The sequence below is a fragment of the Monodelphis domestica genome, chromosome 3 (genome assembly GCF_027887165.1).
Source record: "Monodelphis domestica isolate mMonDom1 chromosome 3, mMonDom1.pri, whole genome shotgun sequence".
Lineage (NCBI taxonomy): Eukaryota > Metazoa > Chordata > Mammalia > Didelphimorphia > Didelphidae > Monodelphis > Monodelphis domestica.
This window is the reverse complement of record NC_077229.1, coordinates 93848067-93992245: the sequence shown is the minus strand read 5'-3', so window position 1 is coordinate 93992245 and position 144179 is coordinate 93848067. Positions and strand designations below refer to the sequence as shown.

Below are 144179 nucleotides of genomic sequence, written 5' to 3'. Positions count from 1 at the left end.
GAAGTTGCTGTGGCATTCTTAAGATATATATTTTCATAGAAAATTTAGAAGATAATTCAGCCAAAATAATTTAGTACAGAATAAATGTAATTTATCTGTCAAAATCAAATACAAAATGGTTTAGTATGATCAAAAGTTAACATTTACATAGTATCCAGCACCTACTAGACTTTTTATGATGATTTTATCAGATGACTAATGCTGAATTTAAAGAGTTTCAGAGCCCTTGGTAATTTAGATCATAGGCCAACTAAGAAATAGGATGGATATTGAAATATTACAATAGGGTTGAAGGGATTTTAGGGCGAAAACATATAAATATTTTGATTTTATTAAAATAAGGAAGGGGAAGATAAAAAGGGAAAGAAGAGCAGAAGAATGAAGACTGCCTTCTTCTGCACAGCCAAAAATATTCCCAGGCTTGCAATTAAATGATGTTTTCTCAAGCCGCTCCAGGAAAATACTCTTCCTCTTTCATCCAGGTCCAAAGAGACTATCAGTTTCTTAACTGACTCTCTGGGATTCTCTTCCACCAGCTCCAGGGAAAATTCTAATCCCATGCCCTGTCAATCACTTATGTCCTAAGTCGTATTTCTATTTTAACAATATTCTTTCCTTTTATGAGGACACCAGTATAAATGATTAAATGATAATTGTGTCAATGACAATTTAGAAAAGCAGGCTTCTAAATAAGAGAGTATAGTGAAATAAATATTTTGTCAAATTTAATTCCTATAAGTGGTAACTATTGGATTGTACACCTTTTGCACAAGCCAGGCACTGTGGTAAACACTTTACAATATAGTCCTCTCAACAACTTTGGGAGAGAGGTGATTTGTATTGAATTCTGATATGTTAATTTCCCTATTTGGAAGACATAACTCATCGTAAATGAGATCATCTTATAGATTTTGCTCTTAGAAAAAAATTTCAATTAAATAAATTTTTGATTTATAAATACCAATGGCAATATTTAAATCTTGGTTTTCAAAGGGTCTACTGTTTTTACTTATTTCATGTTGAAAAAAATTCATGGTAGAACTCTAAGATCACCACAACTTTTTTTTACTAGCATTTAAAAAACATCATCCCCAAAGTCAAATTGCCTCCTTTTTTTCCTCCATCTTAATCTTATCAGTGTGTTTCAAGAGGGCAGGTAAAAGGGCACATCTCTCCCTACAGGGCTTTGTGTCTGTAGCCCAAGCAGGGAAGGTCACTAATTTTTTTACAAAGACTTTTAGAATAGCTATTTAAAAAAACACTATCTTCTTCAACAATTAGCTGGTGAAACAAATACAAATGAACTAACTGATTGAGAGTTAAAACAAGTTCTTCTTGAAATTTTATAAAACTTTTTTTACTTAATATTAGTTTGGAGAAGGAAACATGCAATAGTTGTCAAAGAGGTATTTCTCTAAAAACTCCTGATATCTTTGTTTATTTCAGAGGGAGCAGACTTCTTCTCAAATCTATTTTTTTAAAACTCCCAAACTGCTTACTTTTAAATCCTTTATACACGGTTAGTGGAAATAGACTTCAACTTTTATTTGATTTTTGATCGCTTCATCTATCATTCCTACTTGCTTAAACTCTCTTCCTTTTTTCATTTTGTCCTGGTTCCTGATATCTTATGGTTTCATTAGCTTTTATTTGTCCAATTCCAATTTTCTGAGTTATTATCTTCTTTGAGTTTTCGTGTTTCCTTTTCCTTTAGACCAACTCTACTCTTTAAAAAGTTGTTTTCTTCAGTATTGTTTTTTGCCTCCATTTCCATTTGGTCCATTATTTTTCCTAAGAGTGTTGTTTTCTTCAATGTATTTTTATGCCTACCTTTCCTTTTGGACTATTCTAGTTTTGGGGGATTTGATTTCTTTTTCCCTAGCTATTGACTTTTTCTGCCAATTCTCATAGTTTTTTTTAGCTTTTTTTTCAAGTTCTTCCAGGGGTTCACTGGGGGCTCACATCCTTTCACACTTTCCTTTATTTCCTTTTTGACATTGTTGTGATTTTCTGAGTTTGTATTTTGGTCTTCCCTGCCACTAAAATAACTTTCTAAGGTCATATTTTTTTTTTTGTCTTTGGCTCATTTTTCTAATTGTCCCCTCCTCCCCCGCCCCATTACTTTATCTGTCTTTTGATGTCCTTCTCTGTTCCTGGAGTAGAAGGTATCCTGCTCCTAAGCTTTCAGAGTATTCTTCTCTAGTATTTAGGATGGTATGGCCTATCTTTGTTTCCCACAGTGTATCTGTTGAGGAGATGGCCCTACTGGCTTGCTCTGGTGTGTGTGTGTGTGTGTGTGTGTGTTGGAATTTGCAGCTATTTTGTCCAGCTATATTCAGCACCCCATGTTGCCACTTCTCTCCTCTGTTACCAGTTCCTCTGTTCTTTTGTGATCTGCTTTGGTCCCTACTCTGCTGCTTCCCTGCCCCTGCCCAATAACTTGGGCTGAAGAAGTCCCCTGCTCTAGGCTCTGCTGCCTCAGGTACTCTGCTGCTATGTGGAGTGAGTAGGTTCTGCAGGCCTCAGTTTTCCCTTTTTGTTCCCTTGTAACCTCAGGATTCTGTTGCCATGTGAGTATTTGTAAGTTTTCTGCCTTCTCTTCCTTCATACCTGTGTAGAGTGGCTTAGATTGGGCTCATTCCAGTTCTGCAGCTTTGTTGCCTCTGGCAGAGATACAGCATGTTGGACTGCTCCAAATTCTGCCAGTTCTTAAAGATGCTATTCTGTCTGCGCTATTCTCTCTTCTTACCCCAGTGATGTCTGTTCCTTCAACTTTCCTTTGTTTTGAGGTCATTTATTTTCTTTTGTGTGTATGTGTGGAGAGATTGGGGGAGTGGAGAAATTTTTACTCTGCCATCTTAACTCCCCAGTATGCTTTCTTTTCTTTTTATATCCCTCCAGTACTTGGATCTTTCTTATTTTCTTCTCTAATTCTTCTCTTGCATTCTTCTATTTGCTTAATTCCTCTAGTCTTTAATACTGTCTACAGACAATCTGGAGAGGTTTGCCTTTTCCTTCTTCTGCTCATTTTACAAATAAAGTATGGAGGCAAACATGGTTAAGTGATTTGCCCAGTCATATAGCTAGTAAGGCAGAACTAAGCCTCTTAGGCATCCCATTTATAGCATATGGTTGCAAAAACCAGTGTAATTTTAATGTTTTAAAATATAAATTTCTTAAATATCCACAAGGTGGCAATGCTTTCCTATGAAATAGGGTAGCAGAATTCATTAATTAATTGAGGTTCCAACACTTTCCAGAATATAAAGTTTAGGAAAATAATAAATGATTATTTATTCATCAATTGATAATGAAATAGAAAGTAGGTTGAGATTTGATTTAATAGAGAATATTTGTTTAATTGAATTGTTTATTGGACATCTTTGGATGTCCCAGAGACATCTTAATCCCAACATATACAAAATAATGCCCCTAAGTACCCCCAGTTTCTTAATTTCCTTACAGATAGAATGTCTTGTGTGAGGAACAGCAAAGAGGCTAGATACCACCATCTTCCTAGTCAACCAGCCTTCCAAACCAGGTATCATTCTTGACTCCTCACTCTTTCCTTCTAAGCTTATGTCAAATATACTTCCATTATATTTACTATCTATCCCTTTTATCTACTATGCCACCAACTCTTGAATTTTCTGCTTCCTTCCCACCACCCCTCAATAAAATGTTGATCAGTGTCAGATTTTACACGTGCCATCATGTAAAACATTTTCCCATATTAATCCTTTTGTGGAAGGAAATTAAAATAGAAAAAAATTAAGAAAGAAAGTTTTAAAAGTTAGCTTTGCTTTAGATTCATACTCTCTGAATTCTTTTTCTTTGGAAGCAGAAGGTATTTTTTATCCTGAGTCCTTTGGGATTATTTTGGATCATTGTTTGCTGAGAATAGTTGTTATTCATGGTTATTCATTATTTGGCATTCCTGTCACTGTATAATTTTCTCCTTATTTCACTCTGCTTCAGTTCATGTAAGTCTTTCTAGGTTTTTCTGAGCTCCTCATGCTTCTAATTTTTTTTTTACAGCACAATGATATTCCATTACAATCATATACTATAACTTAGCCATTCCCCATTTGATGGATATCCTCTCACTTTGCAATTCTTTTCTCCCACAAAGATAGCTGCTTTAAATATTTTTGTATATATATATATATGTCCTCTCCCCATTTTAAACTCTTTGGGACACAGACTTAATAATGGTATTGTTAGATTAAAGGGTTTGTACTATTTTATAGCCTTTTGGATATAGGTCCAAATTGTTCACCAGAATGATTGAATCAGTTCACAACTCCCCCAACACTGCATTTTTGTTTTGACTTTCCCATATCACCTCCAAGTTTTGTAATTTCCCTTTTCTGCCATCATAGCCAATGAGATGGGTTTGGGATGGTACCTCAATGTTGTTTTCATTTGCAATTCTCTAATTAATAGTGATTTAGAGCTTTGTTTTTTGATATGACTATAAAGAGCTTTAATTACTTTGTCTGAGAACTGTCTGTTCATATCCTTTGACCATTTATCAATTGGGAACAACTTGTATTCTTATACATTCAATTTATTTCTCTATGTAATTGAGAAATGAGACCTTTATTAGAGAGACTTGTAAAAAATTTGTGCCAATATGATAACTTTCCATCCCATTTGCCCCTGTTTAGTTTCTGACCTTCCCCTTCCACTTTGGCCCTCTTTTCTAACTTCTCTCCCCTTTTCTTATCCCTCTTCCCTCCTCCTTTCCTGTAGCATAAGATAGCTTTCTAAACCCAACTGGTTATGTATATTCTTCCCTTACTGACTCAATTCTGACCAGAGTAAGGTTCTCTACCCCTCCATTGTAAATACTCTTTCATGTCTCTTTATGTGTGATGATTTACCCTATTCTATTTTTCTTCCCCTTCCTCCCAATGCATTCCTCTTTATCCCATTGTATTCAACTTAAACCCTGACCATGCATCCACATCTACTCCTTCTAAATGCCCTAATAATGACAAAGTCCTTTGGAGTTACACAAATCATCTCCCCACAGAGAAATGTATACACTTTAACTGTATTGAGTATCTTTTGATTTCTTTCCTTTTTACCTTTTTATTATTCTCTTGAATCTTACATTTGAGTCAAATTTTCCATTCAGCTTTGGTCTTTTCATCAGAAATGTTTGAAAGTCCTTTATTTCATGGAATCCCCACTTTTGTCCCTGATGGATTCTGTTCAGTTTTGCAGGGAAAGTGATTCTTGGGTAAAGTCCTAGCTCTTCTGTCCCTCTGCATACCATAGAAGGCATCATCTGGCAAACATATATACGTAGTGGATTCAGATTTATAAGACTAAGTGTCACTCCCCAGTTACTTTATAATCAAAGGATATGAAAAGAAAGTTTTCAAAAGAAGGATTCAAGCTATCACAAACATATGAAAGAGTGTTCCAACTCACTAGTAATTAGAGAGATGCAAATTAAAGCAACTCAGAGATTCCACTTCTCATCTCTCCAGATGTCATAGTCAACAGAGAAAAAGGAAAATGGCAAATGTTAGAGGGGCTGCAGAAAAGGAGATGCAACTTTGGTAGAGTTTTGAACTGGCCTAACCATTCCGGAAAACGATTTAGAACTGTACTCAAAAATTATGAAACTGTACTTACTCTTTGAATCAGTCATATCACTATTAAGTCTAGGCCCAAAAGAGATCAAAGAAAGAAGAACAGGATCCATATATGGCAAGGTATTTATAGCAGCTTCTTTTGTAGTGGCAAAGAACTAGAAACCAAGGGGATCAAATGGGCAATAGCTGAATAAATTATGGCTCATAGATGTCATGGAATATTATTGAGTCATAAGAAATAATGAAGGGTATTTTTGGAAACACTTGGGAAGGCATGTGAGCAGGTGCAGACAAAAATAAGCAGAACCAGAAGAATGATTTTTAGATTGGAAAGACGAGCAACTTTGAAAAATTTGAGAACCAACCACAAAATGTACCACCACAGTGACCGACCACAAAATGACAGATGGTAATGCTACTACCTCCCTTCTGAAAGAGGTGTTTCAGGGTTTTATTGTTCAGTAATTTCAGTTGTGTCCAATGTTTGTTTGTTTGTTTTTTTGGCAAAGATACTAAAGTGGTATGCTATTTCCTTTTCCGAATCATTTTACAGATGAGGAAATTAAGGAAAAAAGGGTTAAGTAACTTACTTGGCTAACATAGCTAGTAAATTTCTGAGGCTAGATTGGAATTAAGGGACGGAAGTCTTCCTGACATTGGGCCCTGTAATCTACCTATTGCAAAATGATACATATCTTTTTGGACATAGCCAAATGTAGGAATTTATCTTGCCTGGCCAAGCTGAAAAACCCGAGTTTTGTTTTTCTTGCTTTCCATTTGGAGATGAGGAAGACAGGGAAAAATACTTGTAAACTGAATAAAAAATAGTTGTTGAGTTACCTGTATGGGATTATATTCTGGTCTAGACTGATTGCTCTGATTCCAGGACTTTTATCAAAGACTAGATATACCTACGAGATTTCTGAATCCTCACACTTCTCATCATTTTTATGTAAAATTGGATTCTTCTAGAAGAAATTTCACCTCTAGCTAACCTTTTTCAGAGCTGCTTGCTCCTTTACTTTTGTACCTCCCAGATAAACCAGTGTCCACAAGGAAGAATTAGCATGCTTTTTGCTCCCTAGGAGCACTCGAAAATCCTCCCTTTGTTGCTTTTACAAAATAATCTCTCTTCTTTTGAGATTTGCTCCATCCATTTATGATACCCAGTCAGTAAATCCTTGTCAGTCTTAGCTATTAGGCTTCAGTTCACTTTCTCAAGGACACCAGTAGTTAGATCACAGCTGTCCTCCACAGTCCAAACCTGTCCTCTCATATCTAGGAAATTTAATATCCATGCTGAATTTCCTTCAAAATCTTCCTCCTATTGGTTCATCAATTCCTTGAGATTCTACAGTCCATATCTTTTGTCCATCTCAGTCACTAACAGTATCGTTTCATCTTAAACCTCACCATCACTCTAAACTGTCCTCCTAAGATCCTGAACTCTGAAATTTCCCTTTCTGATTGTGATCTGTAAGGGGCAGAAATGTAAGGGGTTAATATAAAAGGTTGGACTACATTATTTAGGAGTAGAGTCACCAGGAATTTAGTCAAATTCCAAAGAGATTTATTTTAACAATTTATTTATAAAATATAGAAAGAGTGAAAGTAAAAAAATCAGAGAGAGGATAGGGTAAAATATCTAGCCTACACACTAAGTATTTTTCTCCTTCCCCTGACTCAACCCAGGCAGGGCTAATTAGCCCTTAGTCAGAGGGGCCTCAGCCTTGAGCTGAAGACCTGGGGATGCAGGGAGCCTCTTTTAATAGGGTAGGGCTCTCCTGAGGCTAGTCCCTTCAGAAAATCCAGGAAAGGAGTCAGCCTTTTTCACTCACCCCACATTTTAAGGAAAGTGGAAGCAGTCTGAGATCCTTAGACAGAGCTCCTCCAAAGACTAGACCTCCAAAAGATCCCCAAAGACCTCTTCACAGGAAGTTCGTGGCATTTTTAAAGACCATTCCTTTTCATCACTCTCTGAGACTTCCTTCAATTTTATGTGAACCAATTACAGCTAAAGCTTTGCTTAGGACTACCAAGGGGGCAGTCAGTCAATTCTGATTTGTCATCCACTATTGCACACATTGGTCACAGACCTCCCCCACTCAAGTGTAAGTGGGGTATATATGCTTCTGGTGATTAAATCTAAAAAGCGGGCAGGGGAGAGTTAATTTAATCTTCACAGATTCCTTGACATTCCATTTCTCCTTCTTCATTAATTCTGAATCTATTCTTCTTTATTATCTCCAGTATCTCTACCTGTCAGTCTATTACCCTTGCCTTGAACTCAGTCCTTCATATTTTTGTCTCTGTAATTTACACAGTTCAATATGGATTGTTGTATACCCATGAGTCTTTTGTACCCTTATCTGATGTTCACTGATGAGTACTGTAAAGGTAATTTTAGGGTTGTGACCTAATCTAAATTAATTTGGTCGCCAGAGGAAATCCCAAATAAAATGCCCAAATCAGTTGGAAATTTATGGTAATTTTAATTAATATAGAGGGAAGGAATTAAGGAGAAGAGAAAGAAAGAGGGCATAGGATTTCTCCCACCTGGCCTGTGCCAGGGGGAGTTCAAGATCTCTGCCACAAGGTCTCTGAAGAAGATTAGAGGCTTTCTAAGAGGATAAAGTTTGGAAGGTAAAGGAGGAAAGAATCAGCCTAAACTCTGAGAAAGCTCAGTAAAGATGCCTCACCTGAACTAGGCTACTCAGCTTCTCCCAGTATAGTATCAAGGAAAACTCACTGCTAAACCCAGACAATAGCAGCAGCCATGCCAAGATGCCAAGACGCTCAGCACGCTGCTACCAGCCACCTCTCTGCTGCCAAAGAAACTGGAGAGAGGAAGTGACGTGAAATATATAGACGGTTTTTACATTACTTTCCTGCGTTTCACATGTACCAATGATAGCTTAAGCTTGACAAAGGACAGCCCAGGGGTCTGTCAGTTTTTTCTGATTTGTCATTTGCTAGCACATGTCTGTCATAGGCCATCCTCCTAAGTACTTAATCCTTAAGTATGGGTGTAGACATTCCTGTTTTTGTTAGACTAAGTAGGGTGGAGTAATCTAAAGTTCACAGTATTCAGTACTCAGAATGGATCATGACCAAAGTCAGATCTGCCTTCTATCCTTCTATGACACAATCCATAGAACTATGTCAACTGGATCCAGTACAAATTCACAGTAGTTAGTCTGAACTGGGTTGCCATTGCTGTACCAGTGCTTTTCTTATTTCTCAATTGATAGATATCCCCATGGATTCTCTTGCCTTATTGTCTCTCCCTTTTTTGAATCTCCCATGGGCCCATGGAGATTTAGAGGACAAACAAGAGGGAAGAAGGATAATATAGGTGAAAAATCACTGATTTTAGAGTAAAATAACCTTAGTTCACATCTGAACTTTCATACCCCTGTGTTTGGGAACCCCAGAGTTCAGGAAAGGTACCTTTTGCAAGAATGCAAGACTCCAAAACTTAGCTTAAAAGTAAAAAGAGAGATTTATTAGTAGTGTTGAGTTTTTGGCCAGCAAGACAGCATGAGTGGTACAACTGGGAGATTTGCTCCCAGAATGCCTCAATTCTGGGGTTCTTATACTCTTTACAACAGTGTGCTCTGGCATTTGGTGGGGGGGTTGGTTGTCTGACTTGGTCTTCCTGGAGACATAGGGGGTGACCCCCATAGTTTATGGGAGAAATGGATATTTGAGATACAACTTGATAATATAAAGAAGGCGTATCTCTCTGTCCATCTAAAGGACATCCAAGGAGGATAATTCTCTTAGAGTCTTATAGGAGTTATCAGATGTTTTGGGTTAGGAGTCACAAGGACTTAAGGGAGCAAAGGAATTTCCCTGTTAATAGTTTGCCTGAGTTTCTAGGGGAACAATGCCCATGCCACTATCAATCTTGAAAAGCATAGAACCACTAAAGTAGTTAGAAAGAACAAGTCTTTAATCAGGACAAAGAAGACAATGTTCAGATCAGCCACTATTCAGACTCAAGTGGTAGATACTACACAGAGCCAAAGCTCTGGGACTCTGGGAACAATGTATACAGGATAAAGCATCGAGATAGGAGATTTTCCCTAATGAGCTGAAGAACTTGGAGTCTTATATACCTTTTGGGGAATATAGGATGGGAAGGTTCAATTGAGAGGCTTTACAAAAGACACAAGGAAAGGGGGAGTCCAGCTAGGTGCTGGACTTACGTGGGAGAAGCTCATGCTTTACAATGAATACAAGGAAAGGATGATTTTATTCAAGGGTTGGACTACCTGGGAGAGGCCTCTGATACAATGGAAGAAACTTCTAAGATAAAAAGGTACTTAAGATTTGATTATATCTACTAATTATATCTAAGCTGAGATCATTGGGTTTGTTGTTCCATCTAAGACTAGGTCAGACTGGGACTTCCCTTAAAGCAAGTTTCCTAGGCACAGGGACAAACTTGAGTTTCCATAAACAAAACTGACAATACAAAATGTACATTCCCCAACCATTGTTGCAAAACAAGTCCAATTGTTGGATGGTATTATAATTTAGGGTGCCATGAATAGACCATGCTTCTTGATTATCAAGGGTGTAATGTGGCCATTTAACATTAAAAAAAGAAATTAGTTTCTCTTTTTTCAAGTAGCATAGATCCATTTTTTCCCATTTTTCAAGTATACACGCCAAAGGGGAAATCTCGGGGTACACTCTATCTCTGTCCCATTTTGATGTGGAATGGCCAATTCCACACTGAGGGTCAACAACTGTGCATCCACAGAGGTTGCCTGAACTATAGCATTCATGTTAGTGAGGTAAGAGTCTCTGGTTCACCAGAACGTCTTCTAGTATGAAAAATAAGGGGAGCTGATAGACCCCAGATCCAGTGTCCAGGCTAGACTGACTTCTGGGGCCAATGGGAGAGAGCATGAAAGAGGTCCCACAAAGATGTCATCCCAAATATGGGGGTTGCAGGAGTCCAAGAAAGGCTCCTTCCTACCTGGGAAGCTGTATCCTCATGGACAAACCAGGGTAGCCAAAAATGTTGGGTGCCAGATGTTGTGGGGTATAGAGGTGTACCCCTGAGGTTCAGGAAGGATACCTTTTGCAAGAATGCAAGACTCCAAAACTTTAGCTTAAAAGTAAAGAGAGAGATTTATTAGTAGTGTTAAATCTTTGGCCACCAAGACAGCATGAGTGGAACAACCTGGGGATTGCTCTCCGAATGCCTCCATTCTGGGGTTTTTATATTCTTCTACATGAGTGAGGACATGACTCTGGAGCAACGGGTTGGTGGGGGAGGTTAGCTGGAGGGCATGGGGGTGGTTCTCATGATTTGGTGGATGAATGAATGAGGTGTGTCTCTTTGTCCATCTCAATTCAATGGGGGCAATCAAAGGAGGGTATTCTCCAAGGTCAGGTGTTTTGTATTGGGAGTCATGACTGCCTAAGGGAGCAGAAGATTTTCCCCCATAATGTTTACCTGAGTTTCTGGGGGTACAAAGTTCATGTCACCATGAAATAGTATGAGGCTTGAATTCCTTAATTGCACATAAAGACACTAGAAAGAAAATGAATCTCCTTACAAGCTCACAAATATGTTTTTAGATATTCATCTATATAATATTCCTAAAGACAGAGGAGAAATAAAGTGCTCATCACCTTAAGGGAGCATGGGGTACTACAAAGAAGAAAGACATTTTTGAGGGAAAAAAATCAACAAAGTTTTAACTATTCTGGTTTAAAAAGAGAAAAATCAAATAAAAACTTACAAAGGAACGAAGTAATACATGTGTGGAGTGATAAATTAGTATGTTGTTTTCAAGTTATTAATAGTTATTAATATCTAAAAGTTGGTGCCCCCCCCATATCCATACAGAAGCTTTACAGCTTTAAGTGAATCTGTCTCGGAATTGCCCTAGGCAGGAGTCCTAGGCTGATAATCTTAGATCCTAAAGTACTCTTAATAAAATCTTATGTACCAATCTAAGTACCAATATTGAGTACCCTTTTGTCTTAGAAGATTCTCCTATTATATCTTTATATTTGGATTATTGAAGCTTCTTACAGGAACCCCTTCCAGATAATCCACTTCAGAACTACTCCCCTCCCTGTATTTGTCTCCAACTTCCTGATCATTTCTTTAAAATATTGATTTGCTTGGATGTATCCATTGTGAACCTATTCTCCAATTTCTTAAAGATTTTAATTAGCTTGAATGTGTTGAGTGTAAAGCCATTGTAAAGCTATTCAACATTCTGTCTTCAACTATTGTAAAAATGCTAAAATCCCTCCTGAGAGACTTGATTGCATCAAGATTCTCCTATAAATAAGGGATTTTTCTGTGAATTTTTGGGCATTTGTCCTGGATCAATAACTTAAGGCAGTACCCCATATTTTCTCTGTAACCCCTTGAGGGCATCTGTCTTGAGTCCATGATTTGAGACAGTGCCTCTACCCCCATCTCTCTCTCTCTCTTTCTCTCTCTCTCTCTCTCTCTCTCTCTCTCTCTCTCTCTCTCTCTCTCTCTCTCTCTCTCTCATTACATTTTAAATGATTGATTTTCACAGTGATCTATTTTTTAATAAGTGGAAAAAGAGGGTGAAGTTTGAAATTTCCAAGGTCCCCTCAATTTCCACTCCACACTATACACAATTAGAGAAGAAATAAAATGGATGGTCTGCACCTATTGGGCACAAGTGCATGCTAACAAAATAGAAAATATGAAGGAAATTTAAGTGTTAACAAAATAAAATATCCAAATTTTGTATCTAAAAAATCCCCAAAGGTGAAATTAAACAGACAAGAATCACCAAAGGTAGGGAAAGATTCTGATGATAAGTTTATGGAGATGTAGTATCAGATACTTAAAGGGTAATAACATCTATGGTTTATAAATTTTTCTTAATAACTGGAAATTACCAATAAATGAGAAAATTCTTAACTTGGGAATATTTTCTTAATAGCTGGGAAAGAAAATAATTCATTAAAAATCATTTCATGAAGGCAAATATGACTACAATATCCAAAACCAAGTAGAGAAAAAGCAGAGAAAAAATAGCTATTGATCGATATATTTAAATGAAAATTTAGGGAAAAGATTATAGGAACATAGCCATAAAAATATTCCCAATAGCCAGCCTAGCTAGATTTATACTAAGAGGAATACAAGATTCAATATTAGATAACAAAAGGGTTAGCATAATTACATGTAATATAGAATATTATAATATAATAAATAATTACAATTATACTAATATCTCAAGCAATACAAGTTATATAATCATATTGATAAATGAAGCAGTATATATGATAAACATATAATATAAAAAGCCATTAAAACAAAAAATTCTTCTTCCACAGTTCTTTCTCTGGATGTTGATAGTGTTCTTTCTCATAAGTCTCTCAAAATTGTCTTGGATCTTTGTATTGCTGCTATTAGAAAAGTCCATTACATTCAATTGTATCAGAGTGTATCAGTCTTTGTGTATAATGTTCTGGTTCTGCTCCTTTCACTCTGCATGAATTTGATATCTTTCTACAAAAACTTTCTGTGTGGGTAAATATGGTGCTCTTTCATCTATTTCAGATATCTGTGAGGTCGCTCCTCTTTCATCTGTTTCAGATAACAATAAGGTTCATTTGATATCCACCCTTCTGCTATTTCCTTTATGTTTGTATATATGGTGTTTTCCTCATTCACCTTAACTATGAGAAATAGTATGTTTTTGTCTCTTTCCTCTTTTTTACACCACTAGTCTTTTCCTTCTACTATGTTTTTTCTTTCACCTCTTTAAACTATCAGAACATAACCAATCCATCCACTCACAAGTCCTCTTTTATTTCTTAGGTAACTTCCTCAATTTTCTCTGAAGATATTACATTTCTGAAAGGACATATTTCTTTTTTCACAATCAAAATGCTATCACTTTTTTTTTACAAATTGCAGAGAAGTGAGGCAGCAGTAACATGAAATCCTTGGGGATTGTGATAGAGTATAAGGTAGCTGGGTACTGCCTGGTCAATTTCAAATGTCCAATTCTGTTTCTTCATTAGATAAAAGTCTTTGTGTCCCTAATCCTATTCTTGAAAAATAATCATTTTCTGACATATTCCAATCTATGTTTTCTCCTTTCCTTTCAACACTTCTCCCTGCCGCCCCAAATAGGTAATATGACAAAAAGTGTACATATATTGTCAAGAATCAATACTGAATATTGGTTTTAAGGCAGAAGAGCAGTAAGTTAGGCAATGGGGTTTAAATGATTTGCCCAGGGTCAAACAGCTAGAAAGTGTCTGATTCTAAATTTGAACCCAGGACCTCTCAATCCTGGGCCTGACTCTCAATCCACTGAGCCATCTAGCTGTCCCCAAGAGAGGTGGTTATGGTAGATGTTCTCATATTTCTTCTTTAGGGCCAAGATAGTTCTTTATCATTATGCAACATTCAACTGTTTTGCATGTCAACATGGAATCTAGAAACCCCAAACTTGTAGCCTAGTAAGATCTGATGAGCCCCAAGTTTAGGGTTAGCTTGTAAATGGAGACCCCAAGTTCCCTAGTTTGTGCATTTTTCACTGGCTGTCTCCCATATCTGGAACTTTTTCCCTCTTCATCTCTGTCTCCAAGATTCCTTGTCTTCCTTCAAGTCTCAGCTAATATCTTCTCTTATGCAAGACATATTGCCACAGGCAGGGTCCAGCCTCACTGGCGACTCCAGGGTTCCCGACAGGTAGTGAACTATCAGTCAAAATAAATAAAATACAATAAATAACAAACAGAAAACAGCTTAATCATAATGGCCATGGGCTTGCTTTGCATCTCAGCTGCTCTGACATTCCCAGGCTTGGGATTTATTTTTATATCCATATTCTTGGCATGAAGATATACCAAATCAAAGAGAGATAATTGGAAAAGTGATACATGAGCTTTTAAGAAATCACTTGATTTGTGATACCCAGTGGAATTGTGCGTCGGCTATGGGAGAGGTGGGGGTGGGGAGGGAAGAAAAGAAAATGATCTTTGTTTCCAATGAATAATATTTGGAAATGACCAAATAAAATAATGTAAAAAAAAAAAGAAATCACTTGATTAACATTCTATATTTTTGCATGGTGATTACAGACAGAATAAAGGTTGCACACAAGATAAATGATTTCATCACAGATTAATTTTCTCATTGCCCTGTGATAAGTTTTGAACTTACAAACAACCAAGGAAAATTATGTATTGCTTTTAATAAAATGGAATAATTAATCAGCAGTTCTTAGAAGACAATTCAACAATCATACCATAGGGGCTGAGGGGTCTGGGAACACAATTCAAATTTAGACTGGTGGCTTCTAGGGAGTTCCTGAGTCACTGAGGCATACTGAAGCTTGATGTACTTGTACTTATCACTTGGGCTTCTATGATTGATTTGTGTGCTGGCGTCATGAGAAAGTTTTGGGTGTGGCTTGTAGCTGTGGTTTTGCTGGGAATTATGTACCTAAGTAAAAGTTAACCCATGATAGTCTTTTTGGGATTGGGTTTAAGGGTCTGATCTTTTGGTGATGTTTTGGGAAATTAGGGTACATGTGTTTTGCTCTTGCATTATTTCTTTTAAGACTAGGGGGATGGGGGCACCTGGGTAGCTCAGTGGATTGCGAGTCAGCCCTAGAGACGGGAGGTCCTAGGTTCAAATCTGGCCTCAGCCACTTCCTAGCTGTGTGACCCTGGGCAAGTCACTTGACCCCCATTGCCTAGCCCTTACCACTCTTCTGCCTTGGAGCCAATACACAGTATTGGCTCCAAGACGGAAGGTAAGGGTTTAAAAAAAAAAGACTAGGGGGAATAATAATCATGTTAATTCATAGGTAAGGTGCATTGATGAAAGAAGTCATGCAAGGGGGATAGAGTGGGCAGTCACATCTCACCAAGGATCACTCTATGGTCTCCCCAGCTACCATGTGTGACTTTGTCAAGGTGTCGTGGACTGATGGCCCCCAGCAATATGTGTCTTAGTTTACCTTAATCCTAGTGCCTTCCCTCTTAGACTTATAAGGAATTTAATTAAGGGTTTGACTAAAATATATGAGAATTTTAAGATAATACTGTGGTTGCCATTTTTTAAATTAATACAGCCCAAGTCAAAATGACTATTAGCAGCTTTTATTTACAAAGAAGTGGAGAGAATTAAAGTGAAAAAATGAAAGAGGGTAGAGTAAGAAGTCTATCTTATCACCCTAAATGTTGCTCTGGTCTCCTGGGCTCATTAACTCCTCAGCTAGAGGACTTGGTTTTGAATTAAGCAAGGATTCAACCTATGTAGCCTCCTCCAAGAAGGGGAGGTCTCTCTGGAACTAATCTCTTCAGAAGCCAGGAATGGGAGGTCCGCCTTTCTTTCACTAGGAGAAGATCCAAAGGGAGAAGATCCAAGAGCAATCTTACCAGAAGCAGTCCAAGAGCCGCAGTCCACTAGCGGCAGTCCACTAGCCGCAGTCCCAGTTGAAACTCCTTGACCTGAAAATTCAGAATGAAGACGTCTTGGACAGCAAGTTCATCATGTTTTTATAGTCCTTTTTTATGTCCCTTCCTGTCCTTCCTCCACTTTACAGGGACCAATTGCAGACTTTTAATTTGCTTAGCACTGCCCAAGGGAGCAGTGTTTGTAGGTTCTATTTCTCATCCCACGAGGGTGTAAACTGTTATCAAAGGATTCACAAGTTTCTGATTGATTGAGTTGAAAGGGTGGAGCTCTCTAGGTGCCAAGTAGGGGTGTTCAAGTTTTGGTTGATTAAATAAAAAATAGGCAAGGGGAGAGTCAATCCCAACTTTGAAGACTATTCCCAACTTATCCCGTACATATAATTTTGTTTGTACATAGTTATTTGTATATTGTTTTCCCCTTTAGACTGTGAGCTCCTTGAGAGTAAGGACTGTTTTTATTTGCATTGTATCTCAATGCTTAGTACAATGCCTGCCACAAAGGTTGTACTTAATAAATGATTGTTGATTTTATTTGACTTCTATTCTGATGAGTATGTCTGCTCTGCAGATCACAAATTCTTCTATTACAATTCATCTTTTAAATCAGTTGAGAAAATGTAGTGATTTCATGTTCTCTTAAAGATCCACATGGCCTTCTACCTCATCAATTTATTTTTTTTGGTTCAATTTCTTGTGTCTGGAAATGTTATTTAGACATATTTAGACTCATTTATTTGTCTTGATGATAATCTTCCATTCTGTTTTAATGCCTTCTCATTTTATTTACTTATGCTTAAGGTTTTTAAATGTCTAATTCCTCCTGAGATCTTTAATAATTTCAATTTCTTTATATTTTCCTATTGCTTGCTTTCTTACTCTTCCCACTTTGGTGACAGATACCTTTAGGGTCATGCCATGAAACTCTTAGTCTCTTTTCATATTGGGGAACTCAATTTTTATCAACTTCATTCCCTTGACCAAATGATTCCTGAGGTGAGAAAATTGGCCCTAGTTGGATGCTGGTTCCCTTTCTTTCAAACCTGATATTGTTTCCTCCCCTCCAATAGTCTGATGCCCTGCCCATTTCCCTCTGTTCTTAAGTTCTTTGGCTGAGTGCTACTTTAGCAGCATGATATTGCCCTAGGTAGGACAGGTTTCCACTTTCCTAGAACACCTCTCTTCTACAGAGAGGTGAAGGATTGACAGAATTGAGGTCTGCTACTTATCACATAAAGGGCTTTCTGACAGAGATTGCAGCAGCAGCAAGGAAATGTTGATTGTATCCTAGAGCACAAGTCTATGGGTCAGTTATGACACCCTGACAGAGTCTGGGGGGCTGGTACTGAAAGGGAAGCTAGAGTGAATGAGTAAACTCCTATATGCTAATCCACCAGAGCTGTAACCTTGTTAGATTCCCTGGAGTCCTGGCCTCTTCTGAGGAGACAACTGCTGTTACTTTGCTTCTTGTGAATAATTCCTATTCTAGGGAGTTTTGAGAGTTTGTGAATACTAGAGACTACCTAGTTCTCCACCTTGTTTGTTACATTAGGTCAGTTCATTTAATAAGGACAAACTGGTTGTTTCAATGCATTAGAATTGGAGTATCATTTAATCTTGGAGGTACAAGGAGTGTGAGAGGGTTTCTAGTCTAATCTCCTGTCTGAAGGATGAATCCCTTCTATGACATTCCTGAGAAGAAATGATGCACCCTTTGAACATTTCCAGTGGTGGATTGATTGATCACTTTGAGGATACCTAATCCATTGCTGGACTCCTCTGTTTGTCAGACTTGCATTAGTGCCCAAATCTGCCTTCCTGGAGTTCCTACTCACTGTTCCTAGACTTGCCTTGTGGGTCAAGTGGAGTAAATCTCTTTGAAAAAAAAACCCATTGGAGATGGAAAGTAAGTGACCATACCTTTTCCATGTCTTCTCATTTCCTGGCTAAATAATCTTAGTTCCTGTATTTGTTTTACAGCTTTACCTTGCCAATCTGGTTGCCATCTTCTGTATACACTTCAAAGCTAGCCAAAATTAAGGTGAGTTGATAAGTTAGTTCAGTCAAATGATGATTCCAGGAGCCCTCTGTAAATACAGTATCCTAAAGAGACTATGACTGAGGTACTCCCTGATGCAATGAATTAAATGATAATGGTGGCATGGAATTAAGGGTGGGCTGTGCCTTTTAGTTCATAGATTCCCTCATCCTTATCCTCATCATTCAAATTTCAATCTAGAAGCTCTGGCAATTAAAACACTTCAGAATATCACATATATATCAAAACATTTCCTGTTGTTAGGCCTGCTAATGGATTATTTCAATTGCATTATGGAGAAAAACTTTGTAAACTATATTACTTAATCTTACCCACCCACTTAAAAGCTTGAGAAATATCAAGAGAAGATAAGAGAAGTTCTCTATCAGTTTTCAGACAGCAGCTATCAGGGACCATGGCTGAGAGGTGGTTCTTGCTTCTTTGGGGTAAGTGGATAATTACTTCTCTTCAAATAGTCATTGCCTGACTTGCGATGTAATCTTTAGAAAAGAAATAATCAATACTTCCATGGATTTACTGATAACACAGAATTTCACAATGACATTGAATTTTTTCCTAGAGTTTTAAGGTTTACAAAATGCATTTCCCAGAACCATCATGTTAGGTAGGTATTGTGAATATTATTATTTTATTATATAGAATGGAAAATTGGACCCCAGAGAAGGGAAGACTTTGTTTGGGGTCACACAGCTAGGGTCAGCACCAGGATATTATATTAGAATACTATGAGAGGGCAGTGTGGTGGCTCAGTAGCCCAAGAACCAGACCTAGAGATGAATCATCCTAGGTTCAGATCTGGCCTCAGTCCCTTCCTAGCTGTGTGACCCTAGGCAGGCCACTCAACTTCAGCTGCCTAGTCCTTACCACCTTGGAAGCAATACTTCGTATTGATTCCAATATGGAAGGTAAGGGTTAGAAATAAAAAAGAATATTATGAGTTCACTGGGCATTTCTTCTTTACAGAGAAGGAAACTGAGGTTTCAAGAAAGGAGGGAACTGTCCAGTTTTTCACAGCTGGTAAATATTAGTGCCAGAATAAAATATTAGAGGTCATCTTGCCCAACCTCCTCATTTTACAGATGAGAAAATTGAGATCCAGAGAGGAAAAGGAATCTGTTCAAGTAGCCATGTTTTGTTTTAAAAAAGTTTGTTACCTTATGATTATCAAAATGAGAGTGGAAAATGCCCCCCCTTTTGTTCTGAAAACTACATATTTTGTTAGACACAGTTCATATAGCAACATGTACATGTATACATAAATAGAATATGGGCACAAAGTAAATAAATAAAAGGCAATTTCCCTGGGGACTGGAGGAATCCACCACTGGAGGGATTAGGAACGTTTCCTGTAGGTGATAACATTTAAACTAAATTATGAAGAATCTAAAGCTGCAAAAGGTCTTCAGTGAGGAGTAAGAGCATTTCCAGTGTGGGTGAAAGCTAATGCAAAGGTACAGAGAATGAGTTGTTTGTGAGGACCAACATGGAGGCCAGTTTGGCTACACCATGGAATATGTGAATGGGAGAAATGTGTGACAAGCCTTGGAATGTAAACTGGAGACAGACTGTGAAGAGTTTTAAATAATATATAACCCAAAGGGTATTTTTTCACAGTGCTAATATGGAGTCATGAAAGTTTTTTGATCAGGGGAAGTGACATGGTTAGATCTATGCTTTTAAAATGCCTCTTGGATAGCTGCATGAAGAATGGATTGAAGAGGAAAGACCTTTGAAGCTGAGAGTCCATTAGAAAGCTATTGTAATAGTCTAGGAAAGAGGTGATAAAGGCCTGAAATTAAGGTGGAAGTCATGGGAGTGGAGAGAAAGGGTATAGTTATGAAAGATATTGTGGAAGATGTGGGCTGTACTGGAATCAGCTTAAATTGGCTATAAATCAGGGCATGATTTATTGTTTTGTTGATTGTCTAGACTTTAAAAATGTCTAGAATTTAAAAAATGCTAATGTTGTAGATTAAAAGTGTGTTCTGTAGGGAGTTTTCCCCTTTGAGAGCTGGTTGTTAAATATTTACCAGCACATTGCTGAAGATAAGACAAAGACTTGCTCATTTGTTATATGGGACTATGGGAGAGTGAAGAACCTAGGGTCTGAGGATTTTGAAAGTGGGTGTCTCAGTGTCACAAATAAACATATTTCTAACTTCCTTCTAATGCTAGGTCTACTAAAACATATTTATAAGAGGTTGGACTATGTCAGGGGTTCCTTTGAGATCTTCATTCTCTAAACTTATTTTAAAAATATTTTCATAATACATTTCAATGCTATTGGTTTCCTTTCTAATCCTATGCTTTAAAAAAATGGTTCTTTGTTTTAAAAGAGGACCAATGACATCACACACATTATGCATTTAAAAATAGTCTTCTGAGACGGAGTGCCAAGGTTTCACCAGACTGCTTGCAAAAGGAGGGAGGTTCATGACATCAAAAAAGTTAAGAAGTCCTAGTCTAGGGAAATTCTATAGTTCCTTCTAGCTCTGACACTGTTATTCTATGATGCTATTCTCTGTCCTTGGGGCGTAAATTAGGTAGAGACATTACTTTTAGATGCAACATGACTTAACGGGGAGATTTCTGGACTTGAATCCATCTCTTCTCTTCTATGAGTCTCAGTTTTGACTTGTGTAAAATGAGGTAGCTGGGTTAAAGGATCCCTAACCTCCCTTCCAATTTGAAAAGTTCATATACTGGTGTCTTGAGTGGCATTGATAAAGCATTGGACTTGGAGTCAAAGAGACCTGGGTTTCAGTCCTGCCTTAGCCATTTATTAGGTGTGTGTGTTGGGATAATCCTTTGACTTCTTTGTGCCTCTGTACTATCATCTGTAAAATGAAGAGGTTGGACTCAATGACTTCTAAGGTTCTTTTCAGTTCTTAATCTATATTCTTATGACCAAAATAAATGGAAATGGGAGAAACTTGAACAAAAATGTAAGGACCAATTGTTCGTAACAGGAAAATGAAAAAGGAAAAGAATACATTGTGATGTACAGTGGACAGAGTAATGCCCCTGGCTTCAGTCTTTCAGTCCTTATATGATACATACTTGCTGTGTTAACACAGACAAGTCCCTTGACTTCCAGAGACTTCAGTTTCTTCATCTATAAAGTGGGGATAATAATATTGCCTACACGCTCTTTCCCTCCAGGTTGTTGTAGAATCCAAAGAGATGATATGATTCAAAAGTGGAGTAAGCAATGAGCATTTATTAAGTATCTCCTGTATGCCAGGCATTGTGCTAAGCATCTTACAAATTACTTCTTTGATTATCTAATTTGGACTTGATGACCTGACAATTTCCTTCTGTCCCTAAATCTATGACCTTTTTATAGTTATAGTCTATATATATATACATATATATATATATAGACTTAGTTATAGACTTACAAAAGGGAATGGGTAGCCCCAGGAAGTACTGGGTTCTTCCATACTAGAGAGCATGGAGAAAAGGCTGGGTATCTGTCTGCTGTTACAGGTGAGATTCTTGTTCATGTAGGCAACGGGTTAGATATACTTTTTTTAAAAATTAAAAACCCTTACTTTCCGTCTTGGAGCCAATACACAGTATTGGCTCCAAGGCAGAAGAGTGGTAAGGGCTAGGCAATGGGAGTCAAGTGACTTGCCCAGGGTCACACAGCTGGGAAGTGTCTGAGGCCAGATTTGGACTGAGGCCTGGCTCTCAATCCACTGAGCTACCCAGCTGCCCCTGGATTAGATATACTTTAAGTCCTCTTCCATTTCTGTCTCTCAGTCATCTCTGTCTTTCTTTCCCCCTCATTTTACCTTCTGTATTGGTATCCAACTCTACTACTTTCTTTTAGGGTTCTTCATCCTGTTGGAAACTGCTATGGTCCAGAAGCATGAAGGTAAGTCTGCTGAGAACCCACCCCATTAATTGCTAGAACCTGGGGGTCTCTGAGTAGGAAGAAAAATACTTTCTTCACAGAGTGGACCAAGGACTCTTTCTTTATGAAATGTGACATCAGTTCTGTTATTTTGAGCAATCTCCACTATACCTAAAATCTCTTCCCACTTCTGGTCAAAATTTGTCCTGTTGTTAAAAACATTTCAGACACCACTTTTTAGGTAAGAATACCAACTTATTGATTAGGTTAGCATATTATCAACAGATTGATCCATGATCCCCTTGATGATGGAAGACCCCAAAAGGCCTTCAGTTAGACCTGTATGGTTTGTGAACTCATCATTCAGTCCCTCCCTAGTTCATCCCTAGAAATTTCTGATTGGTTGACACTTAATGAAAAGGCTGTTCATTCAGACTCTCAACTCCTTCCGACCCGCAAACAGAAAGGTGCCATTCTTTATTAATTAACAGTTTTTTTTGGGGGGGAGCATGCACATTCCTAGGAGTTCTTAAGAATGAAGAAGATGCAAAAGTCAACAGACTGACTGGAATCTCTCTAATACAGGATCCTGATATAGGAATTGATTGGAGACTCTCTTAATTCAGAACCCTGACGTGGGCATTACCTCAATTTATAAAAAATAAATTCTCACAAAGGAATTGGACTACGTGATCTTTAAATACCTTCCAGCTATGATAGTCCATGTGCTTTGTTTTAACTACTCTCATAGCACTGGCATTCTAGGATTCTAAGTTATGGAGAGTTGATATTCATTGCCTTCACCAGGCCACTGCTCCATGGCAGGCCATGGAGTGATCTTTTAATCCATGGACATTTTCTCTGCAAGGGATCCCTCATTTTTCTGTTGATGGTATTACTGAGAATACAGTATACAATATGTAAGTCATTTTATTTTTTAAAAGTTATTCCCTTTACCCAGGAGAGCTCTCTGACTATAGTTGTCTTTTTTCTCTTGTAGATTTCTGTTTTCAGTGTCCTTTACAGTCCAGCTGTTTCAATGGCACCCACTGTATCTGCCATAAAGGATATACTTCCAAGTCTGGGGTCAATTTCTCTGCTCATCTTAAAGAGACATGTGAAGGTAAAGAGATCTCTGGGAAAGATAGATTTCTATTAACAGATTTCTGGGATGGAGGGAATAGAAGAGTAGTGAGTGTGGGAAGTTTAGGGAAGGGATCTTTTCTCTGACAATGACAGACAATGAGGATAGAGAGATGGGGGATAGGAAACTCAACTCAGTCAAGCAACAAGAAAAAGGTCAACTATGGAGATTCCTGAGGCAGAGCCAGGGCACCCCTGACTCACTCAGCAGTCACAGAATCACAGAATTTCAAAGTTAGAAGGAACCTCTGAAGACTTCTACTCCACACATACATGATAATGAATAGCCATTCTAATGCAATTGACTAGTCCTTATTTGAAGACCTCAGGTGAGGAGGAAGCCTTCTCTCTCCATGTCAGTCTATTTGACTTTTGGCTAGCTCTCTTTGGAAGCTTTTTCCTGACCTCAAAACATCTGTCTTTTTGTAGTTTCCATCTATCTATCCTGTTTCCTTCCCTGAGAACAAACAGAACCAATCTAATTTTTCTACATTATAGCCTTTTGAGAACTTGAAGATAGCTATAAAGCTTCTCTTGAGCCTTCTCCATACTATATTTCCCTTCCTTAAACTGGTCCCCAGATGGCATTGGACTCAAGATGCTTCAGTATCCTTATTGTCCTCCTCTGGCTACTCTCCAGTTTATTAGTGCTCTTTTAAATCTGTAGCACTTACAAGGGTGTGATGAGATAAGAGTAGTGTAGAGTGGAACTACCATCTTCCCATTCCAAGAAGCTATGCTTCTCTTAATGTAAACCCAGGATCACACTGGTGAATCATGTTGAGCTTGAAATCCACTGAAATTTTCCTTGTTTTTGGACAAACTATTGGCTATGTATCCATTGTACTTGGGAAATGGATTTTGAACTCAAGTGTAAGACTCTAGATTTATCCTGATTAAATTCATCTTAATAGTTTTATTTCAATACACTAGACTAAAGGTAATGAATTCTTAATCAGTGGGCTTCCAGAGCTACAAAACTCTAAGGACAACAGGAGCCCGATTAAAATGTAATTGGGAATTTTCTAACAAAATAAATAAAAATGGCATGTAACATAGATAATGATAATTTGTAGATTTGAAAGTTAGCATGCCCTACAGGTACTTATTGAGGTTGACAACCTTGCTCTAGAACAGTGATGGTAAACCTTTTAGAGATGGAATGCCAGGCCCCACTCCTACCCTACCCCCCAAACAGAGTGCCATGCCCATTCCCCCAACCAAGTCCTGGGGGCACCCTGCCCCCTCCCTTACCCCACACAGGGGAGAGAGAAAGTGCTCCCATTGGGCTGCTGGGAGGAGGGATGGGTAAAGTGAGGAATGTCTTCAGCAAGTGCAAAGAGGAAGGGAGTGACCTGAGCCCTCCACTTCCCTTCAGCTCTGCCACTTGTGAGCCACTCACCTTAGCTCCTGTGTGCTCCCATTGGGCTGATGGGCAGAGGGGTGGAGGATATGAAAAAATGTCATCAGGTATGGTGGAGAGGGGGAGGGGAGCAGCTGCACCAGAGTACTTCTGTCTTTCTAGTAATGAACTCTGGTGGGAGGGACGCTGGAAGGGTGGCATGCCAACAAAGAGTGTTCTGTGTACCATCTTTGGCACCTGTGCCAAAGGTTCACCATGACTGCATAGATCCAATCCTCAAATCTGGGGGAAGTCCACTGGAGATTTCGTTATAAATTGTTGTTGAACCATTAATAATTATTCTTTGAGTCTATTCAAATAGTTCTATATTCATTTATTTGTCATTCATGGTAACCCTTGAACTATCTAATCACCTATTTTCCTTAATGGATCTCTCCCTATCTATGAATATATTGTAGGGACTCATTGCCTAATGGTTGTATACTCCCATTTCCATTTACTATCTCCATCCTGGTGATTCCGAACCCCCAATGCTGATGAACAATCCCAACTGTCATCTTCCCTATTGCCACCTGCCCCAAAGGCTCCCTTCCCAGTGTCCTGTTCCTTATCTATCAATACCTCCCATTATGCTTTTTTTTTTAAAGAAAATTTTATTTAGTCAATTTAGAACATTATTCTTTGGTTACAAGAATCATATTCTTTCCCTCCCTCCCTTCCCCTCCCTCTTTCCCATAGCCAATGCGCAATTCCACTGGGTTTTACATATGTCCTTGATCAGAATCCATTTCCATGTTGTTCATGTTTGCACTAGGATGTTCATTTAGAGTCTTCATCCCCAGTCATATCCCCCTCCACCCATGTAATTAAGCAATTCTTTTTCTTTGGTGTTTTTACTCCCACAGTTTTTCCTCTGAACATGGATAGTGTTCTTTCTCATAAATCCCTCGGTGTTGTTCTGGATCACTGTTTTGCCAGTAATGGAGAAGTCCATTACATTCAATCATACCACAGTGTATCCATCTCTGTGTACATTGTTCTCCTGGTTCTGCTCCTTTCACTCTGCATCAATTCCTGGAGGTTGTTCCAGTTTACATGGAATTCTTCCAGTTCATTATTCCTTTCAGCACAATAGTATCCCATCACCAACATATCACAATTTGTTCAGCCCTTCCCCAATCAGAGGACATCCCTTCATTTTCCAATTTTTTGCTGCCACAAAGAGTGCAGCTATGAATATTTGTGTACAGGTCTTTTTCCTTATCTCTTTGGGGTACAAACCCAGCAGTGCTATGGCTGGATCAAAGGGCAGACAGTCTTTTAGCACCCTTTGGGCATAGTTCCAGATTGCCCTCCAGAATAGTTGGATCAATTCCACTATTCCACCAGCAATGCATTAATGTCCCAACTTTGCCACATTCCCTCCAGCATTCATTACTTCCCATTGCTGTCATGTTAGCCAATCTGCTAGGTGTGAGGTGATACCTCAGAGTTGTTAAACCTTTCTTGCTTGATCCTTTCCACATTCTGGATCTCACTGGGATTTTGTGCTTTCCCCATTGCATTGTTTCCCTGGCTTATAGCACTGGCTACACTTATATTTAGTAAACTCCAGTTGTCCTCTTTTTATTTCCATTATTAATATGAAGTTCTCTCTTTGTCAGCTAGATTGTGTAGTGGATAAAGTACTGAACTTGGAGTCAGGAAGATCTGAGTTCAAATCCTGCCTCAGACACTGACTATGTGATGACAATTCACTTAATGCATGCTTGCCTCATTTTCCTCATCTGTAAAAAGGGGATAATGATAGCACACATCTCTCAGACTTGTTGGGAAGATTAAATAAGACAATATTTGTAAAGTGCTTTGCAAACTTGAAAGTACTAAATAAATGCCAGCTATTACCTGGCTATTTTTTATGAGATCAATGAGATTATAATTGTGATGTGCTTAGTATAATACAGACACTGTATATATATATATATATATATATATATATGTGTGTGTGTGTGTGTGTGTGTGTGTGTGTGTGTGTGTGTGTGTGTGTGTGTGTTAGCTATTGTTATTGGCATTTAAAATTCTACTAAACATGGCCCTTTCCAATGAACCTTTCCCACTTTTCCAGTTGATCAGGATGCAGGATGTTTAATTTTCTAAGTTTTTTGCAGACTAGTTTAGATTAGATTAAAGGATGAGGGTATCCTTCCTCCTCCTACTCCACCACCTTTGCTGGTCTCTCCACTGTCTTTTAAATGCTACTGACAATAATCTAGTAATCATACAACCAATTCTTTTTTTTTTTTTAACAACCATTACCTTCTGTCTTGGAGTTAATACTGTATATTGGCTCTGAGGCAGAAGAGGGGTAAGGGCTAGGCAATGGGAATGAAGTGACTTGCCCAGGGTCACACAGCTGGGAAGTGTCTGAGGCCAGGTTTGAACCTAGGACTTTCTGTCTCTAGGCCTGTCTCTAGGCCTGACTCTCAATCCACTGAGCCACCCAGCTGCCCTCCCCACCCCACCAATTCTTCTCATGCTTGAGGATGCATTTCATTTAGACTAAGTGACATATTTATCAAAGACAATTAAGAGTTATCTTAGCTATCAGTTTTCTGTTAGCCATGTTTATTCTTTTATTTCCAGCATACAAATATCCCTGAGAGAGATACAGAAAATAAAGACTTGTGCATACCTTCCTTCTCCCGGTTGTAAATTATAACTATTCTGCTTACTTGGAAAAATGGTTCTGCCCCTTCTTTGAGACTCTTGTTTATCCCAATGTAGCTTTAAAATAGTTTTTTTCTTGTCACTAACATGAACTCATTTTGAGCATTAGCCCTCCTGATACATCCTTTCTGGACTATACAATACTTTTGCATTTACCTTCTGTTACTTTCCCATTCTCCCTCCCTCTATTTTTTATATACCTTTAAAAATATGAATTAAATGGCTAGTTTTCTTTGCATTTACAGTGGTTCCTTCAGATAGCTCCTATTTTTCTAACTCATTGGAAGTTTTTCATTGTGTCTTGTGATTTTAATTTTTGATAATTTCCCATTTATCCTCAGCTAAAATCCTCTATACAAAATGAGTCAATGGGATCCTCTCTACTCTTGCTTTGAATGTTTTAAAGTCAAAATCAGTCCACATGAGATTTGCAAACTAGTTTTAGGATATGAGTCACAAAGGTGCCAGTTGCCACCTTTTGTTGCTCGCCACAGAAAATCAGGTTCTTTTGTGTTATATCTAGCATCTTTCCTTTCCCTAACCATAGAGGCCAATTCATTACCTGTACTGGAAGTCTCAGTGCATCATATTCTTGGCTACGCTGTGATGACTGGCTAAAATCTAAAGTACATATCAAACTATAGCTAATCTTCCTTTTCTGTTATAATCTTAACATTTGCTTGGTAGATATGCTTAGTTTAATTTTATTGTGCTTTTTCATTTGCATCATTGTATCATATGCATATTGCTTTGTGATAATATTTCTTCATTCTGCATTTGCTATATAAATCTTTCCAGATGTTGTTGAAATCCAACTCTAAATTGTAATTTTTTTATGAAGCAAAAAATATTCTATTACATTCATGCAACACAATTTGTATAGCCATTCCCCTATTTCATGTAAACAAAAAAAATGTCTTTTTCTCCTTCCTTGATCTTACCTAACCTTTATTTGATCGATAATTTTCCACTTAGTCATTTGTGAAAGGTACCACCATCAATTTTCTTCCATATTTTAAATGATATAAACTTTTATATTTAGGTCACATGTCCACTCGAAACTAGCCTGTACATTGAGGATAATAATACTGGTTTGTCATAAAATATAATACTGGTCAGATATGAGAGATATAAAATTGTGAAGTTGTGCCAGTTGTATCCAGAATATGAATTGGCTGGGATTTGGAATGACCAATGGGAGCTTTAAGTGTTTGAGTTTTCTAATATTATTTCATGAAGCTTTTACTTCATGTAAAGACTCATTATCCCCATCTTGTGGATTCAGATTTAATTTTTGTATATTTGGGGTCTAATTCCCTCTTTTGAGGTTTTTTAAGGTAAAGAGGTATAAAAAAGACAATCTACTGTCTTGCTGATCCCATGAACATGCCTCTATACTTACTGATATTTACCCTTTTATTTTTACCCTCTTTATTCTCTTTAACATCTTTTTTGAGGAGTATTCTTCTTTTCTCACTTTATATCTGTATTTCCCCCTTCTTTTTCCTTCCTTTTATCAACCCATAGCAACTTGATAGTCTCATATCGCTCTCTTTTTTTTCTCTCATTAAAACTTTTTGTCCTACTAATTTGGCTTACTGAAATGTTCTTATTTGCAAACTATAAGCCTTTTTCTTTGCCCCTTAGTTAAAACCTTTTCTTTGGGCCCTTTTTCTCGTTCTGCTGGAATATTTCTCTTTCAATTGTTCTTCAGATTCTTCCAAGTTCTCCAAATTTCTCATCCCCAAGTTTAGGTTCAGGACCTTCATTATAAACTCAATTCCCTTCAAATTGCTTTCATAATTTACTTATTCCTTGTTGATCAGCTCTGTCAGTCTTCTTCAATCCCTTCGTGCTGCATAACTTTCTTCTTCAGAAAAAGAGGTGATAATGAGAACCTCTTCTGGATGTGAAAGCAGATAAAAAAAGGAGGGGGGACTAATTAGCTGTGGATATGGATACCTAGGGGAATGGATGCTCTCCTAATCACTTGGTGATCTCGGAATGTCTGGGGTTGAATGTGCTCCTGGATTTCATGCAGACAATAACAAGACTGTATCAGAGCCATTTAGGGAAAATTGATCTAATTTCCAATGGCAATTTTACAGGAGAACCAATGTTGGCATCGTCTTTGAATTTCTGTCTCCTTTGACTCTTCTCTTTCTCTCACTCCCCTTCTGTGCCCATATTCATTCAGTTGCCGTTAACATCATTGTCATCTGTCTTCTCCACATTTACCTGTCCACCACTGCTGTTCAGGCCCTCATCACCTCCCCTAAAATGTAACCTCATCACAAATCTCTCCCTTCTCCATCCATTATCCAGATAGTGTCAAATTTTAGTCCTAAAGCACAGGTCTGGCCATGTTACTTTCCTACTCCAGAAGCGTAAATGGTTCTCAGTTGCCTTTGGGACACACTTGCAAACTTCTCTGTTTGTTATTTAAAGTCCTTCACTCTTTTATTTCCAAACTCTCTTTCCAGACTGTTTTCACAATTCTACCCATCACACACTCTGAATTCCAGGCCCATTGGTCTCCTCGGACTTCCATTTCCCACCTCTGGGCTTTTGGGTAGCTTTCCCCCCCATGCCCGGACTGCACTTCTTTCTCCTTTCTCTCTCTTGATTTTCCAGCTTTACTCAAAGTTCACATCAAATGCTACTGCCTGAGGCTTCTGCAACAAAATTGCTTTGTGTTTACTTTGTATATATTTTATATCAACTCATCTATGGGTTTGCGTTTCCCATCATAAGCTCCTTGTGGGTAGAGACTCTTTTTGCTTCTGTTTTCATCTTTGTGTCCCCAAGATCGGTACAGTGCCTGGAACATCAGCAAAAGTTTCATAAATGGTTCTAGATGAATTGAGTGGCTAGATTATAAATAAATGAATGGATAGATTGATGGATCGATAGATGAATGGGATGAGTAGATGAGTGGAGAGATGGAGGGAAGAAGGGAGGGACAGATGAATGAATAGATCACAGGAATCAATGATAACAAGACCCCTCTTATGTTGCAGATATTGATGAGTGTGCTGTCTCCAACACATGTAGTCATGATAAATACTGTGTCAATTATGTTGGATATTACAAGTGTCGATGTTTCAGCAAAAATTATTTCGTAAGACTATTCTGGAGCATTTTCTTAACCTGTACAGGTGAGGACCTTTCTGTTTTCTTTATATTCTTTCAGAAAAATGTGACCAGTCCCAGCATTTATGAGACTAGATGTGGTGTAGAGGGAAGGCTAGCTCAGGGAATAAGATCTGACTCCTTGTCAGATTACTCCATGGAGCAACTAGGAGGCACCATAATGCACAGAGTGCTGCACTTGGAGTTAGGAAGACCTATATTCAGATATGGCCTCAGGTACTTATTATGTGTATGATCCTAGGTAAGTCACTTAACTTCTTCAGCCTCAGTTTCATCATCTGTAAAATGGGGATAATAATAGCACCTACCTCCTAGGGTTGTTGTGAAGATCAAATGAGGCAATGTTTGTAAATTATTTTGTAAACCTTAAAGCACTATATAAGTGTTAGCTGTTAACTAGTGATGAGAATGAAACAGGCTTGATAGGAGAGCAATAGGGAATGTCTCATCCTGAGAAAATACAAAAGTGGGCAACCAGATGGAGAAAGATCTCACTATTACACCATATTAGAATAGATTGAAGGAACTGGGGATGTTTGTATAGCGAAGACTTAGGGGCTCTGTAAAACTGTCTTCAAGATTCAGTACAGTATAGTGGATAGAACACTGGACTTAGAAGTCAGGTTCAAATCCTGTGTTAGGCAGTTACTAGTTGTAAGACACTGGACACTTTACAATCTCACTGGGTCCCCCTTTATTTATTTATTTAAAACTCTTACCTTCCATCTTGGAATCAATACTATGTATTGGTTCCAAGGCAGAAGACTGGTAAGGGCTAGGCAATAGGGGTCAAGTGACTTGCCCAAGGTCACACAGCTAGGAAGTGTCTGAGGCCAGATTTAGACCAAGGACCTCCCATCTCTCCACCTGGCTCTCAATCCACTGAACTACCCAGCTGCCCCCAGTCCCCCTTTATTTAGATGTAAAATGAATGGGTTGGATTCAGTGACCTCAAAGGTCCCCTCCAGCTCTACACCTATCATCTTAAGTACTTGAACGGTTAGCTCAAGTAAGAGGAGCAGAATAAGGCATAATGTAGCTGGAGTTGCACAGAGAAAAACTTGGGCTAAATATAAGGGAAATCTTTGAAACAATAGGTGCTATCCCTTCCCAAAAGGCTTTAGGTGGCGGCTACTTAATGTTCATTAGTTGGGGCTATTATAAAGGAAATTCTTAGTTATGAGTAGGATTATCCGATTCTGAGTCCTTTCCAATACTAAAATTCAGTAATTAATAATCTTCCTTTTTTTGCCTTTTGCAGAAGATTCACCATCTTCTGGAGGCAGTACAGAGGTGAGTGGGGGAACCCTGGCCTAAGAAATGGTCCCAAAGTGTCGTTAAGTACCCACTAAGAGACACATCAGGAAACACTGGGAGAAATATCATAATTTGTGTTTTTAAAAAGTTACAGAGTGCACACTGGGCAGGTGGGCACAATGAGGTGTACAGAAAAAAAAAACCCTTGTTTCAGGCAGAGAATCAGAGACAAAGGGAGGAAGGAAGAGAAAAAGAAAGGAGAGAAGAGAGGAAGAGAGGAGAAGAGAGAGGGGGAAAGAAGGAGAGAGAGAGAGAAAAGAGAGAGAGAGAGAAATTTCACATACACAGCAAGAGCAAAAGAAGATTCTATATGAAATGGTGAATTTCCATTCTTGATTTTTTAAAACCCTATAAAATAAACTATACATTACTCAAAGCCTATCTTGCATGTCGGTGCTTCTTTCTGAACTTCTTTCCTTTCTTTTCTCTACATTTAAAAATGACTTTTGGGGAGGGGGAGGGCCATCAATATTGCCAAACTCTCTCTCTCTTTACCACTTCCAAAAACTGAGCAATACAAAGAAAAAAACTGTAACAGATAATCAATGCCAAACAAAATGAATCCACACAATGACATTGTGGCCAGAAATGTATGCCTCTTTCTGTACCTTTTGTCTATCCTCTCTGTCAGGAGGTGGGTAACAAAGCCACATCATCATAGATTCTCTGGAGACAGTTGGCCATGGCATTAATCAGTTCTTAAGACTTTGAAAGTTCTTTTCCATTACAATGTTGCTGTTCTTATATAAAGTGTACTTCTAGTTTTATTTGCTTCACTTTGCATCAGCTCATAGTACCCAGGATTGTCTGAAATCATCTTTATTTCTCTCTCATTTTTATGGTGTAACAACATTCCACCAATTCAAACACGGCAGTTCCTTCAGCTGTTCTCCAATTACTTAATAAGAAGTCTGAGATACCCACCCCCCTTAAATGCTAATTTTTTCCCTCTTTTTTACCTTCCTCCTTCAATTCTTCCTTTAGGATTAAGAAGTGTCTTTTATTTGTGACTATTCTTTTTCCAATATGACCCTCTCTTTTCTGCAATGCCCCCTCCATCTCTACTTGTTCTTTTTGAGTTTGCTGTAATTCTACATCAAGTTGTTGTTGTTGTTGTTGTTGTTGGTGTGTGTGTGTGTGTGTGTTCAATCCTTCTTTGTCCATTTCAGATCAGAGTGAGGTTCATTTGATGTACTCTCCCCTCCCCCACCCCTTCCTTCTTTTTAAGTACTCCAAAGATGATAAAGAGGAAGTTCCGCCCCCTCACTTTCTCTTTTCTACCCTAGTGGCTTCCTTTTACCTTCTCTTCCCTTTCTGTTCTTCCTTACCTCAGAACAGAACCAATCTACCCCACTCCCTAATGCCTCTATTTTTTTAATTCAATTTCCCCTTTGTTCTTTGAATACATTAAGGGTTTGAAGGAATACTTGCTTTTTTCTCCCCCTATTGAAATATTACCACTACATCTTTCTATAGTTACTTCCAAATGTTCAAATAAATTTACCTTGTTTGGGTTTCTCTGGACTTTTGTGTTTGTTTTTCAAAGTTTCTACTCAGCTCTGACTTTTTTTTAAAATCAGAAAGTCTCAAAAGATTTCTATTCTTCTAAAGGTACATTTACTAAATGTCCATATTGTGTCTGCTATAACCTAGGATAAATTGTACAATGAGAGGGGGATCTCAGATGATCTCTCAGGTCCCAATAGTAAATGAATTTATGAACCTGAGTTTCAGGGGAAACTAGACTACAAGGCTTTTCAAGTGAGTGGCTTTAATTGAATATGCAACCTAGAGGCTGCTAGGTGATGTAGTGGATAAAGTGCTGGACCTGGAGTGAAGAAAATCTAAAATCAATCATTTATTAATTGTGTGATCCTAGGCAGATCATTCAACTTTTCTCATCCTCAATTTCCTTACCTATAAAAAGGGTATACTAATAGCATTGTCTTCCCAGGACTGTTGTGTGGACCATATGAGATAATATATGTAAATTGTTTTGTAAACTTTAAAGTATTATATTATGCTATTATTTTAAAAATAATTTTTAAAATCAGAAAGCATTTTTCTCTATTTACAACTATCGCATTTCATTAAAAAGACTCCACAAAAACCTTATAATAAATATTCAGAGAAACAAAACAAATCTGCTTATCAATCATTTCCAATAATATGTTTCTTGAATATGCACTATTAAGTCTACAGATTCTAACGTCAGCTTAGTTTCACTTCTATGTTATTTTCCTTCTTGGTCAGAGGACTTCTCCACCTATCTACCTTTTGGATTACCTTGAATTGTCTCCATGTTTTAGATGGTTGAGGCTTCTGTTGATTTGTTGATAAGTAGGGATTACCACAAAATATTTTTAAAAAATTTAAGTGCCTTTTCATGGGTAAAGAGTAGATTAGACTTCCTTGTGGCTTTTAGAACAGGCTGGGCAAGCCCCCAGAAGATTTCATAGAATGAATAAATATTGTGATTTTAACAACTCTGCTAAGTGTAGCCTAGTGGAAATAATAATATGGCCACAACCTCTGAGCCCTGGGCAATACTTTATTTTTTATTTTTTCCCCATTGGAAAATTTAATTAAATTAATTAATTAATAATATTTTCCCATGGTTACAAAATTCATGTTCTTTCCCTTCCTTCCTCCACCCCCTCTCATAGCTGACATGCAATTCCACTGGGTTTTACATGTGTCATTGATCAAGACCTATTTCCATATTGTTAATATTTGCATTAGGGTGATTGTTTATATTCTACATCTTCAATCATGTCCCCATTGACCTATGTGGTCAAGCAGTTGTTTTTCTTCTGTGTTTCTACTCCCACAGTTCTTCCTCTGAATGTGGATGGTGTTCTTTCTCATAAGTCCCCCAGAATTGTCCTGGATCTTTGCATTGCTGCTAGTAGAGAAGTCCATTACATTTGATTGTGCTACAGTGTATCCATCTGTTTATAAGGTTCTCTTGGTTCTGCTCCTTTCACTCTGCATCCATTCCTGGAGGTTGTTCCGTTCACATGGAATTCCTCCAGATCATTATTCCTTTGAGCACAATAGTATTCCATCACTGACAGATATCACAATTTGTTCAGCCATTCCCCACTTGTAGGGCATCCCCTCATTTTCCAATTTTTTGTCATCATAAAGAGTGCAGCTATAAATATTTTTGTACAAGTCTTTTTCCTTATACTTTGAGATCTGTCCAGCGGTCTCTCAGAAGGTGAGGGAATACCCTGTCTAGATGTGATGATCCAGTCGAATAATGGAGATGAGATGCTATGTGCTCAGTCCCACATGCATAAGCATCATATAGCGTTTTGCCATAGCATAGTTCATTAATTATACAGGTTTGTGATTACATGCTTCTTTGACACACAATCAATTTTCTACCTATGTGTTTCCATAGTACTTAACAACAGATGTGTAGCCTAAGAAGATAGTCAATGAAACATTGTTGCTATAGATGAATGACATAAACAGGGTGATCTAGAGGTTAGTTCTCTGACCTAGGAGAATCATTATTACTTTTGGTCAGCTTTCACAATCAATCACAATTATTTAGGAGATGAATAACAAAACATTTGGTAGCTAGGTACATGGTTAGAGGGCAATTTAATGACACACCAGATTTGGGATTTTCCTTAATTTACAAGTTCTATTTTTCTTGTATTACTTTAAAGCACCTGACAATATTGCCTGGTTTCTGTCTATAATGGAGTATGTCTTAAAGGTGATTGATGTTCTTGGCTTGCCTGGCTTGTTATGGGAGTGAATATAATTCTGTAAAGAGGGAAAGGAGGAGGGTAATGATCTTTAGGTTTTAATTCTGTGAATGTAATCTTTTAGAGTAATAATCTGGGGGGGGGATTAAAGTGGGATATATGTGTGTTAACCCTATAAATATTTGCTCTCATGTTATTCTTCCTGTATTGGGGAGGGAACAATAATCATAACAAGTACATTAATAAGGGAAGTTGGAGAGAGACAGAGGAGTCACAGAGGGGGATCAGTGGGTGTCTTATTTTTCCAGAAAGTCGCTTTGCAACTCTGGAACTCACATGTGACCATGTCAGACAGGGTGGGCTTGATGACTTCCCACACTTATGATCTCTTTGGGGTATAAGCCTAACAGTGATATGGCTGGATCAAAGGGCAGGCAGTCATTTAGCACCCTTTGGGAATAGTTCCAAATTGCTGGGCAACTCTTTAGATTATTGTGGATTTGGTTCAGTTGGCTTATACCTGAGGAAGTATGGACAAAGTTTGATGTTTTCTCTCTTTATCATTTATCATTTCTCCCTTTCTGATTGACTGGAAGAATAACTGCAGGGCAGTGGATTTGAAATCAGAAAACCTGTGTGACCTTGGGCAAGTGACTTCCCCTCACTGGGCCTCAGTTTCCTCATCTATAAAATAGAAGATTTATACTAGATGATCCCTAATGTCCCTTCCAAAGCTCAATGATCCTATGAAGAGAAGTCATGTGGGGGTAGCCATATTCATCATCTAACAGTTTAGAAGTCATGTGGGGGTAGCCATATTCATCATCTAACAGTTTTAAAATGTCTTTAGCCTTTCCTCAGATGGCTTATATCTTTTACTGTACTGCTTACCTCTCATGCCTTTCTAATGTGAGGAAGCTATATAGAATAGTTTTATTTTATTCAGGAGAGAGAGAGAGACAGAGACAGAGACAGAGAGAGACAGACAGACAGAGAGAGACAGAGAGAGAGAGAGACAGAGAGAGAGAGAGAGAGACAGAGACAGAGAGAGACAGAGAGAGACAGAGAGAGAGAGAGAGGGAACTATATACTTGCTTCCAGGGCATAGAGGAAAAGAGAGAAAGAGAAGTAAAAAGAGGAAGAGAGAGAAGAGAAAAGAAAATTTTCATCCCAGTGCAATGAGCATCAATTTGACCTTCCAGGGTATCATTTAGGTAACCATTTCTTTTATTCTTTTTTCTCAGACGGTGCCACAACTTTTTAAAAATATTCAGAATGTCCTTAATAATTCACAATTAAATGGAAACAAAAGTGCCATTGCTGTCTCAGTCACCAGCCTGCTTGAAAAAATGGAAACATTGGTATTAGAAGATGCATTTAAATCTGAAAATAAAATACAAGCAGAAGATGATTATGTAGGTAAGGTATGCTGCCCAGAATCCTTTGCCAGAGAGTTTCATTTTTTCAAAGAGTCCTTTGAGGATAGGGGCAATACTTCTGCCTTTCTTGGCACCTCCAATAGTTAGCACAATGCCTTACACATAGTGAGTGCCTGATAAATGCTTTTTGATGGATTGACCCTTGGACAACAAACACAAAGTCTGTTGCCTGCCTATACTAAAAACCTTCTCAAGTAGTTAGAATCCATAACATCCAAGTCTGCTGGCATGAACTTCTAGAAACCAAAGTCAATTTGAAATCATGAGGAGACATCAGAGAAGGCTTCTTAGGATCTGTGATTTCATTAGGACAATCAGCCAGCCAACTCTACAGTCAAATAACAAATATAGTTTATACTTTTCATGCCACAAGTACGTGGTTTTCATGCCCTTTAAAAATTTCATCTGGCTTGTGACCAGCCTTTTTGATATTAATTTCTCTGATCTTGGGCAGGTTAGTTTGTGGATAACAGGCAACAGGACCAATTCATGTTTTTTACATCTCTTGGGCATTTTCTAACTTGACAACATGTATCAGTTGATGTTTTCATTGCTAATTCTATACCTGAGAAAGGTCACATATTTCTTTCTAAGTATTATATTTTCACTTGCCTGTGGAAATATTGCACATGAGAGCCTTCCAAAAAGGAGATTAAAAAAAAGATTTCATGGATAACGAACAAAGAAGGAGAAAAATCATGAAATCATGTCGAATGGATCCACTACAAAATTATGTTACATAATCTTAACTGGCTTCTCACTGTGGCAAGGCAATCCTTTTACACTTTCCCAATGATTTGCTATCCCATTCACCACAAGGGCTCTTTCAAACCTTTTCATCCCTTTTCAAACTCCCATGACTATCACTCAACACACTAATCTGAGAATTGTTTCATATTTCACTGAGAAATTGAGATCATTTGTCAAGACTTCCCTGGAATCCCCCTCTCTCTCACATCACTCTGATGCTTTCTGCCTCTATCTCCTTCACTCTCGTCTCAAATGAAGACGTTGCCCTTCTTGCCAAGGCAACCTCTATATGTACATGTGATTCCATTCCATTTCATCTTCTTCAATAGTTTGCCTCCTCTACCTATCATCTGTACTCTCTCACTAATCTTCCAACTCTCCATGTTTGTTAGCTTTTTCCCTATTGCCTTTAAATACAGTGAAGTCTCCCTACCACCAAATAACCCTCACTTGATCTGTCCATGTCCACTAACTATTGCCCCATATCTGTCTTCTCTTTTGTGACTAAACTCCTTTAAAAAGATGACAATGTGAACGTTATAAATAAACTGCTTTAATTTTAAATTAAATCCCCAAAGGCTGATGTGATATAGGACAGTGCGTCTCCTCCCCCACTCCCTACCAGGTTATAAGGGAAAGGAGAATGTTTATACTTTTGATCTTGTCTCGATGTTGCAATACCCATCCCTTTGAAAAGGCTAATTGATATTAAAACATAATGCCATGCTATGAAACACTTCTTCCAGTAAAGTCCTATTCTGATCTCTCTCTCAAAAAAAAAAAAAAGCTGTCTACACCAGATGCTGCTACTTCCTTTCTTATCACCCTTTCAGTGTTCTACAGTCTAGTTTTTGAACTCATAATTCTCCTGAAACTTTTGAAAGTTACCAATTGTTTCTTGATTGCCAAACCTATTGGCCTTATTTCATGGATCTTATCATCATTAACTTTTCCACAACCTTTGACTTTATCCATCACCATTTTCTTGCTCTATTCTGTTGGTTTTCATGACACTGCTCTCTCCTGGTTCTCTTACCAGCATGACTACTCCTTCTCAGTCTCCTTTACTGAATCTCCATTCAGGTCTCACCCACTAAGGATGCCTGTCCCACAAAGCTCTGTCTTGGGCTCTTTTCTTTTTTCTCCCTTTCCACTTTTCCACTTTGTCATCTCATCAGCTCCTCATAGATTCAATTTCATCTCTATGGTTCTGTTTAGATTCATTTATCCAGTGTTAACTTCTCTCAGCTTTCATTCTCACGTTTCTAACTAATTGGGGCATCTCAAACTGATTGTTGGGGGGCAACTAGATGGCTCAGTGAATTGGGAGCCAGGCCTAGAGATGAGAAGTCCTGGGTTCAAATATAGCTCTTGTCACATCCTAGCTCTGTGATCCAAGGCAAATCACTTAATCCCCATTGCCTAGTCCACACAATATTCATTCTAAGGGAGAAGGCAAGAGTTTTTTTTAAAAGTGGGTGTCATAGACGTCTTAAAATTAACATGTCCAAAACTGAACTCATTATCTTTGTTTCCTCTCCCAAATGCTCCCCTCTTCCTAACATTCTTGTTACTGGTGAGGAGACCCCCAACTTTTCAGTAATCCATCTTACAACTTAAGTCTCATCTTCACTCTCTGAAACCCTTTGTATCCAATCCTCTTTGAAGTCCTATTCAGTCTGTTTTTGTAGCATCTTTTGTACATGCCTCCTACTTTCCTCTGATATCGGCATCACACAAATTCATGTTGTTAATACCTCACACCTAGACTATTTTCTTAAAGTGCAATTCTGACCATGTCATCTTCCCATTTAATCAATTCCAGTGATTCCCTATCACCTCCAGGATTAAATATAAAATCCTATCTTTGGTATTCAAAGCCCTCAAAAATCTGTCCCCTCCACCCTCACCCTGACCTTTCCTGTTTTCTTGCATATTATTCTCCCCACATATTGTTCAGTGACATCAGCTTCCTGTTTTTTCCTCAAACAAGACATTTCATCTCTCAGCTTTGGGCTTTTTTTTTTTTTGGTTGTCCCTCAAGCCTGGAATTCTTTCCTTTATCGTCTCTACCTCTATCTTCTTTCGAATACCTCTAAAATCCCATCTTTTATAAAAAGCTTTTTCTATTCCCCCTTCACACCAGTGCAATTATTTTCAGTTTATCTTGTCTATATCTTATTTCCACATTTGTTATTGTTCACTCATTTCTGACTCTTTGTGATCCAATGGACCATAGCTATCCATAGTGGTGCTTTCTTGGCAAGGATACTGGAGTAGATCTTCTTCAGTGGACCCTGTGTATTCTTTTGTCAGGCAATGAAAGGTTAAGTGACTTATTCAGGGATACCTAGCTGGGACATGTCTGAGGCTAGATTTGAACTTGGGTCTTCCTGACTACTGGTCCAGTACTCTTAGCCACTGAGCCCCAGCTGTTCTTTTATTTCTACATAACTGTTTGCATTTTACCTTTTCTACTATATTGTAAGATATTAGTGAACCAAGATTTTTTCACCTTTTTTAGTATCCTCAGGGCCTAGCACAGTATCTAGCACATAAAAGGGGCTTCCTAAATACTTATTGACTGAGTGATTGGAGGATTTGATCTTATGTTGAAACAGCGCTAGAACATAACTGATCAATACCAGGACCAAGTGGCTTCCAGACCACTTGTGCAGTCGTCTAAGGCACTAGTGATAGAGTAGCAAGCAAAGAACTGATAACTCAGGCAATCTCTATGTTGAGCAAGCTTTATTGCTTTTAGGAAGGGATGGCAGTAGTATGGTCCTGGTGATGGAAAATGGCCCTGGGGGGTTTTCAGAAATGCTTTTTATCTTGTTTGATGGTCAAGGAAGGAGTCAATTGTTTGGATGGTTGCAGCCTTGCCATACCAAGGAACTGACATAGCTTTACCCATGGTTCACCTTGCTCCATAGGCTTTACCTATGATTGTTTCCCCAAAGGGGGAGGGGGCAAGTGAAAACCCCAAGACAAATAGGATGCTAATGATATATTAACCACCCTGGAGCAACTCTTGGTTAAATTTTGGCTAGTTCTGTGCAGGCTTTAAGGAGGGGAAGTCCCTGGTTCACTGTGCCTATGCTGATTGGCCAGTTGTCAACCTTCTGCCCATATCCTTATTAATCATCAACCCATCAATGTCCATACACCAACCTGTCTGCAGGGTAACCCACATCACTAGGAAACTCTTTTCCATGTCAGTCAATTTAGATCTCTAGACCTACAGGAATTTTGCAAATGTTGGTTGCTGGTTTCTGGAAAGCAGCCAATAGCTTATAGGTGAATTAGCACAAATCCAGCCCCTGATGCAAATAAAAGAACTGAGAGCCTGAGTCCCCTGCAATGAATAGTAGCAAAAGCTTTATGTGTGAAGGTGAGACTACAACCTGAGAACCCACACTGTACCATCAGACCTTGTGCAGATCAAAGCCAGCAACCTGATCTTCATCCAGTATGCTCAAAGACCAAACTGAGTCATAAAAGAATTGAAGACACTGGTCATAGTTTACACTGGCTATGTGAAGAGATTAGTGCCATTAGTGCTGTAAGTAGTCTTGGTGCTCAGGAGGTTTCCAAAGCCATTGGTTGCATACAGAGAGAGTGGGTCCAGTCTCTCAAGGTCTTTATGCAAAAAAAAAAAACCCCAACAACAACAACAACAATAACAAAGCTACCCAAGGCTTCTTTGTCAGGAGTGTTGTGGAAGAGACTGTGACAAGGAAATCACTTTAAAAGACTGATATATATTAATTTAAGGTCGCCAAGGAATTCAGCTATGTAATTCCTAAATGAAAACTCAAGTCAGCAGTCAACCTTTTATGGATTTTAATTACAAACAGGAGGAAGAAAGGTATTAGAGATAGAGAGAGAGAGGGAGAGAGAAAGGGGAGAGAAGGGAATAGGGCTTAAATACCCCTTCTGTTTAGGCTGGGCCAAAAGGCCCAAGCCCTTAGATAGCTGAGGCAAAGAAAAGAGATCAGTCCCTATCACTCACGTGACCAAAATGGAGAAACAGTCTCAGGGGCCTCCACCTCCAGCTTCCTTCAGAGCCAGCCTTCTCAGAGCACCACCTCTCAGAGCAAAACCTCTCCAACCACCTCTAGTCCTCAGACCCCGCTATCTTTAAGGAAACCATCCAAGTTCCCTCCCCTCAGTTCTCACATCTACCAATCACTGTCCATATCTTCCCTGTGCCAATGGTGGCTCTAGCTTAACCCAGGACCGCCCAGAGGTCTGTGGCTTTGCACATGTCTGTTGAAGGTCATATTCTCAAATAATTAAATCTTGATCCTTTGCTGCAGCCCTTCCTAAATCCTGTTACCCTGAGTAGGGTGGAGATTGGAATAATTAAATTTTGATCTATGCTGCAGCCCTTTCCATTGTTCAGCAAAAGGTTTCTGTCCTAAAGTAATCTTAAGAAGGGAGGAGGAGGAACCTCCCATGCCAATGGGGTTCACATTCCAATAGACTATCAGTAAGAAAATTTTCAAGTATGAAATTTCCCAATGGTGAAATTTCCAACATTTATAAGTCTAAGAAATTTTAAGGTTTACAGGACTCATAATTTTGGTAGGGATTGGACAATATCCTTTTTGACCAAAGATTTTATGGTTCTTGTAGAAACTCACTTTTTTTGGGGATGGGGGCTATTTTCACCAGTTGTTGATAGACGAGTTGTTCCAAACAATAGCTGCTCTGAAAGGAAAGAGCTCTTCACTCTGAAAGCTGGAGAAGATATAATGGACATCCATTGCAGTGACGTAATCAGAGGAAACACCACAGGTAGGTGGACACAACACACTCAGAATTGGAGTATCATGAGGGCACTTCTCACTGTAGTCAAATGTTACACAGTGGGATTGGGCCTTGTCCCTTGATCATTGAATGCCCAGATGTGTGGTCCCTAAAATCCACCTTGGCTATTTGTTTTATTTTTATTTTTGGCATCTGTAACAGTTGAAGGGGATGGAGGAAGAGGAATAGATTTCTCCTTAGAGACAGAAAGAGAGAGAGAACAAAAGACAGACAAACAGAAAGAGAGGGTGTGAGAGAGGAGAGAGCCCCAGAGAAAGAGATGAGGGAAGAGGGAGAAGAGAGACAAATAAAGGCATTAAAAATCAGAGAAAAAGGAAGGGGGGAGAAAGAGGGAGAGAAGGAGAGAGAGGGGGAGAGAAAGGAAAGGGAGAGAAGGGAGGGAGGAGGAGGAGTGGGAAAGAAGAAGAAGAAGAAGAAGAAGAAGAAGAAGAAGAAGAAGAAGAAGAAGAAGAAGAAGAAGAAGAAGAAGAAGAAGAAGAAGAAGAAGAAGAAGAAGAAGAAGAAGAAGAAGAAGAAGAAGAAGAAGAAGAAGAAGAAGAAGAAGAAGAAGAAGAAGAAGAAGAAGAAGAAGAAGAAGAAGAAGAAGAAGAAGAAGAAGAAGAAGAAGAAGAAGAAGAAGAAGAAGAAGAAGAAGAAGAAGAAGAAAGAAAGAAAGAAAGAAAGAAGAAGAAGAAAGAAAGAAAGAAAGAAAGAAAGAAAGAAAGAAAGAAAGAAAGAAAGAAAGAAAGAAAGAAAGAAAGAAAGAAAGAAAGAAAGAAAGAAAGAAAGAAAGAAAGAAAGAAAGAAAGAAAGAAAGAAAGAAAGAAAGAAAGAAAGAAAGAAGAAGAGATGGAAGGGAGGGGAAGAGAGTAGGGGGAAGGAACAGAGACAGACAGAGACAGATAGAGAAGACAGACAGAGAGAAAGAGACAGATACAGGGGAGAGAGGAGAGACAAAGACAAAAAGAAACAAACAGAAAGGTAAATAGACAGCGATTATATAACAAGATGAAGGGAAAGAGGGAGAAAATGAGTACCAGAACTTTTAAGTCAAATGTTTTTCTTCATTCCTTTTCAGCTTCAGCTTCGGTCACTTCAACAAAGTTTCCATAAACATCCATTGTTTTCTGTCCTGTGTGCTGGTACAACTATCTTTAAAAACACAAACAAACACGATTCTATTGATTTTTAATTTGCTGGATGTCCTACCACATATGATTTAGTTCAGGGGCTCTATGCCTCATTCTCCTTCCCTTGTCCTGAACCCCAACCTCATTTTTAGCAGTTTCTGCTTCTGGTTTAATGGACAGAGGCCCTAAAATGCAGAAGAGACAGATAGCCTAGTTAGTGATTAGTTTCAGTGATACTTGTTTTCTATAGATATAGCCATATATATGGGAATCCTGCCTCCATACCCTCTCCATACCCAAAAGCAGCAGCTGTATTTAGATCCCTTGTCAAGGAGATCAATGGTGCCTGAAGTCTTTGCTCTTATTTGGTCTTCTCAGGTCAAAGTGTGGTGGCTTTTCTCTCTTATCCTTTCCTGGGGTTCATTATCAATGGGTCGTTCTTTGAGGAGAGACACTCACGGAAGTATGTCAATATCTCCTTGAACTCCAGGATAGTAAGTGGTACCACTGGACTCAGACAAAACAGCAACCTTGCCAGTTCTGTCATCCTGACTTTTCATCATCTTCAGGTGAGTGAAAGTCATGATTCTCAAGGATTATGAAGGGGACTATAGAACTGGGATGGATCTTATAGGTCATCTTGTCTAATCTCCTCATTTTACACAAGGGAAACAGAGTCTCAGAGAGAAGGATGGCACTAGCTGAAGGGACATGTAATCGATGATTAGAGCCCAGAACTCTCTCTAGGGGTTGTTTCATTTGGTGTGGTGAATCCCCATCATGAAACCCTGCAGCCTTGCACATGTTAGTAGATATTTAATAAGTGTTTGTTAATTGAGTGACTCATTCAAAATTCAATCCTCTCTATTCCTTCCTATTTTATCTCCCTGCCCATGATTCCTGAAACTGGAATCAGGAGGTTGTTACTGTATCCTATTAATCACTTCAGAGTAAGATGTCACCTCTCTGAGAGCCAGTGTGGCTTCAGAAAGGGCTAAGGAACAGTTAATAAGCATTTGATATTGTGTTTGCTATCTGACAACTCCAGGAGAAATGCCAGGAGCAAAAGAGAGGTCTGTACACAATGTTCTTTATCTGCCCAAAAGCCTTTGATACTGTCAGTCATGGGGGCTTGCGAAAGGACATGGAAAAATTTGGCTGCCCAGAGAAGTTTATCAGTGTTGTGTGTCAGTTCCACAATGGCATTCTTGCATAGGTTCTGGATGATAAATGATGCTCTTGAGCTTTCCAGTCATCAAAGGAGTGAAGCAAGGTTGTATGCTTTTTAGCATGACATTTTCAGAGATGGTGTTGGACACCTTCAATGAGGACAAAAACAGCATCAGGGTCAGCTGCCACACTGACAGTAAGCTACTTAACTTGAAAAGACTATAAAGGAAGACTGTAGTCAAGGGAAAATTGGCATATGACTTTATTTGCAGATCATTGTGAATTCAATGCAATCTCTGAGACTGAGTTGCAACAGTGCATAGATATATTCTCTGCTGCTTGTGCTAATTTTTGGCTTGACAATTAATACCAAGAAATCAGAGACTCCCCACCTGCCAGCACTGTACCATCCATAGATGGAAACATTAGTTATAATGAATGGAGAAATGTTGAATGCTATGGATACGTTCACTTACCTTGGCAGTATACTTTCCAAGGATGTCAACATAGATGATCAGGTTGATGAATCCATTGCCAGAACTGGCTCAGTGTTTGTGAGACTCCAAAAGAAAATGTGGGTGAGAAGAGGTATTAGGCTGCCTACCAAACTGAAGGTCTACAGAGCTGTTGTGCTGATACCATTGATATATGCCTGTGAAACCTGGACAGTATACCAGCACCATGCCAGGAAATTGAATTGCTTCCATTTGAGTTACCTTAGGAAGATTCTCAAGATTACTTGGCAAGATAAGGAACCAAACAGGTTCTTTTCTTGAGATGAACTGCCAAGCATTCAAATTCTACTCCAGAGAGTGCAACTCTGATGGACTAGTCACATTGCTCAAATGTTAAATGCACATTTGCCTAAACAAAAAATAGGCTCTTACAGAAATCTCAGGTAAGATAAGCACTCACATGAAGGCCAGAAAACTGATTCAAGTACCTTCTCTAGGTCTCTCTTAAGGTCTTGAACTTTGGTATTGTGAAGGTGAGAGCAACTCTCCCCTGCCTACTTTTAAATTTAATCACCAGAATCATATACACCCTATTTAATGCTTAAGTGGGGGAGGTCCAACCCACGTGCTAAAGTGTGTGACAACTCAGAAATGACTGACTGTCCCCTGGGCAGTCCTAAGCAAAATTTTAAACTGCAATTGGTCCCCGTAAAGTAGAGGAAGACACAGCAAGTGATGAAAAGAAGGGTCTTTAAAGGTGGATGTAATTTTCTATGAGGGAGGTCTTTGAGCTTCTGCTCCCCTTGGACTTTGGATTGGTGAGCAGAAAAAAACTAACCTTCCTTTCCTGACTTCTGGAGAGATTAACAACAGATAGTCCTCCCTCTCAGAGGAGGCCCCTGTGGGTGAACCCCTTGCTTAATTTACCTCTGGGCCCTCTGGCTGGGGCTTCTGGAGCCCTGCCAGAGTAGAGCCAGGGACTGGAGCAAATATTTAGGGTGATAAGCCAGACTTCTTACTCTGCCCTCTTTCACATTTCTCTACCTTACTCTTTCCCCTATTTTGTAAATAAAGGCTGTTTAAAAGTCATTTTTGACTTGAGTTATAATTTCAGCAACCACATTCTCTCATATTTTAGACAAACCATTAATTTTAACCCTTACAGTATCAACTGTGAGACATGGAAACACTGATGTAGGACTGCCCAGCCATGGCATGACCTCATTGAAGAAGGTGCTGTATTCTATGAGCAAAATAGAATCACAGGATCACAAAGGAAATATGAGATGCATAAATCCAGAAACATTTCCATCCCAAGCGTTCAAATAATCTCTTTGTGCCCAATCTGTGGTACAGCCTTCTGATCTTGTCTTGGAGTCTGATCAGCTCCAGTTGGACACACTGTACATTAACCTCAACATGGTGATGCCATTTTGGTCCTCCTTAAGTACAAAGGACAACTATCAACTAACCCTATTCATGATCCCTAAAGCTGGATCCCAGAACTTGTTATTGGGCCCAATCAGTGACTTTACAGTGGTGTATAGGCAGACTTACAGACTGACCAGTAGATGGGACCTGATTTCTCACAAACCAGTTTTCTTTCCCATCTTTTAAAAATGAGTCTCTTGGGGGCAGCTTGATGGTTTGGTGAATTGAGAGACAGGTCTAGAGATAGGAAGTCCTTGTTTCCAATCTGGCTTCAAACACTTCCTAGCTGTGTGACCTTGAGCAAGTCACTTAATCCTCATTGCCTAACCCTTACTACTCTTCCACCTTGGAACCAAGACACAGTAAGGGTTTTTTTTTTTTAAATGAGCCTCTCCATTTTGGCTTCTTTCCTGACTCTCAGAGTTTTTATTTTTTATTTATATTTATTTAGTTTTCATTTAACTTGAATATCCTTAAAAGTCTTCTTCCTCTGTCATGCTGGTGGTGGTGGGGGAGAGATGTTCTTTGAATGGTAATCAAGAAATTCACCATGAGTTAAGATGTAAATGTTCTTCTTTTTCCAGGAAAATTTCAGCCAAGATCTGCAGTTTCTCTGTGTCTACTGGGACAGCAGCAAAGAGGGAGGCAGTTGGTCCAGGAAAGGCTGTTCCCTGGTGAAAACCAATGACACTCATACCAGCTGCAGCTGTAGCCACCTGTCTTCCTTTGCTCTCCTGATGGCTCTCACAGGCCAGGTATCCTGGTTCATGTACCCCATTCAGATCTGAGCATTGCCAAAAAGCTTTATCTCATCCTCTTCCTTTGCCAGACCTTTCATCCAGGTTTTACTTATCCCATTCTGCCTTGTATCAGACAGTTTTGTATATTTCTAGTTATTTGTGTGTTTATAGAATTCCATAAACTTCAATCTGGAAAAGCCTTTAGAGAGCATCTTATTTATACTCTTTTGAATTTACTGTCCACAGAGGGGGCAGTGGTTTGACCAACATCACACTGCTGGGAAGTTCTTGCTTGACTTGAAGCCCAGCCTTCTGACTTTCAATCTTTTGCTTTTTCTAGAATGCCACAATGAGTCCTACATTATAGGAGTCTTTCTCTTCAACTAGAATGTACGTTTCTGTAAGGCAGACCTAGAATCTTACTCATTTCTTTATACCACAGATATTCTCATTAAACATTTGTTGAATTAAATTGTCATCACCCTGGGAACTTTCAGCATCCCTTTGCCATGCTTATGAACACCCAGAAATTTCCCAAACTAATCATTCTAGTTAGTATATGTATAGTGTAATCCCACAATGACTCTGGGAGATCAATGCTATTCTTATCTCCACTTCCTAGAAGAAGAAGCCAAACCTGAGACTTGCTCAGGTTCACACAGCCAGTAAGTGTTTGAGGCAAGATTTGAAGTCAGCCTTTTCTGACACCAAATCTAGGACTCTATTTGCCATACCACCTGGTTGTCAAGCTTTCAAATATAAATTCTCATCCTGTTCTATCTCCTACACTACAGTAAATTCCCATTATACTCTTCAGGGAAATTCTAGGAGCAGAGAAGTATATGAGACAGGAGGCTTGTAGATGTCTGTATTCTTTGTTTTATAGAGGTAGAGAGTAATGGACACAGTGGACAGAATTCTGGTCCTGCAGTCAGGAAAACCAGTATTCAAATCTTGTGTCAGACATTTACTACCTATTTGACTCTGGACAAGTCATTTAACTTCTATTTGCCTCAGTTTCCTCATCTTTAAATGGGGATAATAATAGCATCTATCTCCCAAGTTTGTTGTGAGGATCAAATTAGTTAATATTTATAAGAAGTGCTTAGCACAGTGCCTGGCACATAGTGGGCACTTATAAATATTTATTCCCTTCCCCTTATAGATTTGGGCATAGAGACCCTAGAAGTACCAAGATCAGAGTACTCCTAAGGAGGCAGAGGTGGGATTCAAACTCAGACCTTCTGATTCTGAGACCAGTGCTCTTTCTATTACTTGAGGCTACATAATCTTGTTATCTAGAATACTGACACTAATTTCTGTTTTGTTGGGCCATAGGAGGAGGATGATGTGTTGACAGTGATAACTTATGTGGGACTGAGCATCTCTCTGCTGTGTCTTTTTCTGGCTGTCCTCACTTTCCTCCTATGCCGCACCATCCAGAACATCAGCACGTCCCTCCACCTACAGCTCTCTCTGTGCCTCTTTCTGGCAGACCTACTCTTCCTCATTGGCATAGAACAAACATCAAATAAGGTAGGAGTTAAACAAAATGTTTAAAGAGGAAATCAATTACACAAGATGGGATTCATTTTTTTCTGTTAAAAAAGAATCCATTCTTTATTATTAATAAACACAGGATGGAGGACAAAGGGGTGTAATGGAATTCTCTTTTTGAGAATTTTGTTTTCAGAAATGAAATGTATTGGGGGCAGCTGGGTAGCTCAGTGGATTGAGAGCCAGGCCTAGAGATGGGAGGTCCTGGATTCAAATGTGACCTCAGACACTTCCTAGCTGTGTGACCCTGGGCAAGTCACTTGACCCCCATTGCCTAGCCCTTACCACTCTTCTGCCTTGGAACAAACACACAGTATTGATTCTAAGACAGAAGGTAAGGATTTTAAAAAAAGAAAGAAATGAAATCTATTTCTCATGCTCTTGGGCTTTAGGGCAAGAATGAAGCAATCTCACAAGTATTCCTTTTAGTCTAGAATTTCATGATTTTTAGTAGAATGTTCCAAAACATTGACAGGACTGAATAATATTCTCCTATTGCCTTTGCCCTGAGGACTATGTGAACTATGGGTGGTACCCTCCATGCATCCGCCAGATGTCTCCATGTTTTCCATTTCTCCTTCCCCAGGTGCTGTGTTCCATCATTGCTGGTGGGTTGCATTACTTGTATTTGGCCTCCTTCACCTGGATGTTCCTGGAAGGGCTGCACCTTTTCCTCACTGTCAGGAACCTCAAGGTTGCCAATTATACCAGTGCAAGCCGATTCAAGAAGGGATTCATGTACCCTTTTGGCTATGGAATCCCAGCTGTGATTGTAGCTGTGTCAGTAGGAATTAACCCCCATGGCTATGGGGCAGAGAATCAGTAAGTAGGCATAGCATTTTCTCAATGGGGTAGCTTCCAAACCCAATTCCCATTCTAAAATTTAATCATTTTTTAAGTTTCCCAATTTATTTCAATAATTCAGAGGGTAGCTGGGTAGCTCGATAGATTGAGAGCCAGGCCTACAGATGGGAGGTCCTAGGTTCAAATCTGCCCTCAGACACTTCCCAGCTGTGTGACCCCGGGCAAGTCACTTAACCCCCATTGCCTAGCCTTTACAATTCTTCTGCCTTGGAACCAATACACACCATTGACTCCAAGACAGAAGGTAAGGGTTTAAAAATAAATAAATAAAAATAAAGACTGAATCTAGAGCTATAAATTTGGGGAACTTCTGCCTAGAGGCAATAAATGAAGCTATGGGAATAAGTAAAGATCTAGCCTTCATTAGACTGTAAGGTTCTCAAGGAGAGGAACTGTTTTTGCCTTTCTTGGCAGCCCCAGGGCTTAGAACAGTGCCTGGCACATAGTAAGTGCACTATACTTTGCATCTACTTCTCTGTCTAGTTTCAACTTGGAGGAGTTAAGATGCTCCTCCCAGGCTAAGTTCATCCTCCCTAACTCAAGCCTTGATTGACACCTCCTCCCTCATCCTCTTCTTTCCTCTGATTGGAAGGCTGAAGGGTGAAATGCCAAAATACCTGGATGAATAGTTAGCCAACATCTGGGGATCTAGCCCACTAGTGTCTATGCTAGGTTGAGATGTGAGCCAGAAGGGATGGTACAGTTTATTTGGGAGACAGATAATGGGGAGTCACTGAATGTTTTTAAGTACGGCTGAAACATGATCAAGTTGGTACATTAGGAAAATTACTCAGTCAGCAGTATGAAGGATGGATTGGAGAGGGGAAAGACTCCAGGAAAGGAGAAGATATTGATGGGGCAGTTAGGTAGCACAGTGGATAGAGCACCAGGAGGACTAGGATTCAAACCTGTCTCCATACACTGCCTAGCTATGTGACCCTGGGCAAGCCATTTAACCACAGTTTGTCTAACTCTTGCCCTTCTGATTTAGAGCTCTTATTAAGACAGAAAGTAAGGGTTAAAAAAAGAAGCTACTGAAATGGTGTAGGTGAGCAGACAGAAGTCTAAATTGGGTTGATGTTTTGGGAGAGGAAAAAAAGGGAAGGCAGCTATGAGCTAATATAGAGGCAGCCTTAAGGCTACTGTATCAATAAAAATGGGGTCTCTACTTCAGGCACCGGAGAGGGGGAGGTGTCCTTTCTTTTACTGCTTATGTCTGCTCCTAAGTAATTTTTTTTTCTTCTTCTTAGCTGCTGGCTCGCCTTACACAAAAGTTTTATCTGGAGTTTTGTTGGACCAGTAATTGCCATTATTTTGGTGGGTATATGGGATTTCTTGAATTACCATTGAAGAAAAGATGAGTCAACAGTCCAAAAATTGCTCCACTTTATCAAGCTTTGATAGCAGGACAAGAGACAGTGTGGTTCAGTGGAAAGCACCTTGGGTCAGAAGTCAGAAGACCTGGATTTTTATCTTGTCTCCATTATTCAAATTCTGCCTCTGATGTTTACATGGGCAAGCCACTTAACCATAATGGGCCTTGATTTCCTTGTCTGTGAAAAAAAAGAGTTCAAACTCACTTGGGAGACCTTTGCTACTAAATGTATCATTCTGTGATACTTGGTACCCCTGGGTAACCTTGGGAGAAGTAAGTCACTTCACCAATCCAGTTCAGTTTTCTCCTTTGTCTAATAAGTGACTTGGACTAAATGACCTCTGAGATGCTAACTAGCTCTAAATTTGTGGTCCTACCTGTTCTATTCTAACATTTTGACCAAAGCATCTACCTCCCCTAGAATCAGGAGACACTTAAAAAAAACACATGATTGTTAGACCTTTACAAGGAGATACAACAGTTCACTTGCTTTGAGAGAGATGCTTGAAATACATACTCTCTTAAGTTTTTCCTGAAACATACCTTCTGTAAACACTTTTGTTGGATCCAACAAGTCAAGATTTGCATGTGTAGAGGAGTCTGTGCCTATTGCCTAGATCCATAATTTCATCTGGAAGAGGATCTTTTTTTAAATTGATGTTGACTCCAAAGTAGGTAGTTTCCATGATTTGCAATAAAAAAATATGCCATTACGCAGTATCTCCTCACTTTAATCATAAAATCTTTCTAAAAGCTAATCCTGAGAGACAACAGAAGTAGTGGTTCAATGATGGACACATAAGCTCTATTTTGCATTTCATTGATGCATCCTTTGAGAATCAGGGTTACCTTCATTCCATGATAAGACATTGAAGGAAACTTTCATAACATCATAGTTGTTAAGTTGAACAGGAATTTTGAGATAATTTAGTCTACCTTCCCTTATCCCAATTGAATAGAAGAGAAAACAGACCCAGAGGAATCAAATGACTTGTACAAGGTCAAGAAAGTAGTTGAGCCAAGATGAAATCCTAGGTTTTATGATTTCTTCCCATTGCTATAAGATTTCACTACCTCTTGATCCATTCTAATTTACTTTTCCTTGCTTATATCAAACACTTCCCTGATTCTTGTACTTGAAGGTTTGATTTTGAAATAGAATGAGTAATAGTCAATAGGTAAGTGTATAACTTGTGTTATATTATAGAACTTCTGTTTAGAAATGATTATTACTAATATGATTTTATAAGATCACAGAAAAAGTTAAAATAACTGAGTGATGGGTAAATGACAGTGTTGTAAGTATTGATCAACACCTGCCTAATATATATATAATATTCTTATACATATATATTTTATTTATATAATGTTCTTGTATATTTTTGTACATAATAATTATAACTTGAATTTCAATTAATATATTTAGGTTCTTATTTCTGTATAGTCAGGATTCTGTCATTTGTAATTGTAATTATTTATAATTTTGTAACTAATTATTTGTAATTGTAATTTGAGACTTGCTTTCTTTCTCTTTCTTTACTTCTCCCTGTTTGTCATATTAGTATAGTTTTCTATTAGAAAGAATTAATAGTATAGGCAACTTTGACTAGGAATATGAGTATAAGATATTTATATCTGAAAGATCCATTAGGGAGATTAGTCTCCCAAAAGATCTCAGGGGGATATGTTAAAGGGATTTTCTTAATCTCTCCCTCTGTCTCCTTAAGAGGCAAGAGATCAGGATTTCTAAGTAGATCAGAACTGACAGGAGTCAGTGAGCTAGAGCTGAAGATACCATTACCAGGGAGACCAGGACAGAGATAAGAAAGGAGGGTTGACAGTTAGGAGCTTTTTGCCTCTGGATCTCAAGAGAGCAGGAGGTCTGTCTCTGAGCAAGGGTGACTTGCAGTTGACTACTGACATGATCTACCTCAAAGTTAGTTAGTATCTTCCCTTCAAAAGTATCTCTAACTTATTCTATATACATCTCTCTTTTTTTTTTGCTTTTTAATTAATTTAAAAATTATATGTAGAAATAATTTTTTATAATTATTCTCTGACTTTTTAGAATTCATATTTTCTCCTTCCCTCCCTTCTTCTTGAGGCAGTAAATAATCTGATAGAGGTTTTTTTAGTACTTTCATGAAATACATATTTCCATATTGTTCATGTCATGATAAAAGACATATCACATACACAATAAAAAACCCATAAAAGAAATAATGTGGCAGATGGCATGCTTTAATCTATAATCAGACCCCAATAGTTCCTTCTTTGGCTGTGGAGAGCATTATTCATCACGAGTACCTTATAATTATCTTGGAAACTTGCTTTGCTGATAATGGTTTAGTCCTTCACAGTTGATTATTGTTTAATATTTCAGTTATGGTATACATTGTTCTGGTTCTGCTCATTTCACTTTGTATCAGTTCATATGAGTCTTTTCAGATTTTTCTGCACTTGTCCTATTCATTTTTTAAGGCACTATACAACTTATTTGAATGTAGTTGTGTGTTATTTCCACATACACCCTTCCCCTATCCATTAGACTAGGAACTCCTGAAGGATAAGGATTATTTTTGTCTTGTTTCATATTGCCACTTTGTAGTAGCACAGTGCTTGGCACATAGTAGGCACTTAATATATGCTTATTGTTTTCACTCAAAGTGATTTCTATTGGATAAGGAAGTTTCATGTCATCATTTGAAAACCCTTGTCATTTCTGAGAACCTATTTTATTGTCATCACTTTTTGTTGTCTTGTAATTGTGTTCCTTCTGGTCTAGCTCCAGAAGGCTTCTAGAATATCAGACTCAACATTTTCCTTTCACTTGAGAAAAAAAAGGAGGAAGATAGAGGGTATTATGGTTCCTGCTACAGAAAAAAGAGATTAAAAGGGTTAATTCCTCATACTTATATAGTGCTTAGGATGTATTCACTGGTCTTCTCAATGTCTAATCCTTATAACCATCAGTCTATTGTAGGCATACTATTTTATGTTGACAAATGAAACTCAGAGAGATTAGGCGATTTGTCCAAGGCTACCTAGCTAGTAAACATCAGAGATGAAATTTGATCTCAGACATGAGTAAACTGATAAATATTTAGCAGCAGACTCTTCCCCCACTCCCCAAAAATATGTGCACAACACATTTTAAAATTTAATCTGCATACATGACTAACATGGAAATGTGTTTTTATGACCTCATACCTATATTCAAAATCAAATTGTTTGCCTTTTCAAAGAGGGAGGTGGGCCAAGAAGGAGAGAGAATTTGCAACTCAAAAAGATTTTAAATAATTGTTTAAAATTTTTTTCATGCAATTGGGAAACATTTAATGAAATAAATAAAAATAATTTTAAGAATTAAAAATTTATTCTGCATATTAATATTCTTCTCACTTTTCAATGCCCAATAAAATCAACAAAACAATAAATCAAGCCCTAATTTATAGCTTTTTGTTCATTTCCATTGTGTGCTCACACTAAACATTTAACTATCCAATTTTGCAAACCAAGATGAACTTACTCCAGCCTGCCCCTAATTACAGGCCACTTGCTTCTGGAGCATTCTATTTCCATCAAATGGCAGAAACTAGAAATATTAACCTTAATCCAGACAACCCTTGGTGTTAATGTTTCATGGTTGGTTTGGTTTTTTGCAGCTCAACTTGGCCTTTTATTCGATGACCCTGTGGATTTTGAGGGACAAACTCTCCTCGCTCAACAAAGAAGTGTCCACCATTCAAAACACAAGGTGAGAAGGCACCTAAATGAGAAGGACCCTATGATTTAAGCTAGTGCTACACTCCTGGGGGATTTATGTTTATAATCCTTTTTTAATCCTAGTCCTTTTTTTAAGCCTCTCCATGAGCAGGACTTCCAGTAAAATGAAGCTCAAGGGCCTTTCCCCCACTTCCATAGACCATACCTCCCTTTTCAAAATGCTTGGTGTATTTTGCATTCAAGTTCTCATTTCATTAATTTTATCTTTCCTTTGAGGAACTAGAATACCTCTATCAATAAGGGGAAAACCACAACTTTTCAGATATTTTATTTTCTTTAAGAAATGGTGCTGTCTTCAAGCTCTTCCTCCATAACTTTTGGATGTACTTAGTATTTGTGCAGATTCCAAACATTTTTCTTCATTCACAAAGTTTTACAGGGACATTTTTCTTTTGTGTCACTTTCCTGCCTTCCTTGGGTTTGGGGTTCTGAGATATCGGAGTGTATCGTCCTCTTTTGTGCTTAGCAACAGATTTAGCCCTTCATTGAAAGGGTCCATAGCTGGTCAAAGTAGAATCGTTTTTTTGTTTTCTGACAAGCTTCTAAAGAATATGGCCAGAGTCCATTTTGATCTGTAGGCACTGGACAACTCATAGCATCAGAGATCACATCAGAGGCTTGCCCTAGAAGCTATCTTGTCCTCATGCCCACTTCTATTTTCTTTGAGTTCATCTGTGGGATCCCTAGGGGAGTGGTAGCCTGGTCCAACTCAGAAGCCACATTAGCTGGGATTAAACAGGATGTCCTTGAAGGTCATGGATCAATGACTCACAAAGAGGGCATAGATCTATTTGGGAGATGAAACTTCAGGGTCCCAATTTTTTTTCCCTACAAAATTAAACTGAGAATGGATCAAGAACTAATTGGGGAGGGCAGCATGGTGGTTTAGTGGATTGAAAACCAGGCCCTGAGATGGGAAGTCCTGAGTTCAAATTTGACCTCAGACACTTCCTAGCTGTGTGATCCTGGGTAAGTCACTTAATCCCCATTATCTAGCCCTTACCACTCTTCTGCCTCAGAACCAATATACAGTTCTGATTCCAAGATAGAAGATAAGGGTTTTAAAAAAACCAAACTAGTCAAGACACAGAGATCCACCTAACCCCATGATATTCTGTCTTCATTTTCCACCTCTTTTCTTAATATCTTGATACCCTCATCCTTATTAGTGACAATCTTTGCTTTAGAGTAATTTGCCCATTCATTGTTCTCTGTTTTGAAGAATTCTATTTGGCCTTTAAAGTCCTTCACAACCTGTAGCTAATCTGGTTTTCCTGTTTCATTTCTGTCCTTCATATGCTTTACAATCCAGTTAAATAGACCTTATCGCCCCACATATGCTCCATTTCCCTTCTCTTGCCTTTTGCTTTGGCTATCTCCCATGACTGTAATGTACTTCCTTCTCACCTCTGGTTCATACTGTTCCTTCCATTACATTCACCTAATCCTTGGAGGGAGTTAGGGATGGAAAAAGGAACTAGGGGGCACTCTAATAGGTCCAATGAATCCTCAAGACTGCCCCATTCTCTTGGTCTCATCCCATCTTTTAGCCACTTGAATGTGAGGTGGGCCTGGCCTCTGGCCATTCTTTTGTTTTTCTCTTCTCCCCACAGACCATACTTCATCTTGGTAGGATGTGGCAGCCCTTTTTCCTCACTGCCCCCACCCATCTTTTAGCTTGCATCTCTCCGAGGTGCCACCATTCCTGACCCTTGGATGATGCTGAAGCAAGAACTGGCAGCCTCCTGCTGCCACTGCTATAATCTAGAGACCAAAGTGTTGAGAGGAAGGAGGCTTCAGTCTGTATTTTTTTTCCATGCCTTCATTGATCATCTTATGCTCCTGGTAGTTTATAGCCTCCATGTTGGAGATCTTTGCTCTACTAACAGAAACCTTAGAGATCACCTGGTCCAATTGCTCATTTTTGATTAAGGCCTGGAGAGGGGATATGACTTCCCCAAGGCATTTGGAGGCACACGGGGTTTCTTACATGTTATTTTTTTTTAAACAGGACACTGACCTTTAAAGCCTTTGCTCAGTTCTTCATCCTAGGCTGCTCCTGGAGTCTTAGCTTTTTCCTGACTGAATCTATAACTGAGCCAGCCCAATCAGTCCTTGCCTACGCCTTCACCATCATCAATTCTCTGCAAGGAACATACATTTTCCTGGTTCACTGTGTCCTCAATCGCCAGGTAAATCAAACGGTGTTAGTTATCTCACTAGCTGCAGCTAAACTCTTCTTTTTCTGATTGCTGTCTCATTTCCCCCTGCTCATTCATAGACATTTAGATGTTCCTATACCTGGGTTCCGAAAGGTGGGGTCCCTCCAGTTTGCATTTTATTAGTTTTCTATCATTTAAATATACTGGGGTTGCAGAAAGATGAATTAATCCCCCCCTTTAAGGAACCTCATCTCCCAGAAGAACAGAAGGTACAGAAGATGCCTTTATGTTTGTGGTTTACACCCCAAGTTTGAGTGCAATGCATGGCTTATACTCTATACATAGTGAAAGACAACAAAATGGGGCTGACGCATCTCCAGAATCAGAGTCAATGAGTTTGAGAGAACCTTGGAGGTCACCTAGTGCAACCTGTTACCTGAACAGCAGGCTCCTTTAGCACTTATATCAGCATATTATAGACTGTTAGCTCAGGGAACTTACTACCTCCTGACGAAGTCCACTCCATTAGGGATATATTCTCATCCAGTTTCAAGTGTCGTACAGATTTAAGAATGGTCATCAAAGAGTAACAGCCATACCAGAAACCTACATGGTACCTGCTTGCTCAAGGGCAAGGATGAAGTCCCATTTCATAGAAGAGGAAGGCAAAGTTTGCTAAAAAACTAGTCAGCGTGACCATAGAGAATCATGTTTCTAGACTATTCATTCAGTGCTCTCCAGAAGCAGCATGATATAATAAAGAGCCCTGAATGGTGGTAGAGTCAAAAGATCTGAGTCTGAGTAAGAATTCTCCTGTGAAAAAGTAATCACATTCCAGGTCCAGGAAGGAAATAAAATGTATCTGTCCATTATCCTGTGGTTCCATTCCACTATTCTTGGGATTTCCCAGACCAAAATCTCTTTCTCTTCCCCGCCCCCTCTCTTCCTCCACCCCCCAACTTCCAGGGCTGGGCACTTCTTGCTCTTTTAGTATATGCTGCCAGTATACAGCACAGTACCTGGCATATAGTAAGTGCATAATAAATGTGTTTCTAAGAATTCATTCATTCATTTATGATCTTGTATAAGTCACCAAACCTCTCTTGTTCTCACTTTCCTGTTCTGTAAAATGTGAGGCTTAGATTAGATCAAGGCTTATTTACCTGAGGTCCAAGAACTTGTTTAAATTTTTCTTGATAATGACATTTCAATTCAATTGGTTTCCTTTCATTTTATGCATTTGAAAACACTATTCTGGGAAAAAATCCCTAGGATTCCCTTGACTGACTCCTCAAGAAAAAAAGAAAGGAAAGGACCTGAGCATTTGTTAAGTGCCTTCTGTGCACCAGCTTTTGTGCTAAGTGCTTTATAAATATTATCTTATTTTATCTTCATAACAGATATAGGTTATAGATGCTATTGGTATTCTCATTTTACATTTGAGGAAACTAAGCCAGATAGAGATTTAGTGACTTGCTCAGGGTCACAGAGTCAGCAAGTATCCTTTGATCACTGCTTAATATACAACCTGAAAGATGCTTAAGATATGACTGCTATTATTGGCTTCTTTTCACATAGTGCTCTGTCCTCATTTTAAAAAAGGCTTGAAATTATAACAGGTGTTTGTGACACAATTTAATAAAAATAATTTGACCCTCAAAAAAAATTTGAACTTCGGTCTTTTGGGTCCAATACTCTATCTGCCCTCTGTAAGGATGATATCAGAAAATGAGTTTTATTAGTTTAGAGATAAGAAGTAAAGTGGCTAGCTTGGGAAAAGAACTGGAGTTTGAAGCATAGTTGAGAGTGTGTTAATTTCAGAAATGACAGTTATAACTGTTTTTCTGTGTCAATTACTCTCTCTGGCAGTTTGGAGTTGCTCTCTGGCAGTTGGCAGAGACACATTCTTGGAGACTCTCTCTCAGGGCTGGAGGAGGTATTTGCTTCTCTCTCTGTCTGAGGGAAAGATCTGAAGGAGCTCAGTGTTTTCCTTTCCCAACTTGGGAAACAATATTAAATATCTATTGCGGTTTTAATAGATTGGTTCATATCTGAGAAGATAAAAAAAAAAACAACCTAGTCTTTGGCTTGGACTCAGAGTCCTAACTGAATTCTTGTTGAGACTCAACCAGCTAGCCTTTGCTATTTTATAATTTGAAGGTGAAGTTAAGAAATATAAGGATAATCATGGTAGTTTTTTTTAGATAGTATAAATTTGGGTTAGTCAGATCAGGGAGCATTAGTGTAGCCTCTGAAACACAGGAGAAGTGGTTCCTTGCAGAACCTAGGAATTTATTTGGGTGGATTTAGAATCCCTTAGAATTAGAAATCCTTTATTTAACCTTATATATTTCAATAACTATTTTATATTTATAATAAGAGCCTCTTTAGCATTCTTATATCTGGCCCTGAAAGGAAGTTCACATTTAAGCTTCACTTCATTGCTGAGGATACTTTTGATTACATCTATCAAAAGTATCTGAACAGTTTTGAAAAGTTTTGAAGCTATATTGAACAATTTTTCTATCTATATTTTGTTTAGCTCGCCCTTTTTTTTTTTAATTTTTACACCTTTCACTTAGTTGTCTCTACCTTGAGATAGATCCAGGGCACAAAAAAAGTGAAGAATCTCTAGTATAAAACTTCTCTAAGAACTCTTTGAGACCTAAGTCTTGTGGACCAATAACTTCTAGTCTCTCCCGTCTAAATTTTTAGGTCCAAGAAGAATACAGGAAGTGCTTTAAAGGGATCCAGAAAAGAACAGAGACAGATACCATTGACATGCTGTCTGCTCCAACTCTTCACAGCAAGGTGGTAAGAGCTTTTCTTTTACCCTAGCACTGCTCTCCTGATTGAACAACTCAAGTCACATCTCACTTAGCCATGAGGAGGTTTGTTAAGAAGAGAAAGTTCTCAACATTGTCATGATGAGTAAAGGATGGGGTTCCTGGTCTCTGTCTAAAGTCAAAACCAGAAAGGCTGGAAATTTTGAGTCAAAGCTTCTAAGAAAAAGGAAATTTTCCATGGGTTTAGAGGGAATTAACGGAAGTAAGCCTATTCTCCCAAGTTTCTTGCATTGGAAGCTAGCTCCTTCTGCCTGTTAAGTCATCATGCCCTTAAGCTCATCTTTTCCCAGGATATTTTTCCATGGCAACCTGAGAGCCCCTAGGAACTGCAGGCTCCAATGACCAATGAAAGTCCCCTAAAGTAGGAGTAATTCTTCCAAAACAGACTTCGAATTTAATTGTTTAGTCACCTTGAGAGTCATTAATTAGGATACTGGGAATGTTGTTGGAATAAATGATACAGAAACTGGTCTGGATTGTGCTGTGCTATCCATACTCTTCCTTTGTCCTTCTTGACTAAGGCCACACACAATGAGTTATGGGATGCTTTGTTTCCCAGCATCACAGAGAAAACTCTCTCCACAGCTTTAACCATTGTATAGGAGCAGATAGTATCTTTGATATGGAGGGCTTGTCATACTCTCCTAGGGCAGCTCTCCAGCCTCTGACCCCCACCTGACACCCAGCTCTCACTTGTGGCTCCCAGTAGCTACTAGCATGCGGCAGCGGCCACACCCCAAGCAATGGCTTCGACAGGCTGGCTAAACCTTGTGAGGGTAGCCATCGGGTCGTAGACCCCTGGTGAACCAAGGCTTTGCTCACCCAGCATGTGAAGACTGTTTCAGCGGAACAGGGGGAAGAAACCAACAAGAAGGTTCAATGGCTGAGAGGGCGACGCAGCAAAGCACTGTGGAGTGCTTAGGGCATGTTGGAGCACAAAAGACAACATGGCCATCCAATGTAGCTGAGGAAATCTCCAGGTGTAATGATTTTTCATGCCACTGGACCCAGGCTTCCAATGCTGAGAGAGTGGGACTGTCTCTGTGCATCTACTTTTCAACTTAAATCTCCTTCACGAACAAGGGTCTTTGTACACACTCATCTATACACCATAGATGAAAACGCACAAAGACAATCGTCATCCTTGATTACCGAGAGACTACTGTACTATAGGAGCAGATGAAAAGGACAAGAACTGAGTACATTTTACCCTATTTAGAGATGCTGGGAAGTTTCAGTATTGCTGGAGACCAATCTGGGTCAAACCTAACTGAGGCCAGTCCACTGAATTAGGCTCAAGATCGCAACATAATGAAATAATTGTGGGCTACAAAATTCAATTAAAAATGTCCTTATAATAAAATACTAAAAAGAGTAGTTATTAATTTTCAATTCAAATAGACTCTCTGCAATGCTGGGTCAGAGAGACTTCCCAAAGGGCAATGGAAATTCCACTAATCCTCCATCCACCAGAAGTCCTTAATAGAAGAGCATTATGAGATTATTTTTTTAATGCCTTGAGCAACACAAAAATCTGCTGGTAGTTCAAGTCCTGGTCCCCTAGACCAATCAAATCCTGAGGACTTCTTTGCCTCCTTAAAAGGAAACCAACTTCTACCACAGTGATGGAAGGAATAGTGTGTAGAAGATCAAGTGTATGCAGGATGGGAGAGGGAAAAGCCTAGAAGTAGCTTTTGTGTTATGTGGACTGCTTTTAATTTTGTTGACTGTCAGGGTCAGATCTTGTGTGACTACTCAGCAACTCCACATTTCCAAGTGCAAAGAATTAGAAATGCTTCAGTGACACCCTATCTAGCTGGTGTGTTTAATTGTGCTTTCTTTCTGTTCTTGTTCTGGAGCGCTGTGCCCCAAGCTGAGAAGCTACACATACAGTAACTCAGACTCACAATTTCATTGTTCCTGGCTGAGGTCAAGAGGCAACCTAAAAGGAGAACATAGATAACACAATACAATCCAGCCCAGGACCCAGAACATTTACTCCTACAATACGCTCAAGTCATATAACTCCTGACTCTCAAGGAGACTACAAAGTGATATTAGAAGTCTATTTTGGGGAGAATTGCTCCCACTTTAGGGAATCTGCATAGACTGTCATTGATACTATGTCTCTTTTAGCTTTTTAGTCCTATTAACTCTTAGGAAAGAAATGTCAGTGGCCTTGGACTTCTTTTAAAGTTGGGGGTGAGGGTGAGAGGCTATCTGACACCCTTTATACTCAGTTCACTTATCTCTAAGTTTTGGCATTGGCAGATTTGCTTGTGAATATCTTCCTCCCTCTTTGTGCCTTGTTGCATAATTGGACTGGGTTGGGAAAAGATGACAGTGACTGTGTGGCATCTGCCCAGGCATAGAGCATACCACAGGTTTGTGCAAGGGCCCCTAATGGGGTAACAAATGCCCTGCTTTTATGTTCTCCATTAGCCTTGTGGCTCTAGAATGGGAATATTCTGGGTAGAATCTGCATTTGAGGGGGTAGGATGTAATTACTGCTATTGGGTATGGGACGAGAATTATTCTGTGAGTCAAATGCTTAAAAAAATTAACAACCAAAAAAATTACAGTGAGTTAATATTTATCACAATAAGGGATTTGGAAAAATAAAATGTTAATCCTTTATACTATTTAGCCATGTAGTGCTAGATATGAGTGTTTGGAATCTTGGGTTCTAGATAAGTCCTAGTTGTTTGTTTGTTTTTTTATCTCCTAGAGGAAATTGGAGGATTTCAGACTTAATTTTCCAGACATTTTCAACATTTTAAAATTTCTCTTCTTTCCTCTCTCCAAAGATTGAAGAGCTGGAAAAATCTATGGATTTCTCTAAGAGGAAACAAAGCTCCTAAATCTGAAGACACCCATGACTTAACCTGTCACCAGACATCTTGCTCGTAGATGGGGAGCTGATGTGGAGCTGAGTGACTGAATACTCCTGTATACTCAAAATGCAGTGCATTTTAGTCATGTGTTTGCTTTTTTCCCCCAGTAATATTTTATTTTTACATGTGAAAAATAATTTTTAATATTCATTTTCTAACATTTTGAATTCCAAGTTCTCTTCCTTCCTTCCTCTTCACCCTTCTCCTTGAAATAATAAGCAATTTAATTTGGGTTATACATGTATAATCATATAAAACAGATATATGTATTCTTGTTGGGTATTGAAAAAAATATTATGGTCAGCTATATATAGAACAGTCTATATTATAGAACACTCATATGTATTAATCTGTCTCCTGAATAAGAGCACTGCATCATTGCCTAACATTTAACATCTTTAGTTGGTATTAAAAATCCCACATTTCAAAAATAGAGTTTTTTGTATTTCCCTCAAAAATCATTTCCCCTCCAAGTCTGCTATTTCTGTTAAGGACACCATCATATTTTAAGCCAGTTTCATAATCCTGAATTCAATGGCTTTATCACTCTATCATACTTCCTATCCAATAATTTGCCTAGGCTTGCTGATTCCACAAGAGAGTTTTGGTGAGTAGAGAGAGAAATTTCTCTCTCTACTCACCAAAACTCTCTTTTGGATGGATAGTCTTCTAATTACTTGTCCCTCCTCCCAAACTCTCAGCTTCCCATTTAATCAATTACATGACTACCAATTTGATTACACAGAAAACTAAAATATAATCGTGCCATTCCCTAAGCAGAATTCTTCAGTGGTTTCTCTACTCCCTTTATGATAAAATACCACATTTTTATTAATTTATTTTTTTCATTTATTACATTAAAATTCCTAGGTATCCCCCTCTTTCTTCCCATAATTGAGAAGGCATCACTGAACAAAAAAAAGTGTATCAACTATGATTTTTGTGTTTCTACTTATCAGTCCATTCTCTGGAGGTGGACATTCACAAGTTGTTCTTCAAACATTAATTCTGTAGTTGTGTATAATATTCTTTTGGTTCTACTCATTTTGCTTTTCATAATTTCATATAGGTCTTCCCATTTTTTAAAAATTAACCTCTTCATCATTTCTCATGGTGTGGTAGTATTCCATCAAGATCATGCCACAACTTGTTTGGCCATTCCCCAGTTGACGGACATTCCCTGATTTCCAGTTTGTTTCCATGATTAAGAGAACTGCTACAAATATTTTAAAACATATAGATTATTTTCCTTTTTCCCTGATCACCTTGGGATACAGACTCAACAGTAGTATTGCCAGGTCTCTGGGTATACAAAGTTTAATAAATCTTTGGGCACAATTCCAGATTGCTCTCCAGAATGGTCGGATCCATTCACAGTCCCACCATCATTGTATTGTTTTCCCCATTTTCCCACATAAATTCCAAAAAATACCATATTTTTAAAAGACCTCCATTGTCTGGTTGCCACTTAAATTTTACAATATTTCACTCCTCTTCATGTATTCTCAGTTCCAGGCAATTTGGTTTACTAGAAAATGGACTTTTATTTTAATGTTTGTATACCTACCCAGTACCTAGTCTAATACCTCAAATATAATAGATATTTAATAAGTGTTTATTGAATTGAATTGATTGTACCATTCCTTACTTCATAAAAGATGTTTAATGAAAAAGATAAACTTGTACTTAAGAGTTCCTTTTAAAAAAAAACTTTTATTTTCTTCAACTACATGTTGAAAGAATTTTTGACAGTTGTTATCTGACATTTTTTATAGAGTTCCTTTCTGTACCTGCTGCCATCCTAGGATTTTTTAATAAGCAGTGAGGGAGACTGGGAAGAAAACTAGACTGAAAGAGTGTCTTCCTATCATTAACTTGCTATGTGACCATGAAGGAGTCATTTCATATCTCTGGGCTTCAATTTCCTCAGCTACAAAAAAGATCTAACCTAAATTAAATGGTCTCTAAGATCTTTTTTAGAAGTATATTTCTATAACTCACACATGGATTACCGCAACAGCTTCCTCATGGGTCTTCCTTACTTCATTCATTTCTACCCTAAAATGCTTACAGCATGTTAATCCTTCTGTCATTCTCATGCTCCTATGCTTCCCACTATATAAAATAGAAATTCTCCCATGACCTGATTCCATATCCATTGCTTATTGTGATTTCAAATTATTCCTCAAGATGAATAAGTCATGACAGTTTATCATCTTCATCATCCAAAAAGATGGTGATAAAACGGCAAACAGAGATATTAACAATGATGTCAGTCTGATTCAATTCAATTTAATTCAATTCAGAAAGCAAGGATTAAGCACCTCCTGGGTGCAAGACTGTTCCAGGCCAGTAAGGCAAAGATGTTATTGTCCTCTCAATGAATTTACATTCTGCTAGAAGTATAAGTTAGGGCATGGTAGACATGTCCCATATACATCAGTAAGTAAATACAAAGCAACCCTGTAATATTACAGAGATAAGAAAATCAAAGTGTTGCTTATAGAGTAAATACAAAATAACTTTGGTGAATATGGGAGGAGAGGATGATCAACCTGTGGGGGATGAAGGAAGAGCAGAGATTTATTCCAATGTCTTGAACCTAGGTGACTAGAAGGATGTTGGTGTCTTCCATAGAAATAGAGAAATTAGCAGGATGGGTAGGAAGACAATGACTTCAGTTTTAGACATTATTGAATTTAAGACACTTCTGGGACATCTCAGTTAGATGTTTAGCAGGTAATTGGTTATGTAGGATGGAGTTCAGAAGAAAGGTTAAGGGTGGTGATATAGATCTGGGAGTTAACTGATTTGAGATAATTAATTGAACCCAAGTGAATTGATGAGATAACCAAGAGTGAATCTGTAGAAAGAAGAGGTGTACTTGAAAGATCTGGGGATATTTGACCTGAATAAGAAAATATCACAGAGAACATTAATTCATTCAACAATAGACGTCTACTGAGGCCAGGTGCTGTCTGGTCAGAGAGTGAGAGGTAGTGAATTTTTTTCTTTTTTGATATGATTCAAGTAATGCCATGCTAGAATAAACTTCCATTTCAGTGGTAAATGACTTGTCATGACAAATGTCTTAGTTCTGTCTTCCTTTGCCCCAGTTCTAGTGCAAGGCCAACCAAAACATCAGAGACTATTCAGTCTCAGATCTTTGAGATCAACGACAAATGAGTTGATTAGAAGGGATTTGTTTCTTCTCCTTTGAAATATAATAAAATACCCCTAAGATCAATGACTAATTGGTTGTGAACCAGCCTGGCTGTGTTGCTCCTATACTGTAGATATCTTAAGAAATGACTCATACAGAGACACTCATTTTCCCCATAGACATACATTTTTTCTGTATAACCACTGATGCTTCTCCCTAGGCTTGTAATTTAATTTGGAATACCTCCTTTCTCTGACTTGTATTCTAAATTGGGATAAAGTGGATTTTCTGTTCATGGTGATCCTGGTGTGACAAGTCCATAAGGACATTGTGAGCCTATTGAGACAAAAGCAGCCAGAAAAGACATATTTGCAGATCTGCCTCAGGCCGGAAAGGACCTTTCTTGATCATTTTAGGTCTACAAATAAATGTCTAAAGAACACCCGGCTTTCTTAATTGGCTCAGAACATCCTGACCAGCTAACTTACTATCACCAATCTTGAGCTCTTATCTCTGGGACGAGTGGCCTTGGTACTTTTGTACTTCTAAAGAAATTCAGACCAAAGAGGACTTTGAAGATTACTATTGATGAAGTGTATGACTCCTCAGTGCAGGTGACATCTGTGTACTCTAATTGGCACTGAAGGATGTATGTTTTTGGCATGCTAACTTCCTCTTGATATATCATTTTCCTTTGTTCATAAAGTATAAGAACTATATAAATATTGAACCTATATGCTCAATAAAATGGAATCTGTAATCCCATTCACAGCACCCTAGGCTCCCATAATTCCTGATTCAGTTGCTTGATAGACTTTGTGGGTCTCTCGGTCTCTTTGCCCTCACACTGCTTTCTATCTTTCTCAGTCTGCCACTCTTCACCGCAGGTTTCAGTTCAGCCATCTCTGTAGGTCAGAATGTGCTGAAATCTGACTCCCAGTGGTGCCCCAGCAACTAGCAGGGGTGTGTGTGTGTGAGGGGGTTGGGGGGTTGGGGGGAGTGGAGAGGTGGGGGGTGGGGGTGGGGCTCTTCCCAAACTCCCACTGCAGGTCCCCTTGAACTCACTGGTATTTCTGAGGCTCTTCACTCTGATGTCAGAAGTGGGCTGTCCCAAACATGGAAAGATGGAGAAAAGCTGCTGGCTGCTTCCTTCCTCCACTCTTCTTCAAGTTAAGTGTGAGGTAATAGAGATTCCTTTTAAATCTTAACCAGGAGCTGGAGATTTGCTGTCTGTGGACATCACGTCTTTCAGAGGCTAGCTTTTCTCCAGGGGTGTGTTTTCAGGTCAATATAAACCTTTATTCCAATTTTTCTGTTCCAGTTTTAAGGCTGACCTAAGCCCTGTTCTGTTTGTTTTGTGCAAGGAGAGTTTGGGATCTCATAAAAAAAGACTCTTTAATCATCTCTGTTAACTTGGTAGATTGATTTCAAATGCTCATTAACAATAACAAAAACCAAGCAAAAATAAATAATCCCCTTTCCACACCTAACCTCAATAGAATAATATTGGAAAATTCCTCTTAAAGTCTTATGATTAGGAAAAACTGATGAGACATTCAGGATTGTTCTGTAAGAGAGTTTCAGGGTTCTTCTGAGAATCCTCTGCCTCTATTCGGAATCCTGCCATATACTGAGCAAATCGCTTGGGCTACTGTGCCATCTAATGAGACCAACTATTCATAGCTATGCTGGGCTGTGACTCAGTAAGGCATCAAGGGGATGAAAGGGTAACCTGGCTATCTATTGATAAAATTTAATTATTGAATTAAATATTAAGGAATCACTTTCTCTTCCTCTACACAAAATCATCATTCTTCCCCTATATAAAACCATTCTTGCTATCTTTATCAGGAAACTTAAGATTTTGGGGTACAATAACTGAAACATTTCATTTTATTTCAATTCAGCAAACATTCAGTAGCAACAGACAAATTTAATCAATTAATAACCCTTTATTCCTTGCATTCATTTTTATATTTTGGAAAAGGTAAGTGTTAAATGTTTTCCTAACTGAAATCCATTGTCCTGGTAAATGTGTAGGATGCTGGTACTGTTGCTATTTTCCTTCATTTTCAAAAAGGACCACCCATTCTACCAAGAGAAGTCTTAGAATAGACAATCCCCTAAGTCACTGATGGGTTTGAGGCCTGTCAGTTATCCTCAACTTAGTTTAGCCCATCTGCTAAGACATATTTTACCAAGGTGTGGCCACTACATATGCTACAACATCTTGAAGCCACAGAATTGAGTGCCTGGTAGAACCAAAGGTGGATGTATAACCCTGAAAAGTTCCTGGCAATCTCTCACACCAGAGGTCTTAGTCCTTCTTGAACATCCATATACAGATTGCTACAAACCCATTGGTGAGTGAGAGGAGTGTCTGCCCCCAAACAAGTGAAGACTTCTCTTTAGTTTCTCCTTAAAAATCTGGATACTATATCATTTGGTGCATATAAATTAAGTACTGATATTACTTCATTGATTATTCTACCTTTTATCAAGATATAATTACCTTCCTTATCTCTTTTAATCAGATCTATTTTTGCTTTAGCTTTGTCTGAGATCATGCTTTTTTTTTTTGTCTCAGATGAAGTCCAATAGATTCTGCTCCAGCCTCTTACATTTACTCAGTGTGTGTCTACCTGTCTCAAATGTGTTTCTTGTAAACAATATATGGTAAGATTCTGGTTTTTAATCCATTCTGCTATCTGCTTCTATTTAATGAATGAGTTCATCCCACTTACATGTCAAGACTTCTCTTGGTAAAATGGGCAGATGAGAACAATTGGTTCCAATGGCCATGAAGGGGGCTAAACAGACCCTGTGGTGTACTTTGAACTTGGTCACACATCAAAGATACCAAGGCCATTCACTGCACCTGGAGCCATCACCAGCTGTCCCCACTTTTGTCTTACCACTAGAAGCTGATGACTCCGGAAGACAGTGAGGCTGATAACTTTGTGGAACTGTCTCACTTAAATCCAATACATATACAAGTCAAGACCTCAGAATGTGATGTCCTTAGTCTTCTTCGAAAACAAAGAACAAACAATAATAGTCTTAATATCTAAATGAGGGAAAGTAGTAACACATAGAAAGAAAACTAAAGGCCAAAATCATTAATGAACAATGATTCAGCAATTTAGACAGCATCCTTCACATGGATTACAGTGATTTATCCAAGAAGTTATTCATTAGAATCAATTGGGATTTATACCAGGGACGCAAGGATAATTTAATAACAGGAAAACAATCAAGATAATTAATTGTATTTAAAACCAAAACATCCAAAATACATAATCATCTTACTAGATTTTTTTTAAAAAGCCTTTGACAAAGTAAAACTTTTTTTATGCTAAAAGACCACCCCCTATACAGTAGGAATACAGGTGGACTTTTAAAATATAGAACCATGTTGGTGAAGACATGGCATGCGTGTCCCAGTGTGCTAAGGGGCTGCTCTGTTCCCACTCTTCACGGTGCCTGAGAAAATTTTTTTGCATGCTCCGCCCCTCTGTCTAGCAGCTGAATGCTAGCACTTCCTCCCTCTGCTCTCTGGAATAATATGGTTGGGGGGGGGGGTGACTCACAGATGACTTGAAGGTAGAATTTGGGCATGTGATCTCTAAAAGGTTCACCAATGCTGCACTAGAACTTTTCCCAATAAATAAGGACATTTAGCAAGGATAATCACTAAGCCTATTTGATATCATTCTGAAAATGCTAGTTAACAGCAATAAAACTTAAAAAAAAAGGAATTAAAGGAATTAACATGGTTAAAGAGGAACTAACAGTATTCCTGTTTGCTATGATGGTGTAAAGATTAAGAAATGGGGAGTCTGGCCATAGATTTAATGCTTTATTAATTAGAAAGGAGAAGGGGAGAAAGATGAAAAAGAGAGAATCTGGAGGTACGTTGTTCCAAAGTAAAGATTAATACAGACTCCATTTAGCTGACTAAACCTAAACCCTCTTACTGCAGCAACCCCCTAGTGGCAGGGTTGGCAAACTTTTTTCCAGTTCAAGTTTCCAGAGGATTCAAGCTGTTCTGGAGCCCCCACCAGAGTATTGATTTTATTCTTGTGATCAAAGTTCCCTCAATAACTTCTTTCACACAATATAATAGTGTACTTAGAAAATATCAGGAATAAGCAAATTAAGGCAGTTAATAGCTTCAGCAAAATTGCAGGCTACAAAACAAATCATTAAGAGTCAATAGCCTTCCTATATAACATTATGGAAACACCCAAAATAAAGCAACAAAAGAAAGGGAAATTTGAGTCTGAATAACTACAAAATAGATAAAATATTTGAGGATCAATCTCCAAAGCACAGAAAAACTTGGATTCAATTACAAAATGCCCCTTAAAGAAAAAAAGAACAACCTAAATAGCTGGAGGAATATTCAAATGCTCATAGCTAGACTGTGCCAATATAATAAAAAATAAAAATGCTATAAAATTAATTTATACTTTTAATTAATATCAATCAATGACCAAGGAGATACATCAAAAGAACTTCACCAGATAATAACAAAATTAATGAAATTAACCCATTTTTTGAGGCATGGCCAATGGAAGAATTTGTTCAACTGGATTATACATATATATTACAAAGGTTTTCTTTTTCCTTTGTAATGGATGTGGAGTTGCAGAAGGGAGAGTAAATGCATTTTTTAATTTAAAAAAATTTAAGAGCTCTTTCATTTTCAAAATGTCATGGGATTGCAAAGAACTTCATTATGTGGCTTTCTTGTTTTAGTCTACTCCTTAAAAGTTTTACTCAAGGGCCAACTCTTTAAGAAAACTTTCAATAATGGCCTTTTAAAAAAATTATTATTAATGACCTATTCCAGGATGTCTCAGACAATTTTGTTTTCTATCTCCCTAATGCATTTAAGAAGGCAGCCAGATGACTTAGAAGATAGAATGCCAGACCTGAAGTCAAGGAGATTCATTTCCCTGAGTTCAAATCTGGTCTCAGACACTTCCTAGCTGGACCCTGGGCAAGTTATTTTACCTTGTTTGCTTTAGTTTCCTCATCTGTCAAATGATCTGAAGAAGGAAGTGACAAACCACTCCAGGATCTTTGTCAAGAAAACCCTAGAGGAGGTCACAAAGGGTTGGACAGAACTGAAAAAAATTATTGAACAGCAATGTAGTTATGTAATAATACTTAGTAGTTTTCTGTCTTTGTATCTAATCTCCCTAATACACTCTAAGCTGGTTATCTAAACTTTTTTTTACCTGCTCTCTCTCTGCATCTTTCTCTAGGTTCTGCACATAGTAGGTATTTAATGTAGACCAGTAAAATGTGCTTTATCCTTTCATCTCTTGGTATTACTATCCCATCCCCAAGAAATGATTTATAGAAAACTGTGCTGGCAGAGAAAATCCTGGGATTCTGCTTCTAATAAAGAATATTTCTTATCTCTTGCCTACTCCTTCCTTCTAGATGATTCTTTTTGCAATAGTTATCAGGAAACTTTTATTTTTTTTAAATATATTTTATTTGATCATTTCCAAGCATTATTCGTTAAAGACATAGATCATTTTCTTTTCCTCCCCCCCCCCCCATAGCCGACGCGTAAGTCCACTGGGCATTAGATGTTTTCTTGATTTGAACCCATTGCTTTGTTGATAGTATTTGCATTAGAGTGTTCATTTAGAGTCTATCCTCTGTCATGTCCCCTCAACCTCTGTATTCAGGCAGTTGCTTTTTCTCGGTGTTTCCACTCCCATAGTTTATCCTTTGCTTATGAATGGTGTTTTTTTCTCCTGGATCCCTGCAAGTTGTTCAGGGACATTACACCGCCACTAATGGAGAAGTCCATTACGTTCGATTATACCACAGTGTATTAGTCTCTGTGTACAATGTTCTCCTGGTTCTGCTCCTCTCGCTCTGCATCACTTCCTGGAGGTTGTTCCAGTCTCCATGGAACTCCTCCACTTTATTATTCCTTTTAGCACAATAGTATTCCATCACCAACATATACCACAGTTTGTTCAGCCATTCCCCAATTGATGGGCATCCCCTCATTTTCCAGTTTTGGGCCACCACAAAATCAGGAGACTTTTAAAAGAAAAAAAGGACACTACCTGAAAAATTTCCCAACTCCCTTTTTCCTATTTCCTGCCTCTGATTTCCATGAATAAGATGGGAACAATGAGGTAACACAGTAACAGCATAAAAAATAAACCTGATTGGGAAGGAGGAACTGTCAACGCTGCTGGTCTAGTCAGAGCTAGGACTGGGGACCAATATCATTCAGAATCAATTGTGACTCCTACTCTGTTTCCTGTCCTCTCAATAAGTTGGCATGAACCAAAGGTAATTTCCTCTTCATCCATTTTTTTACAATCATGAGGAAGAGAAGAGAAGAGAAGAGAAGAGAAGAGAAGAGAAGAGAAGAGAAGAGAAGAGAAGAGAAGAGAAGAGAAGAGAAGAGAAGAGAAGAGAAGAGAAGAGAAGAGAAGAGAAGAGAAGAGAAGAGAAGAGAAGAGAAGACTGAAAAGTTCTTTCATTTCCTCGACTAGACTGAACCCTGACCGTGTGGATTTAAAAATAATATTGCTTCTGAGACAAGCAGATAATACATTGCAGTGATGAGCTAAGCACTTAGATATTTATAGGCTCGAGCACCATCTAATGACCAGCGAGGGGTATTCCAGGCTATTCAAAAGGAAAAAATAGACTATCCTTGTGCACATGCACAAATTAATTGAAGCGTCCTGGGCATATAGCTCAAGAAGACTGCCTCCTGGGAGTAAACTTAAATATCACACTCTGAATTAATTAGAATCCCGTGGCTGGAAAATTAAACCAGTGAAATCCAGATTTCTGAGTTGGGAAGGGGAGGCAGCAGTGCTAAATGAATGAATTTTATTTTCTTAATACCTCTTGTGTCAAAAGGCATGACAAATTTCATAGTTTTTACTTCTTGTTTCCAGATTTATCTCCCCATAATTTTACAAATTTGTAATCTCACTACCAATGTGAATGTGTATTTATATCTTTGCAATTCTGCCAGAATCTATCTACTTGAAACACTTTAATTTTTTATTTTTATTATAGTGCAAAACACACTTTCACATTGTATGTTGTTGTAAGAGCACACTTGTACAAAACCAAAACCTCAAAATAAAGCCAAAAATATCCTGATATAAAAGATACTATGCTTTGTTCTGCATCTGTAGGGCACCAGCAGTTCTTTTTCTGGAGCTGGATAGCATTCCCCATCATGTCTATGTGGGATCTTATTTAAATGTCCAGCTTATTTAAATAAACAAATCAGAGCCAGGGAATAAGAGTGAATAAAAGTAATGATTTGTTCCTTTCTTGAAAGGCAACATGTGGGCTTTGGGCTCAGAATGCAGATTGGTTAAGTGTGAACAATTAATATATAGAGTCCCTAATTTCAAAAACACTTCCATCTCCCCCACCCTTCATCCTGTTATGCTCCAGTTCGTGGTTTTTCAGAACAATGAGGCTACAGTACAAAAAGGAAGAGTTACATTCCACATTCCTTTAACAGCTTTAGGAGATAAAGAAGAAACTGAATTGTAATTGCCCTTGAATTGGGACTTTTTGTTCCTTCAGATAAATAGTCACTAAAAGCAACAAACTATCCTACTAAATCCCTTTCCCTAGTTCGGTATTAAGTGAGTGTTTTTGCCTTCCTAAATAATTGGGTGCAGGGGAGTGTAAACCAAAGGTTTATTCTGAGGATAACACACATCTCACTCAAGTCTTTCAGGATTGTCCCAGATCATTGCATTGCTGAAATTAGCCAAGTTTTCATACCTGATCATTGTTCAACATTGCCGTTACTATGTACGATGTTCTCCTAGATCTGCTTATTTCACTTTGCATCCGTTCATGAAGATCTTTTCACCTTTTTCTGAAATCATCTTGTATCATTTCTTATAGCACAATAATATCCATCACCAATATATATATATTTGTTCATGCATTCCCCAATTAATGGGCATGCCCTCAATTACCAGTTCTTTTCCATCACGAAAAGAGCAGCTATAAATAATTTTTGTACAAGTTTTAAAGTTTTTGTACAATTTAAAAATTATTTCTTTGGGATATAGACCCAGTAGTGCTATTACAAGATCAAAGGTATGCACGGTTTTATAGCTCTTTGGGCATAGATGAAACTCTTTTCTATAGAGATGCCATTTGTACTTTGATCATGTCTCCTTTAGTAATTAAATACAATGTTTAAATAAATTAAATAAAGGATTTTTTGTTGTTTTTTAGGATTAAGTATCCCCATCTAATGCCAAACTTTATTACTGTCACTTGCCCCCACCCAGAATTCTTAGCTCAGGATTAATTATACATAAAAAACATCATCAAAGATGCATTCAGAGCAAGGACTGACAGAGGGTAGCTTGCTCATACTCAATTTAATCTGATACATTCCATCCAATAAAATAAGCATAATATTGCTGTTACTGTGTACAATGTTTCCTCATTCTTCTCATTTCACATTGCCTCAGTTTATACACGTCTTTCTGGTTTTTCTGAAAGCATCCTGGTTGTCATTTCTTATATCATAATAATATTCCATGACAATTATATACCACAATTTGTTCAGCCATTCCACAATTAAGGGGCATCACTTAACTTTCTATTTGCCACCACAAAAAGAGCTGCTATAAATATTATCGTATATATGTCCTTTTCCTTTGATCCTGCCAATATTTGTTGTTTTCCTTTTCTGCCATATTACCCAATATGACAGGTGTTCAGAAGTACCTCAGAGTTATTTTAATTTACATTTGTCTAATCAATTGTGATTTGGAACATTTTTATGACTATAGATTGATTTGATTCTTTCATCTGAAAACTGCCTTTTCATACCTTTGATTATTAATTAATTAGAAAATTATTTGTATTCTTATAATTTTTTCTATATATTAGTTTTCTATATATTTGGGAAATGAGACATTTATCAGACTTATTTATTTGCCATTTATTCTGTTGTCCCTCCCAAGTTTCTTGCTTTCCTTCCAATCTTAGCTTCATTAGTTTTGTTTGTACAAATCCTTTTAATTTAATGTAATAAAAATGATCCAGTTTATATCCCATAATGCTCTCTATTTCTTGTTTGTTCATAAACTCTTCCATTATTTATAGATCTGATAGATAAAATTTGTCATGCTTTCCTAGTTTGTTTATAATGCCAATCTTTATATCTAAATCACGAATTTATTTTGACCTTATCTCAGTATACATTGTGAAATATTGATGCATACCTAGTTTCTGCCAAAACATTTTCCAGTTTTCTTATTCAAAAGATTGGACGTTTGGGTTTGTCAAACACTAAACTATTATAGTCATTTACTACAGTGTGTGGTGAACTTAATCTATTCCACTGGTCTACCACTATTTCTTAGCCATTATCAGATTTCACTCCTATTTACCCTACTCTCTCTCTCTCCTTTCACCCTGCCCATCCTTAAAAATGTTTCATTTCCAGTTATTGCCCCTCCCAATCGATGCCTCCTACTTTCCTATAGAGTAAGATAGATTTTTATGCCCTCATAAGTGTGTGTTATTCCCTCTGTGAGCCAATTCCAATAAGAGTAAGGATCAAGCACTGGTTCTCTCCAATTCTCCCATCATCCCCTCTACTGCAAAAAGCTCTTTCATACCTCCTTTATGTGAGATAATTTGCCCTTTTCTACTGCTCCTTTCCCTCTTCCACTTATGCATTCCTCTTTCTCATCCCTTTAATTTAAATTTTTTTAGGTATCATACCATCTCATTCAATTCATACCTATGACAGGTTGTCTGATAATTTTTAAGTCATCTCTCCTGGATCTATTTTCCAGATAAATTGTTTTTCCAATGATATCTTTTATAGTTTTCTCCTAGTTTTTCATTCTTTTGATTTTATTTGATTGTTTCTTGATGCTTGATGTAGTCATTAGCTTCCATTTGCCCAATTTTAATTTTTAAAACATTATTCCTCCAGTGAGATTTATACCTCTTTTTCCAATTGGCCATTTCTACTTTTTATGGAGTTTTTTCTTCAGTGAATTTTTGTACATCTTTTCCCATGTGACCACTTCTGCTTTTTGAGTTCTTCTCTTTGTGAATTTTTGTATTTCTTTTTCCATTTGGACAATTCTGCTTTTTAATGAGTTCTCTTCAGTGGATTTCTGTGCCTCTTTTATAATTTATTTTATTTTGTTTATTAAAGAATCAAAGGGATTTCTTCAGCTATTTTTTGCACCTCCTATACCAAGTTATTGACTTTTTCCCATGATTTTCTTGTATCGCTCTCATTTCTTTCCCAATTTTTCCTCTACGTCTCTTATTTTTTTAGATCCTTTTTGAGTTCTTCTAGGAATTGGTTTGGACCCTGAGGCCAATTCACAATTTTTATTAAGCATTAGATATGGCACTTTTTATTTTGTTGTCTTATTTTGAATTTGTGTTTGATCTTTCCTTTCTCCATAGTAACTACCTGGTTTTTGTATTTGTTTTTGTTGGCTCATTTGTTCCAGTTTATTTCTTGATTTTTAACTTTTAAAATTGTTAAAGTTGTACCATGCTCCTGTGGTGGAGGGAACACTACTGTAAATTTCAGGTAATTTGTTATTGTGGTTTTCTGTCCTGGGGATCTATAAGTTTTCAGTTTTTCCAAAATGGTATGATTTGAGGAGAAGCCTATTTATTACTCTCCTATTCTGTGCCCTAATCTATGAGCAACCAAAAGCACTTTTTTCCCCCTCTGAAACTGTGACTAACTGTACTTGCTCCCCCTTTGCCACAAACTCTGATATCCTATGCTCTTTATGACTCTGGGACTGTGACTTAGGCCTATCACCCAGATTTGCTTATGGGCAATGCAACAGAGCTGGATCCAGTGCCAGCAAAGGTTCCTCTGTAATTACTTTCTATCTAGTTGTCCAACCGCCTTACCATCTGTAGGCTGAGAACTCCAGAAACTGCTCTGGTGATTCAGTTGCTCCAAGTCTTACACAGACTTGATAAAGTAGGGCTTTCCTTGGTGTGACCTGGGCTATGCAGTGATGTGCTCCACTCTCATACTAGTGTGATGATTCCTTCCTGATGATCTTATAAGTCTTCAACTGAAAATTTGTTCTTCAACTTGTCCTTTTGTGGGTATTGCTACTCCAAAATTCTTTCCAAGGTGTTACTTTAAAGTTGTTTAGAGGGAAATTTGGGGGAGACCAGGTGAGTCCCTGCCTTTTCTCTATCATCTTTCTATGTGCATTTATTTTCCAAGTGAAATTTCTCTTTCTCTCTCTTCTTGCTGGACTTTGTTGGTAACATATAGAAATGCTAATGATTTACGTTGATTTATTTTATATTGTGTAACTTTGCTGAAATTGTTAATTATTTTCACTAATTTTCAGTTGATACTCTGGGATTAAGTATACCATCATATCATCTTCAAAGAGAAATAGTTTTGCTTCCTCATTGCTTTATTAAAAAAAAAGACAACAACCCTTACCTACCATCTTAGAATCAATATTGCATGTTGGTTCTAAAGCAGAAGAGTGGTAAGGGCTGGCAATGGGGGTTAATTGACTTGCCCAGGGCCCCACAGGCAGGAGGTGTCTGAGGCTAGAGTTGAGCCCATGACTTCTTGTCTCATTCCCAGATCTCATTCCACTGAGCCACTTAGCTGCCTCCTTATATTGTCTATTCTGATAACTTTAATTTATTTTTCCTCTCTTATTGTTATAGGTAGTATTTCTAGTATAGTATTAAATAATAGTGCTTATAATGAACATCCTTGCTCTACTCCTGATCTTATTGGGTAGACTTCTAGTTTATCCCCATTGCGTATAATGCTTGCCAATGGTTTTAGGTATATGCTTTGTATCATTTTAAGAAAAAGTGCATTTATACCCATGCTTTTAAGTGTTTTTTAATTGAAATGAGTGTTGTATTTTGTCAAAAACTTTTTCTGCATCTATTAAGATATTCGTATGATTTTTGCTGTTTTTGTTATTGATAGGACCAAATATGATGATTGTTTTCATAATGTTGAACTATCCCTGCCTTGATGGTATGTCTCACTGTTCATAGTGTATGATATTTGTGACACATTACTATAATCTCTTTGATAGCATTTCATTTTTAAAATTGCATCAATATTTTTTAGGGAAATTTGTCAATAGTTTTCTTTCTGTTTTTGCTTTTCTTGGTTTAGGGATCAGTGCCATATTTGTGTCATAAAGGAAATGTAGTAGGACTGCTTTGTATATTTTTCCAGGGTTCTTATAGTTCTGGAATTAATTGTTCTTTAAATTTTTAGTAGAATTCATTTATGACTCCATCTAGTTGTAGAGATTATTTCTTATGGAGCTCATAGATGGCTTGTTCAATTTTTTTTCTAAGATTTAAGGAGTTTGGGCAATTTATATTTTTTTGTAAATATTCATTTATTTCACATAAATTGTTAGATTTACTCATGTGCAATTGGGCAAAATAGCTCCTAATAATTGCTTTAATTTCATCTTTATTGGTATTTTCCATTTTTTTTTCATTTTTTTAAACCCTTACCTTCTATCTTAGCACCAGTGCTGTGTATTGGTTTCAAGGCAGAAGAGTGATAAGGGCTAGGCAATGAAGGTTAAGTGATTTGTTACACAGTTAGGAAATATCTGAAACCAGATTTGAACCTAGGACTTCTCATCTCTAGGACTGGCTCTCAATCCACTGAGCCACCCAACTGCCCCTTTCATTTTTCCTTTTTGATACTGGTAATTTGGTTTTCTTCTTTCTTTAAAAAACAACAACAACAAATTAACCAATGTTTTAGCTACTCAATTTTTTTCATCAAACCAGGTTCTTCTCTTATTTATTACTTCAATAGTTTTCTTGATTTCAATTCTATTAATTTCTCTTTCGATTTTTCAGGATTTCCAATATGGCATTTAGTTGGGGATTAAAAAAATTTTTTTCTAGTAGGTTTTAAAGTTCCACGTTCAACTCATTGATTTGCTTCTTTTCTGTTTTACTGATCTATGCATTTAGAGATATAAATTTCCCCATAAGTATTACTCTTTGGCTTTAACTCATAAATTTTGGTGTGTTGCCTCATTTTTGTTATTCTCTTTAATGAAATTATTGATTATTTCTATTAGTCGTTCTTTGACCCATTCATTCTTTAAAATTAGATTATTTAGTACCAACTAATTTTTAATCTTGTGTTTCCATAGCCTTTTATTAAATATTAAATAAATATTAACTATAATTTTGATTGCATTATGGTCTGAAAATGATGCATTTCATACTTCTGCTTTTCTGAATTTTGTTATGAAGTTTTTGTGTCTTGACATATAGTCAATTTTTGTAAAAAAATTTTTTTGTCATATACAGCTGAGAAAAAGTTATATTCCTTTCTATTCCCATCTAATTTTCTCCAGATGTCAATCATATCTAACTTCTCTAAAATTCTATTCATCTTCTTAACTTCTTTCTTGTTTATTTCATGGTTAGACTTATCTAGTTCTGAGAAGGGAAAGTTAGCACTATTCCCACCTATAATTCATTTTAACTTATCCTTTAAAATTTTGGATTGCTTGTTGGACAGCTACTTTGCACAGTGTATAGACACCAGGTAAAATAAAAATCCTTTGTGATAGGGAAAGGACATTTTGCAACAAACTGTGTAATACAAATGTTAGAGTGACTGACAGGAGCATGTGACTGAGGGTCACATGGAAGCCTAAGGGCCAGGATCTGGGCAAAGATTCTGAGGTCCCAACTGTCTTGGCACTTCTCTCCTGAAGGACCTGAAGTTGGAGGTTTTGAAAAACAGGTTTCTGGCTTTGGTGATACCAGCTGAAGGGAGGAGTCTTTTGAACTGGTTGTTGACAGCTTGAACAGAAGATTGAAGACACACTTCTCCACTGGACCTGTTTGGACAGTTATCATCTGAAGATCCTGGCCCATTTGATTGAACTCCACTTGTGAGATCTGGTTATTGGGGAAACTTATTGTTTAGCTTAGAATAAGATAGGATAAGATAGATTTATAGAAATTAGAGTTTAAGATTACTTGTAATTGTTCTCCTAACCCTTTTCCCTTCCTCCCTTTCCCAACAATAAATCTAATTTTTATGTTTCCTTCTTGTTCATTCCCCTACCAATTCTCATTATAACGCCTTCCAAGATGGATTAGAGATGACAACCACCCACCTGGGGAACCTCTTTAGGGCTGGTAAAGCATAAAACCCTTGGTTCTAGAAACGAAGTTTATTTTTTATAATATGAGTAAAGGGGAAATGATAGGGATGTTCCTGAAATATAGGTCTAATCTCCACCCACCCTCTTTCACCTCACAGTGAATTATTTCTTCTTGAGAATTCACTCAAGCTACTCTAAACTCCTTATCTCTGACTAAGACCCAGAAAAAATATCTATCTATCTATCCTACTGTACTAAATAATATGGATTATCAAAAGGATAATGAGGAAGGACTCACAGATGTATTTGAGCCTTTACCGAAAGCCTGGTTTTGGCTAGGTAACCCAGAGTCCCAGGTGACAAACCCTTGGGATTACCTTAACCAAGTGGATTTCTTACAGATGGATCTCAGGCAGATGGTCTCTGCACTTCAGGGAAAAAGCAGCCCACTCCAAGGCAAACTCTCAAACCCAGGAATCACTAACCTTTCCATGGGATTAGGATTTCCAAGGGAAAATACCAAAGCAAAGATCCTTCTTCCAGCTCAGCCAAAACAGGAGTGACAGTTAAAACAGTCAAATCCCAGAATATTTCCCCCCAAGGCTTGTATCCAAATTCTCTTCTTTTTCTCTTAAAGCTAATCCATGAAATTTACTCTCTCTTATACCTGCATTCCTATACAGATCTGGAGTCAAAAGGACCAGAGTTCCAATTTCACACCAGATACTTTCTACTGGTGTGACTCTGGGCCAGCCACTTAATTCTATTTGCCTAGCCTTTGCCCTTTTGTCTTAGGGTTGTTACCAAGACAGAAGGTAAGGATTAAAAAAATTTTTTAAAGAATTTTTATTATTCAGTGCATTTTCACCGGGTGACCTCCATGCTCTCCCTATTCATCTCTTCTTCCTATCTTCCCTAGCTTCTTTAAAGTCTCAGTTATAAAATGGAGATAAACTGTACCCACCCTAGTTCACAGGTCTGTTGTAAGGAAAGTGTTCCATAAACTTTAAAGTTTTAAATAATGTCTCTAGTCAGATCTGCCTCTAACTCCTGTAATCTTATGACTGAATGGGGTGTGGTTGAGTGAGATAAATATGTAAAGCTCTTGGAAACATAGCAAAAAAAAGATTATTTGCTCATTTCTTTGAATTAAGAGAATTTTGTGTCTGTGGAGTGATCAGGAACACTTCTGATTTTCCCTTGACTCTAGGCAAGACCTTGATGATAATTGGAGTAATCAGCCCAGAGCTAGAGGCAATATTCTGCACTGGGGAGGGGAACACCCAGCCAAAGCAAATATTCCACACAGGCGCTCTACCCCCAACCCCATCCCCACAGCTGTATTGATTTGTGACTGAGAGCTAAGCTGAGCTATGACTCAGGGACATATCAGGGCAATGGCTCAAATGGCTTTCTGCATATTTTAATTATTGAATTAAATACTAAAGCATCCTGACATTTCTCACCTTCATCTAAGTCATAAGTAATACTTAATAATTTTAGCAGGATCCTTTGGTTTTTCTGGTAACATTCCCAAACATATCTATTTCAATTTAATAAATATTTTGTACTGGCAACCACATTTTTACCTGATTTCTATTTTGCTTGCATGAACTTTTATATTCTGGAATGGATTAGATCTCATTTATAGTTTTTACATTTCCCTGTCTTCTTTTATTGTCAAATATCATTACCTTGTAGATGCTAAGGATATTCCTACTAAATGTTATTAGTTCTATGCTTTATTTTTTACTGCTACAAGTAAAAATGGGAATTCTCAAAGTTTTAAGTTCCTTTCTTTAGCATCAAATCTTTTACTCCTTCCAAGTTCCCTGCTGTGCTTGATTCTTAAAGATGGTAGACTCTTTAGTTCCAGATCAATGAGATTAGGACAGAAAAAACTTAGCTTTATTTACTTTTACTCATGTAACTAACTTAAAATTATATACTAATTGGGAAAAACAATAGAGACAACTTAGTAATGGTAACTTCTTTAATATTGCTTATAGATTCTAAACTACAAAGTAACTATAATAACTGATAAGTGACTGAATGGATTAAATGACCAACATTCATCTGTGAATTGGTTGCTTGAAACTAACAACATGAAAACCATGTCACATTCCCAGGCTGGCCCAAAAAATACTGTTTTATCCACAGCATAGCTGAAATGTTGAATATTTGCAATGAAAGACCAGATAATATTATTGCAGTACAGTACTGAAAACAAAAAAAAATTGTAAAAACATTTAGAATTGTTTATATGAAAAAGGAGAAGGGGGGGGGGAGAATAAGGTGATTTAAATAGGAAGGAGGTGGTCTACTGATAATAAATACCCTGCTTCTTTATTTGGCCTCTAGCATATCAGTATCTAGTGTAATAGGTAGAGGAAGTTTGCAAAAAGACTTTGTGATGTAAGCTTCCAAGTGATTGACAGGGGCATGTGATGGAGAGTCACATGGGAGCCTGGGGTCAAGATCTGGATGAAGATTCCAAGGTTCCAACTATAAGACACTCTCTTTTTCCTGAAGGAGGTTTTGGAGATTGGAGGTTTTTCCATCTATTTACCACGTTTCTGGCCTTTTGGTGATACCAGCTGAAGAGAGAGGACTCCTGCTTGGACTAGCTGCTGGCAGCTGGACAAAGACTAAAGACCCACTTCTCTACTGGACAGTTTCATCTGAAGATCTTGGCTCAATAGATTGGACTCCATTTGTGAGATTTGTGTTGGGGAAACTTAATGTATTTAGTTTAGATAAGTTAGGTTTAAAATAAGAATTAGTTTTAGGATTAATTATAATAATTTCCCTTACCCTTTTCCCCTCTTCCCCTCTCAACCTTCCCAAAATTAAACTTGATTATTTGTACATTTCCTTCTTGTTCTTTCTCCTAACAAACCCCACTATAACACTAGGCAGCATCCTACTTACATATCCTTCTGAGGAGTTAGTTGGGCAGAAGAACTGGATTTAGACAATTATCTCCCAAGCTTTCCTTTCCCTAATCTGGTGCATTCACTGAGTGGCAGGTGCCTTTATATCTCTAAACCCTCCTTTTTTAAACCCTTTGCTGGCCCCTAAATTCAGGAAAAGGAAGTCAACCAGAGAAAGGGGTTAATAATAACTTATGTAAGATAATTACAAATCAGATGCATGTAAGCTGGAGAGTGTATGAGTCACTGAGGACACAATGCAGACATTCTGGTGCTAAAGGAAATCTAACAAAATTGTCTACCCAAAGCATTTTGCTGAAACAAACTCTCAATCTTCTTAGAGCACACCAAGAGATGGTACTTCTGGAATGTTCCATGGATGACCAAAATTCCATTTTCTTTCTTCTGATCCCCCAGGAGGTGGAGTCAGTTGATGGGGTGAGCAGTGAGATCCTTTCAGGGGAAAGTGGCATCTTTTTTCCTTTCAAAAATTTCTAGCTGTGTAGATTGGTGGGGAGAGCGTTGATAAAGTAAAAGAGAGGAAATTAATCACACAAGAGAGGCAAAAACATATTGAAAATGAATTAAAAGGTAATTTGAAAGCATAAGACTTTAATTCAGAACATGAAATTTGAGACTTTGTATAAACTATACATATGTGCGAATATATATTCACATATATGCTTATATATATAAATCAGATATGATAAAATAGAGCTTCACTTTTACATGTTTATAGCAGTAATTAGATTTATTTGATAAAGAGCTATTTATATGTGATTTCCATTTTAATAAGCAACTGGTTTTTAAAAATTAGTTTTATGTTTGCAACTGCTGGATATTCTTTAACTCACATCAACAAACCCGAACTTCAACTTGCATCATTTTCATTTAAGTTGCAGAATTCTTACAAGGAGCCTGGAGCAAGACATACAGAAATGTATCCCATTCTTGGGCAATGCTCTCTGACAGATTCTCCAGCCCATCCCAGATTTTAAGGTTCAGGAAGTTTTCCATAATCACTAGCTCAAAAGGATGACAAATCTTCCCCGGATGGTGTGTTGAGCCAAGGTTGAGTATGTCCCTTATCATCCCTTCTTCTCAGCAGGAGCTCCTCTTACACATAGGATTTCATTTTCTATGGTTCAACTAAACTTACTTCAAAGTAAAATTTGAAAATCAATTCAAGTTGCTATAACTTTCTACCACTTTAAATTTTGGATGACTCCAATATGAAATACAAAACTTACTTTCAATGCCTTTTGGCAATTTTACTTTGGGTCTTGGAAAGTTATCAGAAGAGGGGCAACTAGATGGGTGGCTCAGTGGATAGAGTTGGGAGCACTGGGATTTAAATCTGGCCTCAGATACTTCCTAGCTGTGTGACCCTGGGCAAGTCACTTAACCCCAGTTGCCTAGCCCTGACTGATCTTTTGCTTTGGAACCAATACTTTTGTCAATTCTAAGAAAGAAGGTAATGGTTTAAAAAAAGAAAAGAAAAGAAAAGAATTAGGAGAAATCACCATTTCCTATCTCGTGGTGGGATTGTGATGAGATCATACTACTCCTGGCTAACCAAGGAACAAGATCTTCCAACAAATCTGAAGTATTTGACTTGGACAATGGTATGGAGTGACAAAGAGTGTCTTACCGTTTTGGTGTGGGTAGTTGAACTTGACAGCACATAGGTGTCTGTTTCAATCCTTTTCTTAATTTTCTTAAAGCATTTCTTAAATTCCTCTTTAACCTGAAGATTCAAGAAGACAGAGAACTAAATTTTGGCAGGAAGGATCATTTTAGCCACCATATCACTGAAACAGAGGTGTGTGTGTGTGTGTGTGTGTGTGTGTGTGTGTGTGTGTGTGTGTGTGTAAAGTGGGTGCCTGTACATGCACACTCACCAGTATCTTTTTCATTATGTAGGACTTAGATAATGTTCTTTAAGGTTTAGAGACTGAAGGAGCCTTTAAGATCATCCAATCTAATGATTTCATTTTACACCAGAAGAACGAGTAGTAAGAGGTAGAGCTGGGATTCAACCTCAGGTCCTGTGACTCACATTCAATGCTCTTTCTACTTTTCTCATTTGTATAACAGATTTAAAGACATGAATTCATTGGCTCTTCAAGGGAAGTCACTTCCAATCTCCTGATGATATCATGGAATGATTCTCACTTTTGAATTGTGGGATATTATTGCTTCATGGCCAGAGGGCTTTTTGTAAATATTTCCTGTCCTGCAGACCTCACAGAGGCGTATGAGGGCAAATTAAACCATAGATAGACCATAAATACTTTAAACAATAAACCCAGGAGGCAGGTAGGAGCTCAGTGGATAGAAAGCCAGGCATGGAGATTGCAGTTTGCGGGGTTCAAAAGTAACTTCAGACATTTCTTAGCTGTGTGACCCTGGGGAAGTCCCTTAACCCTGACTGCCTCGCCCTTACCACTCTTCTGTTTTGGAATCAATACTTGATATTAGTTCGAAGACAGAAGGTAAGGGTTTTTAAAAAAAGAAAGAAAAGTAAAACTGGGAGGAAAGAGTAAAGGAGTTATAACTACTTAATGTTATTACTCTGCTGATAGATATGATGAGAGTTAGAATGGCTTAATGGATAAAGATACTATTTAGAGTGAAGATCAGAGTTCAGGTTTTTCTCTGACAAAATCTAGTTGTATGACCAAAGACAAGACACTTAATCACTCAGGGTCCTAGGCAGCCATGACTATTATTTATAAGCAAATTGCTGATTTACATTGATGAAGAGAATATCCACACTGGGAGTTCCCCACACTTACAAAATCACAGCTGGGGACCTCCCTTCCAAAAAAATACTACAGGATATTAATTTATCTGTTGGAACTCTCAATGTGAGATCCTAGATTCAAGACTTACTTATTCCTGCTTCTTTTTCTATCATAAGTCCCCAAAAAGGGGCTTTGTGAGGGACTAGACAAAAGTTTGTGTTATATAGGACAACAGATGACACAGTTCCAGATTTTCTGCACAGGGCTTGTTAAATGTCATTAATTCTGTTGTTCACTATTTTTAGTTAGGCAATTAGGAGTTAGGCATCTGGGAATCTGGGGAGAGTAAGCAGCTGGATGTCTGGATGCCAAGGAAGGCTAAAACACTACAGGAAATCTCTTGCTGGGTTGCCACAGGTAGATGGAAAGAAATATCCCCTTCCCAGGAGCCAAGTGATATTGGCAGTGACTTTTGCTATGAACATATTATGATCTCAAGTGATTTCTCCTTGTCACCACTGATGGCTAGACAAAACGGATTAGATAACTATATCTTCTATTAAATGTTTCCTGTGTTTTTTTGTAATCCAGGAAAAAAAGAAGCTAATATTGTAATCAGGAAAACTATTTTTATTTTATTTTATTTCATTTTTTCCATTCAAATTAAAAGTTTTACTTAGCCATAGTAGGGGAAGGACATTAAGAGCAGAAAAGATTATTCATTAAATTAAAAATAAATTAAAATAATAAATAAATAAAAATGTTATAACATGTTATAATATAATATAATAATAAAAATAAATGAATTAAATTATTCAATAAAACATTATTATTTTCATACAACTTCTCAATATACCTCATATTGCTGTTCTGTGGTCACAAATGTGTAAGTAGGGGTTGTGGGGAGGGTCAATGAGATTCAATCCCTTGTTTTATACTCAAGAGGAAAACTTTTTAAAAGGTGCAAAGAATGAAAGCTTCAAGAGAGTTAAGGAAAAAACCATCAAGCAGGTCATTCATTGCCTGTTCTGCCAAGAACTGTTTCTCTATCGAGATAATAAGTGAAGGGACTCTTAACAGAATCTTTATTAGAGAGTTAAAGGGTAAGAAACTGGAAGATTGAAAACAAGTCCTTGGTCAGAAGGAGTACCATCCACTGAAGAAAACGTAGGAGAGAATAAAATGTGTCAGGAAAGAAAGAGACAATGCAGAACCCACCAAATGGGAGCAAAGGATGGAAGTTACAAGAAATTCAATGAACTAAATCCCCATAGTCCCTAAAATCAGGAAACTCTTCCTAGTCACTAGAATCATCCAAATGTGAAATGGGCTGTCTGAGTGGGTGGCAGACAAAGGTTGGGTGGCCATTTGTAGAGCATGATGGAGAGGGCACAATTGTACTAAGTGATCCCTAAAGTCTCTTCTCTTCTAAGTTTCTATGAATCTGGAATTCTTGAAATAGAATCCTCTCATGAGCCAGTAAGAGGATAAAAGCTTTGTATTACCTGGCGGCTGAGGACACAGTGTACCAAGAAGATGTAGACTCCCTGTAGGGAGTTGATGATGGTGAAGGTGTAGGCAATGATTGATTGGGCTGGTTCAGTTATAGATTCAATCAGGAAAAAACCAAGACTCCAGGAGCAGCCCAGGAGGAAGAGTTGAGCAAGGGCTTTAATGGTGAGGATTCTATAAGAACCAAAAGGCAGAGATGAGATTCATGTTCTACGTTTTATCTTCTATTCAACTCAATACCTCCCATTCCCATTATCCCATTATCAAATAAGTTAATATTTTTAAAAGGGCTTAGCACAGTGCCCATCACAGGGTTGTTGAGTCATTTCAGTTCTGTCCAATTGTTTTTTAATTCATTTGGGGTTTTCTTGGCAAAGATGCTAGACTGGTTTGCCATTTCCTTCTCCAGCTCAGTTTACAAATGAAGTACTGAGGCACACTGGGTTAAAGGACTTGCCCAGGGTCACACAGCCAGTAAATTCCTGAGGCTGGATTTGAACTCAGGAAGATGAGTCTTCCTGACTCTAGACTTAGCACTCTAGCCAGTGTACCACCTAGTTGCCCCTGGCACATAGTAGGCCCTATGTAAATGTTTATCCCTTCCTATCCCCCCTTCCATTCCTGAGGATTATTTTTCTACTACCCTTCTTGGAGGGTGCCTTTAAATAAACTGGGCTTTGCTCATATTCAAGTAATATTACTGTTGAAGAGAGATTTGGGGAGGTGAATTATTAATAAATACAGAGTTGAAAGTTCTGACAGTTAGTTTAAAGAGGAGCACATTACATGTAGATTTAAAATTGTTTTTGCATTATAGCTATAGCTACCTGTCCTTACAAAATAGGTAAGTTCCTGAACAAGTAGCATATGAAGCTTTGGACTTGTGTTATGTATGACTGTTTAAAAAATATCTTGTTCTCTCTACATTGAAATGCTCATATTTTAATGACTAAAAGTTCATAATAAAAATTAAATTTAAAAATGATTTTTAAAAAAGCCACATGAGACAAATATTTATAAATGAATCACATTTTCCAACAGAATTTTGGAAGTGGAAGCCACCACTCTAGTCAGCTAGTACTAACTGTACTGGGTGCAAGAATTCCCTGCCTCAAGTGGTAAAACAAATCTCCCATGATGGAAAACTCTTTACCTTCTGAATTAGCCCATTACACTTTACCCATTGCCTCACATATAATATTGATTGACTTTCACCTGGTAATGTTGACTTTCCTTCAAAAGTTTAATGATAATTCAAGTTATATAAGAAAGCAAAAAGGAGTTGACAAGAGAGGCAGCTTGCTTTAGTGGACAGATAATTGGTCTTGGAGTCAAGAGGATTGAGTTCAAGTCCTATCCCTTCCCCTGATATAGCTAGGTGAACTTGGATAAGTCATTCATTCATCTTCAAAATGGGGTGATTTCTACTCTTGTATACCTTAAAAGTCAATAATGAGAAAAATGCTTTATTAAGGTACTAAAGTATCTCATAGGTGGGGGCTATAATTATTATTATTATCCAAGAGAAATATACTGTAGAGCTCAGTGCACAGAGTTCACAGAACTTTAGCAATGGATGGGAGCTCAAAGGCCAGACGAGGGTAATATTGCCCTCTACAAGTTATCCATTCAATAGGCCTCTCATTTTTGTTTTAAGATTTCCCAGTTCCCTGGGCTTTTCTGGCAAGGAAGGGGCTTTCCAACTTACTTTGTGTTTTGGATGGGGGATACTTCTTTGTTTAGCAATGAAAGTCTGTCTCTCAAAATCCAAAGTGTTATCAAATAAAAGGACAAGTTGATCTGTAGGAAGAATAAGATGTTGACCTTGAACCAAACTCTATGGTCAACATTTGCAACCAGCATGGTTGTAACCATCCAACCAATGAACTTATAAACTATTTCCCCAACATTATAAGATACCACTTAAGCAATGTTCAGGAAGGAATAGAACATACAGATTTTATGCAAGTTCTCAAGGATGCTTTGCATAGGGCTATGAGAGATTCCCAGGTAGATGACAAGATCATATCAGAATGGTGCAAATCGTACCAGTACCAGGATTCAGGAATTTATTTTCAGAAGAAGTAAGTTGTTAAACACTGATATTTATTGAATATTTTAAAGCTTACAAAGAGGTTTATGAACCTTATCTCACTAAATCTTCACAATAGCTCTGTGAGATAGATTTTTTTTTTAAACCCTTACCTTCCGTCTTGGAGTCAATACTGTGTATTGGCTCCAAAGCAGAAGAGTGGTAAGGGCTAGGCAATGGGGGTCAAGTGACTTGCCTAGGGTCACACAGATAGTGTGAGATAGATTTTAAAGGAATTAATATCTCCTTTTTACAAAGAAAAAAACTGAGGCAAAAAAATTTGGAGGGGTTACTTATTTATCCATAAAAACTTATGTTCTTTTTTTCTTGTTTACATCTGGTTTATTCTTTGATTTAAATGATTAACTTAATACAGAGTCTAGGTAAACTTCACTCATACATAAATGAGGAAACTGAGTCCAGGAAAAAGAAGGCTCTCTAAATACCTCCAAAGGACACATAGTGGCACTCAAGTGTAGAATTTAGGTCTTTTGGCTCTCATTTAGTACTCTGATATTAGTAATTAGTATTAGTATTAGTATTAGCTAATAGTAAGCTATTAAGTTAGGCCACCCAACAAAAATCTTTCCTGGATCAGGATGTTGATATTGATGATGATGTTGGTGTTGTTGATGATAATGTTGTTGATGATGTTGAAGACACTGGTGATATAAGGGCAGGTTGCAAAAGGGGAAAAGATGGAACATTGAAAGAAGAGATGATTGACAGCAAAGACCATTGGGAGCAGAGGATGCTGGGAGAGAAGGGACTTAGCAAAGGTCCCTGAAGAATTCTGGACTGTTGGAGCGGAGACCTCAAATAGGCAGGAAGCATTTCCTTGCTGGAGATCTTGCCAAGAGCCAATAAAGGATTCACCTGTATATAGTCCTGAGATCATTTCTACCAAATTATTTCAACAACATAATACCTCAAGGAAGATCTCAACAGAGTGTCAAGACTCTTCAGACCCAGGAGGGTCATGAACTCTTTGCCTGAGAGCCCAGCTCTCTCCCTTTGCCCTTTGCACCTGCTCAGACTATTCCTTAACCCAACAGTATTATAAATAAAAATTGAGAGAATTAGTGGGAAAGGGAAGGAGAAACCCTGGTGGGCTTGACAGCTGCCAGGGTGATGAACCTTTTAGGGGGATAGATCAGGGATTCCAATTTCCTCATTCCAACTCCCCAATTTTCCCATAGACATTGCTCATTAAACCTTCATACACACAGTCAGATATTTCTTGTGGCTTACTTCTTGGAGCTAAAAGGAAGGATATTTGTTGTAGCTAGATCAGCCATAATAGAGTGCTAACCAAGACCCCTCCCTTGTCAAGTCAAGGATTCAGGGAGGCTTGTCTCCATAACATCCTTGTGCCAGGGAAATCTGGGGTACCTCTTATATCATCTGATAGGGGAGATTTTCTTTCATCTTCTCATGACCCTCACATAACAGGGGAACCCCAATTTCCTGAAAAGCACCCCTTGATGGCATTACCCAGAAGAGGTGAGTTCTTGAAAGAGAGGGGGTATAGGAGTCTGCCCATCAAGACTCCTACTAAATGACACTTACCTTCTTCACAAAAACTCCCTTTGACCATCTTTAATCATCCTTAAAGTAACACCAGGGTCAAATTCAATTATAATCATTACAATGACAGTGATGATGTTGTCAATGATGATGTTAGTGATATTAATGATGCTGATGCTGTTGATGATATTGCTATTGATGTTGCTGCTGTTGGTAACATTGTTGTTGATGATGATGTTGATAGTGTTGTTGATGACATTAATTATGTTGATGATGTTGTTGATGACATTGATGATGCTGTTGATGGTGGTGGTGGTAGTGATGATGATGATTGAATTTGGAGTTGGAGGTTTTCCATCCATCTGAACCTTCCTGACCCTTCCTACTGTAATGATTAAAATTTTCTTGGAGACTGTCTCTAATCTCTTTCACCCCTCCATTGTATTGGTCTTCTACCCCTCTCCCTCCCATGTGCTTCTTTATGAACTATAAAATTATCCCCATTATATTTATTTTCCCATTTCTCTTAGTATCATCTTTTTTTACACCTAGTTTATATATATATATATAAATTGACATTTCATCCTATACAGTTTGTCACTGTTCCCTTTAATTAAGAGTTACCAATATCATCTTTTCTTATAGGAATACAAATCATTTGAACATATTGAATCCTTTAAAAAAGGTATTTTTTGATTGTTTTTCCCTTTTTTAATTACCTTTTGGTGATTCTCTTGAGTTCTGTGTTTGGGCATCAAATTTTCTGTTTAAGTCAGGTCTTTTCTTTATAAATGCTTGGAATTCTATGATTTTTATTAAATGACCATACTTTCCCCTGCAAGAATATAGTAAATTTTGCTGGGTAGTTGATTCTTGATTGTAGACCCAGTTCCCTTACTTTCTGGAATATCATATTCCATGCCTTCCAGTCCTTCAGTGTGGATAAAGCCACTAACCATGGTTCCATGATACCTGAATGGTTTCTTCTTAGCAGTTTGTAGTATTTTTTCTTTGGTCTGTTAGTTCTTGAATTTGGCTATAACATTCCTAGGCATTGTCAACTGGGGATTAAATGTAGGAGGTGGTCTATGGATTCTTTTAATCTCTACTTTTCTCTTTTGTTCAAGAATGGTGGGGCAGTTTTCTTGGATAATTTCCTGTGGAATGATGTCCAGGATTTTTCTTTTGTTATGATTTTCTGGTAGTCCAATAATTCTTAAATGATCTCTTCTGGATCTATTTTCTAGGTCTATAATTTTATCAATGAGGTGTTTAATTTTTACATTCTTTTAATTTTATTTTATATACTCTTGTTGCCTTGTGAAATCATTTGCTTCTAGTTCTTGGATTCCAATTTTTAGAGACTGAATTTCATCCCTGGCTTTTTGGTCATCCTCATTTTGGTCTATTTTTCTTTGTAGGTCATCTTTCACTTTCTTTGCTTCATTTTCAAACTGGTTAATTCTGGCTTTCAAGACTCTTTTTTTTCTTGTTTTAGTTCATGTGCCTCTATTTCCAGATGACTTATTTTGATTTTTGAGTTCTTTTCCCAATTGTCTTCAGCCTTTCTTAATTGTGTTTTGAATTGTGTCTTGAGTTCTTCCAAAGCCTGAGTCCAATTCACTAGTTTCTGCATTTTTGCTTGGCATTCCTTGGTCCTTCTCTGTTCCATTTGCTCTTTGTTCATTTAGAAGCTGTTGATTATTATTTCTTTTCTCTTTTTCTATTGTTTACTCTTATTTTTTCCTTCTTTCCTCCCTGTCATTGGCTATAATCTTGCTCCTCTGATTATTTGCTGGATCTGTGGGTTTGGGCTATTGTGTCCTAAAGGGATTGACTAGATTTGGTTGATGGAGTATTAATGAGCCCTAAAGTTAGCTGAGGCAAAAAGATATTAAGTGACTTGAGCATGGTTGTCCAGCTAGTAAATGTTAGAAGAAAGATTTGAAACTAGTTTATGCTTCCTCTTTCTTTATATAATTAAACCACTGGGTTAAGATCAATGGCAAAAATGAGTATCCCAACTTTATCTGGTAGCCAATTATTGTCTTTGTTAATATTTTAACAGGATCATAGATTTCTAGCTAGAAGAAATCTTAGAAGCTATCTTGTTCAATATCTTAATTTTATAAATAAAAAAAAGCAGAATAGATTAAATTGTTGTCTCTATGAAGATGATCCTCAGATCTTTTATTTTTATCTATTCCTAAACTCTTTCCTGGGGCTGTGAGGTGACTCAGGAGAGAACGCCCAACAGGAAGACTTCCCTTCCTGAGTTCAAATCTGGCCTCAGACATTTACTAGTTGAATGACCCTGTGCAAGTCACTTAACCCTGTTTGCTTCAGTTTCTTCCTCTGTAAAAGTATCTAGAGAAGGAAATGGTGAATCACTACAGTATCTTTGCCAAAAAAATCCTCAAATGGCATCAGGAAGAGTTGGACACAACTGAAATGACTAAATGACAAAAACTCTCTTCTAACCTCCATTCTCAGGTTCCAAGTGCATTTCAGACAGAAAACATCAGAAACATAATTTGTTATTATTGTCCCTAAGCCACTTCTGAAAGTCCCTTTTACTGTTCAGGGCATCACCATCATCCTAGTCACCCATGAACCCTCATTCAGAATCACTCCACATATCCAGTCTATTGGTAAGAATTGATTCTACCTTCATAACACCTCTCAGTTATACTCTTCTCTCTGACTCTGTCACCACCCTGGTCCAAAGTCTCACCACTTCTCACTATTACAACAGCCTTGTAGTTGATCTTTCTTCTTCATTTCTCCCCACTCCAGTCCATCATTCACTCAGCTACAACAGCAATTTTCTCAAAGTCCAGGTCTGATTATGTCATCCCATTACTCAAAAACTTGTCACTCTCTATTATCTCCATGGGTATCTTGGTGGCACAAGTGGATAGAGTACTGGGTCTGGAATTAGGAACAATCCATCTTCCTGAGTTCAAATCCAGCCTCAGACACTAAATGATTCTGTGATCCTGGGAAAATCATTTAACTCTGTTTGCCTCAGTTTCTTCATCTGTAAAATGAGCTGTAGAAGAAATGGAAAACCACTCTAGTATCTTTGCCAAAATGGGGTCACAAATGCCTGAACAACAACAATGTTACTTTTATGTTCAGATAAAAAAAAATCCTTTATTTTAATGCCCTTCAAAACCTAGCTCCATCTTACTTTTCCAGTCTTCTAACATTTTATTGTCTAACGTGTATTCTATAAACCAGTGACACTGGTTTTCTTTTTGTTCTTCACGTGCAAAATTAGGTCTCCTGAATCCTTGTCTTTTAACTGGCTGTCCCTCATGCCTAGAATGCTCTCTCTCTTCATCTCAGTCTTCTGACTAACCTGACTTCCATATTTCATATATATATATATTTACATTTCTATGTATTTCTCTATATATGTTTATATAGATTTCTATTTATATATATATATATTTTTTTAACCCTTACGTTCTGTCTCAGAATCAATACTGTATACTGTGTCTTGGTTCCAAGGTTGAACAGTGGAAAGAGTTAGGCAATGGGGGATAAGTGACTTGCCCAGAGTAACACAGCTAGTGTCCGAGGCTGGATTTGAATCCTCTCTACTCCAGCCCTTGTCACTCTATCCACTGTGCCACCTAGCTGTCCCTTACTGATATTTATCATTTTAGAAATTAAAACTGAGAAAATTTAAAAATATGCATGTATCTATTAGAAAAATAATAAACCCACTATATTAACATAAATAGCATGTTTTTATTTTTTAAAATTTGTTTTCTAAAATAAAAATTAAGTGAGTGCCATTGCTTTACCTTTAAAATTTTCAAATCTCTAATGATTTAATGTCTGCCTTAATAGACATCATCTGGATTTGCATACCTGCTTTTGCATTCAATCTGTTGTGACACACACATGTTAAACTCTATGAAGAAAATCCTGCCTCAGCAATATTTAATTGGAAAGGGGATGAGTTTTTAATAGGTAAATAACATTTTTATTATTTTGAAAATGCTTTGACCTCAAAGAAGAAAAAATGCCATCTTTCTATGGATCATTCTTTGAGGATCATTGGATTCAGCTCAAATCCCGTCTTCTTAAAGAGTTCTTTTCCACTTCCCCCCGTCTCCTCCATGTATACCAAGGGCAAGGTGACTTCTCCTTGAGATGACCTCCCATTTAGCCTGTATATTTCTTGTATGTACAGATTTGATTGCATGACATCAATCCTATTAAAATGTAAACCCCTTGACAGCAGGCAGGGGCTGTGCTTTTTGCCTTTGTATGTCTAGCCCCTAACACACTGCCAAGCATATGGTAAGTATTTATACATATATAATGATTAATTAAAATACCCAGTGTCACCTGGGAAGTAAACGGCAGAGTCTATTTGAAACTCAGTCTTGTGATACTAAATCCAGTGATATTTCCACTGCCTCATACTTTGTTTTGATTTTCAGCTCATTCTGATTAAAGCAAAAAGAAAATACAAGGCTTTTGTGTTTTTTGACTCACAAAGGTGATGACAAACACCGGTCCCATGAAACTCCAGATAAATCCTTTGTGTAGATTCAACCAGCAACTGGAAAGAGGAAATAGCAGCAATTATTGAGCATCTCTGTATTGGAGTATCCAGTCTGACCCCAGGGATTTGGGTTTCCAAGACAGGATGAGGAATAGTATCTGCTCCCCAGCAGAATCTTTGTATCCTTATAGACTATCCTAGCGTCTGACACAGAGGAGGTGATTTGGACATACTTGTTGAATTGAATTGCAATAATAGCTCACATTCTTATGGCCTTTTAAGGTTTGTCAAGCTCTTTCCCTTCAACAACACTATGAATTAGACCATAGGATGCTGTTATTCCTATTTTGCAAAAGGGGAAACTGAGACCCTTACTGCTCTTCTGCCTTGGAATCAATACACAGCATTGTGCATTGATTCCAAGGTAAGGGTTTAAAAAAAGAATAATCTTTCTTATACACAGATCTTTTTTATTCAAAAAAATATTGTGACTCCTTTTTGCTCAGTGAATCAGGTTCAGATTGCTCTGTTTGGAGTTCAAGATCTCTCATAATCTAATGTTACCCTAGTCTTCCAGTCTTCTCCTTATTCCTCTTTTTTGTAATAAAATGAACAAACCTCTGTGGTCTTAACCTGTCCATATTCCTGCCTCAGAACTTTTGCTCAGGCTGTTCCCTATGCCTGGAGTACCTTCTTTCTCTATTTTGCCTATTGAAGTCCTATTCTTAAAGCCCAACTCAAAGGCTCCTTCCTCCATGAAACCATCCTTGCTTCCTGTTGCTGGTCTTCTTTCCTTTACTACCTTAATGAAGCATTTCTTTTGCTCCTTTTGGATACATTTACCATTCAATGCTGTATATTATTAGCTTCCTGTATCTGCATTCTTTCTACCCTTAATAGAGCTCTAGGAGGGTGGAGGCTGTGCCTTAGCTAAAATTCCTGTCTCCTGGGGCATTGAGCACATTTTTCTGAACCCAAAGTTCCACACATGCTGAATAAATGTTTGTTGACTAAAATGTTTGTTGAATGAATGTCTCAGTAGCATTTGCTTCAACAGGGAGTAATCTGCTTTGTCTTATGTCTATTGTCTCCATTATTATTTTTTAAATTTTATTTAGTCAATTTAGAATATTTTCCCATGGTTACAAGAATCGTGTTCTTTCCCTAATCTTCCCCTGACCCCCTCCTATATCCAATGCATAATTCCACTGGGTTTTACTGTTCTCTCCATTATGATGTTGATAGCAATTATGATTTTGGCTGGACCAGTGGCACTGAGTGAAGATGAAATAAACTGGGGAATGACATCACAAATGGGTATAAAGGGCATGCATTCTTTTCTGTTTTGTATATAATGTGCTTCAGGAGAGATGAGGAAATGCAGAATAGAAGATGAAGAATAGAATATGAGATCATTGAAGGCAGGGATTGTCTGTCCCCTTTGGCTTTGGATTCCTGAGGACAAGGGACACAAAGACCAAAAAAACCTGAAACAGCCCCTACTTTCAAGGAGCTTACTTATTCTGGGGACAAAAATATATACACTATCAATAAATACAAATTGTATACAAATCATTGGGGAGGCCACTAAAGTATGAGGGAAGTCCATAAAAGTCTTCAGGAGAAGAGGACCCTTGAGCTGAGCCTAGGAGGGGGCCAGAGAATTCAAGAGCTCAGAGGAAGAAAGGAAAAGCATCCCAAACATATATTTTTGGGGAATGTCTTGTTGTCTGTAAGCTACTTGACAATAAGGGCTTTGTCTTGTTGCATCTTGTTTCCTCTGTCCCTAGGGTAACACTGCAAATTGTAAGAGTTTAGGAAATGGGTAATTTGAATTGGAATCTGCTTGTTCTTCAACTGTGGAAATTTACTTCTCTGATTTAAATATATTGATAAGTTTAGGGGTATTAGTACATGGAGACCATGTTGCCACAAGGTTTAGGACTAAAAGAAAGCCTCATTCATCTGGGAAATTTTGTCAGAACACATCTCCTGGAATCCTGTACTTGGGTTCCATAGGTTGACAAAGTCACCTAACATGGACTTGGATGGGTGCGAGCATTGGGTTGAAATGGCTGAGTCCTGACTTACTGGAATCCAGCCTGGTGGGAGAGGTAACTCGAATTGTAGGAAATAAAGTAGGAAACAAATAGGAAAATATTTAACTCCAGAACACTAGTTGAGGGTATAACTATAGATGATCATATCGATGGATCCCACTCACTAGGCATCTGTCCCATAGCCCTGGGGGCCAATCCCTGCTGACACAGCCACAATCACAGCTGGGATTCCGTAGCCAAAAGGGTACATGAATTTCTTCTTGAATCGGCTTGTACTGGTGTAGTTGGCAACTTTGAGGTTCCTGACAGTAAGGAAAAGGTGCATCCCTTCCAGGAACATCCAGGAGAAGGCAGCCAGGTATAGGTAATGCAATCCCCCAGCAATGATGGAACATATGATCTGAGAGGAACAGACAAAACAGAGATGAATTGTTTTTTATTAATTTTTATTATTAATTAATTTACCAGTGTGGCCTCAAGGCTGATCTACTCCCTATCTAATTCGTTTGATATAAAGTTATAGAATCCCCAGTGACCCTGAGAATTACCTTTTTTGGGGCAGCATGGCAGGGTAAATTGTGTTTTGGACCTGGTATTAAGAAATTATGAAACTATGAAAACCCAAATCTGAATCCTACCTCCGGCCCCTCACTAATTGTTTGACCTTGGACAAATCACTTAAATTCTATGGGCCTTAGTTTCCCCATCTGCAAAATGAAATCATTAAACTTTATGTTGTCCAGGTCTTTCCTACCTCACTAAGCCCCACTTTCTTCATCTGTAAAATGATAGTAATGTGAGTTGTCTCTATTTCATATGGTTACTTCAGGGCTTAAATGCTAATCTGTAGAATACACTTTGCTAACATTTGCAGGGGAAACTTAGGAACCCCAAGAATTTTGCAATGTTTTTATTGACTGACAATATAAGGACACCTCCCACCTTCAACTATTTTTTTTTCGGTCCTTCCCTCTCCTCCTCCCATCATAGAAGGCATCATCTAGCCAAATATATACATTATGTCTTGCGTGTTTCCACTTTTCAGTTCATTCTCTGGAAGTGAACATTCACAAGTTACTCTTCAAATATTAAATCTGTAACCGTGTATGATGTTCTCTTGATTCTACTCATTTTGGTCTTCATAATCTCATGTAGTTCTTCAGGTTTTTAAACAAATTAATCTGTTCATTGCTTCTTATGGCACATTCCAGCACAATCATATACCCACTCCAACTATTTGATGGCCTAATTATAGAAAGTCCCCATCTGCTTATGAAGAAGAAACATAATATAATAAACAATGCAAGTACCCAATAAAAAAGAGGATGGTCTGTTCCACTGGAGTAACAATTACTTGTCCTTGGATAAGGGACAAGGGCAGTCTGGTTTAAAAGGCTACTTCAACTTTGCATTTTTGTCTACAGAAATTCTTTCACAATTGTAAAAATATCAGTCATCTCCCCTGTTTGTTTGTTTTTTGCCCTTGAAAAGAGAATGTCCTCTCCTGATTGAAAAAAAAAACAAAAACAATTTCTTCCAGCTGTACAGCAAATATTCCCCCAGAAACTCTTTTTCCTTTTAATGATTCTCCTTCTTTCTCTCCCCTCTTTTCCTGGAAAAGGTATTGCTTATTTATCCTAAATTACAACAGAATGCTGTTGATTGGCTAGAAAAGAGCCTGAAAAAGTTATCCAAACTAAATCTGTACCCTAGAAATATATGAGCAGTTTTCTTAGCATGATTTTCTCCCTTTTTCGTTTGGCCTCCTATATTTGACCCTGCTTTGGACTCCTGCTGATGGGTATCTCTCCTAAAATGTTGAGACTTCTTGGTAGAGAAAATCCCCTAATACTTTAAAGTGCCTTAGAAATCTCAGTTATTATTCCCGTGCCTTTAGATAGACATATTTCTAAATCATGCAAGAAAGATGAGAATTTATTCCACTTTTATCACAGAATCAAATAACCTTAACCTTAGATGAGGCATCAGGAGCCATCAAGTTCATCACATACCAGAAATGAATTGTCACCATTGATATAACCCACAAATGATCATCCATTCTTTGCCTAACGATTTCCAATGGGAAAGAATGGACTCATTCAACTTTTAATTGTTGGGAAGTTTTTCCTGATGTCAAAATCAAGTTTGCCTCTTTGAAATTTCCATCCATTGTTCCTGATTTTATCCTCAGCAACCAAATGAAACAAAGGTAGATGTATTTGACCAAAGAGCCAAGGTCTAAGTTTTTTCTTGTCCAGGGGAAATGCCCTAATATTTTAAACTCATCATCATAAGAAAATGCATTCAAGATTCGTCACTATCCTGGATGCCACTCTTTGGAGAGTCTCCAGCTTATCAATATCCTTCTTAAACTGTAGTGCTTGTAACTGAGCACAGCCTTTCAGTCCTGGTGAGGGCAGAGTACAATGGGATTCTGGGGGTGTTTCATATGTGTCTGACTCTTCATGACTCCACTTGGAGTTTTCTTGGCAAAGAGAGTGGTTTGAAATTTCTTACACCAACTCATTTTACAGAGGAAGAAACTGAGATAAATAGGGTTAAGTGACTTGCCCAGGGTCACGTAGCTAGTGTCTGAGGTCAGATTTGAACTAGAAAGATGAGTCTTCCTGACTTCAGGTCTGGCACTCTATCCACTGTGGTCTGGGGAGTAGGTGAAAACAAAGGCGAAAACTATACATGTGCATGGGTCTTTGACCCTTTGTCCTTTTCCTCTCCTCATAGACAGCAGTTCTGGCTTCCCTTTGGTGATGGGCAGGCCAAGGAGAGCCCTTGTACTTGGCCAGAGGCCCCTACTTTGCCCCAACAGTGAGACCTAGACCCTGAGCTTCCAGCTGATAATTTCTGTCCCTCAGAAGGCTTCCTCTCCTTTTGGCCCCTGTCTCTAATCTCAGGCTGATTGCCTCCATCATCCTGATCCAGGGCACTCCAGTAGGTGATCAGCTGATAACCTCGAGCCATCAGACCCTTCTAGCCTTTGCCCAGAGAGGAGGTGGGCTGATTGAGTGAGGTATAACTAGGTGGCTGGCTGGTGAGACACATTGTGATCCATGCAATACCAGCACATGGGTTGAGGATATACCAAAGGATATGGAGGACACAAGAGGAAGAAGCAGGCATCACTAAAGGAAGTGATCATATGCACAAGACTAAGGCCCCTTGGGAACATGGAAATATCGAAGAACTGTAAGTTGCTTTACCTGTATTAACCCATTGGATCCTTACAACAACTCTGTTTAGTTTTTTAAATATCCCCTTTGCAAATAAAGAAACTGAAATTCAGAAGAGCCAGTTGACTTATCCATTGTCACACAGTAAGTGTCAGAGTCAGGATTTGAACCCAGGAGACCCCTGACTCCAGCTTCAGCACTCTATGCACCTTGCCATGCTGTTTTACCTTCCAGCACAGAAATCCTTATCAAAGCAAACCTTATTTAATGGATGAATACTAAACATAACTGAGCTCCAATGTTGACCATGCAATTAGTTGCCTATTGTCACTTCTGCCTTCCCTGTGACCTTCATATCTTACCAGCAAAATAGGTGCCTTTGATTTTCACAGAAAAGAATTTCAAGGGATCTTTCTACCTTAGAATGGGTTTGTTTGATGCCAGTGAGGAAGAGGAAGTCGGCCAGGAATAGGCACAGGGAGAGCTGCAGGTTGTAATGGTGAAAATTTCACCTTTTAAGATTGATGTAATATTGAACAATGGCCGCCAAGGAATTTACTTATGAAATTCCTAAAATGAAACACTCAAGTCAGAATGAAGTTTATGGAGGTTTAATCACAATGCGAGTAGGGAAAGGAGAGGGAGAGAAGGAGAGAAGAGAAAAGGGAAAGGGGCTACTCAACCTCTGACCAAGGCAGAGGGAGTTTTAGGCCCAAAGGGCCAAGGTGGAAAGAATCAGTCCTTAACTCACATGACCGATCTGAAGGAAAGCTGTCTGCGGGCGTCCTCCCTGTCCAAGCTCCTAACACCAACTGGCGTCTAGCTCTCTCCACAGGAAGTGAGCGAATTCCAGAGGCTGTTCCCTACCTCACTTCCTGTGTCTCACAAGTGCCAATGGTTGGCTCTAGCTTGGCTTAGGACAGCCCAGGTGAGCAGTTAGTTATTTCTGATTTGTCATTGACTAGCACATGCCCTTGTAGTGTGGGTGTGCACAATTTTTGGGTGCTAGACCAAGATGGAGACTTTTAAAATTCACAAGGTGGAGGAAAGTGCTGATGCTCTAGATGGCTCGACATAGGAGAAAGATGAGGGCAGCCAAAAAGAGACACAGCAGGGAGAGGCTCAGTCCCACATCAGTGATCACAGTCAGCACGAGATCTTCCTTCAATCCAAAAGAGAAGAACAATGGTCACTGTTTTCATTCTTGTTGTTAGCTCTCTACCAGATGACTTCCAGATGCATATGGCAATGGCGGTTCTAACAGATGCTTCTGGACAATCAGTGGAATAGATGCACTGTACTTATTTACTCTCTACAGGCAGGCTTATAATACCATAGTATACCTTCCTCTTTTGACTGAATCTTTCAGATACCTAGATTTAAATAGCGTTGTGGATGACACTTAGTTCATGAACTTAGGTGACTGGAAGGATAGCGTTAGAAAGTTAGGAAGAGAAGAGGTATTGGAAGGAAAGACAAGGAATTCCATTTTGGACATGTTGAACTTAAGACATCCATTTCAAGATGTGAAGTAAGTAATGCATGTTATCCTCATTTTACAGGTGGGGGAAATGGATTCAAAAAAGTTGTGACCTCAATCAACAAGCATTTATTATGTTCCTCCTACATGCCAGTCATCATGATAGATCATGAAATATAAAGACAATCTCTGTGGTCAAAGAAATTATATTTTTAAAAGAGAAAAATATACCCATGAAGTAAATGGAGTTATAACTCAAACTGGAATCTTTAATGACTCTAAGACTAGTACATTTTAATTGCTATACTAGATGACCTCAAACAAATGATACTGTAATTAAATAACCAATCAGAAGACATTTATGGAAGGATTACTATGTGCCTGGTAGACTCTAGAATATACAAAGAAAAAAATGAAACCATCTCTTTCCTCAAGGAGGGCATGTTCTTTGGCAGGAGACTGAGCAATACATATGCGTGCGTGTGTGTGTGTGTGTGTGTGTGTGTGTGTGTGTGCAAAATAAATCTGAAGAAATTTAGGGAAAGACATTAGCAGATAAGGGAGGGAGGAATAATGTATTAGCCAGAACTTGAGCTGAAATAATGATTGTAAGAAGCAGAGATAAGGAAAAGAGCATCTCCAGCATGAGGGACTTCCTGCAAAGGCATGAAAATAGGAGATAGAATGTTATGTGTGAATAGCAAAGCCAATTTGATTGGATATGGAGTGCAGGAAGGTGAGTGGCATATATAATAAGGCTGGAAAGGAGGGTAGAGCTAGACTGTGAAGAATTTAAGTGAAATTAATTTGACTCAACTTACTTTCAGTTCTGTGGATGCCACGAGTACAGCAAAGCTAGAGAGGTGATTGCAGCTGCAGACAGTTTGATTGTCATCATATCAAATGACTTCACAGCCTTGATTGGACCAGACTGTGTTGTTCCAGTAAACACAAATAGGTTTTTGTTTCCCTCTCCTCATCTAGAAGGAGAAGAACATGACCTGTGATTTATTGTCATTCAAGAATGGGGAGTTTAGAAACACAAATTAAGCCATCTCCTTTCTATTCACCTTTATGTGCTGAAAAGTAAACTCGACAGGTGTGGACAGGGAACTAGCGTTCCTGTATCCAGTTGTCCCACTCACTACCTTGGAGTTCAGATGAATGTCTACTAGTTCTTCATTAGTGGTAAGGCTCCCCTTGGAGATAAAATTCTCATTTAGAATGGATCCAATGGAGGTATAAGAAATAAAAACAGCAGCACCTATAAGAAAGAAAAAAAGCAACCTATTTAAGAACTTTTTTTTTAAGTTCTCTTAGAAAGGTAGGACTAACTTAAGGAGTCACCAAATTGATCCAGTAATGGGACTGATTCTCATGTTGAAAAACATTTCGGAAAATGTGTAATCTGATTCCCCCTCCATGATCCAAAGCATGGATCCCTTCAATAATATCTCCAGCAAGTAATCATTCAGCCTCTGCTTAATGCCTCCTCAGTGATGGGGAGCTCAAAGTAAATCTCGTAGTTATCAACACATTCCATTTTGGAAAAGGCCTTATCATTCATATTTACTTCTATTGAATAAAATTCAAATAACCCGACTCACAATCCTGGCTGGTCTTGTACATAAGAAATATAATAGAAATTGTGAAAAGAAATGTTTGGATTTTGTTGCCAGTACTGTGAGCAGAATAATAAGTGCTTAGTAAGTGTGTGTGTGTGTGTGTGTGTGTGCGCGCGCGTGTGTGTCTGTCTGTCTGTGTGGAGAGGGTTCATTCATTTATTCAGGATCCTTGGTGAATTTATTCTATTCTTGGTGAAGATGACTTCCTCCATATGTTCCCTTCATGCTACCATTAATTTTATAGATAATCATTGGAGGAGTTTATTCAAATGTCTTGAAGCATAGGAGTATGAATTTTAAAACTATTCCACCCTAATCAGAATGTACTTTAGAAGATCTGATTTAGCTATTTCCTGATCAGTAACAATGGAGATACTTGGAATAACAGAATCAGGTCTTAGAAACTCTACATTTCTCCCTCTCCTTAGAGCAATAAGATTAAAAAGTTCTACACCAAACTCAAAGATTTAATTATCTGAGGAGATGTCCTTCAACAGACATGTGCAGAAATAGTGGACAGCCTCCTGGGCTGTCCTAAGTCAAGCTAAGCTATCATTGGTAAAAATGAGATGCAGGAAAGTGATATAAAACCATCTATATAAGGCATGTCACTTCCTCTCTCCTCCGCTTTCCCTGGAGAGTTGACTCTGGCTGGCAGCTTGCTAGGCATTCCAACATCTTGGGAGTGATGGCAGTTATTTGTCTGGGTTTTGGTGGTAAGTTTTGTCCTTAACCTGATTCAGGTTCAGGCATCTCAGTTGAACCCCTTTTGAAGTTCAGGTTGATTCCTTCCTCCTTCACACTCCAAACCCTTACTTTCTAGATCTTCTAATCTTCCTGCCCGGTACCAGCCAGGCAGGGTGAGAAATCCTTCCCCTTTCCTTCTCCCTTCTTCTTAATCTTCTCCACTATATCAATTAAATCACCATAAAATTTCCAGCTGACTTGGGTATTTTATTATTTGGGATTTCCCCTGGCGACCATTGAAATTTAAATTTTAAGTCACAATGCTAAAATTATCCTCACAGGAGGGAATGTAGCAAAATTGGGACACTAATGCATTGTTGGTGGAGTTGTGAACTGATCCAACCATTCTTTTGGAATTATGTCCAAAGGGCTATGAAACTGTGCATTTTTAATTTTATTATAAATACCATTACTAGGTCTATATTCCAAAGAGATCCCCAAAAGGGTAAGGGACCTGCTTGTACAAAAATATTTATAGCACCTTTTTTTTTGTGGTGGCAAAGAAATGGAAGTTGAGGGGATGTCCCTTGATGTGGGAATGGCTGAACAAATTGTGGTATAGGATGGTGATGGAATTACTATTATGCTATAAGAAATGATGAACAGGATGATTTCAGAAAAAGTGGGAAAGATCTTCATGAACTGATGCAGAATGAAATGAGCAAAAGCAGAAACACTGTACACAGTAACAGTAATATCATGGAATGATCACCTGTTAAAGACTTAGCTACTGTAATACAATGATCCAGGACAAGTCTGAAGGACTTATGACAAAGAATGTTATCCACCTCCAGGGAAAGAACTACTGGAGTTAGGATGAGGAACAAAGCATACGATTTTCCATATTAGTTTATTTATGTTTTTATTTGATGGTTTTGGCTTTATATGAGTATTCTCTTATAATAATGATCAATATGGAAGTATGTTTTGCATGATAATAGATGAGTAAAGCAAATCAAATTACTTACCATCTTCAAGAGGGGGGGATGGAAAGAAGGGAGAGAGACAATTTAGATCTTATAATTTTGGAAAACATACATTGAAAATTGTTATTACATGTAGTTGGGAAAATAAAATATCTTTTTAAAAGTGTGAGTCATAGCATAGAGGCTCAGCCTTGGAGTTAAGAAGATCTGATATGTATTGGCTATATAACTATGGACACTTAACCACTATTAAGCATCTCCGGTGTCCCTGGAATTGTGCTTACTGCTTGGATTACAAAAAAAAAGTTATGACATTTCTTGCCCCCATGTAATATATAATAATGTAAAATGTTTTCTATATAACATTATTATAACACTGAAATGACATATAAATCAGAACATACTAGCTAATACAGAAATGTAATGTAATCTTAAAGGGCAGGGCACTAGAAATTGGAGAATGGGTAGGGAGAGAGGCAAGATCTCCTGGATATATAAATATATATCAGCTATGTTTATAAGTAGTAATAAAAGGAGTAGCTGACACAGAAGGAAGGATATCCAATTCTTCTTTTTTCTTTTCTTCTTTAATAATGTTTCAAATTAAATAAATTGAAATTCATCTTATATTTATTAAGTGCCTATGCTATGCATGGTACAATGCCAGGCATGGAGCATGTTTCATGCTCTATCCTCACCCTTACTGTGCCTGACATGTATATGATATTCACAAAATTTCTGCATAAAAAGATTGCATCATCTTAGTTTCTTCCCTTTCCCAACCTTTTCCTGGATCTTCTACTCACTAATGAAATGTTTTGTTTTCTTTTGTTTTAAAACCCACATTTTCTGACAGAATAAATACAGTGTATTGGTTCTAAGGCAGAAGAATGGTAAAGGCTAGGCAATGAGAGTTAAATGACTTGCTAGGAAGTGTCTGAGGTCAAATTTGAACCCAAGACCTTTCATTTCCAGACCTGGCTCTTTCCACTGAGCCCCCTCCACTGCAGTGTTTTCAGGACCTCCTGTGAAGATTGAATTTAGCTATCTCCTGGTTGTAACAATGAAGACACTTAGCTCTTCCTTTACTGTGAAGATTAAATTATAATCCCCTGATTGTAACATTGAAGGTACTTAGCTCTTCCTTTATTGGGAAGATTGAATTATAATCCACAATATATTTTTGGATTTTAATCCCCAAAAGGTGATAACTCAGTATTTTAAGTACAAAAAAGTGTTAAGTAACTACAAAAGGTGAACTAACCAAAAAAGGTGTTAAGTAACCCAAAAGGTATAATCTACCAAAGAAGGTGTGAACTAAAGACTGGGCAATCCTGGAGAAAAGCATCTGCCATGACTGGTAGATGTGAAATTTAGGGGAGGTGACACAACATAAAAAGATCTTTAAAAGAGGACCAGAGGCCAGAAGAAGGGATTCAATATTTAATTTTCGATTCGAGATAGGAGGAGATCTCTGACACAGAATTGGATTGGAGGATCAGTCTCTTGAGCTTGGATTTGATGGAAGCTCTCTGACTCAGAGGAGAGACTGTGGAACTGGACCCCTGGAGGATCTCATGCAGGAGACCTCAGACTGCTTTCCATTTTAGACGGTCACCATTGGTGAGTGAAAGGCTGACTTAATGACCCTGACTGTCTTGTAGGTCTAAAACTCTGAGAAAGACCCATTGTCTTGAGACTCTCTTCCCCTGGCTTGGGCTTAGAAATTCTAACTGGTATCAGTGGAAGCCAGAGCTCTCTCTCTCTCCCCTTTTCTCTCTTCCTTAATATCTTCCCTCTATTATAAATAAACTACCATAAATTTCATTTACTTTAGTAATTCATTTGAGATTTTAGAAATTAAATCCCTGGTGACCATCTATATAAATATTCTGAGTCCAACCACAATAAAATTTAACACTCCTAAGGTTTAATTTCCAGAAATATTTGTAAATCCTTTTTGATACTTATACAAATAAGTATCCTTAGTGGTAACAATGGTGGAGAAGTAAGCAAACAAATCCTTTAAAAAATGCTTATAACTGTCAAATGCAGAAGAAACCTGAGTTTGTATGGGGACCTTCTTTGCAGAGTTTAATGCAATTATAATCATGGTTCTTTAATTTCATCTTGGTTCTTACTCCCTCTGGTTTCAACCTATTTGTGCATCTCATCATGCAACTCTTGTCCATGTCATCCCATAAATCTTCCACAATGTAAAAAATGGACTCAAATCCAGGACTTCAAACCCCAGAATTCCTTGCTCCACTTCCCCAGAATGCTTTGTAATCTCACTGAATTCTCTCTCACCTGGGCCAAGAGTAGGTTATGATTTAAAGGGTCTCCGCCCATGGTGGGCTCTCTTCTCTTCCTGGCTCTGCTGGAAATGGATGCATCTCATGATGTGAGTGAAATTTGGGTGGGCCTCATGGCCCACCTAGCATGTGCTTCTCTTGCTTGTATTTTCTTTAATCCTTAATCTTCAATAAACCTCTAAAAAATATAATACTCCTTGCAGAGAGAAACTAATTCCTTCCTGCCTCAGTTTCCTAAAATTTTAATCTTTACAGTTGGTGACCTAATGGGAGAAAAGACTCTCAATCTTCTGATTCTTTTCTGATCTTTAGTTCAGCTTTAATAGCTAGTGCCTAGAATTTTTTTAAGCCACATTTCTCCAAGATGCTTTTTTAGAAAACCATCTTGATCAGCTCCTTCCGGCAGCCATTTGATTGAGACTTCTTGAGCCTTTCCCTCCCACCGGCTCGGCTGCTTCCTGCCTGCAGCCCCGATCCTGACCTCTCTCCGTCCTCACCTGATGCTCCAGCCCTGTGTTCCTGCCACAACCCACCCCAGTGGTCTCTCACCCATCTGGCCCAGCCAATCCCAGTCCAGCAAAAACTGCCTTCCGACCCAGACGGCTCATCACCCCAGCCCCAGGCCCACGAGTGCGACCCCAGCTGGCTCATCACCCAGATCCTTGGAGCAGATTGCTCAGGACTTATTTCTACCAGCTGGTAACAGTATTGGCCATGTGGGCAGAGGGGAGAGACAAGAGGGAAAGGAGAACGGGTAATTTTCCCTTAGGCTAAGCCTCCACGTGATTGGAGGTATTGACCTAGTGGGTGGATCATAGAAGGAGAGAGAGAAAAGGGAGAGAGAAGAAACAGACTTTTCCAAATAGGAACTTAAAAGCAATGGGCTATTTAAAAGGATACCTTTTGACTGTTCTGGTAATTTTATTGACTTCATCTGCATGTCAGGGAGAAGATTCAACTAACTTTGAAGGGGCAAGTGGGTGGCTTAGTGAACTGAGAGCCAGGCCTAAAGACATGTGGTCCTGGGTTAAAATCTGGCCTCAGATACTTCCCATTTGTGGGGCCCTGGATGGGTCCCTTAAACCCCATTGCTTAGCCCTTAACACTCTGCCTTCGGACAATAGACATTTAAATGGATAATTAATTAAAAAAAAACACCCAAAGAACTTTGAAGAGACTAGAGGCTATATTTTAAGGCATTTCAGACTCCAATGGTTTATACAAATCTCTGTATTTTATTGCATTTTACTGATTGTTTTGAGAAGATATAACTTTGTGATTTTAAATTAATATATTACTGCAGTCAATATTATTCTGTTATACTGTTCATTTTAATGTACTGAGTTTTAACTACTGTTAAATTCTGTTGTTTTTACCCTATAACTGTGCTGAACAAATATTATTGAATAAGCCCATATATGAAAAAACAGCTTTTTTCTATTTTTGCCTTTGTAAATTGTCACATAGAGGATAGATGGACTTCAGAACTGGTTACAATTGCTATAACAACCTTTGGAAAATTTAATGTGCCAAATATCTCAAATTATTTTAAGGGTTTTTTTTAACGTGATTTTTGGAATTTTTTTTAACAATCTCTGGTCATTTTTGCCTGCCCCTAACACGAGGTGTAAGGCCAATTCTAGCTGAAGTGAAATATATTTTATAACCCCCAACCTTCCTGCATTTCTAAATATGTGAATGGAAGTTGGGGCAGTTAATCTCAGGGCATTTGTACCCCTAAAAAGCCTCCAAAAAAGGAGCACCTCTTTATTTATACTCTTCAGCTCACTACTTTACTTCCACCAGAATGATATATAGATTTCTTGATTATGTTCTTAACCCAAGATAAGTTTTACCTTGTTTTAAAAATATGTTTATTACCAAGGTTGAAAGATTGCTACATTTGTAAAAATTGTGATAAATATCAATCAATTCATAGGCTTTTAAATGTCATACAACAACTTCTGTAAAATATGATAGTGTGTTTGTTTGCTATTGTAATTAATTGGGCTATTGAGAATTTTGGGGATATTGATACTACATATTTGTACTACTGTCCTTTAAAAAAATAAAAAAAAAACCTTGTAACATTCATTTGCTCATACAGCAGATCATGGCCACATGAAGAGGAAATGGATCTCATTTTTGGTGAGAAAGCCTTGCATTTTATATTTTCTTAGCTGACACAGAGTGTCAATGATTATAAGCTATATTTTTGAATTTTTTAAAGACTCTTCTATTATATTTTTCTCGCATGTGCAATGTACTTTTTCAGGTTTTTTATATATTTTTCTCTCTTTTTTATATTTGAAGCACATGTCACCAGCATTAAGATTTTCTTTAACTTTTTGACTTTTCAGTAACATAAGTTTAAGATACATTTGCTAATGCATGCCCCAAAAAGCATGTGGCTATAAAAATGATGCCACTAATTATTTAAAAAATTATGGGACTTTGCTTAATGATTCTGTCTGATTCCAGGACAAAATATACACAAAAGAGCCATTGCACAGGGCCAAAGAAAACCCAATCCAGGACGGATTGATGCACTTCTAGGCCAATACAAAGGTCTTGAACCTAGTGTGAAGACTTGAGGTTACTGTGTTTAACATGTTGTTAAGACATAGGCTTTCCTTGTGTCCACACTCACTCTGAAAATACTCACAGAAGAGTATCCCAGAAACCTTGGCTCATATAATCTGGTCCCCTTTTCTGCCTTTCATAGTGTGGTAACTTTCTGTAGTCCTGGCTACTGACTGGGTAAATGCATCATTGCTTAGATCATTTAATTGGGCCCTGATTCAAGGACCTGTTATAGATTTATTTTTCTTTTTACTTAGAATGTTTACACATAAGACTTTGATAGTCTATATTTGCATCCAGAGTTTTTTCTTTTTATTTGGATTTTTCTGATATCTTTTTAATATCTTCTGCCAATTGATTCATATACCTCATACCTCAGCCATGCATCCCTAAGTGATCCTGTTTTTTAAATCACCCTTTTAATGGGGGGAATGTAAAAAATATCATTATTTAAATTGCAAAGTTTAAATTCCTTTTGAGAAGAATTTTAGGTAAAGAAACATGATACCTCTCTGAATCCAGAACTGAACTGTTGGAGAAGACACAATGAAGAAGCCTCCAGATCACAAGCTGCACAAAAATGAACTTTGGGTGTAGTTAATTGAACATTTATTTGTATCTATACTTTCATGCCAAAGGGGACTGCCCCCTAACTGGCTTTTTGTCAATGCGTCCAGCAGTTATTGGTTTTGTTCTTTTTTTCTCTTATCCTCAAATTATTGCAATCTTTGCATTGATTATGTTTTTATGATCCTTTGGGGAAGTCCTTCTTCCCAGAGGATCAAATGGGGGAGATGTAAAATTGAGATTTGAACTCTGGACTCCATTCCCCAGGAGTCCTTGCTAGTTCCCAGAATGCCCTCTAATCTCACTGAATTCTCAAATGGGCTGAGAGCAAAATGATTATTTAGAGGGTCTCCGCCCACGGCGGGCGCTCTTCTCTTCCTGCCTCTGCTGGCAAACAGGCCCGTCTCATGATGTGAGTGAAAGTTGGGTAGGCCTCATGGCCCACCTAGCATGTGCTTTTTTTACTTGTATATTCTTTAATACTTAATCTTCAATAAACCTCTAAAAATATAATGCTCCTTGCAGAGAGAAACTAATTCCTTCCTGCCTCAGTTTCCTAAAATTTTAATCTTTACAACAGTGGATCCATCCAGTGTCCTTTATATCTCTTAGTGTTACTTTGGTATCAAAGGATCACCCAACCTGTCTCTCAGTTTTCTTCCTTACCTCCAACTACTTTTTCAAGAATTAATTTCCTTTATATTATGTTTTGGGCCACTTATCTTCTATATTCCTTTAATGATAATATGCTATAACCTTCAAACACCCACAAAGTGACTCTCCATTTCCCTGAAACTCTAATCCTTTTTTTAAATTTAGAATATTTTTTCCTGGTTACATGATTCATGAACAAACACTCCACCCCTGGTTCTTTCCTTCCCCCTACTGAATCTGACAAGCAGTTCTACTGGGTAATACATGTATCATTGTTCAAAACCTATTTCCGTGTCTCCTGATCTTTCTGAAGTTTCTAATCTTCGTTCCCATGACTGGAATGTTCTTCCTCCTCCTCAGCTCTGACTCCTGGTTTTCCTGGCTTCCTTCAAGTTCTGCCTAAATTCCCATGTATTACAGGAAGTCTTTCCTGAACCCTCTTTATTCAAGTTCCTCCTTTCTACTGATTACTTCCATTTGATTTTGTATTAGCTTTGGATATAGTTGTTTGAATGTTGTTTCCCCTATTAGACTATGAGCTCCTTAAGAGCAAGAACTCTTCTTCCCTTGAGTGACAGGCTCCCCAGATTAAGGCAGGAGTACAGGTTGGCAATTTCTACCTCCTGATCTCTTGCCTCTAGATTTAGAGATTTTGAAACATAAACTTTCTGGAATCAAAAGGACATAGAAATATTCAACCTCCCATTACATAGATATAATGTATAAAAGAATATTATTGTTGAGAGATTGGCAAAGATGAAGGTATAAGAGTAAGGAATAAATACTGCCCCCACTCTCCTTTGACAATACACCAATAAAATAAAGGAAGAGCAAAAGACCAAGTGCTGAATGGGAAATTGAGAGAGAAATCAAAGTTGTTCAGTTTTCAAGCTCAGGCCAACACAAGGAGAGAGCCAGGGATGTGAAGGCACTGGAATGGGGGTTCAAAGCTTCAAAGAAAAATAGAACTTGCACCCACATTCAAATAGAATTCCAGGAAAAATGAAGAAAGAGTGTAAAATCATATTATAAATGATTAAGGAATGCTAATGAAAATATTTGTAATGAGAATTAGCAGCTTGGAATAAGAGTTATAAAATTTTATTCAAATAAAAGACTGTGAAAATTAGAATGGATCAAATAGAAATGAATATTGTCATGAGGCAGGAAGAAATATTAAAACAAAGTAAAAATTTTGAAAAAACTAGAAGAAATATAAGTTTCTTTATGTCAACAATAACTGGCCTGGAAAATAGATCAAGTTGAAAACAATCTAGTAGTCATCAGTCTTCCTGAAAGCTATTACAAAAAAAAAAAAGCCTAAATGTAAAATCATGAAAATTATCTACACTTACTAGAACTTGAGGACATAGTGAAACTCTTCTGTAAGTAAATGACCATATTTATGCAGATGGCATGAAGTATCTTTCAATGACTGTAAATAGTAGAACTTACTATATGAAATAGAATCAATTAATACTTTAATTTCTTTGTTTTTTTTGTTTTTGTTATTTACCTGTGGGTCATTTAGAGACTAGTAACTTCTCTCTTATCTCTATGTATCTTTCAGTAAAGTCCATGACAGCCAATTAAGAGAGAGTGCTCCAGAGCCAGGCCTAGAAACAGGAGGTCCTAGGTTCAAATCTGCCCTCAGACACTTTTCAGTTGTTTGACCCTGGGCAAGTCACTTAACCCCCATTGCCTAGCCCTTACCACTCTTCTGCCTTAGAACCAACACACAGTATTGATTCCAAGATGGAAGTTAAGGGTTTAAAAAAAGAGAGAGACAAACACACACACACACACACACACACACACACACACACACACACACACACACACACACAGAGAGAGCGTGCTCCACTGAGTCATCCTATGGGAATCCTTTGAATACCAAATCAAGATAATGTTTTGTTTCACAAGCAACAATCTTTGCCAGTACTCCTAGCAGGATAGAATTTCATCTCCTACTTGTTTACCAGGAATTACTGAAATCTAATGAGTTCAAGAGTCTGGTTATCAGAGATTCAACCTCCAAAAGTTTCAGACAACTGCCTTTATAATAATTTCTTTAGGGCACTTAAACTCCTACCCATTCCTTGATATCAGCATGATTAGAATTGTTCAAGGTACTGTCAAAGAAAAGAAAAACTTGATGGGGTGGGGCAGGGAGTAATATTTGAGTTGGATGAAATAGTTTCCTTCCTTTCCAACTTTGAGTTTGTTACTATACAAAAAAAAGAATAAAATCAGACTACTCTGATCATGAAGTTTCAGCAGCACCGTGCCTCTAAAGAATGAGAATATTATGTCTAACACTGAGTTCATAGATATAGGCTACAGGAACATTGGCCTCAGTGCCTTCATTCTGACTTTTCACTCCAATAAAATTCTGCTGAGTAGAGTCTTATGTAGATTATATAATGTTGCCCATTGCCCAGTGATTGAATCTGCTTTAAATGTTATCATCTTAATTTGTGCACATAGTGCATGCAATTTTCTCGCAAACTAAATTAAATCCATTGCTGTTTCCATGTGCTTAGCAATATGAGGATTTCCTTCCATAGGTGCATGTATTCATTTGTATGTGCCATCTTATTCTGTGGGACTTTTGTTCAAATAGTGGAATTATAATTTCCAAATTAAATTCAACCACTAAAAGGGAGAAAATGCTATTTAGGAAATATCTAACAAGAGATCAGACAGTTTTGCTTGAATAAGTCTGGTCTTCCTTCTTTTTTTTTTAAACCCTTACCTTTCGTCTTGGAGCCAATACACAGTATTGATATGCCAATACACAGTATTGACTCAGACTCAGGCAGAAGAGTGGTAAGGGCTAGGCAATGGGGGTTAAGTGACTTGCCCAGGGTCACACAGATGGGAAGTGTCTGAGGCCAGATTTGAACCTAGGACCTCCCATCTCTAAGCCTGGCTCTCAATCCACTGAGCTACACAGCTGCCCCCTGGTCTTCCTTCTAAGGAATTGCTTCTAGTACCTCCTGGGGCATAGGTCAAATTTTAAGAAAATATTTCCTTTTATCAAGCTTGAAATAATAGGGATGCTCTGAAATTTGTTGAGTAGAGATATGATATAGTCAGACTTGTGTAGCTACATGGAGGATGGATTAGAGAGTGAAAAGAGTGGAGTTAGAGAGATTAAAAATCAACAATACTTTGCAACTGATGGGTTATGTGGGTTAGGATGAGGAGATAAATATGATTCCATAGTTGTAAGCTAAGTGACTAGAAGGATAGTGCTGTTCTCAAAATAAAAAGGGAAGTTCCAAAAAGGGGTAGATTTGCAGGGAAAAGATATTACATTCTGTTTTGGTTATTTTGAGTTTGAGATGATTAATAAAGAGTTAGATCTAAATGTCCAATTACCAGTTGGAAATGTGAGACAAGAGATCAAGAGATTAGAGTTGGATATTTATGTCTGGATATCAGCTGCATGGGAATTATGTTCAAACTTGTGGGAGCTAATGAGTTAACAAAGGAGCAAACATAAAGAGAAGATGCATATTATATTATATGTAAAAAATAAAAATAAATAGTGAGAGAGAGAGAGAGAGAGAGAGAGAGAGAGAGAGAGAGAGAGAGAGAGAGAGAGAGAGAGAGAGAAGACCCAAAATAGAACTTTGGGGAACATTCTCAGTTATGTAGCATCATATGAAGGGCTATCCAATAGAGAAGACTAAGAAGGAGAGGGTAAAGGGAAGAGATAAGAGGGAAAAGAGGGAACAGTCATGAGAACTCCAAAGAGGAGAGATTATCCAGAAAATCTTTATAACGTTATCCACCACCCAGGTTTAGGACCTTTTGCTTAAAGGTCAATCTCATCCATCTAAACTATTGTAGCAACTCCTATGACTTTTACACTAATCCCATGACCTACAGACTAGTCCCACTACCTGAGAACTAATCTCATTTCCCAGTGAGGTAATGGAGAGGAGCTAAGATTTGTTTTTACCTTTGTCTTGTGACCAAAATCTCATGTCTTGTTTGTGGTTAAGGAGGTTTCAGAGAGGGAGGCCCAAACAATCATATCAAACTGATAGAAAAGGTATTTGTTTGTTTGTTTTTATTTTTTACTTTCTGGCCAATCAGAAGAAAAGAGATTTTCCTTTATCATTCTGTTGACTACCATAAAAGACCCTGCCCTCTCACTTGGGGATCTTTGACTACTGAAGAGCCATTGTCCCCATTTATTAGCTACTGCTACCCTAGTTAATAAATGGTTTGGTCTTGGATATTTATTGCCTCAGTCTACCTTTATTTCTGTTGAGATGTTAGAAACTTTGGAGTGTTAAATGCAGTTTACAGAAGATGCTACCTTGACCTCACTGATTTGATTGGAGCAGATCTTGTGATATCTTTGGAAGCTCACCACTCCTAGAGTCTTTGATTTGATACTTGCAAACAAGTGACTTTGTAACCAAATCAGTGAAAAATATCCTTTCAATTACACACTATTCAAATATTATCTAGACTAATAATGTTACAGTGCTTCAAAACAAAGTATATCATTGTCTTTTATGTACGCTTCACAGGTATTTAGAGTTTGCAAGCTCTGAGCATTCAAGTATTATTATGGTTTGGGGTATTTATTTGAGACTTTCATTGATATGTATCTGTATTTTGGTAAAATGTGATACATTTTATTAAAAGGTAATTTCTAAAGTAATAGACAGAAGAATACTATAAATCAAATATCTGGGTTTTTGAATCTGCGGAAAAGGTGTAGGAAGATTGCTTTGCTTCATAATAGGGGGCTCAATTAAAATTTGTTTTATTACAATGTGGTATTTTTGTTTTAAGACATATTTATATTATTTTAATCTTGTTTTCCTTCTCCTAATATTATTTTGTTTCATTGCCAGACTTATGAACTTTGGTAACTTGTATTATGTTTTTAGCTTTTGTATTTTTATAGCTTAGTATTTATCTACTTTTTAAATGCTGTCCTAACTATGTCACGATTGTGATATTATTAGGCAAGCTACCTGTTCATACTGACTTATGTCAGCTCCGGCCTTAATGATCACATTCTATTTTTATTTTTTTCTCTACTTTTCTCCTTGAAAGGGAACGAATAGACTCTAAGAGTACTCTAATAATGAAATACTTATAAGTGGCCCTGGTAGTATCAATACCTGTTCAAGAAATTTCTGATGATTATCATTGCAATTAATTTCTAGTGGGAAAAAAGAAATATTCTGCTAGAAACAAAATCCACAGGAAGAAATATAGTTTCTAAGATAAATGTGAGCTAGAAACAGATTGTTGGGAAGGCTAGATGAAGCCCAGATTACTGTACAAAGAGAATTTGTTATTATTATTATTTTTAAATAAACCTTTATCTTCTGTCTTAAAATCAATATAGAGTATCAGTCCCAAGGCAAAAGAGCAGTAAGAGCTTGGCAATTGGGGTTAAGTGGCTTGCCCAGGGTCAAACAGCTAGGAAGTATCTGAGGTCAGATTTGAACCCAGGACCTCCTATTTCTAGACCTGAATCTATCCACTGAGCCACATAGTTCCCCCCTGAGAACTTCTTTTAAAGTAGAGAAATGATTTAGAACTCTTCTTATTATTTGCATGTGACCATTGAAGTGACGATATTATAAGTTAAAAAATTCTTACAAAATATAGGAAGGGAAAGTGCTTTGGGTTTCACACTTGATAGAAAGAGGAATTTTATGAGTTTTCCCTCATAAGAGAAAACTCTTCAGTCACCAGGAGGCTCTGATCTGAGATAGTCAGAGCAGAGAAAAATCCATCTTTGAAAAAAAGCCCAGGATAAAGAGCCAGCAGAAGAATCAGCCTACACAAGTTCATCAGGTGTTGTTCTGTGAGCTTGCTGATGGGGAGAAGAGCATTACCATGGACTGACTGATAAAAAACTGGAACAGAATGGGGAAAGTCATTGGAAGAAAACTCAAATCCTCTGTCATTAGAGCTCTTTCCCCTCCAGTGCCATCTCCAACTTAAAAGAGGCGAATCCTCCTGACACTATGCATTTGTTGGGAGAGTGGGACCTAGGCTTATGAGTAGATTTGATATTTGGATTGCTTCTACATTTGATTTTTATTGAGTAACTGGGATTTTAGGATTAATTTTGTTTTTGTCTTATTAAGAAAAGGTTTTATGTTTACAAGCAAATAGTGTCAGGGCAGCTGGGTAGCTCAGTGGATAGAGAGCCAGACTTAGAGATGGGAGATCCTAGGTTCAAATATAGCCACAAACACTTTCTAGCTGTGTGATCCTGGGCAAGTCACTTGACCCCCATTGCCTAGCCCTTACTATTCTTTTGCCTTGGAACCAATTCTTGGTATTGATTCGAAAGACAGAAAGCAATATGATAATGGATTTTTTTCATAAATGGAAAGTATGACAGTGGAAATTCAGAAACTAGAATATTGAGTAGTAGGAGTCCCTCAAAACAAGTTTACCCTTAGTATGCCAAGAGACTTTTGAGTTGCAGCTGGGTGGCGGAAGCTTTTCCCCGAGAACCCTGGACTTGCTAGTGTGATAGTCAGCTGAGGTGAAAAATCCATTCAAGAGGTCAAGAGTGGGGCCCATTCTATACCTCAGGACTAAACATGCAATCAATCAATAAGCATTTATTCCATACCTTTTATTTGCCATGAATTATATTAAACATTAAAGATTCAAAGAAAGGCAAAAACAGTTCCTGTCATTAAGGAACTTACATTTCCATGAGTGAGAGAGCATGAAAATAATGAGATGCATAGAAAATACATAGAAAGTAGATGGAAGGTAGCTTTAGAGAGTAAAGCCCTAGAATCTGAGGCAATGGAGTAGAACAGTGATGGCGAACCTTTTAGAGACTGTGTGCCATGCCCTTCCCCTCCCACCACACACAGACCAAGTGCTCTGCCCCACCAGACTTCCTACAGTACCCCCCCACCCCCCAGACAATGGATCCTGTATGGAGGAGGATCTATTTTTTCAGAAAGTTGTTGACCACCTTAGGCAGCTCTCTTCAGAAAAAGCCAGGTGGGAGAGATTCTTGAGTCAGCAAGTCCTGCCATCATTTGATTGAGAGGGGGAGGGGGAGAGGCAACTTAAATAGGGATTCTAGAATAAAATGAGCTTTTTTTTTAATCATCCTTTGGGGCAACTAATCCTGATGTGGGTTCAGGTCAAGTCTGGGCTTACAAGGATTGCTTTATCAGTGATTCTGGTCTGGCTGCAGACTTCCTGACCTGAAGTCTTTCTAGTTGAGGGTGGTTCTACCAAGGGGAGCTCAAGCTACCCCCCAGTCTTGGATGGGGTGGAATCTTGGAGTTTTCTTCCCTTCAGTGAGCCAGCACTTGTGCACTCATTAAAATTCTGATGGGGGTGGGGTTGCTGCAGGCAGGTCTTGATGGCCCCCTGGAAGGGGTGGGGGGTCTTGGTGCAAGAGGAGGGCCTTCCCTGGGACTCAGTTCCTCCTGGGGAAGTTTGGGTCTTGAAAGCAAAGGAGAAGCTCTGGGGAGGGGACAGGGGAAGCTTTGCAGGCTCAGAAGTCAGATGGGGGCAGGGTGTTTGGCACAAGCCTCCACCACTGTTTCCTTACAGTGGGGCTCAGTCAGCTACTATTTGAAGACCCAGGTGCTGAGTCTTCCCGACTCTCCTGAGGAAGGAGGGTCCAAGGATTCCTAGGCCAGACAGGGAAGGAAGAAAGGGAAAGGAGTGGCCTGAGCTCTTGGTTCAGGGGAGTGAGTAAGTACAGAGGGAAGGGGAGGCACAGTGAGAAGGGGAAGGGAGCAACTCTGTCTGAGTCCCTCTGATTTTCTAATAGCTAACTCTGCCAAGGATAACATGTGTGTTCACAAAGAGGTTTCTGCATGCCATCTTTGGCATGTGTGCCATAGGTTCACCATCACGGGAGTAGAGGATGGAAGAGAGGGAAAACCTAGGATGTGGGGAGAGAAAGTATAGGCAATACAGAAAGGGTGATCAGAGATGTGGTGTCATAAAGAAAGAGCCAGGTATCAGTGAGTGCTGAAAAATAGGGAAAGTAAGAAAGAAAGAAGTTTAAGGAAAAAGGAAGTTTATTACCTAATAGAGCATTCCAGAGGACATAGAGAAAGGGATAAATCTGGAGGGTGGGCAGAGTAGAGTTGAGGTAGATGGGAATAAGGGAGAAGACAACAGGTCTCAAGAACAGGATTTATTCATGTCTAGTCCAAGTTCAGGCTAATATTGAATGAGGAGAGTAAATGGTGTTGGAATTGTCAAACCATTGACAAATGAGTCTAGACTGATTTTAGATATCAGTGTATGAGGAAAAGTCCAATAAGGTAGGTAGACGGTTTGACTGTTCAGTCTTCTGTTAAAGCCCTGGGATTATGTTGCCCCAGAAGGCCCCTGGAAGCTAGGTTCACAACAGGAAGGAGTAGAAAGCTATTTAGCTGTGGAGTTTGGGGGCTCCATTCGAAGATGCAAAGTGGCAGTGAGAGAAGGGTTGGTTCATCATCACAGAGGAAGAGGTTGTCAAAGGAGAAAGCTCTGTTTGAGAGGTTGGGAAGTGGGTATGTAGAGGCTTCCCTTCTCTGAGGTCCAGGATACTGCTAGAGATACTTCTTTGCTGAAAGAAAGGTGGCACAGTCACTGGTTCTTGCCTTCTCAGGATAGGTTGGTGTTGTCTATACTTCTGGTTGACTATGAATGGAAAGAAGTTGGCCTCTTGTGAATCTTGGGAGTTTAGTAGCTGTCTGGAGGGGTTTGAGGTGACCCTGGAAGAAGTCAGCAATTGCAGTGACCAAGGTCAGGTTATGATGTCAGGATGTGGTGTTGGCGGGAACCCCAACTTGAGTCTGGAATGTGGCAGGATGGAGGTAGTTTTCTGAGAGGGGCTCTGTACTTCTGTATCCTCATTGTGTGTTGGAGAGACCTGGGCTGCCACAGGAGAAATCTGGTCAGAGAGTGCTGGGGGTTGCAATGTTCAGGTTCTGAATCTTTCCAGAGATAGCCATGGTGGTGTTGTGGCCTTTTACCTCTAAAGCTGGAGCTTGGGAGTTCTAAATTATAGCAGAAGGAAACTTGTCTCCTAAGCTTAGTATATGGCATTTTTGTGGTGGTCCCCAGTGTTCTGGGCAGGGGTTGGAATAATGCAGAGTGACTCTTGAGGAAGTCAGTCGTTGAGGATTATTTGTTAGTGGTGGTAGTGGTCAGTTGACTCTGGATGAAGCCAGTGGGGTGAGAAATGCTGTCATGGTGTCCTTCTCTATTAGATGGTGCTGGGGAGCCATAGTTGTCATGTGATAAATCCCAACCCATAAAGGCAAGCCATGATGATGTCGGGGTTTCCTGGGCCTGGAAGGTGGGGGTATCACTTTCTTTGACTGGCGATGGAGAGTTCTCCAAAGGAGACAGAATTTATCTATGTCAAATTGCCCTTGTTGGGGTTGAGAAGAGGTAATGTTGCAGTATTGAGGTTTATGGATCACACCTGGAGCTGTCCAGATGACCTTAGGAGCTTGTTGCTCTTGAGGAGTAGACTTTGATCCCATAGTATCCACCTGCTGCTCAAGAGGGGGCTGGATATCCCTAAGGTGCAAGGTGATCTTTGGGTTATGGGAAGTGCTGTTGAAGGGAACCCATTGGGCATGTTTTAATGCAACTGCCTTCCTGTGTAGCCATTCAGGAACCCAGGGTTGCTGCTTAGGCATAGGGGGTACAAGGTTGCGGTTTCTGGTCCACCCTTTTCTCAGGCGGTAGTGGGAGCCAGAGAGGATGGAAAGAGCCGATGATCTAAGAGTGGGAGATGGGGTCTGTGCCTCAGCTGGAGAGGCCCCAGTTGTCACCAAAAATTTGTCTTCAGAGGTGGGAGGTGATGGTATCATATTCCATATAGAATAAATACAAATACAATATAATTAAATACAAGGTGGGTTGGGAAGGAAGCCACTAGCAATTGGGGAGTTATCTGGAAAGGCTTTCATTCAGAAAATGGTCTTTTAGCTACCTGGTGAAGAACAACAGGGATACTCTTGTAAGGTGGCGGTAATGAGGAAAAGCCTTCCAAGAATTGGGACAGCCTATGAGAAGCCAAGAAAACTGGAGAAGCAGTTTTGAGCATGAGAGAAAGAGAGGTCAGTTTTTCTGGATCACAGAGTATAAAGGGGACAGAAACATCTAGTAAGATCTGGAAAGATAGTTTAAGGCATGGTTTCAAAGACCAAACAGGGCCAGAGTTGACAATTTCTCAATAAGGAACCACTGGGATTTTTCGAGCAAGGAAATCACATAGATCTCCACTTAGAGAAAATCACTTCGGCAGCAGTGTGAAAGAAGGATTGGAATGGAGAAATCAATTAGGAAATCCTTGTTTATTGCAAGATAATCGCCTCGATTATTTTGAAGGGAGAAGAAATGACTGCTGTGGAGGAATGAAGGGAATGATCTGGCCATTGATGACATATTTGGAGTAAAAATAATAAGACTATTAGGAATGTGGAAGACAGAAAGAGAATATCTTAAGATTGGTGATAATTTCAATAAAAATCGGTAAGTTTAGAAGAGGGTTCATTAACTTGGAGGTGGGGTTCAGATGATGACCATGCTGAATTTAAGAAGTCTATGGGATGTCCAATTAGAAACATCCAATAGGCAATTGGTGATATGGGACTAGAACTAAGGGGAGACACAAGGGTTGGATATATAGGTGGGAGAGCCATTTGCAAAGAGATAATAAAATGCATGAGAGCTGTAAGGAATCCTTTCTATGTACAGAGGGAGAAGAAAAGAGGGCCTAAGACAAAGAGAGCTTTTCAAAATACCCACAGGACATGATATGTTTGATGAGCCTGCAAAGGAGACTAAGAAGGTAGGAAAAGATCTGGGAGGAAGGAGGACTGTCCCAAAAACTTAGATAAGAGATTGTCCAGGAAGAGAGTCAAATTTGGTAGATGACTGAGGATAAGGGCTGAGAATAAGCCATCAGATCTGGCAATTAATAGATGATTAATACATTTGAAGAGAGTAACGATGTTGAATGATGAGGTTGATAATCAAATTGCAAAAAGTTGAGGAATAATTGAGAGAAGAGAACAGCAGAAAGGGTAGGCAGCTTTCTCTAGGAGTTTGACTAAGAGAGGGGACATATATAGGATGATAGATTGAAATTGGGTCTGTTGAAGGGTTTTTTGTTTTTGTTTTTAAACAGGGGATATTGGTATACTTCTAGACAGTACTTAAGAACAGTAGATTGAAGATTAGAGAGAGGATTACTGAGGTGTCTATCTTCTGGAGATGAGAGAAAGAGATGTGTTCTAGGGCACAGGTAATGGAGATTGCTTTGGCAAGGAGAGAGTCCATATCATTGTCAGAAACTGAAGGAAAGGATGAGAGAGTAAGAGATGATGTCAAGGGGTTTTAAGATGAAGAAAAAGGGAGAAGAGGTAGATCACTTAAAATGACATTAACTTTTTCAGTAGTATTAGAGGTGACATCCTCAGATTGTAAAAGAGGAGTGAGGAGGTGGTATGAGAAGTTTGAAGATAAAAGAGGTTTGGAATAGCTTCTGAGAGGAGTGAGATAGTGAATCAGTTATGGAACAATAAAAAGATTGCCTTCCGTAGTTAAAATTGGATGCCATGAATTTATATCATAGCTCTAACTTCTGCTTGGAACAGCAACACCTCAAGTAGGAGCAGAGCAGGTCATGGAGAAAATCCAGGGCTTGGGTTTGACAAGGGATGCAATAGAATTAGGGGGCAGGCAAGAGATTCAAGAGTAGAGGATAGTGGAGAGTTGAACTAGATAGAGATTGAAAAGGAGGAAAAAAGTGAAGTTAGAGCAGGAATAATGATCTGAGAACATATTGAGAGATGAAGGGAATGGAAGTTAGGGAAAGTGTAAATAATGGGTTTAGGAAGGGTAAGACATAGAAAAAGATGAAATGATACTTGGTTATGGTCAAATAGGGAAATGCTATATTTATTGCTTTGGTAAGAAGGACCATTAGAAACCAATCTATGTAATCCTAATTCTGTTTTTCTCTTAATTATACATCCCCAATCCATTTAACCATATTTCCTAAACTGTGGGGACTATAAATAATAAGTTATTTTAGATGGAATCTGAACAGGACAGACTATTTTGGTACTATCACCTAGCCCTAGAAATAAAACCTCTCAACCTAAGATTGTACTCTCTTAGCTGCTAGGTTCATTTTCAGCTTGTAATTCATCAAAAACCCAAAAGTTTTTAATAGGAACTGTTTTCTTACCATGTCTCCCCACTTCCCTCCTGAAGGCAGCTAGTTTGCCCAGTGGATAGAGCCTTGGGCCTGAAATTAGGAAGACCAGAGTTTAAGTTTGTTTATTAGACACTTACTACCTATGTTTTCTTGGGAAAGACACTTAACATATGTCTGACCCAATTTCCTCAACTGTTAAATGTATTATTTGAACCAACATGTAGACCTATATACAAGTATCCTTATTTCTAAATATCAACATACCTGTACTTGATGAAATTTGAATCTTCAAGAAAAAAATGAAACAGATGCCACCTGGGTGAAATAGAAAAGGGACAGATTGAGCAACTGAGGTATTTTGTTAAATGTGTGATGGACCCACAGAAGTTCTTTCAGGGACACACCTAGTCTTCTTACTAGATAGTACAATACAAGATCTTGGACTATAATGGGCCTCAGAATTCACTTAGATTGATTGAGCTCAGATCTCAAACCCCCTCTATGTAAGATTTAAATTAATGTCTAATACTTGAAGTATTATATTTGATTAAGTTAATTATCTGACAAAATAGAACCATATGACTAAGTTCTTCTACCTGTTCAAAATCCCCACTCCACCAAAGATGCCAACAGGAAGGGAAAGAGAGGCCAAGAGACAGACCACCCAATTTATATCCTGTCTATGTCAGTCCATAACAACAGGAAGTGAGTGGGATTCTGGGAATCATAGTTTTGCTGGGGATCATAGTTTTTAGGGTAATATATTTTAACTACACAACCCCCCTAGATCCTTTGGAAGACTAGTCTCCCCAATGGATCTTGTAAACATAATCAACTTATAAATTACAATAATTTGGGAATAAAAAGGAAAGAACAAAACCAATGATTGCTAGGCACATTGACAAAAAGCCAATTAGGGGGCAATCCCCTTTGGCATAAGAGTATACATACAAAATAAATGGGTTACAACCCCCACAGTTTAATTTCACTACAACCCAAAGTTCATTCTGGATCTTTCTGTGTTTCTGCAGGCATCTCCATGGATCCTTCTCCAAGCAGTTTACTTCCTGGATTCTGGGAAGTAGCAAGTTTCTTAACTTTTATAAAACTAGAATTTTATGACAAATATACATGTATAACATCCCTAGTGAATATATAAATGGAGATTTCGAGCCTTTGGACTTTTCTTCATTCTGGTCATCCTCTTTAGGATATTTTCCAGTTTATGAATATCCCTCAAAAATGTGATGTCTGTCTTATATATATCAAAATATTTATATTAACTCTCTATAGAAAAAAAAAAGCTATAAGCAAAGTGGATGCCCATCATTTAGAAGAGTGGTTGAATAAGTTGTGGTCTTTAATGAAATATTATTGTACTGGGAGGAACAATAAATGTGAGGAATTCAGGGAAGCATGGAAAGACCTTGCATGAACTAATACAGAGTGAAGCAAGCAAAATCAGTAGGACAATATTGACAATGAATACCAGAATGCATTGAGAGAAAGAACTGTGGGAGTAGAAATGCAGAAGGAAGACATTTGATTTTTCACTTGTTTATATGGGTATTGGGTGTGGAGTTTGGGGTTTTAAAAGATGATTACAAAAATGAATAATATGGAAATAGATATTGAGTGATAATACATGTATAACCCAGTAGAATTGTTTGTCAGCTCTGGGATGGGGAAGGGAAAAAGGGGAGGGAAAGAACATGAATCATGTAACCATGGAAAAATACTTTAAAAAAGTTTTTAAAAATGAATGTAAATTTAGCAATATTCAAGTGTAAAGATAAAAATTAATATCCAGTACTCCAAGTATTATATTTAATAATATTTATTAAATATTTATCTTGAAGTATAAGGAAGTAAGGCTAGCAAAAGCTAAAAAGCTGCTCCTCCCTATCCAGCCATGGAACCAGAGAGCTCATGTGGGCCAAAACAGCACCCAAAACTCCTCCCAAAACTCCTCCCACATATGGGGAGGCACAAACAGGAAAAGGAAAAGGGGATTGTGGAAAATGTAGTCTCTAGGGTTCAAGATTCTAAATCAACACACAAGGAAGCAGTTAGATGGCTCAGTGGATTGAGGGCCATGTCTATGGTTGGGAGATCCTGGATTCAAATGTGGCATCAGACACTTCCTAGCTGTGTGACCCTGGGCAAGTCATTTAATCACAATGCCTAGCCCTCACCAATCTTCTGCCTTGGAACCAATATATAGTACTGATTCTATGACAGAAGGTAAGGTCTATTTAAAACAACAACAATAACAAAAGAATACTTAAAGACAGTTGAACTACATTTAATTATATTGACAAGTCTTGATCCTGAAAAAAGATAATGATGAGAAGCATATTTCTCTCCTCTCAAAAAAAAAAATCATTTTTTGATAGATGACTCTAAGAGAATATCTCAAGACCCTATTGGTGAATGCCATCACCATTCCATTGAAATTGCTCTCTCCAAAGTTACCAATGAGCTCTTAGTTGTCGCAGCCAATGGCCTTCTTTCAGTCCTCATTCTCCTTGACTTCTCTGCAGCCTTTGACACTGTTGATCATTCTCTTTTCCTTGAAACTTTCTTCTAAGTCTTTGGAACACCAACTCTCCTAGTTTTTGGAATATCACTTCTCTCCTGTTTTGCTAGATCTTCTTCCAGATCATACCCTCTAACTGTAGGTATCCCACAAGGCTCTATCTTGGATCCTCTTCTCTTATCCCTCTATCCTTCTTTCTTGGGTGATTTCATCTTCCGTGAATTTAATTACCTTCTCTATTTTAATGATTCTCAGATCTACCTATTCTGTCCTAATCTCTCTGCTGGCCTCCAGCCTTTCATCTCAGTTCTATGCTGAGAAAAAAGAGCCTTTTTTCCTTCATAGAGATGTCATTTGGGAGGATTTCTGAGCATTACCATATCAAGAAAAAAAGACGGTCACATGAGACCAATTGAATTTGTCAATAGAGGCTTTAGTGACAAGCTCCTAGAGTATTAGATACATCCTTGGGAGAAGTGGAGTCATACATCATAGCTATATGAAATTTAAGTAAAGGATACAGTCTTGTAGCTGCACAAAATTTGAAGGCACTGAGGGTGGGGTAGAACAGAGAGAAGAAAAACTTCTAGGATTGCAGATGGACACAACAAGCAGATGGACTCTAGTCTGTCTTTCCCCACTTGTTGGGTAAACAAGTGCTAAGAGTACCTTCTTTCCTTTCTTCTTCCCTCCTCTCCATATACCAATGATTTTTCTCCCTCAAGAGTTTTCCCTCTATTTCATGGATCTTTCTCTGAGAAATAGTAGTTTTTGTTGTTAAACTTTATTCATTTAGAAAGTGTCTATTCTATCTTTTTTTGTAGAAGAATATAAGTATAAATGTTGCGCAACTGTTGGTCATGTACCTCTTAGGACATTTCATAATTCCTGGAATATATAAGCTAAGCCCTCATTCTTGATTTGGTGGTCTATGACAGTGTTGCCAAATTGAAGTAGAGACGGGTGCCTGCTGCTGCATAATGATTTAGACAACCTTATCAACACATTAACCATCTTTTCTTTTCTTAAACATTCTTGATCACATTTTAGTCTGATCCTGACTACTTCGGAGTTTTGCAGACCATTTGCAATAGCCATGAGTTTGATATCTCTGCTAGGAGACCACCCAAGGGCATATTTTGAAAGTAAATGATCCTATAGCCAAACTCCAAGCGCAGAATTGGGATAGAAGTTGGGATTTTCAGTTGGCCTTTCATATCAGATACCTCTCTTTCATTTCTATTGGTCAGTCACCCAGTATGGTTCCTTTCATGGCAAGCCCTTGAGGTTAGGCAATTCCCTCATTTTGATTCTCTCTGTGGAGAGAATAAGGAAAGCAAAGTGAGGAAGAAGAGACTATGGATGAAAGTCCTACCCAGGCCAATGAAGGAGGCAGGAGAGTCAGAATGTTTTTTATTTCACCCCTTTCTGTTCAGGAAGAGAGCAAAGAAGGTACAGCTTGCAGTCTACTAGGAAGACAACTGAAAGCCTAGAGGCTACGGAAGTAGGATTGTTTTCTCCTATCCAGGTCCCCTTGTTTTCCAGTTGAAAAAGCCTCTGACCCTTTGAGTTGGGGAAAGAGGGAGATGATGACAAAAAAACAACCTCTTTCTCTAGCATTTTCATAGCCTCAAGAAGATGGAAGGTTATTTTGGTTGATAATTAGACAAAACATTCCAACAAAAGGGGACTACTTGACAGTTTCTTTTGAGAGATGTTGCCATGTGTGATAAACTATGTAGCTCCAGAAAAGGTGATCGCTGTATAATAGATCCACATTAGGGGGTAGAAATGAACATAATCCCTGGCACATAACTAGCACAATGCCTGGAACATCCTGGGTGCTTAATAGATGTTCATCGATTGATAGATAGAAATTGAGGAAGGAAATTTCCCAGACAATCAAAGTAGGGGAAGCCACAGAGATTTCCATACTTTAGTACTCCTCGGCCAGTTTTTCAATAGGTTTCAAACGGACTTGGAACCTTGGGCACTGGGAGGTTTCTTCTTATCCTTTCTGTTTTTGTTTTAATCAGCCTCAGAAAAAAATTTTAGTCGGGTCTCAAAGAAACCTTGGGAGACTGGAGACTGGTTTTTGATGTAGCATGCCACCTATGGGCAAAATTCCAAACCACACTCCCTTGCTGGTTAATGCTTCCAAGACTCAAGTTAATATAGTTTGCATCTCAAGTGTCATCTGGGATATGCATCAAGTTCACCTGTGCCAGGCAACAGAAAACAGCCACAGCACTCTATTTGGTTGCTTCCTTATTCAATTGAATATGCACCATTTCTATTTCCTCTGGTTATTAGTAAATAACAGAACATGGGTCATTATAATCTTATTTATGCTGTTTTATTTAATTCATCATGTTTTTGACTGTGACTTTCATTGTTTAGTGACTCTTCATGTACTTGCTATCCTGGACAATGGGAATTGAAAACAAAGTATTTAAACAATATTTAATAAAATTTAACAATTTAATGAAATTTAAACAATATTTAATGAAATCATCACTACTATTGGATTCAGAGACAGCTTGAACTGGCCCATTCCTATGGTGATCCTGCCTGGTTTGTTACTTTCATGCTGAGGCTCCTAATCCAGATCCACTTTCAGCTTGCTAGACAAAATGATAATGTTCAGGAAGATTTCCTGGGAAGGTAGCTAGTACTGGGAACAACCTTTGGCTTTGACTGAAAATTGCAATATAATGCTGGAATCTCAAAATTTCCATATTCTAGAAACTCATGGATTGCTAAACCCAAAGCCCATAGGTATCATGAATCTGTGATTGGATCAGTATTTTCCAGGATCTCTCCTAACCATCCCTTACCTGTGTCATATGGACTGGGTTAGGTTTTTGGCCCCAAAGGCAAGGGAGCCAAGACTTAAACTATGTTGCTTTCAATGGGACTTCCTGGTGGCCTCAGGTCACATTGTCATGGTTTCTTAGTCACTCAAAGCCATAAAAGAAGCCTAGAGTGTCTGTCTAGAGGGGTCAGTGTCTTCCAGATTTGGCAGATGTCCTGGGGTTCACCGCACTTTGAGCTGCTGTGTGACAGGGCCCAAGACTGCCTGAACTAAGAGCAGTTTTGAATATTCTTTCTATGTTATATATGTAAAATGTTTGCTATCTATGCGTCATTTTGTTCCAATATTGAGCCAGAGCTACCTGGTCATTCCTGGCCTAAAACAAAGCCTATTGCTTGGGTCAAGATCAGAGCCTCTCCTAAACAGGGAGGGCAATCCTAGGACTTTATAAGAAGAGATCCCAAAAGTCAGCTAGACCAATCTCTAGCCTAAAAAGGAATCCCCTCAACAAAAGATTTGCAATGGGATCAAACAAATGAACTCTGATCTGTGAGACAAATGGTCCCCAGGGCCCCTGTTTGCTCCAAATACAGAATGGGAAAATGGTCATCTTTTCTGCAAGATCTCCAGTAAGGGGAAACCCATTACCTTCCATGGAAGTCCATTATTTTTTTATAGTTTGAATTTTTAGGAAAATTTTCCTGGAATTAAACCTAATTTTCCCTCTTTGGAATGCCCATTCATGGTTCCATCCTCTTGGACCAAAAAGGACAAATCAAATTCCTCTGCTACATGACAGCTTTTCAAGTGCTTGAAGATAGCCATCTCATTTTCTCCAAGTCTTCTCTTCTCTAAACTAAGCATCCTTCAACCGACTGTCTTATTGTATAGGCCTTAAAGCGCTACACCTTTCTGGGCATGATTCTCCAGATGTACTCTGATTTATCAATATTTTTCCTAAACTGTGGCATCTAGAATTGAATATGATAATTTAGATGTGATCTGGATAGGCAGAAAATAATGAGACCATCACTTCCATATTGCTAGAAATTATGCTTCCATATGTAGGCCAAGATCACATTAGTATAACTTTTTGTGGGACAGAAGTAGGAGTAATTGAACTTTTATCAAGATACTTTTCAATTCAATAAAAGACCTCCTGGCTATAAGATCTGTCTCACAAGTATATCAATGAGGATTTTGCTCCCTAAAGAGTTTTTTTAAATCCCAAACAAACCAACCTTTAAAAAAATGACTTTTAAGAGAAAATGTAATTTAAAACTTTTGTTACATTTACTTTTTTATAGCAATTTCTTTCCTTCAGCATCATTAGCAAGATGATTAACTGAATGAACCAGATACTACCAGTTTCCTTTCCCAGGGACTTCCTAATCTCCCATCCTTAACCTTTCTAACATCAGCCTCTTGGTTTCATAGGGTCTTACCCTACTCCACGGAATCAAATCCATAATCCTGGCATCTCTGACTGTCTATCATGGGACTGGTGCTGGAGTCTCCCCCAGACTGCTGAGTTGAGGGTACAATATTTGGTATGCCCTAAAATACGCCAATTTCACAGCTTTCATGAATAGAGAAAAAGAAACAGAGACTCCTGGCCATTTTAGTCAGTTTCAACAATATCTAGAATTTATATAACATTTTAAGATCTTCAAGGCACTATATGTATATATGAGTGTGTGTACATGTTTGTGTTTATACATACATATATAATGCATGCATAAATAATTTGATGTGATCCTCACAGTAAACCTGCAAGACAGGATTAGTTCCATTTTACAGATGATAACCTGAGGCTTAAAGGGTCAAATGACTTGCCCAATGTCATACAGCTCAGATTTAAACTCATATTTTACTGAATCCAAATTCAGTACAATATTCAAGATGCCACCTTTTCATAGATCCTGAATGTTAAAATTGAAAGGGGCGTTAGAGATCTTCTAATCTAACCAGTTCATTTTACATATGAAAAACCTGAGGCTTAGAAAGAGAAAATGAATTGTTGAAGACACAAGACTAGTAAGGCACCTAGGTGGTACAGTGGATATAGTGCCCAGCCTGGGTAAGGAAGAGTCATCTTTCTGAGTTCTAATCTGACCCCAGACAGTAACCAGCTGTTAACCCGGGCATTTTCCTTATCTGTAAAAAGAGTTAGAGAAGGAAATGGCTGACTGGTCCAGTATCTTTACCAAGAAAACCCTAAATGGGGTCATGAAGAGTTGGATACAACTAAAAAAGGGCTCAGCAACAACAACAAAATAGAACTAGTAATTGAAAGAACGAGGATTTGAATCTACAACTTCCTCCAAATATAAAACACCTTCTGACCATGCAAGGGCACAACTTTTAAATTATTGGATGTGAGAGTGAAATTTTAGAACTTTTGGTGGCTCCATTTTCAAGTTCATTTAAAAAATATTTATGAAATGCCTACTATGCTTCAGATAAATGATGGTGTGGGATATCAGATAGATGGCCAGACTTGAAGTAGGGAAAACCTAGTTTCAAGTCCTGCCTCTGATGACCCTCTGTGGGTCCATGGGCAAGTCACCATTCCTCTCAATGGCCTCAGACAATTTTCTTCCAATACTGTGAGTTATAGATGATTTGCTGATTTTCCTTTTATGTGGGAAGTGTCTTCACCAGAAGTTCCCTACATTGATAAAAATCACAAGTCTCGATGAAATAAAACAAACAACAAAAGATGGCAAGACACTGGAAATACAGATATAAAAAGTGACCCCCCCTCATTTTCTAATGAAATTGATTCCCACTATTATGTACTAAAGAATGATAATTCTATAGGAAGAGACATGCTTACACTGAAGAATAAAGGAGACAGTGTCAAGTAATGAATTTAAGAATTAAATATAATATGAGGGGGCAGTTGGATGGCTCAATGGATTGAGAGCCAGGCCTAGAGACAGAAGGTCCTGGGTTCAAATATGGCCTCAGATACTTTCTAGCTTTCTAGCTATTGACAACTATTGATACCAATACCAATCAATATAAGGGTCAATATTCCCTACAACAGCAGTGCTTATTGTTTTTCCTTAAATCAAACTTCCATCTTCTACCCTTTGCTCCTATTTCTGCCTTCTGTGGCTAAGCAAAAAAAAAAAAAGTCCTATTTCTTTCCCACATGATAACCCTTCCAATCTCAAATTTTCTATATTCTAGAAACTCATGGATTGCTAAACCCAAAGCCCATTGGTATCAGTAGTCTATGATTGCATCAGTATCTTCTAGTCCCTTTCCTCCCCATCTCCATCCTCATCATACAGGCTAGAAGAATTTTCCTCCCAAAAGCAAGGGAGCAAGACTCGATCCATGTTGCTTTTGGTGGGGCTTTCTGGTGGCCTGGGGCCACATTGGCTTGGCTTCCTAGACACTCAAGGCTAATTATCATGTCTTCCCTAAGTCTTCTCATCTCCAGAAGCATCCACAGTTCTTTCAACTGAACCACTCATGGACTAGTCTCTAGTTCTATTCTTACCCACTTTTTTCCCTGCCATGGACACTTATAATTTTTTGATGTCCTTCTGAAAATATATAAACAATTCTCTCACAGCTGGATGCAATCCTCCAGCAGATTTGGGGTTAGATGGCTGAGCTAGATTGATTACTGACAAATCATGGGCTACTGCAAGGTTGCCTGCCTATACAAAGAAGGCCAACAGGCATAGGAACCCATCATGGTAACATAAAACATTCTAAAAGGTATACAAATTTCTCTGACCCTCTTAAGTACCTATTGAGGACAGTAAATTTTCTGTAGACAAAAAAAATTGAACATTTTTCAAATAGTTCAAATTGGAAAAGGATAACCTATTTGAACACTTACCCCAGAATGGCAAACTCTGACTCCCAGCCATGATGGTCCTTTGCTGCTTACTGATAAGAATGAGGAAATTCACTGCTCATCCCCTTATCATCTGGGATTTCTCAAGGAGTTTGGGAGGCTGGGCTTTCTTGATATAGCTGAAATAATTTTGTTACTTAAACTAGAAAACATCACATGATTGATGTTAGAGAAATTACCCCTTCCAGAAAGAAGCCATGACAGCATCATTATTATAATACTTATTCAAAAGCATTTCCTATGAATGCCCAGTTGCACTGAAAGGATTAATTTGGATGAATATGAGTTTTTCCCACAAAATATCTATTTTTAAATGCCAGATTTATTTTTTCATCTACAAGGAAACTCTTGGTTAGGCGACTCCATTCACCAGCAACTGATAATCCTAGATGGTTGCCTGAAAGTAGTTACAAGTTAAATGATTTCATCACATGGTTGTATCTTTCTGTAGCAGGTCCTGAACTCTGGTCTTCCTGACACCAAGGCTGGTCTTCAACTCATTTTACAACTTTCAATTATCAGGTAAAAGCCCCACTACTCCATGTAATAAGGGGTAAAGGCAGTAAAGGTTATTGCTGGGATTGTGTATGAGAAGTACTCCATCAACTTTATTTTATTTTATTTTATTTAGTCAATTTAGAACATTATTCCTTTGTTACAATAATCATATTCTATCCCTCCCTTCTCTCGCCCCACCCTTCCCGTAGCTCACAAGCAATTCCACTGGGTATTACGTGTGTCCTTGATCAGAACCTATTTCCATGTTGTTGATGTTTGCACTAGGACGTTCATTTAGAGTCTATATCCCCAATCATATCCCCCTTGACCCATGTATTCAAGCAGTTGTTTTTCTTCGGTGTTTATACTCCCACAGTTTGTCCTCTGAATGTAGATAGTGTTCTTTCTTATAGATCCCTCCGAGTCATTCAGGATCACTGCATTGCAACTAATGTGTGTCAGTCTCAGTGTGCAATGTTCTCCTGGTTCTGCTCCTTTTACTCTGCCTCAATTCCTGGAGGTTGTTCCAGTTTACATGGAATTCCTCCAGTTTATTATTTCTTTGGGCACAATAGTATTCCATTACCAACATATACCACAATTTGTTCAGCCATTCTCCAATTGAAGGGCATCCCCTCATTTTCCAATTTTTTGCCACAACAAAGAGCGCACCTATGAATATTCTTGTATATGTCTTTTTCCTTATAGTCTCTTTGGGGTACAAACCCAGCAGTGCTATGGCTGGATCAAAGGACAGACAGTCTTTTAGTGCCCTTTGGGCAGTGTTCCAAATTGCCCTCCAGAATGGTTGGATCAATTCACAACTCCACCAGCAATGCATCAATGTCCCAACTTTGCCACATCCCTCCAGCATTCATTACTTTCTGTTGCTGTCATGTTAGTCAATGTGCTAGGTATGAGGTGGTACTTGAGAGTTGTTTTTATTTGCATCTCTCTGATTATAAGAGATATAGAACACCTTTTCATGTGCTTATTAATAGTTTTGATTTCTTTAACTGAAAATTGCCTATTCATGTCCCTTGTCCATTTATCAATTGGAGAATGGCTTGATTTTTTTGTACAATTGATTTAGCTCTTTATAAATTTGAGTAATTAGACCTTGTTCAGGTTTTTCTTATGAAGACTATTTCCCAATTTGTTACTTCCCTTCTAATTTTGGTTGCATTGGTTTTATTTGTACAAAACCTTTTTAATTTGATGTAATCAAAATTATTTATTTTACATTTTGTGATTTTTTATAACTCTTGTTTTCCTTTCCCAAAGATCTGGCATGTATACTATTCTGGGTTCACATAATTTACTTATAGTTTCCTTCTTTATGTTCAAGTAATTCACCCATTCTGAGTTTATCTTGGTGTAGGGTGTGAGATGTTGATCCAAACCTAATCTCTCCCATACTGTCTTCCAATTTTCCCAGCAGTTTTTTTTTTTATCAAATAGTGGATTTTGGTGTCAAAAGCTGGGATATTTGGGCTTATCATAGATTGTCTTGCTGAGGTCACTTACCCCAAGTCTATTCCACTGATCCTCCTTTCTGTCTCTTAGCCTGTACCATATTGTTTTGATGACCACTGCTTTATAGTATAGTTTAAGATCTGACACTGCTAGGCCACCTTCCTTCACATTTTTTCCCATTATTTCCCTGGTTATCCTTGATCTTTTGTTCTTCCAAATTAACTTTGGAACTGAATAAGTAAATAAGTTTGGGTAGGATGGTCATTTTTTTTATCTTAGCTCGTCCTACCCATGAGCAGTTAATGTTTTTCCAATTGTTTATATCTAGTTTTAATTGTGTGGAAAGTGTTTTGTAGTTGTGTTCATATAGTTCCTCTGTTTGTCTCGGCAGCTAGATTCCCAAGTATTTTATATTGTCTAGGGTGATTTTAAATGAAATTTCTCTAATTCTTGCTGCTGAGATGTGTTGGAGATATATAGAAATGTTGATGACTTATGTGGGTTTATTTTGTATCCTGCAACTTTGCTAAAGTTGTTGATTATTTCCACTAGCTTTTTAGTTGATTCTCTAGGGTTCTTTAAGTAGACCATCATATCATCCACAAAGAGTGATAGCTTGGTCTCTTCATTGCCAATTTTAGTACCTTCAATTTCTTTTTCTTCTCTAATTGCTACTTCTAGTGTTTGTAGTACAATGTTAAATAATAGGGGTGATAATGGGCTTCCTTGTTTCACTCCTGATCTTATTTGGAATACATCTAGTTTATCCCCATTGCAGATGATGTTTGCTGATGGTTTTAGATAAATACTGTTTATTATTTTTAGGAAAGGACCTTCTATTCCTATACTTTCTAGTGTTTTTAGTAGGAATGAGTGTTGTATTTTGTCAAAGGCTTTTTCTGCATCTATTGAGATAATTATGTGATTTTTGTTGGTTTGCTTGTTGATATGGTCATTATGTGGATGATTTTCCTAATATTGAACCATCCTTGCATTCCTGGTATAAATCCCACCTGATCATAATGAATAACCCTCGTGATCACTTGCTGGAGTCTTTTTGCTAGTATCTTATTTACGATTTTTGCATCTATGTTCATTAAGGAGATTGGTCTATAGTTTTCTTTCTCTATTTTTTACCTGCCTGGCTTTGGAATCAGTACCATATTTGTGTCATAAAAGGAATTTGGTAAAACTCCCTCTTTGCTTGTTATGTCAAATAGTTTGTATAATATTGGGATTAGTTGTGGTTTGAATGTTTGACAGAATTCACTTGTGAATCCATCAGGCCCTGGGGGTTTTTTCTTAGGGAGTTCTTTGATAGCTTGTTCAATTTCTTTTTCTGATATGAGATTATTTAAGAATTCTATTTCTTCTTCTGTTAGTTTAGGCAATTAATATTTTTGTAAATATTCATCCATATCACCTGTAATAGTTAAAATAGTTGAAGACATGAACTGTAATGATTAAAGTTAGTGGAAGACATAAATTGTAGTAGATATAAGAGTGGATGAGTAAATTGTGACCACAGAAAATATGATATTCCAGAAAGCAAGGGAACTAGGTCTACAACCAAGAATCAACTATCCAGCAAAACTGACTATATTCTTACAGGGGAAAGTATGGTCATTCAACAAAATAGAAGAATTTCAAGAATTCGTAAAGAAAAGACCAGACCTGAACAGAAAATTTGATGTACAAGCACAGAATTCAAGAAACTCATCAAAAGGTAATTAAAAAAAGAGGGGGGAAAAGAAAAACGAAACAAAACAAATTTTTTTAAGAGACTCAATAAGTTAAAATGATATGTATCCCTATAAGAAAAGAGGTCATTGGTAACTCTTAAAAACTGTTGTTATTACCTGGGCAGCAAAAAGAAGTACACTTAGAGGGAACAGTGACAAACTTTATAGGATGAAAGGACAAGACATAAATAGGTATATAGATATATGCATGCGAAAATACATACACATGAGTATGCATATATATATATATATATATGCACACTCATCTGACCCTCACCTGACACCCAGCTCTCACTTGTGGCTCCTAGTAGCTGCTAGCATGCGGCAGTGGCCACACCCCGGGCAACGGCTTCGACAGGCTGGCTAAACCTTGTGAGGGTAGCCATCGGGTCTTAGACCCCTGGTGAACCAGGGCTTTGCTCACCCAGCATGTGAAGACTGCTTCAGCTGAACAGACGGAAGAAACCAATAAGAAGGTTTAATGGCTGAGATGGCAACGCAGCAAAGCACTGTGGAGTGCTTAGGATGTGTTGGAGCACAAAGGACAACACGGCCATCCAATGCAGGTGAGGAAGTCTCCAGGTGTAATGATTTTTTGTGCCACTGGACTCGGGCTTCCAACGCCGAGAGAGTGGGACTGTCTCTGTGCATCAACTTTTTCACTTAAATCTCCTTCATACACAAGGGTCTTTGTGCACACTCATCTATACACCATAGATGAAAACACACAAAGACAATCGTCATCCTCGGTTAACAAGAGACTACTACTATACTACTATATATACTATTTTTGTAAATATTCATCCATATCACCTGTAATAGTTAAAATAGTTGAAGACATAAACTGTAATGATTAAAGTTAGTGGAAGACATAAATTGTAGTAGATATAAGAGTGGATGAGTAAATTGTGACCACAGAAAATATGTTTTTAAGACAGTGTCTTGTTTTAAATCAAATATAAGGTGGTCGCCAGGGAAAAATTTCCAATTATTAGAATATACCCAAGTCAACTGGGTTTTATAGAGATTTTAATTAATACAAATGTGGAATTAAAGAAAAGGAGAGAAAGAGAGAAAAGGGGAATAATGTAAAAAGGATAGGCAGGCCCAGGGCAGCCCTGGCCAACCCAGGCCTAAGCCTTAAGAGAAAGATCAGTCAGTCCTTAATCACTCACCACAAGATCTGTCCAAGCAAGGATTCTAGTAACTCCAGGCCAGCTCCATCTCAACTGACTTCACCAGCTCAATCCTGAATCTGAATGTGTCAGAATGTCCCCAAGAGAGTCCCAAGAGAGACCCTTCAAGGCAGCCTTGGCCAGCTGCCTCCTTCAATTCAGCCTTTCCCAGCTGACTGTCCCAAGAGAGAGCTTTTCGTCTCCCTTTAAAGGGAATTTTCTCCTATGTCACCTCCTCTAAGTTCTTACATCTACCAATCACAGTAGACGTTTTTCAAAGGACAGACCATTCTTAGTTCACACCTGAGAAGACTAATCTTTTGAGTAATTCACACCTGAGTAGACTAGAATCTCTGAGTAAGTTCTCACTTCTTTTCTCCTTGTAAGTTCAGAAGTTGCCTGACCTTTATAGGTACTTAGCACCCTTTTGTATTAGTCCTAAAATAGGCATAGCTTAAGAACTTTTTGCCTTATTATAAGTATGGGTTTAAGTACTTTTCATTGTTCAGAAAAGAGTTTACAACTTTATCTTCCCCTAGGGCAGAATTACGTAGGGGTGGAGTAGAGGTCTCACATTCCTGATCTAAGTACCTTCATTGTTTAAAGTGGGGAATGGTCTTAACCCAACCTTATGAAGTAGGGTCTGGGAATTTTTTAAGGTTTACAATCCTAACCTTATGAAGTAGAGTCTGAGAATTTTTAAGGTTCATAATCCCCCCTGAATGATCATTGGGAGACTAGTCTCCCCATTGATCATTTAACATAATCATCTTGTAGTCATAAATGCACTTCTAATTACACATGCATACAATATTCAATTTTCTAAGAGGAAATTAGAGTAATGAGGGAGGAATAGAAAAAGAAAGAAAGCAAAACCAATGTTTTGCTAGGCGCATTGACAAAGCCAAATTAGGGGCAGTCCCTCTTGGCATAAATGTATATATACATTTACAATAAATGTTCAATCAAAGTTCAGATCAATCAACCATATCTAAAGTTCATTCTTGATTTTCTTGATGTAGTGTGGGTTTTCTAGCATCTTTCTGCAACAATTCATTCTCTGGATTTAGGAGTTTTAAGCTTCTTCCTTGAAGATCTTTTCTCGAACAAAATAAAAATCTTGGATTTTTATAAAAATACAATCTCAAACAAAAAATCTAAATTCTTGGATTTTAAATTAAAATTCGATCCTCCCTGAAGTAGGTGTTAAAAAACATCCAGTTCAGCTCAGGATGCAATGTTGAGTTATGGGGGTGTATGAGTCAATTATCAAAAGAAGAGAAAAGCACAATCAAAAACATAAGGAAAAAGAATTCAAAATAGGCCCTTATATAGGTCCAATTTAAAGTAATTTCTATCCCACAAGTCTGTAGGACAGAATGTAGTAATATTTCATTTACCCATTTGTAGCCAAGACTACAGGAAGTTGCCATACTATAAGAAGAAAAGAAGTAGAATTCTATTTTGATAGGGAAGTGTCATTCCCATATTTGAAATTTGACATTCTCAGGGATATAGGAAGCCAGCATGATAGTCAAAATTTGTACTTGTATGAGTACTTCACAAAGAGAGTAGATACAAGGAAGTCCTACAACTTAACGTATGTCAAGCGTCGCAACCTTGAGTCTCACATTAGTATTTCTTGTGTGCTCTTTTTGGCACTATTCAGGTTAAGTCTGTGCTCCTTGTTTTTTATCCCTTTTTTCTGGAATCATATGTAAACATTAATCACAGTCCCATAATATTTTATCAATAAATGGCAGGTTTCCATAGTTTAAAGCTTTTGGGGTATGCATTGATATTATAGCAAGTATGTATATTAAACTTGTATTACTGCAAAAATATATTAATATTAATTATGTGTACCTTTAATACAAGAAATGAGAAAAAATCAAATATTCTAATCAAAATAAAGAAAAGCAATAATGAAAATAAGGAAAAAATCAGTAATTCAATGTGTTCTTGAAAAACAGCATCCATTTGTTAATGGATTATTGTCTCCAATGCATGTGATAGGATACAGTCAATCAGTCTCAGCAGAAGATGCTTTCTTCACATGTGAGCAATGAATCCAAGAGTCCTTTTCTCCAATCTTTATAGATGTTGGAGTAGTTAAAAATATTTGGAATGGTCTTTCCCATGAAGGCTGAGTTGCTCCAGTTCACTTGAAATTTTTAATATACACTTTATCTCCTGGTATCAGGTCATGAAGAGAAAAATCTAGTGGTCCGGCTTGTACTACAGCTCTGGATTAATGAAGTTCACGTAGTTTGTGCTGTAACTCCTGTATATAGGAAGCAATAGTAATATCTCCCCCTAATAGCGATGTACAAGCCGGGGAGAAAGGCTTAGCCTGTATAGGCGGATGTCCAAAAAGCATCTCAAATGGTGAAATATGTAAGTCTCCTCTAGGCCTGCTTCTAAGATAAAATAGGGCCAGAGGGAGAATTTCAGGCCATTTTAAATGGGTCTCAGTGCATAATTTGCTAATCATAGTCTTAAGTTCTTTATTCATCCTCTCCACTTGGCCTGAGCTCTGGGGGTGATATGGAACATGGAATTTTGGAGTTATCCCCAAGCAAGAATATATTTGGTTTAAGACAGAATCGGTAAAATGACTCCCTCTATCGGAGTCAATACGTGCTGGCAGGCCAAAATAAGGAATAATTTCCTTTAAAAGTATCTTTGCAACAAAATCTGCTGTGGCTCGGGTCATAGGAAATGCTTCCGGCCATCTGGTTAGTTGATCTACAATTACTAGACAAAATTTATAACATCCAGCCTTTGGCAGTGTTATGAAATCTATCTGTAGATATGGCATATTTATTGCCATATAATTGGGCAAAATAGTTTTTAATTATTGCCATAATTTCCTCTTCATTGGAGGTGAGGTCTCCCTTTTCATCTATGACACTGATAATTTGGTTTTCTTCTTTCCTTTTTTTTATTAGATTGACCACTATTTTGTCTATTTTGTTTGTTTTTTTTTTTCAAAATACCAGCTTCTAGTCTTATTTATTAGTTCAATAGTTCTTTTGCCTTCTACTTTGTTAATTTCTCCCTTAATTTTTAGGATCTCTAATATAGTTTTCATCTGAGGATTTTTTATTTGTTTGTTTTCAAGTTTTTTGATCTGCATGTCCAATTCATTGACCTCTACCCTCCCTAATTTGTTAATATATGAACTCAAGGATATTAATTTTCCCCAGAGTGGCTTTGGATGCATCCAATAGACTTTGAAAGGATGTCTCATTATTGTCATTTTCTTCAATGAAATTATTAATTGTTTCTATGATTTGTTCTCTAACTAACCAATTTTGGAGAATCATATTGTTTAATTTCCAATTAATTTTTTATTTGCCTCTCTATGTACCCTTACTGATTATTATTTTTATTGCATTATAATCTGAAAAGGTTGCATTTATTATTTCTGTTTTTCTGCATTTGTTTGCCATGTTTTTATGCCCTAGTACATTTATGCCCTAGGCAGTCTTTGTGAATGTACCATGTGCTGCTGAAAAGAAGGTGTATTCCATTTTGCCCTATTTATTTTTCTCCATATATGTATTAACTCTAATTTTTCTAAGATTTCATTCACATCTCTTACCTCTTTCTTATTTATTTTTTATTTGATTTATCTAAATTTGATAGTGGTAAGTTCAGGTCTTCCACTAGTATAGTTTTACTATCTATTTCCTCCTTCAACTCCACTAGTTTCTCCTTTAGAAATTTGGATGCTATATCATTTGGTGCATACATGTTGATTACTGATATTTCCTCATTGTCTATATTGCCTTTTATCAGGATGTAGTTACCTTCCCTATACCTTTTAATCAGATCTATTTTTACTTTGGCTTTGTCAGATATCATGATTGCAATTCCTGCCTTCTTTCTATCAGTTGAGGTCCAATAGGTTTTGCACCAACCTTTAATTCTAAACTTGTGAGTGTCTACCCACCTCAAGTGTGTTTCTTGCAGACAACATATGGTAGGATTTTGTTTTCTAATGCACTCTCCTATTTGTTTTCATTTTATGGGTGAGTTCATCCCATTCACATTCAAAATTATGATCACCACTTGTGTATTCCCCAGCATTTTGATTTCCTGTCCTAGTTCTGTCCTTTCTTCTTTTGCTATATGCTTTTAAACCAGTGGTTTGCTTTTAATCAGTCCCCCTAATCCCCACCCTTAATAAGCTTCTCTTTCTTCCCCCTCTCTTTTTGTTCCTTTTTTATTTTTTCAGAGTCTGTTAAGTTCCCTCCCCCATATTTTCCCCTCTGTTACAGACAAAAGAGTGGTTGCCATAAACTGTGACCGTGAAAATATGGTTTCAAGACTTTGAATTGCCAAAACTGTAAAGATAATTTTTAGTTTCTTGGTTTTATATAAAAAATAAGTGATCACCATGGGAAAATTCCCAAATATTAAATATACCCAAGTCAGCTGGGTTTTATGGAGATTTTAATTAATACAAATGAAGGAATTAAAGAAATGGAGAGATACAGAATAAGAGGAAATAATAGGAAGATTAGGGCCTAGGCCAATGACCTAGGCCTTTCTCTTTAAGAGAGAAAACTAAGTCAGTCTTTAATCACTCACCATAAGATCGTCCCAAGCAAAACTCTAGTGTTCAGAGAGACCCTCCAGTTCAGCTTCCTAAGCTTCCTAAGTTTCCACTTCTACCAATCACAGTAGACATTTTCCAAAGGACTGACCATTCTTAATTCACATCTTGTTATCACCTTCTCTGGGTAGACTAAAACTTCTGAGTATTTCACATCTCTTTGCTAAGCTTGCCCTTTTAGTGATTAATTTGACCTTCATAGGTACTTAGCACCCTTTTGTATTAGATCTAAAATTAGACCTAGCTTAAGGACTTTTGCCTCACTATAAGTATAGGTTAAGTACTTTTTCATTGTTCAGTAAGGAGTTTACAACTTTATCTTCCCCTAAAGTATGCCTAAGTATGGGTGGAGTAATTTTAAAGTTCCCAATACATTCCTGATCAAGTACCTCCATTGTTTAAATGGGAATAGCCTTAACCAAATGTTTTAAGGTAGAGTTTGAGCAGTTTTAAGATTCATACCTCCCTTTTTGTACTCCCTCCCCCCCCCCCAGTTTTCCTTCTTACTTTCCCTGTAGGGTAAGGTAGAATTCAATACCCCCAATGGATCTAGATGCCCTTCCCTCTCAGAACTGATTTCACTGTGATTAAAGTTTAAGTATTACCTATTAGCACTCTCTTCCTCTCTTTCTTATAAGAGTATTCTTCCCCACCCCTTCCCATGTGTATCTTTGTGTGATAAAGAGTATCTTATTTATTTTATTTCTTCAAATATCTCTTAGTGCCATCTTCGATTCCCCATTCCCTCTTTCTTTTTTTTGTTGCATATCATCTTATAGCACTTATTACCCCAATCTCTTCCTGTGAATTATTCCCCTAATTACTATAACAGTGAATATAATTTTTGAGAGTTACAAATAACATTTTCCCCATATATTAATATAAATAATTTGATCTTATTGAAGCTCTTAAGGAAGAAAGTTTGAATAAATGAATTTTCCCCACTTTTCCCTCTCTTTCTTATTTACCTTTTCATGTTTCTCTTGATCTTTGTGTTTGGATATCAAACTTTCCACTTAGTTCTGGTCTTTTCTTTATAAATACTTGGAAATCTTCTATTTTGTTGAATGCCTATATTTCCCCCCCTGGAAGTATATAGTCAGTTTTGATGAATAGGTAATCCTTGGTTGAAGACCCAATTCTCTTGCCTTTCTGAATATCATATTCCAAGCCTTGTGGTCCTTTAGTATGGATCTTGTGTAATTCTGATAGGTGCTCCTTGATATCTGAATTGTCTCTTTTTGGCTTCTTGTAAAAATTTCTCCTTAGTTTAGAAGCTCTTGAATTTGGCAGTTACATTCCTGGGAGTTGTCTTTTGAGGATTTAGTGTAGAGGGTGTACTATGAACTCTTTCAATGTCTATTTTGCCCCCTTGTTCAAGAATAGCATGGCATTTTTCTTGGATAATTTCTTGTAGTATGATGTCAAGATTTCTGTTTATTTCTAGGTTTTTAGGTAGACCAATGATTTTCAAATTGTCTCTTTTTGTGCTGTTTTCCTGATCCATCATCTTTTTAGTGAGATATTTTATGTTTTCTTCTATTTTGTCAGTCTTTTGACTTTGCTTT

The 144179-nt window shown here is 38.0% G+C and overlaps 3 protein-coding genes and 1 long non-coding RNA gene across 6 annotated transcripts; 1 reads left to right on the top strand and 3 right to left on the bottom strand.

Moving 5' to 3' along the window:
- The first annotated feature begins 36658 nt into the window (after positions 1–36658).
- ADGRE3 (adhesion G protein-coupled receptor E3) lies at positions 36659–63255 on the top strand. Its single transcript, XM_007489045.3, has 11 exons — positions 36659–36829; positions 42280–42402; positions 43923–44113; positions 47185–47355; positions 48679–48876; positions 49484–49719; positions 51012–51078; positions 54802–54893; positions 56934–57114; positions 59800–59898; positions 62738–63255. The coding sequence occupies exons 1-11, from the start codon at positions 36760–36762 to the stop codon at positions 62789–62791; spliced, it is 1482 nt and encodes a 493-aa protein (XP_007489107.3). The 5' UTR covers positions 36659–36759; the 3' UTR covers positions 62792–63255.
- An 18564-nt stretch (positions 63256–81819) lies between these two features.
- On the bottom strand, positions 81820–88527 carry LOC103105049 (uncharacterized). The gene is made up of 3 exons (XR_008917415.1): positions 87359–88527; positions 84758–84853; positions 81820–83604 (listed from the first exon to the last, which is right to left on the bottom strand). It is a non-coding gene; the product is annotated as an uncharacterized LOC103105049 (long non-coding RNA).
- A 6178-nt stretch (positions 88528–94705) lies between these two features.
- Positions 94706–100548, bottom strand: LOC130453587 (putative adhesion G protein-coupled receptor E4P). The gene is made up of 3 exons (XM_056820996.1): positions 100384–100548; positions 97734–97969; positions 94706–95566 (listed from the first exon to the last, which is right to left on the bottom strand). Exons 1-3 carry the CDS (start codon positions 100546–100548, stop codon positions 95455–95457), a joined length of 513 nt encoding a protein of 170 aa, XP_056676974.1. The 3' UTR covers positions 94706–95454.
- LOC103105208 (adhesion G protein-coupled receptor E3-like) lies at positions 97836–133454 on the bottom strand. Of its 3 annotated transcripts, XR_008917413.1 has the most exons (6): positions 133079–133454; positions 124127–124177; positions 123893–123952; positions 103308–103501; positions 103059–103217; positions 97836–97969 (listed from the first exon to the last, which is right to left on the bottom strand). XR_008917413.1 is itself a non-coding variant. In XM_056822595.1 (5 exons), exons 1-5 carry the CDS (start codon positions 133107–133109, stop codon positions 103137–103139), a joined length of 417 nt encoding a protein of 138 aa, XP_056678573.1. In that variant the 5' UTR covers positions 133110–133454; the 3' UTR covers positions 102886–103136. The 3 variants fall into 3 exon arrangements, 2 of the variants coding, with proteins under 2 accessions (XP_056678573.1, XP_007489104.1); XM_056822595.1 differs by lacking the exon at positions 97836–97969 and having other exon boundaries at positions 102886–103217; XM_007489042.3 differs by lacking the exons at positions 97836–97969; positions 103059–103217; positions 103308–103501 and adding an exon at positions 119816–121477 and having other exon boundaries at positions 133079–133440.
- Positions 133455–144179: the final 10725 nt, after the last annotated feature.

What these genes read in the sequence shown, in the direction of transcription:
- ADGRE3 (XM_007489045.3), top strand. Translation starts at nt 36,760, where the DNA reads ATGGAAACATTGGTATTAGAAGATGCATTTAAATCTGAAAATAAAATA. An exon ending in AGCAGAAGATGATTATGTAG is followed by an intron (nt 36,830 to 42,279) that starts GTAAGGTATGCT and finishes TATTTTCACCAG; the next exon opens with TTGTTGATAGACGAGTTGTT. An exon ending in TGATGGCTCTCACAGGCCAG is followed by an intron (nt 47,356 to 48,678) that starts GTATCCTGGTTC and finishes GTTGGGCCATAG; the next exon opens with GAGGAGGATGATGTGTTGAC.
- LOC130453587 (XM_056820996.1), bottom strand. Translation starts at nt 100,548, where the DNA reads ATGGCTCGAGGTTATCAGCTGATCACCTACTGGAGTGCCCTGGATCAG. An exon ending in GGTCTCACTGTTGGGGCAAA is followed by an intron (nt 97,970 to 100,383) that starts GTAGGGGCCTCT and finishes TGTTCCTCTCAG; the next exon opens with ATCATATGTTCCATCATTGC. An exon ending in GGCTATGGGACAGATGCCTA is followed by an intron (nt 95,567 to 97,733) that starts GTGAGTGGGATC and finishes TCCTCTTTCCAG; the next exon opens with TTGCTGGTTGAATCTACACA.
- LOC103105208 (XM_007489042.3), bottom strand. Translation starts at nt 133,109, where the DNA reads ATGGCTGGGAGTCAGAGTTTGCCATTCTGGG. An exon ending in TCAAATTTCATCAAGTACAG is followed by an intron (nt 123,953 to 124,126) that starts GTATGTTGATAT and finishes TCCTAATTTCAG; the next exon opens with GCCCAAGGCTCTATCCACTG. An exon ending in GAGGGAAGTGGGGAGACATG is followed by an intron (nt 121,478 to 123,892) that starts GTAAGAAAACAG and finishes CCACCTCTGAAG; the next exon opens with ACAAATTTTTGGTGACAACT.